Raw genomic sequence first — 144,179 nt, 5'->3', positions numbered from 1 at the left:
AAAAATTACGTCCTGCTCCAAGCCTGTCCATGAGTTCCTCAGACCGAGGTAACTGATAAGTGTCAACCACTGTCTTTGGGTTGGCTGGAGACATGAAGTCAACACAAATGCGAATGCGACCAGAAGGCTTTGGCAACTAAACGAGAGGACTTGCTAAGGAATAGCTTGAATGGGAGCAATTACACCATTATCTTGCAAATTTTATCATTTTACTGGCTACTTTGTCTCCTAAAGCAACTGGAACGGGACGGGCCCGGAAAAACGTAGCTGTGCATTGTCTTTCAATGTAACATGCTCTACAAAGTTATTAGCATTTTCCATTCCTTCTGAAAATAGTTCAGGAAATTCCTTAAGCAAGCTAGCGATACTGTCTTTTGGTGCAATATCTGATATGGAAACTACATTGTCTCGGATGCTAAGGCCAAACAAATCAAAGGCGTCTAAGATGAAAATGTTCTCACTGTGTCTTTATTTCAACACAGGAAGTTTCACTCTGCTAGAGTGAGATTTGTAAGTTGCGGACCAACCACACTGTCCATGCACTGGAATTTCCTGTCCGTTGTAGGCAGTGAGGTGCTTGCTAGAATTATAAAGGCGTGGTGATGTTAACTGTTCGTACGTGGTAAGATTTAGCAAAGTTACTGAGACACTTGTGTCTAGCTGAAAGTTCACACGACGGCAAGCAATTCGCAAGGAGGCAAATACTTTGTTAGAACGTCGTTGCACAGTACTAGGGCGAAAAGGAGGCACAATCTTAACCTTACTTTTGTCAGAACCTGTTGTAGATTTTGAAAACACAACGTTCAATGCATGCGCACGACCCTGTTTTTTCTGGGAGCGGGCAAAGTTGGCGTTTTTGTGCCGTTGCAAACAAACTCATTGGACATGGCCTTTTTTTCCCACGCGTGTAACACGTTGCGTTACGTGATGGGCAGTGCTCTCTTTTATGGCGAGCAAAATATCTAGGGCAAGTCTTCATTACATTCACAGGCCTGTTTACATGTTTACGTGGCTGTCCGCGCGGCTGTGTACACGCTCTATGCTGTATTGGTCAAAGTTATCGGCCACTATGGCACCCGAATCGTATTTCTCCAAGATTTGCAATACTTGGGGAAGTGATGGATCAGAGTACTCTAAGATATGTCCCCGTATTCTACTACCTGGGACACTGACTGTTATGGCATCCCTTGTCATTAAATCACTGTAAAAGGTGCCACAATTTACAGTTCCTAGTCATTCCCGTTAATTCTGTGTACCACTGATGGTACGTCTGTTCTGTCTTTTTCTGCAAGCAAAAGAACTGATATCTGGCTGCAGCTATTTGGACTTGCTGATCATAGTGTTGAGCTAATGTTGAGTTAATAGTGTTGGGAATAGCTTTTTTATTAACCTGACCCTGGGGACCCCGCAATTGATACGTGGGGAGCTGTCTATTGAAGAAGTAGACTTCAAATTTCAAAATTTGTCAAATTTGCCCCAGCACAAACAAACTAGTTTTAACAGGGCAACGATAATACAAAGCATAATAGCCGGCCGGAGTGGCCGAGCGGTTCTAGGCGCTACAGTCCGGAGGCACGTGACCGCTACGGTCGCATGTTCGAATCCTGCCTCGGGCATGGATGTGTGTGATGTCCTTAGGTTAGTTAGGTTTAAGTAGTTCTAAGTTCTAGGGGACTGATGACCATAGCAGTTAAGTCCCATAGTGCTCAGAGCCATTTGAACCATTCTGAACAAAGCATAATATTTATTACACCAGTACGTCGCAGTTCCAATACAATATTGACACACATAAGAAAAGGTAGAAGCTAGTGATAACACGGGTAGGCCGGATTGCAAAACCAGAAAGCTTGAATGTTTACTTCTTCAATAGACAGCTGCGTGGTACATAGTTCAACTTCACTAGCCAAAATCAATAACACATTGCTCAGCGTCATGTGTAGAACACCATGGCCCAGCCACGCCTCAAGAACTTGCAATAACAGGCCCACTTCCGCACTCCGAGCCACATACAGCGGTCAAATCCAGCTAACTCCACGCAAACACGAGTTTCACCCTCTGAGCAGCGACGCGTACCGGCCGTTCCGAAGCCAAAACCCAGTCTCCTGCCAGCCCACCTGCACCACCACCGGCCAACGAGGCAAAGATAAGCAACGCCAGACGGAAACAATCGATCCGGGTGAATCGAACGGAGAAAGCAACTGGCGCCGGCGCCTCCCCACGTATCAACAATCGAAAGAAAGTATTGTAACTTTATAGTACCTTGAAATCGATGAACTCGACAGTGTGCTTGGAACTGTGTCAGGTATTCGAGCCATTCCTCCTCTGTGTCGTTAAGTTGCCGGAACGGTGGTATGCTGGTGGGCGGCACTTGTTGGGCTGATTTGTTGCTCTGTTGTGGTTGTGCGGCCGACACAGCTTGTGCAGCCAGTAGTTGTTATACCGTCGTCAGCAACCCCGACGTCAGGTTTCCACCAAGGGAAAGAAATTAAAAAAACTTCCAATAAAGACTTCTAACATCTCTCCTCTTCAGCCTAAACAGCCTATCAGAATCAGATGACAGCCATGTCTGCAGGTATATAAGAAACAAAGTTTTCTCATTCAACAGTAAACAGAAACACCCTGAAGAAGGTCGCTTGCAACAGGGACCGAAACGTTGGTAGTTTTATATATACTGACAATGAGGTCACAAACCCAGAAAAATTTTATTGAATGTGACAATGGACGCAGATGCCTACGTTTGTACACTCCTGGAAACGGAAAAAAGAACACATTGACACCGGTGTGTCAGACCCACCATACTTGCTCCGGACACTGCGAGAGGGCTGTACAAGCAATGATCACACGCACGGCACAGCGGACACACCAGGAACCGCGGTGTTGGCCGTCGAATGGCGCTAGCTGCGCAGCATTTGTGCACCGCCGCCGTCAGTGTCGGCCAGTTTTCCGTGGCATACGGAGCTCCATCGCAGTCTTTAACACTGGTAGCATGCCGCGACAGCGTGGACGTGAACCGTATGTGCAGTTGACGGACTTTGAGCGAGGGCGTATAGTGGGCATGCGGGAGGCCGGGTGGACGTACCGCCGAATTGCTCAACACGTGGGGCGTGAGGTCTCCACAGTACATCGATGTTGTCGCCAGTGGTCGGCGGAAGGTGCACGTGCCCGTCGACCTGGGACCGGACCGCAGCGACGCACGGATGCACGCCAAGACCGTAGGATCCTACGCAGTGCCGTAGGGGACCGCACCGCCACTTCCCAGCAAATTAGGGACACTGTTGCTCCTGGGGTATCGGCGAGGACCATTCGCAACCGTCTCCATGAAGCTGGGCTACGGTCCCGCACACCGTTAGGCCGTCTTCCGCTCACGCCCCAACATCGTGCAGCCCGCCTCCAGTGGTGTCGCGACAGGCGTGAATGGAGGGACGAATGGAGACGTGTCGTCTTCAGCGATGAAAGTCGCTTCTGCCTTGGTGCCAATGATGGTCGTATTGCGTGTTTGGCGCCGTGCAGGTGAGCGCCACAATCAGGACTGCATACGATCGAGGCACACAGGGCCAACACCCGGCATCATGGTTTGGGGAGCGATCTCCTACACTGGCCGTACACCACTGGTGATCGTCGAGGGGACACTGAATAGTGCACGGTACATCCAAACCGTCATCGAACCCATCGTTCTACCATTCCTAGACCGGCAAGGGAACTTGCTGTTCCAACAGGACAATGCACGTCCGCATGTATCCCGTGCCACCCAACGTGCTCTAGAAGGTGTAAGTCAACTACCCTGGCCAGCGGGATCTCCGGATCTGTCCCCCATTGAGCATGTTTGGGACTGGATGTAGCGTCGTCTCACGCGGTCTGCACGTCCAGCACGAACGCTGGTCCAACTGAGGCGCCAGGTGGAAATGGCATGGCAAGCCGTTCCACAGGACTACATCCAGCATCTCTACGATCGTCTCCATGGGAGAATAGCAGCCTGCATTGCTGCGAAAGGTGGATATACACTGAACTAGTGCCGACATTGTGCATGCTCTGTTGCCTGTGTCTATGCGCCTGTGGTTCTGTCAGTGTGATCATGTGATGTATCTGACCCCAGGAATGTGTCAATAAAGTTTCCCCTTCCTGGGACAATGAATTCACGGTGTTCTTATTTCAATTTCCAGGAGTGTATTTAACAAGGAGCTACTTATCTTTAAGCAAGTTGTTGTGGTACAAGCTCTTCCATAATAATCCATACTAGCCTCACTGCTGATGAAGTACAAGTCCCGCTATTTTCTCCCTACACTCTAGCAGCTGGTAACGCCAACTACAATAGTGACAGAGTCTGTGACAGCGACACACTGTGATTGACTGGGACTGCGACTGTAACTGACTCTCTCGGCGACTGGGCTGACTGTCTGTGACTGATTGGGCCTTGTGTTCCGGGGAGGCGATCTAAATACTGGCGGTCGAGGCGGCGTTGGTGGCGCGTTGCTTGTGCGTCTGTCTTTGGCCTCTCTCCCAATAGGCGCACTTGATTCAGCGCCTATTATCGCTCTTCTTGCAACCTCTTTGCCGACCGTTGTGTTGGCGCCAGCTTGCGCCAGCTTACGCCAGCACAGTTGCATCACACTGCAAAATTATGCACTAGGTCAGTACCGAGTGGACATTCCCATTTTTGTTAGCAATTCCATCTGCATGTCACGTCAAGGAGAAATTTCTAAGTACAAAGCAAAATAGACGAGCTATTTGCTCTAACATGTACATGTGCAGGTGCCACCTCAGTTTATTACCCATCTCGATCCCAAAGGTCATCATAAATTAAGCTTCATCCAGTGCGCACCCATTGATCTCTACCTGTGATACCTGGAAACACATAGGAGGAAAAGCTGTTTGTCGGGAACCATTTGTCAGACTGTTACATTGTCCCACTGGCTGTTTCTGGTATGGGCGGGTTTGTGTCTTCCAACAGCACACTTGCGTCATCAGTAAACACACAGATTTTGCAGAGTCATCCAGTGCTCCTGGTTTATTTTTTACACTGTCCATGGCCCATATTTTCAGCAGAAGTGTATGGAAATAACTGTCTGCATTGCAGGGTGACTTCGGCAGTGCCCTTGTTCTCGAGACCAAAGAAGGCTTCAAGCAGATTGGCGTGGCCAGCTTTGTCCCAACCACGGGCTGCGACGCAGCCGGGACTCCCGCCGGATACACAAGAGTCACCTCTGTCCTCGACTGGATCACAGAAACCGCCGGCATCAGTGTTGAGTGAGAAGCTGGTATTGCCTGCAACGTGGTTCTATTTCGGCGCTATCTCAGTGCTTAGATAATTTCAAAAGTATGTGCCCCGAATGTAGTTCTGTTGTATCACACATCTGGTCTTGAAGTTACTCGATCATGTGTATTTAAACAAATAAAATAAAAAAATGAGGAGGGAAACGTCTAATAATTCCGAGAAGGTACGATCTCGGACATCCATTCTCCTCACACCTTACTTCAATATTTTTCTATCACAGCGAATAAAATAGAGTCGTTGTGCTCAGCTGCGTCATTTACTCTGCACCACGTGCTTTTTGAGCATAACTTGTCTTGGCTTCTGAATGCTCCTATTAGGTGGCAGCTTTTACGTGAAGAACGCTGTTTATGGCAGTATCAGCATGACTACAAGAAAGAAACTTTATTACTGGTTGTTTTAAGTAATTTAAAAAAAATGTTTTTATGATATGTTGTAATACCATAATATACCCTACTTTGTCAAATAAGTGATGCTTTATTTCTTCTGAAGGTGGCTGGGGTAAAATACAGGGAGCGAAAAGCTATTTATAATTTGTACAGAAACCAGATGGCAGTTATTAAGAGTCGAGGGACATGAAAGGGAAGCAGTGGTTGGGAAGGGAGTGAGACAGGGTTGTAGCATCTCCCCGATGTTATTCAATCCGTATATTGAGCAAGCAGTGAAGGAAACAAAAGAAAATTTCGGAGTAAGTATTAAAATCCATGGAGAAGAAATAAAAACTTTGAGGTTTGCCGATGACATTGTAATTCTGTCAGAAACAGCAAAGGACTTGGAAGAGCAGTTGAACGGAATGGACAAGGTCTTGAAAGAAGGATATAAGATGAACATCAACAAAAGCAAAACGAGGATAATGGAATGTAGTCGAATTAAGTCGGGTGATGCTGAGGGAATTAGATTAGGAAATGAGACACTTAAAGTAGTAAAGGAGTTTTGCTATTTGGGGTGCAAAATAACTGATGATATTCGAAGTAGAGAGGATATAAAATGTAGACTGGCAATGGCAAGGAGAGCATTTCTGAGGAAGAGAAATTTGTTAACATCGAGTATAGATTTAAGTGTCAGGAAGTCGTTTCTGAAAGTATTTGTATGGAGTGTAGCCATGTATGGAAGTGAAACATGGACATAAATAGTTTGGACAAAAAGAGAATAGAAGCTTTCGAAATGTGGTGCTGCAGAAGAATGCTGAAGATTAGAGGGGTTAATCACATAACTATTGAGGAAGTATTGAATAGGATTGGGGAGAAGAGAAGATTGTGGCACAACTTGACTAGAAGTAGGGATCGGTTGGTAGGACACATTCTGAGGCATCAAGGGAGGCAGCGTGGAGGGTAAAAATCGTAGAGGGAGACCAAGAGATGAATACACTAAGCAGATTCAAAAGGATGTAGGTTGCAGTAGGTACTGGGAGATGAAGGAGCTTGCACAGGATAGAGTAGCATGGAGAGCTGCATCAAACCAGTCTCAGGACTGAAGAGCACAACAAGTACAACATATTTCTTCACAAAAATAAAGCAATGTATCTTTAATATTTCTCGAGTATTCAGCTGGGCACCGTCGTCCGAAGGCGCGACGTTTCGGCCAGTCGACTTCTTGACATCTTCAAGCGTTCGTCATGAAGAACTTAGTGCTAGTACATCTGAAGACACCAAGAAGTAGGCTTGCCAAAATATTGCGCCTTCAGGGCTACGCCACCCGTCTGAATACCCGTAAAATATTCAAGATTTTGCCACCCCAGGAAAATCTAAAATCACACAAATCGATATTTATTTTCGATGTAGTGTTGCCGCCTCTACATTCTTCATTGCAGGGGCATAGTTTTTAGGCGTTTGCACACTGAGTTTCCTGAACACGGCACACATTTCAGTTATTTTCTAACATGTACAACACCCACTTTGAACGCTTAATAAAATTTTGATGTATCACTGCAATTTTTTAAATTTAGCGTTTGTCTTATTTTGTCCCAGAACAAAGAACTGGTCATCATTATAAACTTTTCATTCACAACATCTACGCTCAATATTACGGCAGTTCAATCTGCCAGGAAAACGGAGATATTGAGGACTCAGTATTTAACGGGCCATGGTGAAAATATGAACATTGCGCTTTGGATGAATTTCTCGTTTCACTCCTCAGTGTAATTTATTTTTTCTTCATAATTTTTTTCTCAGACAACGACCTATATGTCCAGGAATGGGGGCTGACACATGTGCTTCCTATTCTTCGCCATAATGAGTTCAAAATACGTAGAAACTAAACAGTATAACTTCAGCCAACGTAATCGCCACCTCGAAATATGTGTGCTCAGGCCCATAAACAATCAATATTTCAGGCCATTTCATTATTAACTATTCAAACAAAACAAATAATTGCAAAATTACATACATATTCTGTAAGGGATGTGGGAGATAAGAGGGCGGCCAGTAGGCACAGTGAAACCAAGTTATCAGTCGGTGTTTCACAGAACACGACACTATTATCGAAAACTATCCTCATATTCGCCCACTACTATTTACTGGGTCGTAAAACGGTCCTTGGACGTAGATATGTTTAATTTAGAATATACTACTGGCCATTAACATTGCTACACCAGGAAGATACAGGAAGAAGATGCTGTGATATGCAAATCATTAGCTTTTCACAGCATTCACACAAGGTTGGCGCCGGTGGCGACACCTACAACGTACTGACATGAGAAACGTTTCCAACCGATTTCTCATACGCAAACAGAAGGTTCACCGGCGTTGCCTGGTGAAACGTTGTTGTGATGCCTCGTGTAAGGAGGAGAAATGCGTACCATCACGTTTCCGACTTTGATTAAGGTCGGATTGTAGCCTATCGCGATTGCTGTTTACCGTATCGCAACATTGCTGCTCGCATTGGTCGAGATCCAATGAACGTTAGCAGAGTATGGAATCGGTGGGTTCAGGAGGGTAATACGGAACGCCGTGCTAGATCCCTACGGTTTCGTATCACTAGCAGTCGAGATGACCGGCATCTTTACCGCATGGCTGTAACGGATCGTGCAGCCAAGTCTCGATCCCTGAGTCAACAGATCGGGATGTTTGCACGAACAGTTCGACGACGTTTACAGCAGCATGGACTATCAGCTCAGAGACCATGGCTGCGGTTACCCTTGACGCTGCATGAGAGACACGAGCGCCTGCGATGGTGTACTCAACGACGAACGTGGGTGCACGAATGGGAAAACGACATGTTTTCGGATGAATCCAGGTTCTGTTTACAGCATCATGATGGTCGCATGCGTGTTTGGCATTGCGCTTTGAACAGTGGACGTTACATTTCAGATGTGTTACGGCCCGTCGCTCTACCCTTCATTTAATCCCTACGAAACCCTACATTTCAGCAGGATAATTCACGACCGCATATTGCAGGTCCTGCACAGGCATTTCTGGATCCAGAAAATGTGCGACTGCTGCCCTGACCAGCACATTCTCCAGACCTCTCTCCAACTGAAAACGCCTGGTCAGTTATGGCTGAGTAACTGGCTCATCACAGTACGCCAGTCACTACTCTTGATGAACTGTGGTATCGTGTTGAAGCTATATGGGCAGCTGTACCTGTACACGCCATCCAAGCTCGGTTTGACTTAATGCCCTGGCGTATGAAGGTCGTTATTACGGCCAGAGGTGGTAGTTCTGGGTACTGATTTCTCAGGATTATGCACCAAAATTGCGTGAAAATGTAATCACATGTCAGTACTAGTATAATATATTTGTCCAATGAATACCCGTTTATCATCTGCATTTCTTCTTGGTGTAGCAATTTTAGAGGCCAGTAGTGTATATTAGACTGGTTCATAAGTTCGTAGCGGTTTTCGATAAGTTGAATTAACACAGCAGATACATATAACATAGACTTTAGCCATCAATAATACAGGGTGATTCAAAAAGAATACCACAACTTTAAAAATGTGTATTTAATGAAAGAAACATAATATAACCATCTGTTATACATCATTACGAAGAGTATTTAAAAAGGTTTTTTTTCACTCAAAAACAAGTTCAGAGATGTTCAATATGGCCCCCTCCAGACACTCGAGCAATATCAACCCGATACTCCAACTCGTTCCACACTCTCTGTAGCATATCAGGCGTAACAGTTTGGATAGCTGCTGTTATTTCTCGTTTCAAATCATCAATGGTGGCTGGGAGAGGTGGCCGAAACACCATATCCTTAACATACCCCCATAAGAAAAAATCGCAGGGGGTAAGATCAGGGCTTCTTGGAGGCCAGTGATGAAGTGCTCTGTCACGGGCTGCCTGGCGGCCGATCCATCTCCTCGGGTAGTTGACGTTCAGGTAGTTACGGACAGATAAGTGCCAATGTGGTGGCGCTCCATCCTGCTGAAATATGAATTGTTGTTCTTCTTGTTCGAGCTGAGGGAATAGCCAATTCTCTAACATCTCCAGGTACTGTAGTCCAGTTACAGTAGCACCTTCGAAGAAAAAGGGACCAAAAACTTTATTGGCTGAAATGGCACAGAAAACGTTCACCTTGGGCGAGTCACGTTCATACTGAGTTGTTTCCCGCGGATTCTCAGTGCACGCTGAACAACTGTCGTCGATTCACTTCTGCCGTACTCAGTAACACAAAAAGCTTTCTGTTGAGAGGTCGCCATCTTAGCATCAACTGACGCTGACGCCTAGTCAACAGCGCCTCAAGCGAACAAATGTACAACTAAATGAAACTTTATAGATACCTTAATGCGCCGACAGATAATGCTTAGCTCTGCCTTTTGTCGTTGCAGAGCTTTAAATTCCTAAAGTTGTGGTATTCTTTTTGAATCACCCTGCACATTCTCCTTCGCTACTTACAACAGTGGGCCAGCGTTGCGGTAAGTACTCCGTGATTGTAGAAATGACGTAGTGCTGAAGTGAAGAACTCGTCGAACAATATTCAGTGCGCATTTTCATCCGGAAAGGAAATTCCTTGAACATTGTTCGATAGAGAGCGGAGAAGGTGAAAATCTGAAGGTGCAAGATCAGGTGAATTAGATGAGTGTGGAATGACTTCGCGACACAACTTCTGTATAGTGTTTTTTAGTCAAGCAGGATGCGAGCGGGCGTTGTCGTGGATTGGCGTCGCTTCACGCCGTCTTTCTGGCCGTTGTTCTTGGATTGCCTCTGCAAGACTTCTCAGTTGTTGACATTAAATTCCAGCAGCGATGGTTACACCTCGGGGAAGCAATTCGTAGGACACCACATGGTCACTGTTTCACCAGAAGCATAACATTATCTTTTGTGAATGTGTGCAGCTCTTTGTACAGGGAGTTGTTGCTTTTCCTGGATCTAACCACTCACTTCTTTTCCTTATGTTAGCATAAAGATACCATTTATCGTCACCAGTAACGGCACAGGATTGGAATGGTCGGTGTTGTTCACGAGCCAGTTGGTGACGAGCAGCTAAAGATGCACACATGGCCACCTACTGAGTCCTGTGATTTCGGCTTAGAGTATGCGGTTCTCACAACCCCTATTTTTGAACCTTCCACATTGCATGCAAATGACGGACAGTGGTGGAATGATGCCAGTTCTCGAGTACATTGGAAGGGATTATTGTGGATTAATGCGTTTAAGCGATATTCTTCAAATCTCGAAGGTTTTGAAGAACTTGAAGAGTTACTAATGTCAAAAAGATCCTCCTTAAATCGAGAAAACCACTTCCTTGTTTCGCTCTGTCCAATAGCATTAACCTCATACGCGTTTCAAATGTTTCTAGCAGCCTCCGCTGCTGTCATCCCTCTACTGAAGTCGTACAGAAGAAAATGTCGGAAATGTTCCGAATTCTTCCACTTGAATTTTCTAGCATCCGCAGTATGGAAGATTAAACAGCAGTCATGAATAACAAATAAAAAATGACAGTCCATAAATAAACTTAAAGCAACTGGTACACCAATATGCAAAATAAAAACTCAACGAACTTCCACACCAACCTTATATCTCTAAGTTGCACGTCATTCTATTTGCGGCTGTGACATTTAGCTGTCACCTGGCGATGGCCTAAGAAGTTGGTATCTGGTTTGTGATTTAGACAAATAAGTCTGCATAGGTATGACGGTGCGCTACCCGTCAACTATGCTTTTCCTTGAGCGATTACTATGGAAATGGTTGTGGTATTAATTTTCACTGTTTCTTACGTCATATATATGGTATTTTTCGACTTATTTGTTATGTGCTGAGCACAGCATATGGGGATTACGTCATTGGCTGAGAGTGACCAGTGAAAGACAACTTTACGTTTGCGACACCTGTGATGAACGAAAACCCAAACTTATCGGAAAACAGATGTATGTGGTACCTCTTGCGGGATAAAATGTTTCTAATGGCTCTGAGCACTATGGGACTTAACAGCTGAGGTCATGAGTCTCCTAGAACTTAGAACTACCTAAAACTAAGTAACCTAAGGACATCACACACATCCATGCTCGAGGCAGGATTCGAACCTACGACCGTCGCGGTCGCGCGGTTCCAGACTGATGCGCCTAGAACCTCTCGGCCACTCTGGCCGGCTTGCGGGATAAATATCAACTTATAAAGTAGGCTCTCAGTTAAGTAGTTTTAGCGCCTGCGGTGAAGACAGGGCCAATCTTATGCCCCAACTGGTTTACGACGCACGTCCAGCGGAATGAATACGAAGTTAACGAGATCGTCAGCTCCCTAACGTTCTGCTATTCTTCAAACAGTGTGGATTTCGTACTCTTAGGAATTAACAAAAGTTCAAAACTCTTCATCCGTAGTGGTAGCAATCGCTTTACGACGCTCCACGTATTTTACTGTGGTAGTTAGCAACACGCACGATACATTAGCAGCATGGCAGTTAGAGTCATACATTTTACCTCTTATTCGTGGGATGATTTTTGTATGCTTGACATTGGTAATACGGTACTGAGCATGGAACTCTTCGTGAAGCTAACGCATGAAAATGCGAAAGAGCTGGCTCGCTTGAAATGGTACTCAATTAGTCGTACCTATGATACAATACGAAATCTCTAGACAACCTCACGTCCCGCCTGGTCTACGAAAAGATCTATCAGATAAAAGCGGAAATGATATTGTATCACATGTGTCCCGTACTAAATTGCCTATTTCGTTGTTTTCGTTTTATAATTTAGTTCTGTAAAGAAGTACTGTAGTGTATTAACAACATAGAATGAACATTTTGTTTTGTATTCTTTGTGAAAGTGATTAGCTGGGAATAATTAGAACAAAGTATAAAAATTTGATCTTCTCCTTCTTTCTTTCATGACACTTCTGTGTGAACTTGTAAATACTCTGGCAATTCTCAGTCTGTGATCGGCTTCGAACGTGTGATTCGTGTAATTTTGAGTGAGTTGTCTTTTCCTGTTGCCGAAATGAGTGAGCGAACTGATGCTGAAGTTTTATGCAAATGAAAATGGCAGAAAGAAAATATTCACCCTTAGGTGACCAGTGTCTCACCATAAAAGGGAGAATGTGTAACGTGTGCCACTCACCAGTGGAGGTGTTACCGAAAGAAAGCTGTAATGGTGGTTTATGTGGCGGTGTCATGTTAAATGAATAATCGCCAAGAGCATCCATGTTCAGTATGTAATTTTTCATGGTTTTCTGGAAGATTTATCTGAAATGAACTAAAGACATGGAAAAAAAGGTGTAGTTCCTTGCAAAGAAAATTGTGGTGAAGTATGTATTTCTACTTGTTTAGAGACTAATGAAAATATTAGTCGTAAAGACGATGTAACTGTACTGTGTATACCAAGGCGCCTGCAAGGGTGAGCCAGTGGCGACAGCTGCCCCTGGTGGGAACTTGTTTGGTTACGGATATGAATAGGGCCTGTAACTGAAAGACCTGGATTTTTATGACCTAAAACAACTGTGAAATTATCAATAAAATTAACCGAAAATATCGATAAAATGATGAAAAACCGATATAAAATACACGCCAATTGAGTTATAAACCCCAATACACAACGTTATTTTGTGTAATATTTACTACGAGGTGGGGTGCCTGGGAACTCCATGTTTCAACCAAGTTTTAAGATGCAAACCATTTGAAATTTTTAAAATCAGTTATATAACATTTATTTAAGCGTTGTTTAAATACTCCATCTTGATTTTATTGCATTAAATAAGTCATGCACTATTTTACTTCTTATCACACAAAATCCCATACTTTTTTGCGGTAATCTGGGTAATGCACATAAAAGAACTGTTAGAGATCTAAATTTTACATTCTGAGAAATTATAGTATGCCTGTAGCAAGTAAATATTCACATAAAACTGTATTCCAGGGTTTAAACTTCCGCATTAAAATTTGCGCTCCACAGGTACAAGAAGAAAGTCTTCAAAATTGACATTCAATGCTGTGTTCTATATTTTCCTTAATCACGACTCGGAGCACATCTGATTTTAACTAGTACATTAGGTATTTTGTTGGAGAAATGGAAAAGTCCCAATTACAATAGTCCTTATGTTTTACTTCTATACGATTCTCCACTAACAGAACTATGATCACTAGCTATTCAAAAATTGTCGTCTCTTACGTCTATTTCTTGATCTATATTACTGACATCTTCCTCCATCAACCGACTGACAATTCCATCAAGCTTACGATCGTTAAAACTGACACGTTTCTACGACTACATTTTGTACTATGCTGTGTTTACAAGGTGCGGTCCAGGAGATCCCAACACATGTCTATAGCACTTCTTAACAACGAACAAAGAAGGCAATAATGTTAACAGCAAAATATTGTAGGATTCGCGATTTAAGGAGGGCAGGAAGGGCATAGAATCGTCCCACCAGAACTGATCTTGGAAAGCGATTTCGAAAATTGTCGCTCGGTCTGACAGACCACGCCTCGTTTGTTAAAGGATAAGTTCAACTGCAGTAACGAAAAACTTTGTTGAAGGTGGGAATTTAAATTTAAAATTTAGTACACTTAATTAAAAATCACTATGTTTCAGTCTAAGAAAGCTCATTATTCCAACATTATGGAAATTGTTGTGTGATGACATTAGAGATATTGCAGTGTGACAATAAGCATGTAGCGCTTCTCGAAACTGAGTAACATCTGCTGTCTGAAATAACTGGAGAGCAAAATTTATTATTTTCCCCAGCGACATTAAAATTGGTACATTACCGATAAAAAGTGACATTTTTGTTCCAGTATCCGTAAATGATACTAGTTAAGAACGGTAATTGACGTGGCAATTACAAGAAGCAGATGGACCATCACTTTATTTTCAGTACGTGCTAATATATTCCTGAACAACATTGATGCATTTTTGCTTTAGAAATATGCATCGTTTGTTCTTGCGAACATTAAAAGTAATTGTGTCATAAATGGACGTCAAACACAAACATAAAGAAATGAAATAAAATCTTAAAGGTGAGAGAATCCTTAAAAATCAATACAGTACAGCATTTATATGACGAAAAATGCAAAATTGGGATTTTAGTACATGTGTACATATGTAGCTAATAAGAAATGAAAGATGACATATCAGAAAACTCTATGAAACACTAATAAACTCTAGTGAAACGGAATGAAGCTGCTGGTCGACTGACTGACGACACTGCTATAGGTGTACGTAGGAGCATTTAGATAAATATCTGTAGTGAAAATTATGTCTCTGAAATGCTGCCTTAGCAGAGAGTGAAAAAGTCACCCTCTCAGTTCCCATGTGCTCACACAACCGCAACCTCAAAAGGCTACTTGTGTAACAAAACAGTTGCACGACAGAAAACACTCAACAAAAGACTGAAAATCAAAGAGAGAAATAAAATAATGTCTGACAACTTTCAGGCGTTAATTTAAAGTAGCATAATATTTGTTATACAGGGTGTTTGAAAACGAACTCCCTAGTTTTAAGTATAAATTTAATGAGGAAATTATTGAAAAATTACATCAATGAATACATACCATGAAAGAGAATTCGTTCAAGTTTTCTTTAATGTTAGTTGACGTCAACGTGGGATCCATTTGTTGTCCTGCACACGTCGAGACGATATTACACTTCTCGCCGCGTAATCATCAACATTTCAGGTGTAACTGTTCTAACCGCCACGACGATTCTTTCCCATAAATGATTGATGTCTCTGATCTTTTCACTGTACACAACATTTTTTATGTGGCCCCAAAATAAAAAGGTATGAGGCAAGCCCTGCCTATCCACCTTCCTGGAAACCGAGTGTCAAGAGCCGCACGCACATGTTACTGTAATTCGGTGGGGCGCCATCTTGTTGGAAAACACAAGTCTCTTTTCCGCCTCAATATCGTGTATTTGGGGAAAGACGTACTCTGTCAACATGTCACAGTAAACGTCCCCGTTTATTGTTTTTGCTACAATTATGAAAGGACCAATCACGTGATCTTCCATCAATCTGCACCAAATAATAACTTTGGGAGAGTCACGTTGATGCTGAATAACTCCATGTCGATGCTCTGCCCCCCAATTCTGCAGTTATGACAATTAACTGTTCCACTTGAATGGAATGTATCCTCATCAGAAAAGACAATATATTTTTTTTAAAAAATTGACATCATCGTCAATTCTGTGTAGCAGGTCAGCAGCAAACTCATACCTTTCGATTTTATCAGTAGGTTTTATTTCATGTAACAGTTGCAATTTGTAGGTGCGTAACTTAAGTCCTTTATGCACAACATCATACACAATGCATTTAGCCACTCCTAATTGTAAACTACGTCTGGCCAGTGACTTCTTAGGGCTAGGAACACACGAAACATGGATCTGCTCAACAACATCTTCAGAAGTTCTTGGTCTAACTGGTTATTTTGCCTTTAAAACACAACCGGTTTCCTTGAAAGACTTTAGCCAATGACGGACAGTTTTTGCTGTAGTTCGTTCACCACCATTATCGCATCTAAAATTACGCTGCGCTGTTATAACTCAGTTTTCGCCGGCCGGTGTGTCGCGGTTCTCGGCGCTGTAGTCTGCAACCGCGCCACCGCTGCGGTCGCAGGTTCGAATTCTGCCTCGGGCATGTATGTGTGTGATGTCCTTACATTAGTTAGGCTTAAGTAGTTCTAAGTTCTAGGGGACTGATGACCTCAGATGTTGAGTCCCATAGTGCTCAGAGCCATTTGAACCATTTTTTTGACTCAGTTTTCGGAAGTCAAATAACACACTGCGTTTTCTGTTGCGGAGTACACATTGTTGCTTCGCACTACACCCATGCCTGGTGGAGGTGAGGGGTCAGACGAAAAGAAAACAGCACTGGTGCCGTCTCAAGGTCAAGCAGACCTGCCAACTGCAGGGGAGCCAAACTTAGAGAGTTGATAAATCAAACACCACAAATTAGAATAGTGTATGTCACTTTGTACAGATTCAAGGACACATTAAAAGTAGGGAGTCCTTATTTTCATATGGTGATGGGGATAACACTTTAACTCTGTGACCCCGATCGGTAGCGGTGCTTATATGGAGACATTCATTGAGGAACTGTTGTACAACATCGTTCGTTTGGTTAATTTAATAATTAGGGAAAGTGGAGCAAAACGACATAAAAGGGAAAAATGACATAGTGGTCTCTTTTAAAATTTGGCAGGCGACAGGATCATATTCATTGGTTTAATTGATTGCTTGTGGAAGCTACACTTTGGTAATAGAAAATGTGACATTTTGCCCTTCCAAGTAGCCCAAAATGACACTCTCACAACATTTTAGAAATTCTGATATCATAGCGAAACTAAGTATTTTATGTTGAATTATTTATGCATATACCACTCTAGAAATACCAGTATAATTTAAAATTACATTTATATAATTTTAACTGGTGGACATGAAATGTGAAAAATAATTTTGTAGATATCGTTTTCCCCTACTACGGTAACTAATCACCACATCTGAACATGAAAATCTCTATAACGCGTTGTCACGAAACCTAGCTGATCGGATAGAGGCGAGAATGTTGTTGGCAGTGAATGAAGCTCTTTCTCAGTTTTTGCATGGTCAACGATGTGCATGAGTTAACAGTGGTCCACGAATGTGGTTTATTACGAATTTTGTGCATTGTGAGATGAGTGAATGGAGTGAAAAAATGACCGCTATTCGTAAGTCTTTTGTATCTCACAAACGAATGAAAACCGAAAATGGAAGTGAGGGAAAATCGAGAAATATCACACGAAGAAGTTGAGGCAGCTCCAAATATCTGTACTAAAAATCCAGTAATTTCATCAATGGGTATGTAGCCAGTGTCTTTTTCGGTTTCAACCATTTGGAGGAAAAGCATTACAGTCCACTGATGGGTAATTAAGTTGAAATAAAAGGAGACTAAAAACTCCCTGAAGATATTACTGAATCTATTGCAATGTGACCAAAATTATAATTTCAAGAATGACGCAAAAGACATACACAGGACAGTTCAACTGAACTGTCTGTCATTATACTCATAGTTGGTTTATTCTGATGCAGTTAAAGCAGTACTTTATAAGCTGTTTGTGATTTTTCGGTCATGTAAAACCCATGGCACTAACCATGTGTAGTGTCCCTTTTGCAATATTCACCCTTATCAAGGTGAAACATAAATAAAACTCAAAATTAATTGCAAACATTGATTTATCATTGATTTAACTGTAAAAATATACAATATATATATATATATATATCGATAAATGCAGAAAAGACATTATTTTTAGTGTATGAGATTATAATGTGTAAGTAATTAAAAGAAGTATTATCATCTCTGTAAGAGTATAAAACACAATGCAATGCTCACTCTTCTGTCTAGTCTGTTTTGTTCTGTTCGTTCTAGTGTGAGCTGGAATAAGGTACGCAAGCTATTGTGCTGCGCTAGCATTTGTTTCTGTAGTAACGTAATTGCAAATATTTAATGGTGTAAACTGTGTCCTAGCAAGAATATATTAGTATAAAGTGATCTCCGTGTGTTATTTCAAGAACCTACGCCACATTTATCTTATGAAAAGAATATTTAATGAAAATTATTTAGCATGTTTCCAGCTGCTGCGGAGCGAGTAACAGTAATCTCTGACTGTTAACAATTAGCCGCCATTACGCGGTACATTTAAAAATATTTTTTCGCAGCACAATATCTGATAGCCGGAGCAGAAGAAATTATGTAAAAATATTCTGTGAGATTAATTGAAGTAATCCAGTGAAATAATTTTATTAAAACTTGTCTATTTTCTGTGATAGTAATAATTTCAGAGCTGAGTACTACTACGCTATTGCATTTACAGTAATCTGTAGGGAGCCTGGCGCTCGATAAAACCAGATATAATACGTAATTGGCAACCTACGAAACTCATTATTTTGCTTATTATATCTCTTTGGTATATTCAAACAAATTTACGAGGAAAGTGTTTCCTCAAAATAAATAGTTACATTACTTTCTTTTAAGAGATATAATACATGGAACATCTATAAGACATTCATTTGCCCGTTTCAAAAAGTTTCACGTACCTGCGAAAATGGTTAAGAATTCCGATTGGCAGAAATATGTAACTGGAAGGTCAGGTAATTTTGTTAAATTTATGACGAGCAAAACTAAGACTGCAGAAGAACTCGTCAGTGAGAATCTTTTTAAATTAATTAAATTAGTGCAAACTAATCACAGTAAGCTGAAGTCAGTTGTATTTTGCATACTCTTTTGTGCATTACATGACTAGCCTTTGAGAGGAAAAACAAATTAAGAAGCTGTTTTTAAGATTCATTACAGTTTATAAAATGCAGTTGGCGATGAAATATTGCAGAAAGTGCCCCTAATAACACCAGCTATATTTTTCACAGATTCCAAAGTTATTTAGATTCTTAAAAAAATCGTACAGTTTTATGTTAAGCATTGCCATACGTGCTGTACATTAGAGAATACAAAATGATGTTTCCAGATAAATCGATATGAGAATCAATGTTACAGCTTGCGGTAGTGGTTCAAAAGCACAAAACGTGACAAATGTTATCCATACTTTTAATCGCAGGAAACAAGTAATTCAGAGTATCGAACTGACAGTGAGACCAACGGGAAATAACGTACATTCTGGGAAAATTTAATGTATGGTAAGGCAAAAACGAGTTTTACTATAATTACATTCTTACTTTGTTTATGTTGAAAAACATCGAGCATGTACTAAAAGTGCAGTGTAGAAACCAATAGCAGAAAATAGTCAGAAGATAGCAATGTCCTCGAAACTTCTACGTCATACACTATGTCATCAAAAGTATCCGGGCACTTGGGTGAAAATTACTTACAAGTTCGTGGCGCCCTCCATCGGTAATGCTATAATTCAGTAATGTTACTTCAAATCCGTCTTGATTGCAAATTTTTTATTGTTCATATGACCGGTTTCGGTTCATTCAGAACCATCTTCAGATCTGATATTTCAGTTACAGGAGTAACCCGTCCAAATCCAGCAACTTTCACATGCTGCGTCACAAGTTGCTGGATTTGGACGGGTTACTCCTGTAACTGAAATATCAGATCTGAAGATGGTTCTGAATGAACCGAAACCGGTCATATGAATAATAAAAAAATTGCGATCAAGACGGATTTTAAGTAACATTATAAAATCACTGATTGCTGTTATCCCATAAGACATTATGTCTGTTTTTGCAAAGCTATAATTCAGTATGGTGTTGCCCACCCTTAGCCTTGAAGACAGTTTCCATTCCCTCAGGCATACATTCAACCAGGTGCTGGAAGGTTTCTTGGGGAATGGCAGCCCATTCTTCACGGAGTGCTGCACTGAGGAGAGGTATCGATATCGGTCTGTGAGGCATGGCACGGAGTCGGCGTTGCAAAACACCCAAAAGGTGTTTTGTACGATTCAGGTCATGACTCTGAGCACGCCAGTCTATTACAGGGATGTTATTGTCGTGTAACCATTCCACCACAGGCCGTGCATTATGAACAGGTACTGGATCGTGTTGAAAGATGCAATCGCCATCCCTGAATTGCTCTTCAACAGTGGGGAGCAAGAAGGTGCTTAAAACATCAGTGTAGGGCTGTGCTGTGACAGTGCCACGCAAAATAAAAGGGGCGCAAGCCTCTTCCATGAAAGATTTTGACTTTTACTGTTGGCACTACACACGCTTGCAGATGACGTTTACCGGGTATTCGCCGTACCCACACCCTGCCATCGGATCGCCACGTTGTGTACCGTGATTCGTCACTCTACACAATGGATGTCCACTGTTCAGTAGTCCAATGTTTACGCTCCTTAAACCAAGCGATGAGTCGCTTGGCATTTACCGGCGTGATGTGTGGCTTATGAACAGCCGCTCGAGCATGAAATCCAAGTTTTCTCACCTCCCGCCTAGTTGTAATAGTACCTACAGGATCCTGACGCAGTTTGAAATTCCTGTGTGATGGTCTGTATGCCTATTACACATTAGGACCCTCGTCAACTGTCGGCGGTCTCTGTCAGTCAACAGACGAGGTCGGCCTGTACACTTTTGTGCTGTACGTGTCCCTTCACGTTTCAACTTCAGTATCAGATCGGAACCGGTGGACCTAGGGATGTTTCGGAGTGTGGAAATCTCGCGTACAAATGTGTGACCCAAGTGATACCCAATCACCTGACCACGTTCAAAGTCCGTGAGTTCCGCGGAGCGCCCCATTCTGTTCTCCCACGATGTCTAGTGACTGCTGAGGTGGCTGATATTGAGTACCTCTAATATGTTTTTGGGGGTGTCCGGATACTTCTGATCACACATTGCATGTATGGGAAAATGCATATCCTCTACTGACGTAAAAACCTGCGGGTACCCAGATGTATACTGAGTAGGTGGTGTGCTTTTTCTTCCGGCTGTTATCTTTGAGATCCTGCTGGGTACCGTTGTTATGGAGCGACAATGTAGCTTGAGAATTCGAATCCATTCGTTTCGTTGTAGCAGGGAAATCCTCTAAGATTGCTTCAAGTTTCGGAAATCGCATTAAGCAATGACTGGAAGAGTATCACAGGAGATGAATGGGTAGGTTTGTGAGACGGATTACTGAAGCCAGAAGAGGATCAAATAGGCAAAAACACGAGACGCAGTAGAAATCATTTGATAACACATACTGAATTTAGTTGGCGAGAAGAGAAAATACAAAAAATCAGAAAATACACGGGGCGAAAGAGAGTATCAACGACTAGAGAAGCAGACTGGTAGAGTGCAAAATGTGTAAGTAGGAGCGGCTAGACGAGGCTGTGTAAGCATACATGGCAGGGGAATAGATAAATACCATACATAGGAAATCTTTGGAGAAAAGAGACGTACTGCAAGAATATGAGCTCAAATTATACTCTGCACAAAGCTAAGAAGGGAAAGCACACAGGTGAACCGAACGAGGTGTTGCAATGGTTAGCACACTGGACTCGCATTCGGGAGAAGGACGGTTCAATCCCGTCTCCAGCCATCCTGTTTTAGGTTCTCCGTGATTTCCCTAAATCGTTTCAGGCAAATGCCGGGATGGTTCCTCTGAAAGAGCACGACCGATTTCCTTGCCCCATCCTTCCCTAATCCGAGCTTATGCTCCGTCTCTAATGACCTCGTTGTCGACGAGACGTTAAACACTAATCTCCTCCTCCACAAAGGTGAAAGGAATACGCAGAGAATCAATACGAGGAAAACAACGTGAAGCCAATATCGTGAAAGTCTTCTCTGAAATTATTTGTACAGAAGTGTAATGTGTACCGTAAACATTTTAGGGGAAAAGAGGTTAGATGCTTTTGTGTGTGCCGCTAAAGAAGAAAGCTGAAGATTACATGAGTAGATCAAACAACCAACGAAGCAATACTAAATCGAAGGGAAGGAAAAGGAACTTGCAGCACAATTTGACTAGTCACATCCTCGAGCTTAACCGAAGCGCCCATTTGGTAACTGAGGGAAGTGCGAAGTGCTAAAAATCGTAAAGGGAGAGCAAGACTTGTTGAATACACTGAGCAGGTTCATATAGACGTATGGTGCAGTATATATCCAGAGATAAAGACACTTGCCCAGAATATAGTAGCACTCTCGATGAAGCACACAATTATTGTCAGCAGCCGGCCGTGGTGGCCGAGCGGTTCTAGGCGCTTCAGTCCGGAACCACGTGACTGCTACGGTCGCAGGTTCGAATTCTGCCTCGGGCATGGATGTGTGTAATGTCCTTAGGTTAGTTAGGTTTAGGTATTTCTAAGTTCTAGGGGACTGATGACCACAGCTGTTAAGTCCCATAGTGCTCAGAGCCATTTGAGCCATTTATTGTCAGCAACAATGTTGTAAGAGGTTCATGACTAAGGAATTTATTGCTAGCGCACTAGAGCACATGTAATTTCGATGGATTGCTCACGCGCTGCCTGCGATATGTAAGCTACAATAGAATCGCAGACCCGAGAGCAGTAGTAGTTGTAGCTCCGGCAGTAGGAGTAAGTAGTAGCTAGCAGTCGGGTGTATGGAGTTGGCTGGGCCGGTCGTGAGTAGCGATGGCGGTGCCTGAGCGATGTAGTTTAAGGTAAAAACAGCCGCGCGCATATCTAATTTGTTACAACTAAATTTGTACTATTGTCATATCAAGTCCCATGTAAATGTTTTTAAAAATCTTTTAATAATAATCTTTCTTATAAAATTAACTTTTGACAATCATTCATCTGAATTTAAAGAATTTACTAATTACTCCAATCCATGGTCATCCCGATTATCGTAAAGAAAAGTCAGTTGTTTCTTTTTATACATGTCCTGCAACATGCGGTCGTGCATTATCCTGCTGAAATGTAGGGTTTCACACGGATCGAATGAAGGGTAGAGCCACTGGTCGTAACACATATGAAATGTAACGTCCACTGTTCAAAGTGCCGTCAGTCCGAACAAGAGGTGACCGAGACGTGTAACGAATGGCACCCCATACTATCACGCCGGGTGCTACACCAATATGGCGAAGACGGATACACGCTTCCAATGTGCGTTCACCGCGATGTCACTAAACACGGATGCGACCATCATGATGCTGTAAACAGAACCTGGATTCATCGGAAAAAATGACGTTTTGCCATTCGTGCACTCAGGTTAGTCGTTGAGCACACCATCGCAGGCGCTCCTGTCCGTGATGCAGCGTCAAGGGTAACCGCAGCCATGGCCTCCGAGCTGATAGTCCATGCTGCTGCAAACGTCGTGGAACTGTTCGTGCAGATGGTTGTTGTGGTGTCACCGCCAGACACCACACTTGCTAGGTGGTAGCTTTAAATCGGCCGCGGTCCATTAGTACATGTCGGACCCGCGTGTCGCCACTGTCAGTAATTGCAGACCGAGCGCCACCACACGGCAGGTCTTGAGAGACGTACTAGGACTCATCCCAGTTGTACGACGACTTTGCTAGCGACTACACTGACGAAGCCTTTCTCTCATTTGCCGAGAGATAGTTAGAATAGCCTTCAGCTAAGTCCATGGCTACGACCTAGCAAGGCGCCATTAACCATATCTAGAGAGAGTCTCACTTGTATCATCAAGAATGCTGTATACAAATGATGGATTAAAGTTAAGTATTACAGGAGCTACATACTTATCTTTATAGCATTCATTACGTATCCTGTTTCAGACCTCACGCCAGCCGGTGTGTGTAACACGCTTCCGAGTGGCGTGGCTGCCTTGTTACGCCACAACAGTTGTTGTCTTACAAACGTCCCCATCTGTTGACTCAGGGATCGAGACGTGGCTGCACGATCCGTTACAGCCATGCGGATAAGATGCCTGTCATCTCGACTGCTAGTGATACGAGGCCGTTGGGATCCAGCACGGCGTTCCGTATTGCCCTCCTGAACCCACCGATTCCATATTCTGCTAACAGTCATTGGATCTCGACCAACGCGAGCAGCAATGTCGCGATACGATAAACCGCAGTCGCGATAGGCTACAATCAGACCTTTATCAGAGTCGGAAACGTGATGGTACGCATTTCTCCTCCTTACACGAGGTATCACAACAACGTTTCACCAGGCAACGGCGGTGAACTGGTGTTTCAGTATGAGAAATCGGTTGGAAACTTTCCTCATGTCAGCACGTTGTAGTTGTCGCCACCGGCGCCAACGTTGTGTGAATGCTCTGTAAGCTAATCATTTGCATATCACACCATCTTCTTCCTGTCGGTTAAATTTCGCGTCTGTAGCACGTCATCTTCGTGGTGTAGTAGTTTTAATGGCCAGTAGTGTAGATGGTGGGGCTACTGCTGGCTGGCAGAGTGGGGGAGAGCCACGGGCAGGCCTTGCGAGCTTCTGTGAAACGGCATTTTACCCAACCCTGGTCTAAGCTGCCTTGAGAGCTACTGTAATACGAAACTACACTCCTGGAAATTGAAATAAGAACACCGTGAATTCATTGTCCCAGGAAGGGGAAACTTTATTGACACATTCCTGGGGTCAGATACATCACATGATCACACTGACAGAACCACAGGCACATAGACACAGGCAACAGAGCATGCACAATGTCGGCACTAGTACAGTGTATATCCACCTTTCGCAGCAATGCAGGCTGCTATTCTCCCTTGGAGACGATCGTAGAGATGCTGGATGTAGTCCTGTGGAACGGCTTGCCATGCCATTTCCACCTGGCGCCTCAGTTGGACCAGCGTTCGTGCTGGACGTGCAGACCGCGTGAGACGACGCTTCATCCAGTCCCAAACACGCTCAATGGGGGACAGATCCGGAGATCTTGCTGACCAGGGTAGTTGACTTACACCTTCTAGAGCACGTTGGGTGGCACGGGATACATGCGGACGTGCATTGTCCTGTTGGAACAGCAAGTTCCCTTGCCGGTCTAGGAATGGTAGAACGATGGGTTCGATGACGGTTTGGATGTACCGTGCACTATTCAGTGTCCCCTCGACGATCACAAGTGGTGTACGGCCAGTGTAGGAGATCGCTCCCCACACCATGATGCCGGGTGTTGGCCCTGTGTGCCTCGGTCGTATGCAGTCCTGATTGTGGCGCTCACCTGCACGGCGCCAAACACGCATACGACCATCATTGGCACCAAGGCAGAAGCGACTCTCATCGCTGAAGACGACACGTCTCCATTCGTCCCTCCATTCACGCCTGTCGCGACACCACTGGAGGCGGGCTGCACGATGTTGGGGCATGAGCGGAAGACGGCCTAACGGTGAGCGGGACCGTAGCCCAGCTTCATGGAGACGGTTGCGAATGGTCCTCGCCGATACCCCAGGAGCAACAGTGTCCCTAATTTGCTGGGAAGTGGCGGTGCGGTCCCCTACGGCACTGCGTAAGATCCTACGGTCTTGGCGTGCATCCGTGCGTCGCTGCGGTCCGGTCCCAGGTCGACGGGCACGTGCACCTTCCGCCGACCACTGGCGACAACATCGATGTACTGTGGAGACCTCACGCCCCACGTGTTGAGCAATTCGGCGGTACGTCCACTCGGCCTCCCGCATGCCCACTATACGCCCTCGCTCAAAGTCCGTCAACTGCACATACGGTTCACGTCCACGCTGTCGCGGCATGCTACCAGTGTTAAAGACTGCGATGGAGCTCCGTATGCCACGGAAAACTGGCTGACACTGACGGCGGCGGTGCACAAATGCTGCGCAGCTAGCGCCATTCGACGGCCAACACCGCGGTTCCTGGTGTGTCCGCTGTGCCGTGCGTGTGATCATTGCTTGTACAGCCCTCTCGCAGTGACCGGAGCAAGTATGGTGGGTCTGACACACCGGTGTCAATGTGTTCTTTTTTCCATTTCCAGGAGTGTATTTTCTTTCTGGGCTCGAAATGGCATCGACTGAGCTGACACAAGCGCATGTGTAAAATAGAAAGAAGCGAACAGCAATATAATGTGAACAAACGACTGTGGTAACTTGTCAAAGCGAAGCTATAGTAGAGCGACTGGAAAGTCTGTATGATTTTTAAACGTGGTTGGCCACGTATGTAAGAGAGTATGATTTTAGATGGTGTTTGTTTTTGTACGAGAGATGCATTCATCTTAAGGTTAAACGCTGTAGATTGGAAGGTGTGATACTCGTTGAAAAGGGAAGAAAAAAAAATGGTTCAAATGGCTCTGAGCACTATGGGGCTTAACTTCTGAGGTCATCAGTCCCCTGGAACTTAGAACTACTTAAACCTACCTAACCTAAGGACATCACACACATACATGCAAGAGGCAGGATTCGAACCTGCGACCGTAGCGGTCGCGCGGTTCCAGACTGTAGCGCCTAGAACCGCTCGGCTACTCCGGCCGGTAAAAGGCAAGACCATTTCGCTTAAAAAAGGAAAGAAAACCGAGGGAAAGAGTTCCTTCGATAGGCCGGCAAATATTATTTTGACGCAGGCAGGCCAGAGAACATACCTGCTAGGTGATTTATAGTTCCCGTAATCTCTGTCCGCAGTTTCTTAGGAGAAAATGGCTGTGTGGTGTACAGGGCCGAGGAGGCAAGTAGAAAAGGAAAAGCTTGGAGGAGTCGAGATGTGGCGGGCAAACAACTCCCTCCCACCCGCTCTCTGCGTTCCTTGACCACCTTGCTCTCCCCAGCCGGTCCTAACCAGTCAACTATTGACGATAATGATACAGGAAGCATTAGACTCAAACTGCGGTCCAAATCCAAGCGGTTTTGTGACTCACTGTTCTTTGCCACGTTTTTTTAATAACATACATTTCGCAACGAAAAGCCTACTCAAGACAGCCAACTAACGTCGAGAACTTTTTTGTAATAATTATTCCATTCCGTCGTGGAAGGCTGCAATTGCGAACTTATTTTTTTTATAAATGACACGTTGCACCCTTTTGGGGCATTATCAAATTGTGTATAAAAACAAGAAACCAGTCATATAACAACAAACAGGGAAAATTGCATGGTCCTATCTTCCACGAGTACGGTAAAATGAAAAAGTAGTATATACATACGTAAAAACAGTGGTGTCACCGCCAGACACCACACTTGCTAGGTGGTAGCTATTAAATCGGCCGCGGTCCGCTAGTATACGACGGACCCGCGTGTCGCCACTGTCAGTGACTGCAGACCGAGCGCCGCCACACGGCAGGTCTAGAGAGACTTACTAGCACTCGCCCCAGTTGTACAGCCGACTTTGCTAGCGATGCTACACTGACAAATACGCTCTCATTTGCAGAGACGATAGTTAGCATAGCCTTCAGCTACGTCATTTGCTACGACCTAGCAAGGCGCCATTACCAGTTTATATTGAGATTGTTATTAATGTACCGTCAAGAGCGATGTACACCAATTATGGATTCAAGTTAAGTATTCCAGCAACAACGTACCTTATTGGCTATATTAATTACATTGTCCTGTTCCAGACCTCACGCCAGTTTGCGTGAGCTTAAACGCGTGCATTTCGGCGTCCTCTAGCTACACGGTGTTGGCTCTTCTGCCAACACATTAAAAACAACAGTATATAAGCCGGCCGGAGTGGCCGAGCGGTTCTAGGCGCTTCAGTCGCAGGTTCGAATCCTGCCTCGGGCATGGATGTGTGTGATGTCCTTAGGTTAGTTAGGTATAGGTAGTTCTAAGTTCTAGGGGACTGGTGACCTCAGTAGTTAAGTCCCATAGTGCTCAGAGCCATTTTTTTGAGAAAACTTGGATTTCGTGGTCGAGCGGCTGCTGATAAGCCACACATAACGCTGTTAAATGCCAAACGACGCCTCGCTTGTGGTAAGGAGCGTAAACATTGGACGATTTAACAGTGGAAAGAAGTTGTGTGGAGTGACAAATAACAGTACACAATGTGGCAATCTGATGCAGGGTGTGGGTATGGCGAATGGCTGGTGAACGTTGTCTGCCAGCGTGTGTAGTGCCAACAGTAAAATTCGGAGGCGCTGGTGTTATGGTGTGGTCGTTTTTTTCGTGGAGGGGGCTTGCACCCCTTGTTTTTTGCGTGGCACCATCACAGCACAGGCCTACATTGATGTTTTAAGCACCTTTTTGCGTCCCGCTGTTGAAGAATAATGCGGGGATGACGATTGGTTCTTTCTACACGATCGAGCACCTTTTCACAGTGCACGGCCTATGGCGGAGTGGTTGCACGACAATAACATCCCTGTAATGGACTGTCCTGCACAGAGTTCTGACCTGAATGCTATAGAACACATCTGGGATGTTTTGGAACGCCGATTACGTGCCAGGCCTCAACAACCGACATCGATACCTCTCCTCAGTGCAGCACTCCGTGAAGAATGGGCTGCCATTCCCCTAGAAACCTTCTAGCACCTGATTGAATGTATGCCTCCGAGAGTGGAAGCTGTCATCAAGGCTAAATGTGTGCCAATACCATACTGAATTCCAGCATCACCGATGGGGGGCGCTACGGACGTGGAAGTCATTTTCAGCCAGGTGTCCGGATACTTTTGATCACTTACTGTGACGGAACAAGACTCAGACACCGCATTTAGTGTGGCAAGAGGTACCCAGCCGGCGCGCATGACCGGCGTAAGACACATTTACGAAATACGAAAACCTATAAATTACGTATTATACAAATAAGCAAACCATTGCAACGACATGAAATCAAAAGCACATTAACGTGCCCCTATATAAAAGAGAATAAATAAACTAACGACATAAAATATCAAGTCAAGTTATTTTATTAAAACTGTCATACGTAGTGAAACAGCTAAATTTTAAAGTGCTCGCGCAGCGTGCGTAAACAAAACCAAAAACCCAAACTTCAAGGCATTAGGAAGAGGGGCCGTCTTAAACATTGCAAACCATTGACAAAGACGTATTTCTAGTCATTAGAATAAAATGTAAGTAACAGAATTGGGGACTCTGACACCTTCCACTCCATCAACCTCGTCGGGAGGGGGGGGTCCAGTGTAATGATTCTTTGACATTGCCTGTCCTTTTGAATATTTGGAACCGCCTCACCAAGCTAGTTTATGCTTGTGGTACGTTCCTATCCTGGCGTCGATGATTTCTCGCTTCCGTTGTCACGGATTTGAATTCTGCTTATCAGGTACATTGTACCTTCACCTGGTCTAACGCACTGTAACTTCACCTGATTCGTCTTCACCTGGCCATTTTGATGCAGTTCAAGTCAAGTCTGTAACAAAAGACACAGGAAAATGATTTCGGGAGCTGATAAACGTTTCATAGGTAAACAAGATTCTTTATCTCGTTTAGTTTTCGAGTACTGGTGCTTTGAAATGAATGATAGCTGGACCTTATCGAGACTTAATGTTGCTGTAATCGCATGCCGTGTTGTGACGGGCTGCATCGTCAAATAGCGATAGTGGCAGATAGCAGCAGGTAGAAGCACCTACCAGCACCGAGTTGATCACTCTAGTGACAGCGGCACTAACGGCTGTAGCAATGGCTGTGTCCGTCCTGTACTTGCTCCTCTCTGCGCTCGTGCTAGTTGCTGCGAAGCCGAGAACTACGGAGTGGGGTGAGTGCTGCTGTGACAAAGATCAAATTTCACAGTGAAACGTACGAAACGGGTAATTAATAGAAATGTGTATACCTTTTGTTTTTATTGCCAAGCGTTACTCTAGCTGTCATTTCTCTTCTTTTCTTCTCACCACTTTCTAACGGCCTGCTACGATTTCCCCTCCTCCGTGAATTTCTTCGCTTACTGCCAGTATCCTAAATTATTCGGAGTGAATAGTTACTAGAGCTCACGCGATTATTTTAAAGGAATACAGGGTGTTACAAAAAGGTACGGCCAAACTTCCATGAAACATTCCTCACACACAAACAAAGAAAAGATGTTATGTGGACATGTGTCCGGAAACGTTTACTTTCCATGTTAGAGCTCATTTTAGTTTCGTCAGTATGTACTGTACTTCCACGATTCACCGCCAGTTGGCCCAATTGAAGGAAGGTAATGTTGACTTCGGTGCTTGTGTTGACATGCGACTCATTGCTCTACAGTACTAGCATCAAGCACATCAGTACGTAGCATGAACAGGTTAGTGTTCATCACGAACGTGGTTTTGCAGTCAGTGCAATGTTTACAAATGCGGAGGTGGCAGATGCCCATTTGATGTATGGATTAGCACGAGGCAATAGCCGTGGCGCGGTACGTTTGTATCGAGACAGATTTACAGAACGAAGGTGTCCCGACAGGAAGACGTTCGAATCAATTTATCGGCGTCTTAGGGAGCACGGAACGTTCCACCCTATGACTCGCGACTGGGGAAGACCTAGAACGACGAGGACACCTGCAATGGACGAGGCAATTCTTCGTGCGGTTGACGATAACCCCAATGTCAGCGTCAGAGAAGTTGCTGCTGTGCAAGGTAACGTTAACCACGTCACTGTATGGAGAGTGCTACGGGAGAACCAGTTGTTTCCGTATCATGTGCAGCGTGTGCAGGCACTATCAGCAGCTGATTGGCCTCAACGGGTACACTTCTGCGAATGGTTCATGCAACAATGTGTGAATCCTCATGTCAGTGCAAATGTTCTCTCTACGGATGAGGCTTCATTCCACCGTGATCAAATTGTAAATTTTCACAATCAACATGTGTGGGCTGACGAGAACCACCACGCAATTGTGCAATCACGTCATCAACATAGATTTTCTGTGAACGTTTGCGCAGGCATTGTTGGTGATGACTGGGCCCCATGTTCTTCTACCTACGCTCAATGGAGCACGTTATCATGATTTCATACGGGATACTCCACCTGTGCTGCTAGAACATGTGCTTTTACAAGTACGACACAACATGTGGTTCATGCACGATGGAGCTCCTGCACATTTCAGTCGAAGTGTTCGTACGCTTCTCGACAACAGATTCGGTGACCGATGGATTGGTAGAGGCGGACCAATTCCATGGCCTTCACGCTCTCCTGACCTCAACCAAAAATGATTCAAATGGCTCTGAGCACTATGCGACTTAACTTCTGAGGTCATCAGTCGCCTAGAACTTAGAACTAATTAAACCTAACTAACCTAAGGACATCACACACATCCATGCCCGAGGCAGGATTCGAACCTGCGACCGTAACGGTCGCTCGGTTCTGACCTCAACCCTCTTGACTTTCATTTATGGGGGCATTTGAAAGCTCTTGTCTACGCAAATGTAGAGACTCTTCGTGCTCGTATTGTGGACGGCTGTGATACAATACGCCATTCTCCAGGCCAGCATCAGCGCATCAGGGATTCCATGCGACGGAGGGTGGATGCATGTATCCTAGCTAACGGAGGACATTTTCAACATTTCCTGTAACAAAGTGTTTGATGTCACGCTGGTACATTCTGTTGCTCTGTGTTTCCATTCCATATTAATGTGATTTGAAGAGAAGTAATAAAATGAGCTCTAACATGGAAAGTAAGCGTTTCCGGACACATCTCCACATAACATATTTTCTTTCTTTGTATGTGAGGAATGTTTCCTGAAAGTTTGGCCGTACCTTTTTGTAACACCCTGTATAAGAAATGTTTTTGTTCGTAATGGCGTTATTCGGTAATGAATCCAGTGAGTGAAAAATAAAGACCAATTTTTAGTTAAAATGTAATACATATGATGACATCTATAGGGTGTTACCGTAAGAACATGCAAAAACTGAACTGCGCATAGAGGATGTTCCGCTGAACAATGTGAGGTAGGGAACCTTGCATCGGAGTTGCCAACCTAAGGAGATAAAAGGAATAAAATTACAGTAGTGTGTATTTTATTATTATTATTATTATTAGTCGCAAAGCTCTCAGAGTATAACACGCTAAGTAAACATGGTTTATTTCCCGTTCTTCTGTTTCTTTTTATTTGCCCACCAGTTTTTCATTGTTTGCAAGAATTTAGCGCTTCTTTCTTCCCTCCATTCTGTTCTGGTCCTTCGGGCTTTTGTCTCTGGTTTAATCTCCCAGTTTTTTACTTTTATTCCAAAATTGTTCCTTACGTCTATTTCTTCTTTGGCAATTTGGCTAATTCCAAGTCTTTTTTAACATTTTGGATTCATTCTTCTCCATTAGCAAGGGAATCTACGTATTTTACTATTCTTTTTGTTTGTGTTCGGGAAGCCTCATTTGAGGCGTCTTTTCCTCATGTCTGACTCTATGCTAGAATATTCTGCAATTTTGGACGTTCTGTTGTCTATACCCATTCGCGGTCCATCTTGGTCCCAAAATTTTCCTAATTATTTTTCTTTCTTCTTTCTTTAGATTTCTGTATCATTTTTCCTGTTTAGTGCCAAGTTTTCGCTGACATATAACATTGATGGTTTAATTACTGTTTTGTAACATCTAATTTTGCCATTTAAAGATAAGCATTTTTTATTGTAGAAGTTTTGCACTAATCCTAAACCTTTACGAGCTGCTTGTATTATTTCTTGTTGTGTATATTTTAGAGAGATAATTTCTTCTAGATATTTGAGGTGTGATATTCGGTTAATTTCTCCATATTTCGTTTGTAATTTGAAAATTTCGAAATTTGATGTTGCAAACATTGTCTTTTTAAATGATATCTGCAGGCCAACTTTCTCTGCGCATTCTTTTAGAGATTCTATCTGTTTTATACCCATCTCACAAGAATCAACCATCATTGTGAGATCGTCCGAAAAGGTTAAGTAGGGAATTCGAAGGTTATTTTCTTTTTATTTCCTTATGAAATTGGTTTCCAGCAATTTCCTTCTTCAAGTTTCTTTTCCCTTTCTTCCATGACTCTATCTAGTACTACACTGAACAAAAAAGGCGATAACCCATCACCTTGTCTAAACCTAGTTTTTATCTCGAATGGTTTTGAAAGTTTTCGCATAAATTTCACTTTGGATGTTGTATTTGTTAATGCCTGTTGAATGACTTTCTGTATTTTCCGATCCAATTCTTTTTCTTCAAGGATTCTAAATAGTTTGGGTCTGTGAATTGAGTCATAGGCATTTTTGAAGTCGTAAAAGACATATACTGTAGGCTTTCTTCGCATCTTCCTCATTCTTGAGATTTATTTTAGGTTTAAAATTTGATCCGGCTACGGATTGTTTGGCCTGTAACCAGCTTGGAAATCTAAGAGTTTGGGTTTAAGCAGTTGTTGTGCCCTTTCAAGAATACAAGCTGATAATATCTTATATGTGACAGGGAGTAGAGAAATTGCTATGTAATTATTCACATCATGGTTGTCCCCTTTTTTAAATTTATTTATTTTTATTTTTTATTTATTTTTTATTTAAATTAGTTACAGCCTATACCACCATTGACACAATGAACGTGCCATTTGTACTGTATCTTACAAAACGTGCTTAAACTGACCGACATCAACCTCATCCACGCATGACATCGGCGAACAAGATTCTGACGCACCCTAATAAATATTCCTGGTGTGTTTCAAATTACTATACAGGCAACTACAATTGTGGCAACTAATTCCACCTCCGTATCCACTGGGGTCTCATACACAAGTGACTTTAGATATTCCCACAAGAAATAATCAAGGGGATTCAGGCCAGGTGACCTCGCAGGCCATGGAATAGGACCTCCAATTGCAATCCAGCGACCAGGAAATAAATCATCATGACTTCCTAGTAATCAGGCTGGTCTTCCTTGTTTTCTTACAGGTAGTAAAGAGTGTAGATGTAAATAAACAGCACGCTTATGCGCGTGTTAGCTGTAAATTAGCTGGGAAATAGTAATGTTAGACAAAGCGGTAGGCAAGTTTACTTTCATATCTCCTTAAGCTGGCTTCTCCGAGCCCAGGTTCCCTACCTCAACCTGTTCAGTGGAGCATTCTCTATGTACTGCAGCATCACGCTCTTACGCAAACACTCTGTTTAAAAAATTACTACATATATTGCAATCTGTCTTTATACACCATTTCTGCACTCAGAATTTTCCTCTAGTAACATTAAAGTTATTCTCTATCTTGCCGTGTGTCCAGCCGTCTTGTCCCTTCTCTTTGTCAGTGTTTTCTACCTATTCCTTTCCATGGTAATTCTCACAATTTTTACCTAATCAATCAACTTAATTTTCCACATCGTTGTGTAATCACCCGCCTCTGTAACCAAGGTCGCTGACGCATGCTTGTGCCGTGGTACTCACCTCGGACGTACGCTAGTTCGAAACCTGGTGGTGAAAAATATTCACCGCCACTGTTTGCCCTGCAATGGTAGGAGAGGTGGTGGTGTAAAGTTCCTGACCACCACCCTCTGCGACAGGGCCTCGGATTTAATACCAAACCTCTCCGCGATTCAGCCTCTCCATTCGCGTCATCCACAGCGATATTAATCCGAAACTATACTGGACAAGTTGTCTTCACAGTCATCCACAGAGCACAGATACTTGGCTGATACTTCATAACAGATTAGGGGAAGACAACGGCAAACCACCTTCACTGCTGCCTTTTCTAGATAGATTCCTGCATCTGGTCCCCAACATTTCAAAATGGTTCAAATGGCTCTGAGCACTATGGGACTTAAAATCTATGGTCATCAGTCCCCTAGAACTTAGTACTACTTAAACCTAACTAACCTAAGGACATCACACAACACCCAGTCATCACGAGGCAGAGAAAATCCCTGACCCCTCCGGGAATCGAACTCGGGAATCCGGGCGCGGGAAGCGAGAACCCCCAACATTTATTCCCCAAATATGGGACTTTTTTCACTTCTGATAATACCACGTTTCAATTCTTTGTTTTTACACACATTCCATTGCGTAAACAGCTGTGCTTGAGTCCTACGTATCCAGAAATTTCAATTTATGGTCCATTTTTAACACTATTAGAACTCTTCCGTCGAGCAGCGCTCTCTTTGCTTTGTTAATCCCCTCATTTTCATCCTTCATCCTTTAGTTTGCTTCCAGGGTAGGGGAAGCCTTTTAACTAATCAACTGTGTGGTCGCTAAATTTCATGTTAGGTTTGTTGCCTGTCTTATTTCCGCTGTGTCTCAGATATGTACACCTTTATTTGGTTAACCTGAATCCATATTCTGTGCGTGTAAGACCTTAATTCTACAGAATCCGCCAGAAAAAATGTATACACTCTTTGTCAGGCTGTATCGAGACATCGATATTGTCGTCCTATTTAAGTTACGAGTGTGTGGTAGTATGGCCTTTGGCTCAACAGATGTTAATAGTTTCATCTCCGTATTGAGAAAAGAAGATGGCTGGAGCACGCTTGACATTCGAGCAACGAAAATGAATTGGGAAGTGGTTTTCCAAGTTTGATAATATCATTGAAGTGCAACGTCAGTGGAGGCGGGATTTTGAAGCAGAGCAGTACCCGACTCTTACGATAATAGTTGGTGGTGACTTTAATTTACTCTCGATATGTTGGCGAAAATACATGTTTAATTCCAGAGGTACGCATAAAATATCATCTGAAATTGTGCTAAACGCATTCTCTGAAAATTATTTCGAGCAGTTAGTTCATGAGCCCAATCGAATAGTAAACGGTTGTGAAAACACACTTGACCTCTTAGCAACAAATAACCCTGAGTTAACAACGAACATCAAAACCGATATAGGGATTAGTGAGCACAGGGTTGTCGTAGAGAGATTGAATATTGTAATCCCCAAATCCTCGAAAAATAATCGAAAAATATACCTATTCAAAAAAGCAGATAAAAATTCACTTGACGCATTCCAAAGAGACAATCTCCACTCATTCCAAATTAGTAATATAAATGTAGACCAGATGTGGCTTAAATTAAAAGAAATTGTATCGGCAGCAATTGAGAGATTTATACCAAATAAACTAACAAACGACGGAGCTGATCCTCCATGGTATACAAAATGGGTTAGAACACTATTGCAGAAACAACGAAACAAACATGCCAAAATTAAACAGACGCAAAATCCCCAAGATTGGTGATCCTTTACGGAAGCTCGAAATTTAGCGCGGAGTTCAATGCGAGATGCCTGTAACAGTTTCCACAACGAAACGTTATCTCGAAACCTGGCAGAAAATCCAAAGAGATTCCTGGTCGTATTTGAAGTATGTTTGTGGCAAGAAGCAATCAATGCCTTCTCTGCGCGATAGCAATGAAGATACTATCGAAGACAGTGCTGCCAAAGCAGAGTTACTTTACACAGCCTTCCGAAATGCCATCACAAAAGAAGACAAAGTAAATATTCCAGAATTCGAATCGAGAACAGCTGCCAACGTCAATAACGTAGGAGTAGTGAAGCAACTCAAATCACTTCATAAAAGCGAGTCTTCTGGTCCAGACTGTATCCCAATTAGGTTTCTTTCGGAATATGCTGATGCATTAGCTCCATACTTAACAATCATATACAACCGTTCGCTCGACGAAAGATCCGTTCCCAAAGACTGGAAAGTTGCACAGGTCACACCAATATTCAAGAAAGTAGTAGGAGTAATCCATTAAATTACAGGCCCATATGATTAACATCGATATGCAGCAGGATTTTAGAGCATATATTGTGTTCGAACATTATGAATTACCTCTAAGGAAACGGTCTATTGACACACAGTCAACATGGGTTTAGAAAACATCTTTCTTATCAGACACAACTACCTCTTTATTCGCATGAAGTGCTGAGTGCTATTGACAAGGGATTTCAGCTCGATTCGGTATTTCTGGATTTCCAGAAGGCTTTTGACACTGTATCACACAAGCGGCTCGTAGTGAAATTGCGTACTTATGGAATATCGTTTCAGTTATGTGACTGGATTTGCGATTTCCTGTCAGAGAAGTCACAGTTCGTAGTAACTGACGGAAAGTCATCGAGTAAAACAGAAGTGATTTCTGGCGTTCCCCAAGGTAGTGTTATAGGCCCTTTGCTGTTCCTTATCTATATAAACGATTTGGGAGACAATCTGAGCAGCCGTCTTCGGTTGTTTACAGATGACACTGTCGTTTATCGACTAATAAAGTCATCAGAAGATCATAACAAAGTGCGAAACGATTTTAAAAAAATATCTGAATGGTGCGAAAAGTGGCAGTTGACCCTAAATAAAAGTGTGAGGTCATCCATATGAGTACTAAAAGGAACTCGTTAAACTTCGGTTACACGATAAATCAGTCTAATCTAAAAGCCGCAAATTCGACTAAATACCTAGGTATTACAATTACAAACAACTTAAATTGGAAAGCACACACATAGAAAATGTTGTAGGGAAGGCTAACCAAAGGCTGTGTTTTATTGGCAGGACACTTAGAAAATGTAACAGACCTACTAAGGAGACTGCCTACACTACGCTTGTCCGTCCTCTTTTAGAATACTGCTGCGCGGTGTGGGATCCTTACCAGATTAGACTGAGGATGTACATCGAAAAAGTAGGCAGCACGTTTTGTATTATCGCGAAATATGTCACAGAAATGAAAGAGGATTTGGGCTGGACATCATTAAAAGAAAGGCGTTTTTCGTTGCGACGGAATCTTCTCACGAAATTCCAATCACCAACTTTCTCCTCCGAATGCGAAAATATTTTTTAGACACCGACCTACATAGGGAGGAACGATGACCAAGATAAAATAAGGGAAATCAGAGCTCGTAAGGAAAGATATAGGTGTTCATTCTTTCCGCGCACTGTACGAGATTGGAATAATAGAGAATTGTGAATGTGGTTCGATGAACCCTCTGCCAGGCAGTTAAATGTGATTCGCAGAGTATCCATGTAGATTTAGATGAACAACTAACATGCCTAACAATTAAACGCATTATCGACAAGTTTGAATTGTATGGAACGATTTGTGATATTCACAAATGAATATCAGGAAGACAGTGTACAGCTACAAGTCGTGGTTCCTCGGCTCTCGTGTTGGAAGCGTTTGTTAATTCTCCACAGAAGTCTCCAACGGAATGTGCACATGAAGTGGTGGGTGGGTTAGCATTGCAAGCTATAAAGTGGAAAGTTTACATTTCACGATTACTGCACGCGATTAATGATGACGATCCTGATCACCGAATGAAGTTTTGTGAATGGTATCAGCAAATGGTAACTCATGACGAACAATTTGTGACGAAGGTAGTGTGGAACGACGAGGCACAATTTAAACTTAATGGAACAGTGAATCGGCCTAACAGTGTGTACTGGGCACCGAGAAATCCGTATGTGTCTCTGGATAAAGCGGTCTATCTACCAGGGGTTCATGTGTGGTGTGGACTATCATCTAGGGGCTTAGTAGAACCCTTTTTCTTTGATGCTACTGTAGCTGGAGAAGTGCACCTGGAAATTTTACGCACATCAGTTTTGCCAGGTATACGTGTGCTTTATGGAGCTGATGAAGAGTTCTTCTACCAACAGGACGGGGCGCCACCACACTACCACCTAGCCATACGAGCTTTCCTGGGTGACAATTTTCCGGGGCGTTGGATTGGACAAAGGGAGCCAATTGAGTTCCCTCCACGGTCGCCAGATCTAACACCTATGGACTTTTACTTGTGGGTAACTGTGAAAGATAATGTCTATCGACGTAAGCCACGTACGCTGGAGGAACTTCGGCAGGAGGTTACAGCGACATGTGCAGCGATCTGCACTGTAACTGACTGATATACAGGTGGCGGGAACCGCTGGTCGTTAAGTTATGTGTACAGCCGCCAACGGCGAACATTTCTAACATTTAAAGTAACCATGCGCTAAACTGAAGGCCGTACAACATGTGTGTCCAATTCTTAAATGTGAAATAAACACGTAAGTAATACTTTTCGTTCTTCGAAGTGTGTATACATTTTTATGGCGGACTCTGTATTCTACAGGTGATATAATTCTTGCTCACTTTCATAAAGACCAGGAAACTAATAAGGCTGTCTTATCGTTGCTGTCTTTCACCTCCAATCTTAGTCTAACTATGAAAATTTCTTCTTTTTCATTTCTTGTTTCTTCACTACACAGTTTGAATAGCAAAGAAGACAGACAGGATCCTTGCCTTACTGTTAATATTGTAGTTTCTAGTTCAAGGACTGGTGCAATGCAACTCTTCACGCTAGATTATCCTATCCTATCTTCATCTCCACATAACTGCTCTAACCTGGATCTGTTTACCGATACAAATTGAGTAATGTGCGACGCGTTTGGAAAACGTTAATTGACGCCGAGCTGTATTCGAGAATCTCACGCAAAAGGTTGGTCGGTTGATTTGGGGGAGGTGACCAATCAGCGATATCATCGGTCCCATCGGATTAGGGAGGGAGGGGAAAGGAAGTCGGCCGTGCTCTTTTGGGAGGAACCATCCTGGCATTTGCCTTAAGCGATTTAGGGAAATCACGGGAAATCTAAACCAGGATGGCCGGACGCGGGTTTGAACCGTCGTTCTCCCGATGCGAGACCAGTGTGCTAGCCACTGCACCATCTCGCTCGGTCACGGAAAAGAAAACGTGTTCTCATCACAACAGTCTTACAGAATAGAAATCCGCTTCAGTAGCCAGCAATTTTCTTAATTTATTCCGAGAACGGTTTCGAAGCTTAAAACATCATTTTATGGTTGAAATGGCTCTAAGCACTATGGGACTTAACATCTGAGCTCATTAATCCCCTAGACTTAGGACTAGTTAAACCTAACTAACCTAAGGACATCACAAACATCCATGCCCGAGGCAGGATTCGAGCCTGCGACCGGAGCAGCAGCGCGGTTCCAAACTGAAGCGCCTAGAACTGCTCGGCCACAGCGGCCGGCTTCATGTTATGCTTCTGGGAAGTCAGCACTAGGCACTTGCATGTCATGCAGTACAGGCGGTCGCTGTATTTGCTGGCCCTACGTGTGAGTTTAGTCACTTATTAATTTACAGTATTATGAAGTTCATTTCTGTCCGGAACCCTCCCCACAGTTAGCGTTTGTTTGACGTGGGTGTGATGCTCCATGGCTGACTGGCTGGAAAGCCACACAATTATATCCTCATAATTATGTGAGTACAGTACAATCTGCCTACCTGGCTAGCTGCGCGGTCTAACACGCTGCTTCCCCATCGAGATTAGTGTCCCAGTGGATTAGTGTAGAGGCCCGCCTCGGCGAATACGAGCTGGTCCCCCTTATTCAGCCTCAGTTACATTATGTCGGCGACTGCTCCACAGACACTGTCTCCATGTACGCGTAGACAATAATTATTCTACCACGCAAACATTTGGGGTTACGCTCGTCTGGTATGAGTCGTTCCCGGGGGGTCAAGGTCCACTGGGAGCCGAACCGCACAATAACCCTGGATTAGGTGTGGGGCGGCGGTGGGGTGGGTGGACTGCTGTGGCCTGTTGTGGGGTTGTGAACCACGAAGCCTCTCCGTCGTTTCTAGGTCCCCAGTTTAACACACAAATACACACCACTATCTACAAATGTAGCTTTCACTTTAGTATGTCAGTCCCACAGTACTTGTATGTCGCTAGCCCCTCCTTTTGTTCACATTTGGTAGCAAATGAAGATGAAGATTTAGGCTTCGAAACAGATCGTGGAATAAATTAAGAAAATTACTGGAAATTGAAGAAAATTTTTATTCTATAAATATTCTGTAAATTTGTTCCTACACGAAACTATATAAGGCTTGAAAAATAACAAATCTGGAGGTGAGGCTCGCATCTTGGCTGAAATGTGGAAATACGCAAATCATGATACAATAAAACATCTCCATGATATCATAGTGAAGATTTAGGAAACTGAAACTCTGCCTCCAGATTGGACCGTAGCAATTATTCAAAAAGGCGATAAGAGTGATCTAAATAATTACCGAGGAATCTCTTTGCTACCAACGACGTACAAGATTTTTTTCCAGACTGTTGTTAAACAGAGCTGAATCAGTCTTAGATCGAGCTGGTTTCAGGACATTAAGATCCTGTGCAGAGCAGATCCATAACCTAAAATCTGTTATATCATACGCCAAAACAATATAAACAACGTTTTTTGTGACCCTTGTCGACTTTCAAAAAGCGTATGACTCAATTGATAGAGAAACAATAAAGAACACCCTTGCCGAATTTTGTCTAGATAGGTAAACAATCAATCTGATAAGCGCCACTTTAAATAACACAATGTAAAAGGTCAAGTTCAGAGGCGAACTACCAGAACCATTTGAAATCTGTACAGGGGTCAGACAAGGTGACCTGCTCTCTCCACTGCTTTTCAACTGTGTCCTGGGAAAGATAAGGAGTGGAAAACAACCGTACCGCCAGGTTATGGGATTCAAATTGGACACAAAAGAAATGGCCTCAGTGGAAACTGTTTGGCTTTTGTTGACAATCTGGCACTCATTGCTAATAATATTGACGAAGCTAAGGTTGAAGTGTCCAGTCTACAATCAATTGCTGCTAAGACTGGCCTAAAAATAGCATTTAACAAAACTGAATTCATCACAAACATCAAACACGCTCCTCCTCATATTGAAATACAGCAAGAGAAAATCAAGCAGTCGAAGAAATCTAAATATCTTGGAGAAATAATTACACCTGACGGTTCAGAAAATTCAGCTGTAGAAAGTAGGTGTTCTAAACTAGAAGGTGCTTTTCATCTGTGCAAAGACTTATACAAAAGCAAAAGCCTGTCTTTAAACCTAAAACTTTGTCATTATAACACCGTAATTAGGGCGTCAGCTTTGTATGCATCAGAATGTTTAAACATGACGAAGAAAGGACCACTACGAAAAATTGAAATAAAAGACCGGAAAATTTTGAGGAAACCCTTGGCCCTATCAAAGAAAACGGAGAATTCCGCCGAAGACACAACTGTGAATTATACGAACATACGTAAGTCGTTGTTACTAGCATGAGTTAGCCGATCGGTCTCAGGCGCTGCAGTCATGGACTGAGCAGCTGATCCCGGCGGAAGTTCGAGTCCTCCCTCGGGCATGGGTGTGTGTATTTGTCGTTAGGATATTTTAGGTTAAGTAGTGTGTAAGCTTAGGGACTAATGATCTTAGCAGTTAAGTCCCGTAATATTTCACACATATTTGAACATTTTTTTACTAGCATGAGGGAGCGGAGAATGATGTTTTTTGGTCATCTGGAAAGACTGAACCCGCAAAGACTTAGTCATCGCATACATTCATCAATTTCAAAAACAAAATCGTATTCAAAATGGGCAAGCATAGTTAAAAAGGATTTACAGGAAGCTGAAATTTCATTTGATGACATTCAGGATCGAGAAGTTTTCAGAGAAAAAGTCAAAATTACTAAAAACCTTATTTCGCTTACTACGCTAGTTCCAAGCTCTGCGCGCAAATGGTCAAAACAGAGAAAAGAAGCATAGTCAGCTAAAATGAAAATCCACTGCAAAAGAGGAAAACACAATCAGGTTCAAAATGGCTCTGAGCACTATGGGACTCAACTGCTGAGGTCATTAGTCCCCTAGAACTTAGAACTAGTTAAACCTAACTAACCTAAGGACATCACAAACATCCATGCCCGAGGCAGGATTCGAACCTGCGACCGTAGCAGTCCTGCGGTTCCAGACTGCAGCGCCTTTAACCGCACGGCCACTTCGGCCGGCACACAATCAGGGAAGAGATAAAAATCTTCGTGGTCCATAGCAGGCCGAAACGATAGCAAAAAAATGTTCCTCAGTTGTGGAGGTTCGCCTGATCAAATATACTGTCTTGACAGCAGTGAGACGATTAGTGAAATATATAGGTATGAAGTAGAAGAGACGGAGAGTTGAGAAACTGTATGGAAAGAATTACGCTCCCTGGTCGTATCACATTACAATTATTCTGTTAGATTGTGATTCGTGGACTATATTTCAGTCTGGTGAAGATGAATCAGGGCAAGCAAAAACTCTGCTTTCCATACGCAATGAGCAGCAAATGCATATGCGAAATTTGACAAGTCCAAAAACAGTATGGGAAATGGTTCAAATGGCTCTGAGCACTATGGGACTTAACATCTGAGGTCATCAGTCCCCAAGAACTTAGAGCTACTTAAACCTAACTAACCTAAGCACATCACACACATCGATGCTCGAGGCAGGATTCGAACCTGCGACCGTAGCAGTCACGCGGTTCCGGACTGAAGCGCCTAGAACCGCATGGCCACCGCGGCCGGCTAGTATGGGAAGCATAGTATCTTGCGCACTCGTCTAATATAAGGTGCCTAGGAAAATGTCTTCTCAGGTGGCTAGACAACAATTCAAGCAGATCATATCAATGGAATTTATTACTGTAAGTTAAATTGAACAATACTTAACTTTGCGTATTCACAAAAATGTGTTGCAAGCAAATGGCGACATTCAAATAATCAATGTCCTTTGGTATATACAATTTCAGTGTAAGCAAAATAATTAAGTTCATAAGTCACTGCTGTGGCGGTAGTATGCGGGCTATGAGGCGCAGCGCTTATGTTCTCTTCGTGTAGAGGCCGCTCTTGTCGCGGTGATGTCAGCGTGCTATTGGCTGACGTCGCCTCACTGCCCTCTCTGCTCTTCCGTTCTTCATCGTCGGGCCAGCGCTTCTCATTACGCTGGGGCAGGAAGTATATAAAAAATTTTACGAACCAGGGGATACGACAGTTTGCACTGTGTAACTGAGACGGGTATTACATCCGCTAAAAATGAAGAACTGTGAATCTACGGAAAATTATGTAGGACTAATACACAAAACTGCAACGCATGTAGCGAACATTAGTGATGAAATCGAAGATCGAGATCTAGCAGTGAGTATTCTTTATTGGCTTGCAGACGAATGGGGTTCAGTAGTGACAGCTTTGTGGAATTTTCCAGATGATGACTTTAACTGTGCTACGATTAACAGTCGTTTGCATGCTGAAGATGCCAGACGACATTCTGGAGTGTCATTCAAAGCTAATACCAGTATTGAAAGGTGCCTAGGAACGTCACTTACGGAACAATGTGTCAAAGGACAAGAACAAGCGAAGAAAGAAGCATCGTGAAAATGTACTTTTGTTTTCTACAATTCCACAACAAAATTACGTCTCGAACTCTGGCAGAAACCCAAAGAGATTCTGGTCATACATAAAGCACACCAGTGGCAAGACGCAATTAATACCTTCACTGCGCGATAACAACGGTGAAGTCACTGACGACAGTGTCACTAAAGCAGAGATATGAAACACTGACCAAACAAGACGAAGTAAATATTCCTAAATTACAATTAAGAAGTTCTGCCTAGATGAGAAACATAGAAGCAGATATCCTCGGTGTAACAAAGCAGCTTAAATCAGTAAATAAACCTAAGGCCTCCGGTCCAGATTGTATACCGGTCAGCTTCCTCTCAGAGTATGCTGATACAATAGCTCAATGTTTAACGGTTATATTCAAAGGCTCACTCACAGAAAGGTCCGTGCCTAAAGACTGGAAAATTGCTCAAGTCACACCAATACCCGTATCACTAACGTCGATTTGCGGTTGGGTTTTGGAAGATATACTGTATTCGAGCATTATGAAGTACCTCGAAGGAAATGATTTATTGACACATAGCACGGATTCAGAAAATATCGTTCTTGCGAAGCACAACTAGCTCTTCTAATGAAGTAATGAGTGCTATCGCCAGGGGATGTTGCTGTCATTTACCGTCTTGTAAAGTCATCAGATGACCAAAACTAACTGCAAAATGAGTTTGATAAGACATCTGTATGGTGGGAAGAGTGGCAATTGACCGTGAATAAAGAAAGGTGTGAAGTTATTCACATGAGTACTAAAAGAAATCTGCTAAATTTCGATTACGCATGAAGTCACACAAATCTGATGGCTGTTCAAAAAATGGTTCAAATGGCTCTGAGCACTATGGAACTTAACATCTTAGGTCATCAGTCCCCTAGAACTTAGAACTACTTAAACCTAACTAACCTAAGGACAACACACACATCCATGCCCGAGGCAGGATTCGAACCTGCGACCGTAGCAGCCCTGCGGTTCCGGGCTGCAGCGCCTAGAACCGCTCGGTCACCGCGGCCGGCCTGATGGCTGTAAATTGAACTAAATACTTAGGGATTACAATTACAAATAACCCAAATTGGAGCGATCACATAGATAATGTTGCGGGTAGAGCAAACCAAAGACTGCGATTCATTGGCAGAACACTTAAAAGTTGCGACAGGTCTGCTAAAAAGACTGCTTACACCACGCTCATCCGCCCTAGTCTGGAGTATTGCCGTGCAGGGTGGGATCCGCATCAGGTGGGAGTGACGGATGACATCGAAAAAGTACAAAGAAGGGCAGCTCGTTTTGTATTATCGCGTAAAAGGGGAGATAGTGCCACAGACATGATACGTGAATTGGAGTGGCAATCATTAAAACAAAGGCGTTTTTCGTTGCGACGGGATCTGATCATGAAATTTCAATGACCAGTTTTCTCCTCCGACTGCGAAAACATTCTGTTGGCACCCACCCACAGAGGGAGAAATGATTATCACAATGAAATAAGAGAAAAAGGGCTCTCACAGAAAAATTTAAGTGCTCGTTTTTCCCGCGTGCCATTCGAGATTGCAACGGTAGAGAATCAGCTTGAAGGTGGTTCATTGAACCCTCTGCCAGGCACTTTATTGTGAATAGCAGAGTAATCACGTAGATGTAGATGTAGATGTCTCAAAGTCCGTCACTTATTCAGAGCAAAAGAAAGCGTGTACTGTGGCACAGTCACTGAGCAGTGGTAACTGGAAAGTGGATTCCAGGGCAACTCATCACGCGGCTCCAGATGAAAATTATTTTCCTGCTGTTGATGCAATTACTTTAGGTGAAATCATAGCCGTAGGTGGTGGCAGAAAAGTGGAATATGTGTAGAAAGATACACTACGAGCGAAGATAACTAACAAAGAATGTATGGCTAAAGAATTTGTAGCTAAAAATATAGTATTTGTGTCTCAGTTCGGTCATGCAATCATTTGTCTGAGACAGCTCACTGACAATGATAGGCAGATTATTTTCGATTACGAAGGTTGGCAGATCTACATTTAGCTTGGGAGACAGCTCGTTTAAAGTCAACAGAAAACTCTTTTACATTACTCAAATAGGAACGCAAGTCCAGAACCGTATTGAGAAATAATAAATTTAACACAAAATCACTAGACTTATGACGTCGCCGAATGATGTACTTCAGGAAGAGTACAATAGATATCATGATGAAAGAGAAAGCAGTTCTGGGACAACACCGTAAAAAAGGCAAAAAAAAAAAGAACTGAGACAGCGAACACCGGTGTGGTGCGATAATTAAGTAGCAATTATGCACTCCAAGAATAATATAGATAGGTCAAGAACACGAAACACCGATTCATCAGGGATAAAGTAACGGATTGATCGATTTAATGCCTGTAAATTTGGACGCATAAAAACCGAACAGACTTGTTAACGAAGCTTCTAAGTCGGAATATTCATGAAGGTCACTGGGATAAAATTTTACGTTCGAAATGATAAACGTGGTTAGTTTCCGATATCATTTCGAGGGGAGCGGGAGGCGTGGCGGAAGGGGAGTTAAGCAACTGGGAAAGAGCTCCTTTACTTATTCCATTTTTGTGGCGTGACTGGATTGCTAAAAATTTCGAAAAAAGTTTGATCTCTTAAAAAGAAGACTTTTTCTCTTCTTCTGTGGTGTACGCAATATCGTCTTTCAAAAAGATTAATGTATGTAGCACGACCGGTTTATACTATTCCAGCTAGATGCAGTGCATGCAAATAAAAATCGAAGTCCGTCAGAGACTAAAAATACTGTTCACATGCAAGTCACGTTTATTATACACACCTCAAAAAAACTTTTCCATCACCTTGGTTCCGAGAGTTTCGGAAGCTGTACAGAAAATTGGGATCGCGATCAACATAAACATCAATGGTTCAAATGGCTCTGAGCACTATGGGACTTAACATCTATGGTCATCAGTCCCCTAGAACTTAGAACTACTTAAACCTAACTAACCTAAGGACAGCACACAACACCCAGCCATCACGAGGCAGAGAAAATCCCTGACCCCCCCCCCCCCCCCCCCGGGAATCGAACCCGGGAACCCGGGCGTGGGAAGCGAGAACGCTACCGCACGACCACGAGATGCGGGCGTTCATGTCTGGAGAACAAGCTGGCCACTCTAGTCGAGCGATGTCGTTATCCTGAAGGAAGTCTTTCACAAGATGTGCACTATGGGGGCGCGAATTGTCGTCCTTGAAGACGAATATGCTGCCGATATGGTTGCACTACCGGTCGGAGGATGGAATTCACGTATCGCACAGCCGTTACAGCGGCCATGACCACCAGCGGCGTACATCGACCCCACATAATGCCACACCGAAACAGCAGGGAACTCCACCTTGCTGCACTCGCTGGACAGTGTGTCTAAGGCGTTCAGCCTGACCAGGTTGCCTCCAAACACGTCTCGAACGATTGTCTGGTTGAGGGCATGTGCGACACGCATCGGTGAAGAGAATGTAATGCCAATCCGGAGTGGTGCATTCGACATATTGTTGTGCGTCGTGGAGCCTATTACGCACAGTTTGAGTCGTAACACGACGTCCTGTGGCTACACAAAAAGCGTAACTCAACATGGTGGCTTTGCTGCCGACATTCCTCCGAGCTATAATCCGTAGGTAGCGGTCATCCACTGCAGCAGTAGCCCTTGGGTGGCCTGAGCGAGGCATGTCATCGACAGTTCCTGTCTCTCTGTATCTCCTGCATATCCGAACAACATCGCTTTGGTTCACTCCGAGACTCCTGGAGACTTCTCTTATTGAGAGCCCTTCCTGGCACAAAGTAACAATGCGGACGCAATCTAACCTCGGTATTGACCGTCTATTCATCGTTCGACTGCAGAAAACACGAGCCGTGTACCTCCTTCCTGGTGTAATGACTTGAACTGATCAGCTCTCGGACCCCCTCCGTCTAATAGGCGCTGCTCATGCATGGTTGTTTTGTCAAAGGGACTATGTCTGTGATACAATATCCACAGTCAACGTCTATCTTCAAGAGTTCTGGCAACCGGGGTGATGCAAAACGTTTTTTGATGTGTGTATACTGATTTAACATGGTTTACTTCAGGACAGAGGGGCTAAAAAGTACAAAACAAAAATAACTATAAATTTCTGCAATGAAAATTGAACAGCATGTTGTTGTTACATATGTAAAATGATAACGTCTGATTAGAGAAGTGCAAATGTGCAAACATATTTTGTTGGGGCAATACATTCAATCTAGTATTATTTAAAATATAAAATTTTTGGTGAAACTTGACATCAGACTGGCAGTTTTCTGGTGTGCTTCTCATGACGTGCTTCAGTTATTTCAGAATTTCCCTCTAAAGAAAAATATATTAATGTTTGCAAAAGGTGAAACAACAAGATCGAGAAATGTGATCATAATGAAATTTATACCACCGATTAGTGAGATGACGCTACACAAATGATTATCATAACAGACGTGTACGTGCACTGTCACCGTGGAAATTCAGTGCACAGTAGTGTCACAGTGTGCTACAGTCAGAGCCCCCAGACGTCGTGGCGTGGATTAGAAGAGGGTGTGAATACCAGCTGGGGAGTACTCTGCCACGCAGCTTTCACGTGCACCCACAAAGAATCAACTGTGGCTGCAGAAGGAGCTCAACGAGCTAGTTGGCGGCCGACTAGGCCCCAGAGATGTTCAGAGAGCGACATGTCAGGCTAACAGGCACGCCAGGGGAGCAATGGTACCCCACAATGTTCAAAGAAGGCTTGCACATACCTCGCCAAATGCGGTCGGGCGTTGTCCTGCTGCGACATACATTCGGGTTTGTGTTTGTGTGTCCGGCGGTGATTTGTTCGAGTTGTTCATCAGTGATTCGTTTTACGAGTGTTCGAGTTTCTTATGGCAGTGTTTCGTGCAACACTGTGTACCCTGCGTCAGTTCGACTGAGCGATGCTTTAAATGATGTAATCCTGTCCGCATACTGCAGTAGCCAGTTGGTTGGTTGCGACAGAGCAGCAAATGAGTGTATTCTTACCGTACTGGAGTAGTGGTAGTTAGTGTAAGAAAAACATGAAACTAACGAAAATTATTATTTATTTTGCAAAAATTCTGAGAAATCACAATGGCACTTTTAGTTATGAACTGAACAAGTTATTCCCGGGTTCTTTTCGGAATGTGAAGTTACCTCTTAATGATAGGATTCGCTAATGAAATTTCTATACAAAGTTTAAGATTGTTATTGACTTGGCAGAATGGCTGAGAGCCGTGCCTACTCAACTTGAATAATTATCCGTTAGAATGTTGCTGGGTATGGTCGAGGCTGTCGCGTGAGAAATGCAGTGAAGTGTGCTGTTGTGGAGGAAATATGGGGCTCGCAAGAGGTGTAGCGCACAATACCGTAAGCTGCGATGACTGCTGTCTGCGCCGCTCGCTGCTGACAAATAAGATAACTCTCGTTCTATCTGGACTGACCTTTGCCAATGAAACTCTCCCTACACCTTGATGAAGTCAAGGATTCCTATTCGCCCCTAGTCTAACTATTGGCGTGGTACACCGGTCAGATAACCAGTCCAGCGCGATGCCACTCAAAAATTCGCTAGCAGGCGTTTAACTATAACTCTGTCCGTTCACACCGCACAATAAGTGTGGCAGCCAACACAATGAACATCACTTAATCGCAAGGACTCAAAATAAAGTCCGATTCGCTCTCGACAGAACTGCTCTCCCAGTGAAGTACTGAGGAGAGACTTGTTGCTCGCTCTTCGAGTACATGTACGAGCGCACACGCTCTCGTTACGCGTTCTCGCTCCAAGAGAGACAACAGAACGGCCCCTCTCCATGCCAGACGTGAAGGGGTATATCTTTCGGTCTCTTCCATTACTCCTTCAGCTAAAGACGTCAGGAATATCGTCTGCCAATCAGCATTGCTCTTCTAAAATGGGAGAATGACGTTTTGTTTAAGGCGACCAATCCGGAAATCTGTAGCATCGGCGTTGGGCGTTTGCTGTCTCCCTGTGAAAACCTCTGAAACTGCGTGTTATGTTTGCAAAGGATGCGTAGGCTGGGCGCTCCCACAAAATGTAGCAGAATTTCCTTTTAAGCGAACAAGGGGTCGTTCTCCCCTTTCACTCGGGCAAATGTTGTCCACTCCACGGGCGGTCGCCGTCCGATGTAAATAGGCTGAATCGTCCTCTGAAGGCACCGGCCTCTCAGCGTGCAGTCCACCTCTCCCGAACTAAAAGCTCCAGTGACCGTCATGTCTAGAATGTGTGTGTGTACACCAGCCTTGAGTATCTCAACCCCGGTGCGCACTTGTTATTTGTGTATCGTTTACATGAATTCATACAACATTGACTTTATCTTATCGAGCTTGGGTTCGAATAAAGTGTCTTGATGTGCGGAATATGATTGTGGGGGCGGAATATGTAAGCAATGAAGGTCAGGAGACCACGACGTCTTACACGATGTTCATATATGTCAGTAGTTTTGTGTCTTGGCTTATTGACATGCCTATATTTGAAGACGTGTGTCAGTGGTCTCTTTGCCTCCCTGGCATTTTGGTTGTAGTGTTTTCGATCTGGTGACCGAAATCAAGTAGTTGGTTGGTTCGTCGGTTGTCTGTCGGTTGGGTTGACTTCCGATTTAGAGATTGTTGGTCAGGCTGCCTGTCTCACCTAAACGTGCGTTAATGTTACAATCCCAGGCGGACCCTCGGAAACGTCTGAGCGCCATTCCTTGTGTGCTACACAGTGATTTCCCTGTTTGGGTTTTAGTTATTTGGTTGATGTGCGGCCTTCAGCCGAGTTTTAAAATTTTTTTTAAATTAATGTTCTTGCCTTGCCCTTAAGATAAGGCCTTCTGCCTTTTGATTGTAACTCTTCTTATTGCGTAATACGTGGCCTCCAGCCAAGTTCCATTAAAATTAAATTGCTAAGGCCTCCAGTCTGTTTACATTAGAGATTTTTTGAAAATATGTTTGGATGAAACCTCCAGAAGAACCTTGTATTTATCTTACTTAGGCCTTGTGTCTTGGATTCTGAGTGAGCCCAACAGCTGACCTAAATTTAACCGAGGGACGTCGATTAGAGTTTTGAGTGTTTTGTAGCCTTGTAATATTGTGTGTTGATAAATAAAGTTTGTATGTCGAGTGCCCCCCCCCTCCCCCACATGAACCATGGACCTTGCCGTTGGTGGGGTGGCTTGCGTGCCTCAGCGATACAAATGGCCATACCGTAGGTGCAACCACAATGGAGGGGTATCTGCTGAGAGGCCAGACAAACGTGTAGTTCCTGAAGAGGGGCAGCAGCCTTTTCAGTAGTTGCAGGGGCAACAGGCTAGATGATTGACTGATCTCGCCCTGTAACAATAACCAAAACAGCCTTGCTGTTGTGGTACTGCGAACGGCTGAAAGCAAGGGGAAACTACAGCCGAAATTTTTCCCGGGGGCATGCAGCTTTACTGTATGATTAAATGATGATGGCGTCCTCTTGGGTAAAATATTCCGGAGTTAAAATAGTCCCCCATTCGGTATCCGGGTGGGGACTACTCAGGAGAAAGAAACCTGGCGTTCTACGGATCGGAGCGTGGAATGTCAGATCCCTTAATCGGGCAGGTAGGTTAAAAAATTTAAAAAGGGAAATGGATAGGTTAAATGGTTCAAATGGCTCTGAGCACTATGGGACTTAACATCTTAGGTCATCAGTCCCCTAGAACTACTTAAACCTAACTAACCTTAGGACATCACACACATCCATGGCCGAGGCAGGTTCGAACCTGCGACCGTAGCAGCAGCGCGGTTCCGGGCTGAAGCGCCTGTAACCGCTCGGCCACCACGGCCGGCAAATGGATAGGTTAAAGGTGGATATACTGGGAAAGGCGGAACACATCAAGGGATCACCAATTTAGTACTGGAGGGCAGCGTGGAGGTTAAAAATCGTAGAGGGAGACCAAGAGATGAATACACTAAGCAGATTCACAAGGATGTAAGCTGCAGTAGGTACTGGGAGATGAAGAAGCTTGCACAGGATAGAGTAGTATGGAGAGCTGCATCAAATCAGTCTCAGGACTGAAGACCACAACAACAACAACAACATGTCGAGTGCAACTGACAGGAACTCATTTTGGTCCCTTTTTACAACCTAATCCGCTCTGTCCTGCTAGCGCAGGCATTTCAGGTATATCTTTCATTTTACGCCATTCCCTGGTCCACAGTCTTGTTTTCTTCTTCTTCTTTAATCACAGTACGAAAGTCAATGCCAGGACTGCTTTGTCTGTATTTGTCACCATACACACGAACACAAATAGTGTCTGCTTCAGAGTGAGGTGAAACTGATAAACATTGTTTGAACGTGTGGGCTTGCTTGGCAAACCCCGTCGCAAGATTAGGGCGATTTTGTCAAATAGGTTTGATCGCTTAAGGAAGGCCTGACCAAACAGCGCTCCGAAAACAGCGGCGAGTGGGGTTGAGGGCTGAGGAGGGGCAATGAAGTCTGCAGTCGGATGACGTCTAGAGGCGAACTGTCGCCTTGTCTGCTGCCACGACAACTTGCGTTACATTAGACTTACGTTCTGCATTAGGTGCACTATGGCATGGACACACATGTCCAGAAAAGAAAAAGCCACTCGTTCTTTACAAATGAGAACTGCCTTTTTTTCGTGTCGTTTGGCCACGCTAAGAGCTTAACGATGTGTTAGCAAATGGTTCAAATGGCTCTAGGCACTATGGCATTTAACATCTGAGATCATCAGTCCTTTAGACTTAGAACTACTCAAACCTAACTAACCTAAGGACATCGCATTAAAACTGTATGCCTGACCGAGACTCGAAATCGGGACCTTTGCCTTTCGCGGGCAAGTGCTCTACCAACTGAACTACCCAAGCACGACTCACACCCCATCCTCACAGCTTTACTTCTGCCAGTATCTCGTCCCCTACCTTCCAAACTTCACAGAAGCTCTCCTGTGAACCCTGCAGAACTAGAACTTCTGGAAGAAAGGATATTGCGGAGACATGGCTTAGCCGCAGCCTGGGGGATGTTTCCAGAATGAGATTTTCACTCTGCAGCGGAGTGTGCGCTGATATGAAACTTCCTGGCAGATTAAAACTACCTACCGGACCGAGACTCGAACTCGGAACCTTTGCCTTTCGCGGGCAAGTGCTCTACCAACTGAGCTACCCAAGCACCCCCAGGGTGTGGCTAAGCCATGTCTTTGCAAGATACTTTCTTCCAGGAGTGCTAGTTCTGCAGCGTTCACAGGAGAGCTTCTGTGACATTTGGAAGGTAGGAGACGAGATACTGGCAGAAGTAAAGCTGTGAGGACGGTGCGTGAGTCGTGATTGGGTAGCTCAGTTGGTAGAGCACTTGCCCGAGAAAGGCAAAGGACCCGAGTTCGAGCCTCGGTCCGGCATACTGTTTTTATCTGCCAGGAAGTTTCATATTAGCTGCTTTATGTTGCAGACACACTTTCTTGTTTCCTGTGTGTGTGTGTGTAACCGTCACCTTATAGCCGTCTCACTGCTCGGAATAGCGCAGTGGTGGGGGAAGTCGCACAACTCACCCGGCTCGACTACGGTCACAGACCGTGTGCGCGCTCCAGAACCGGAACTGTTGCCTGGGCCTGCTCGACAGCAACAGATCGGTTTGAAACTGAGTATTTTAAACACGTCGCAGACTGACGAAAAGAGCAGAGAAGCGAACGAAATCGACGCACGGCGTCTCGCCTTGTTTCAGACACGCGGAGCTCACCCGGAGGGAGAAACGCCCGCGTCGTGGACGGCTACGACGCGGGGGTGGGCCAGTTCCCGCACCAGGCCCTCGTCCTCTGCGACGGGTCGTCCATCTGCGGGGGGGCGCTCATCACCAGGACCGCAGTCCTCACCAGGGCGCGCTGCATCGACTAGTGAGTCGCAACACCTGCTGCGAGGCCAGCTGTACAGCGTGTGCACGGAGCAACGTGGCTCATGGGGGGGAGTGGGGGGGGGGGAGGTTCTGCAGCTGTATAGCAGTCAGGGTGTCACATGTTGCAGTTTAACAAACTGTTGTTTCCAGTATTGTGATAAATCTGATATTTCAACATTCCGTCTTTGTTTTATATGATTGGCGGTAACATCAAGAGCTGCAATGGCAACTCCACTGGTAAATGCAGAAGAGAGAGTGGATAGGTCGAAAAAGTACGAGGGTCAGTCAAATGAAAACCTTATATATTTTTTTAAAATATTATTCACTGTGCAGAAGTGGTACAAAGCTGTATCACTTTTCAACATAATCTCTCCCACGCTCAATGCAAAGTCCTCCAGCGCCTACAAAGTGCATAAATTCCTTCAGAAAAAAATTCTTTTGGTAGTCCGCGCAACCACTCGTCCACCGCGTGGCGCTTCATCAGAACGGAACTTCTTTCCTCCCGTTGCGTCTTTGAGTGGTCCAAACATATGGAAATCAGAAGCAAGGTCTAGAGAGTATGGTGGATGAGGAAGACACTCAAAATGCAGGTCTGTGATTGTTGCAACTGTTGTACGAACAGTGTGGGGCCTTGCATTGTCATGTTGCAAAAGGACACCTGCTGACAGCAATCCACGTCACTTTGATTTGATTGCAGGCTGCAGATGATTTTTTAGGAGATCTGTGTATGATGCACCGGTGACAGTGGTCCCTCCAGGCATGTAATGCTCCAAAATGACGCCTTTTTCGTCCGAAAAGATAGTCAGCATAACCTTCCCTGTTGATGGTTCTGTTCGAAAGTTCTTTGGTTTTGGTGATGATGAATGGCGCCATTCCTTGCTCGCTCTCTTCGTTTCCGGTTGGTGGAAGTGAACCCAGGTTTCGTCCCCAGTAACGATACTAGCAAGGAAGCCACCACCTTCTCGTTCAAAGCGCCGAAGAAGTTCTTCACAAGCATCAACACGTCGTTCTCTCATTTCAGGAGTCAGCTGCCGTGGCACCCATCATGCAGACACTTTGTGAAACTGGCACACATCATACACAATGTGGTGTGCTCACCCATGAGTAATCTGTAAGTATGTTGCAATGTCATTCAGTGTCACTCGGCGGTTTTCCTTCACTATGGCTTCAACTGCTACAATGTCTGTAGAGACACAACTCGTTGTGCCTGCCCTGGACGAGGAGCATCTCCCACTGAAGTCACACCATTTGCGAACTTCCTACTCCGTTCGTAGACTTGCTGCTGTGACAAACATGCATCACCGTACTGAACCTTCATTCGCTGATGAATTTCGATAGGTTTCACACCTTCACTATGCATAAACCGAATAACAGAACGCTGTTCTTCCCTGGTGCAAGTCGCAAGTGGGGCGGCCATCTTTATACTGATATTGCGACGGTATGTGTGCATCTGCACTATGCTGCCACCTACAAACCATTCTGCACGCTGTTTGTAGCACGCTTACCAACTTACAGGAGAACGGCGCGAAATTTCGACTTGTTATTACAAATTTAAGGTTTTCATTTGACTCGCCCTCGTACATTGAAGGCCTCTCTGAGCAGGAAGACTTGACTGATGACGTGATAGAAGAAGAAATAGGAATTGACAGGGAAGAAATAGGGGATCCAGTGTTACAATCACAATTTAAAAGAGCTTAGGAAGCCTCAGGATCAAATAAGGCACAAGGGATGGATAACATTCCCCACAATTTCAAAAATCATTGGGGAAAATGGCAACAGAATGACTATTCACGTTGGTGTGTAGAATGCATGAAACTAGCAACTTACGATCAGACGTCCGGTAAAACATCATCCACACAGTTACGAGTGCGAGATTATCGCATGATCGGCTTCACAGCTCATGCATCCAACTCGCTGACAGGAATAATTTACAAAAGAATGGGAAAGAAAATTTAGGATGTGTCAGATGACGGTTAGTTTGTCTTTAGCAAAGGTAAAGGCACCAGAGGGGCAGCTCTGACGCTGCAAACTGAAGAAAAATCGGGACATGTTCACTGGATTTGTCGACGTGAGAAAAGCTTTCGATAGTGTGAAATGGCGCAAATTGTTCCACATTCTGAGAAAAATGGGGGTAGCTATAGGGAAAGACGTGTAGTATACAATAAGTACAAGAACCAGGAGGAAGCAATAAGACTGGAACAGGGGTGTAATCTTTCTCTCCTGCTGTTCTATCTATACATCGAAAAAGCAATGAGGGAAATAAAACAAAGTTTCAAGAGTGGGATTAAAATTCGACGTGAGAGGATTCCAGTGATAAGATTCGCTGATGACATTGCTATCCTCAGTGATAGTCAAAGAGAATTGCAAGATCTGTTGGATGCAATGAACGCTATAATGAGTATAGAGTATGGATTGAGAGTAAATCAAAGAAAAACGAAAGTAATGAGAATTAGGAGAAATGGGAACACTGAGAAACTTAACATCATAACTGGTGATCAGGAAGTAAAGGAATTCTGCTACCTAGGCACCAAAATAACCCACGTAATCCATGAAGGACGGAGCAATAATGGCATAAAAAGGAGACTAGCATTTTCAGAAAGAGCATTCCTAGCCAATAGAAGTCTGCTTCAAACATAGCCCTTAATTTGGGGAAGAAGATTCTGCGAATGTACATTTGTCGGAGAGTATTGTGTGGTAATGAAACATGGACTATGGGAAAACAGGAACAGAAAAGAATAGGGGCATTAGAGATGTAGTGCTACAGTGCGCAGAATCGGCGAGGAAAAGAATGCATTGAAAACACTGACAAGAAGAAGGGACAGGATGGTAGGCCATCTGTTAAGACGTGAGGGAATAACTTCCATGGTACTAGAGGGAGTTGTAGATGGTAAAAAATGTAGGAGACGACAGAGACTAGAATACACCATCAAACAATTGAGGATGTAGGTTGCAATTGTTACTCCAAGATGAAAAAGTTGGATCAGAATAGGAATTAGTGGCAGGCAGCATCAAAAACGTCAGAAGACTGATGACAAAAAAAAATCTTTGTCATGGAAAGCGGAAGTGGAGAGTAAACGGTAAATTGCTGCAAGACTTTCTCTTCGTCACGTACATAGTAAAAATGCTGTAGAATTTGCAGTGAAAATTTAGCTTTGGACATGGAGGTGAAACCAGCTACAGATACATAAAATCCATTTGAAATTCACGTGGCCACACTTCAATACAACAGTGAGGTGCACAGCCAGTGTTTGAGGTTGATGGATTGCACCACACATACAATGAAACCACTCATCAATCGTTACTCTTCATGCTCTCAGACTGATATGAATTGAATCATCACAAATGCAAGGCGCCATCTCGAATATAAAAAGTGACTGATGTCCTTTCATTACAGAAAACCCTGTAGGTAATGCAACCATAGCTGTGAGTAATCATTTTCGGTATTAATAAACCACTTCAACTGCCGGCCGCTGTGGCCAAGCGGTTAAAGGCGCTTCAGTCTGGAACCGCGCGATCGCTACAGTCGCAGGTTCGAATCCAGCCTCGGGCATGGATGTGTGTGATGTCCTTAGGGTAGTTAGGTTTAAGTGGTTCTAAGTTCTAGGGGACTGATGACCTGAGAAGTTAAGTCCCATAGTGCTCAGAGCCAAACCACTTCAATTGCATTAAGTCATTTAGTTTCATACAAGTACTGGTTTCATGGCACTGAAAGCTACCTCCTCAGGCGAACATCTGTATAACAATAAACCCAGAAGAAGTAACAACCCTGATACATTCACTGGTATGATAACTTTCTAAAACTGTTTTGAAATTTTTAATAATTTATAAAAAAACTACTAAAATCACTTACATGAGAAATTTAGAATATTTGTACTCACATAACTAAAATATTCTCATTTTCTCGTGTAGAAGTTCTTAATAGTTTTTTTTAATTTTTGCAAATCTTAAAATAATTTTAGAAGGTTATTGTACCAGTGAATGTCTCAGGGTTGTTATTCCTTCTGGTTTTATTGTTATACAGTTATTCACCTGAAGTAGCTTTTAGTGTCAGGAAACCAGTAGTGATCTAAAAATAAGGGACTAAATACAGCTGAGGTGGTTTATTAATGCCCAAGATGAACCGTACATTATAGTTCATTTCAGTAATTATCGACTGTTTCCACAATATAGTTTTCGAGGTCGTTCCTCTACTTGTAGTTTAGCAACATCTTGTTGTCACAGTTCTTGCCACAAACCTATTCGTTCAATTTTATTTAAACACTGGTAATCTATGTATTGGTATCTGAGTTGGAAACAGAATTATGTTATCAACTTGTTTGCTGGTATACATACAGTAGCAGTACGCACACAATATGATTAATTATTACTCACTTGTCCATGATTTTTTGTGCATCAGTATAAGAATAATATGCGACGCATATTTATGTGTTGTTACTGATAATTATTCAACTTGCATTTCATGTATAGTCATCGCCTCTCACAAACTGTCATGATTCAGTCCGCGCTTATTTTAAACAGAACTGCAGATCGGAGATACACATATACCTCTCTGTATCGCAGATGGATAGGCGTATTTATATGCTATGAATTTATTATCAGACTTCACATGCAACGAGTAGTAATCCTAGTGACCACAGAATAATCTTGAGTCCAAGCCTAATTCTTCCAACATTTCACAATTCACACATATCCACTGTCATTAACAGAATCACACATATTTGAAACGTCTGTATGAACTCATCACAAACATATATCAATACATCAGTAATTTCAACTAGATAAAGTCAGACTGCTCATGTGCAGTCAACTACAAGTTGTTCAAAGAGTAACATAGCATTATAGAGAAGTGACATCATTATTTCACATTACTGAGTTCGTCATTATACGTTCGTAAAAACATGCACCATTTGTTGACGAATTTGCAGAAACGTCATTGAGATTTTTCTCCTGTAAACAGTGCGCTAGAACATCGATTTGTAACAATTTACGTGAATGATGTTAACACTGGTAACATTTCACGTAATTTACTTCATTTCACGACGTACAGAGCTTCGCACTCGTCTGGTGTTACTGTATTTCTGCAGCAAAAAGGCCTATTTTTGACGATGACATGTGAACATGTCGGAGGATTTTTAAGTCCGACGTGTGCTGAAACAAAACTCTTTTGCAGTACCACTTGAAAAGGCCCAAAGACCGTAATTTCAATGGCGAAATAAGTAGTTTATTCAGTCAACGACGAATATTACGTTCTCTCGAAACATCTACACGACTGTGAACCCAGATCATGAGAAGTTAAATAAAAAATAAATTACATAACTTTATTTTTACTTGGCGATAATCAAAACCAAATTCTAACCTAGAGACGTTTTCATTAAGCTGCTACACTTACCTTGGGTACATTGCCACATGGATTATACCAACATTGTGTACAAAATGTAGCATTTGCAGAATCAGCTGGTAGAAAATCATAACACTCACACACAGAGACAACCCACTGCTCCCCCCAGCCAGCCAGTGTGGCCACGCGGTTAAAGGCGCTTCAGTCTGGAACCGCGCGACCGCTACGGTCGCAGGTTCGAATCCTGCCTCGGCCATGGATGTGTGTGATGTCCTTGGGTTAGTTAGGTCTAAGTAGTTCTAAGTTCTAGGGGACTGATGACCTCAGATGTTCAGTCCCATAGTGCTCAGAGCCATTTGAACCATTTTTGCTCCCCCACCTTCCGCACCCCCCTCCCCCCCCCTCAACACATGTGCACTTGTGCAGGCTGAAAGAAACTGTCGGCCAACTCCCTCACGAGACTGACGATTGTGCAGAATCAAAACGCACCTCTTCGTCTGCACGACAACGCTCCTACGAAATGGAAAGACAAAAAAGCAACTCATATCTTCGAGCTTAAGTTTTAGTCTTGTATTGTAATGACCAGGTGTGGTATCATATCAAATCATGCTCTATCCTCAGATCTCAGTTACATCATCTCAAATAAAAATCCATTCTTCATGTAGCACATTCGCCATACATTCTACGCACTCTGCGATGACACAGCACTTACTCTCGCTCTCAGGCCGACAACTGCTTGCAACTCCTTCGCTCACTTCAAATCTACTCAATAATACAACCTATGGTAGTCAAAGAATATGTCACTCATGTGTTCGAGGCATGCAAAAGATGCTCAGAGTGGTAAACGTCCCTAACAATTGTGATTTCTCTTGACATTTATTTTCAAAGATACGCCAAGTGCCAAACATACCAGACTAACTGTGATTTCTGACGATATGTATACTTTTTACAGCCATTTCTCCTAATATATACACCTTTCATAACCATTTACCCTAATATGTACATCTTTCACTAGTACTGATTACCATCAAAACCAAACACAAAAATTAGTATTGTCACTAGTCTGCTTCGCAACTGGAAAAAGGAACTTACTTTTGCAGCCACACGTCATGGACCGTCCGCCTGGGAGGCATCCATAGGACTCAGGAAGAGAGAACCGCTTGGATCGAAGTAGCCACCTGGGCGGTGGTGCACCCAAACTACAACACGACGGCCTATCTCAGCGATAACGTGGCTATTCTGTTTCTGCCCGCGGAAGCTCCTCTGAACAGTGAGTAGCGCAATAATAACATACGATTCTTACTTTATATATATATAGAGAGAGAGAGTGGGGTTGGGGGAGGGGGGGGTTGTGATTGAACGAAAAATGTCACGTGATGGCAGCCTGGGAAAGCAGTGTGTCCAGTGCTAAAACAGTTTAAACATCCAAGATGGTGCCATTTATGGTCATGTGATCATGACATCTCTTCTGGTTGCATGTTCTACATTTGCTTGTAGATACAATCCAAACACCTAGGCCAGTTGCGGTATTTTCTATACATGTGTGTGTGTGTATTACTTTGTTGTGGGGCCCCCAGACCTTATCATACACATAACACTGGTGGATTCACCTCTGGACGTTGTATATCCCATATCATCTAAGTGTGGACCCAGCATGAACAATACCCATGTCACAACGCTGGTGGATCCATCTGTGCACATTACATCGGATAATACATGAGTGGGTCCACCCTGAACAACACATCAGGCATAACTCTGGTGGATCCATCTCCATACACTATTCCAGTTCACATGTGGGTCGATCCACTTGAACAGTATCATGTAACGCTGTTGGATCCACCTTCGTACCCTATCCTCATCTACCACAGGCTGTGGTGGATACCTGAGAAACTGATGCAAACACACTGGGCTAGGTTACTACAATTGGACTAAAGCATCAACTTTGTAGATATAAGGCAAGATTTTGTTGGGAATTCTTTTTTTACAATGATGGATTCGGTGCCTTATCTGTATAGATATTATTTTACCTGATACATAGAATATGAAGAATCTAGAAGATAAGTCACTTTTTAATATGGTTTACATTAGATTCGAAGCTATTTCCTTGTGGAGAGTCATATCATGCCACCCATAACTGCTCACACTTAGTCATAATCTTGTGTGGTAGGTTAGGATGTGTGCAATGCCGTTCTTACCCAAGGTGGTAATGATATCTGTAACAGTCTGCTACTACCTGCCAGTATCCATTAGTTAAATTCATAACACTCATCGTCAAACATTATGATTATTTAAAACAAATGAAATAAAAATAGAAATGATCAACGTCAAAATGAGTGTTCGATTGGAATACTGTAATAGCTTCATGTTGATGATACTTGTATTACCCATAAATGTCACACTTTAGGCTCTGAGTATAGCACACCACAGTAAGATAGTACTGTCAAAAGCATTGTGAACTATGCAGACACCTGACTCTATTGCTTTGCTGGGTGACTGCCTATTCTTCTGAAGCAAATTCTGGAGGGGGTATGCTACACATCAGATTGCATTGCTTTGCTGGAAGGCTAACTATTCGTTATATGCACATTACATTTCAAAATCAGGAGATGTGTATATGTGTACCAGAGAACATTGTAGTTTTAACAGAACATTTGGTAATGGCACATAATGAAATATACACTGAAGTTTGGTTCATCACTGAGGACAATCCGATTAAACTGTAATCAAAACCACTGACGTTCGTTTCACATTTTGAAGTACTGTCAGATAACTGTGCATTATGATATTTTATACGTAAAAGTATAGAAAATAGCTATTAACCGAGGGGTTGCCAATTTTCTTTCCCCCTTTTTTTTTGAGTCATCAGTCTTCTGACTGATTTAATTCCCATTAGTGTGGATAATTTCGGTGCTTATGTAATATGAGGTTCATTAGTTCCGTTGTAGATGTGCTAGACAGCCTGAGTAAGGATCATAGACAGAAGCAAATCGTATGCAATGGAAACATTCCAGGAATTAGTGACAGGATATATTTTTACCAACCATCATATTTAGGTTCGTTGCCAAGTCTTTTAAACTGGTGTGGTAATTACACTCAAAACACCTATGTTTTGATAGAGTGGTAAAATTTGTGGACATCGGTTTGCCAACTAACTTACTGGGATCGGATGCCTGCTATGTTGTCAGTACAACCAAAACTCGGTAAGATTATGATACTAAGAAACGTACTTATTATTTCCGCTTCTGCTTTCTCAACTATGGCAGCCAAAAGCTCCACCTTTCCTAGGGTTTTGCATACTGTTATGGACAATCGTCACCACATAAAAAAAGCATTTACTGGTGGTAGGCATTCTATCTGTTGCCAAAGGCATTCCAAGCTTTTGACAATGAGTGATGGAGAGAAGATAGTATGCAGCTTTGCTTTACAGCTACGGTATTTGACCCTGCTCATAAGGGGAACATTGAAATACTTAAGAAATTCTGGCTGACGTAAGATTCATAGAAGAGAATAAACATGATAAACGTCTGGGATGAATAGCATTTAACCATTTACCAATCGAAAGGGTGAATACACCCAAGAGAGAATGTGAAGGATCTCCATAGTAAGAGGGCAAAGGTCATGAAGGTAAAGGACAGTGTGGGGACAGAGTAGCACAGGTATGAAAAACACGCACACTAAACCAGATAAACGCTTTTATGATATTCAGATGTTACGTTGTTGTTGTGATCTTCAGTCCAAAGAGTGGTTTGATGCCGCTCTCCAGCCTTCTCTAGCCTGATCAAGCCTTTTCCTCTAGGAGTAGCTACTGCAACCGTAATCGTTTTAATTCTGTCTCTAGTCCTCCTCTATCGATCTCCCTCTACGATTTTTACCACCCACACTTCCCTCCATTACTAAACTGGTGATCCCTTGATATCTGACAATGTCTCCTATCAACTGATCCCTTCTTCTAGACAGTTCATGTCACAACATTTCTTTTCTCCCCAGTACTATTCAGTACCTCCTTGTTGGTTACGCGATCTATCCATCTAATCTTCCCCGAGGTTGGCTTCTAGCAGTTTTTCCGTTCTTCTGCGTGGTATTCGAATTAGTATTTTGCTACCGTGACTTATTAAACTGATGGTTCAGTAATATTCACACTTGTCAGCAACTGCTTTCTTTGGAATTGGAATTATTACATTCTTCTTGAAGTCTGGTGGTATTTCGCATTTCTCATACATCCTGCACATCAGATGTAAGAGTTTTGTCATGGCTGGTTCTGCCAAGGATATCAGCAATTTTGACAGAGTTTCGTCTACTCTTGGGGTCTTGTCTCGACTTAGGTCTCCAGTCAAATTCTTTTCGCACTATCATGTCTCTCATCCCATCTTCATTTACGTCCTCTTCCATTGCTATAATGTTGCCCTCAAGTACGTCTCCCTTGTGTATACTCTATACATACAGTTCTTCCGTATTTCTGCTCTCCCTTCTTTTCTTGGGAATGGTTTTATATGTGAGCTATTGATGTCAAGAATATGTAAAAATCTGTTGAAAATCGTTGTTGCCCACGACAGTAATCCTGAGAAAAAAAAAGAGCTATAAATCTCTAAAGGTAAAAAATATTAATGTATTTAGATTTCATAGCGTTAGCACCTCCCTACTCTCTGGGAACACTTAACACCGAATGGGAGTATCATGGTACAGAAAATAGGTTACTGAGGGTTCCTGCAACCATGTCTGAAGCATTACAATCCACAATGTATGATCATGATGTCACTTCAGGTTACGTCTCCTACAATTGGAGTACATATTGAGAATACTGATAAAATCGCGTTACGTGTTTGGTTCGCTTCTGCCACCCTGCTGCTCTACACTGAGGGGGCAGAAGTCACGTGATACTTTCTTCTACGTGTCGGACATTCTTTTGTCTGGCGTATTGCACCAACTCGACGAGGCGTGATCTCGACAAATCGTTGGAAGTCACCTCTAGAAATATAGAACCATGCTGCCCCTATAGCCGTCCATAATCGCGAAAGTGCAGCCGGTGCGGGATTTTGTCCACGAACTGACCTCCATTATATCCCATAAATTTTCTGTGGGATTCATGTCAGGCGATATAGGTGGCCAAATCATTCCCTCGAAATGTCGAGAATGTTCTTCCGTTGTGATCTGGTAAGATGCCACATTGTCAGTCATAAAAATTCCATCATTGTTTGGAGACATAAAGTTCATGAATGGCTGAAAATGGCATTTCCAGTCAATGATCGGCACAATTTGACCAGAGGACTCAGTCTATTTCATGTAAACACAGGCCGCACCACTGTGGAGCCATTACCAGCTTGCACAGTGACTTGTTGACAACTTGGGTCCATAGCTTCGTAGAGTCTGCGCCACACTCGAACCCTACCATCTGCTCTCACCAACTGAAATCAGGACTCTTGTGACCTGGCCAGTGTTTTCTAGTTGCCTTCATTCCAACAGATACGGTCACAAACCCAAGAGGGGCACGGCACGCGATGTCATGCTGTTAGCAAAGGCATTCGCGTCGGTCGTATGCTGCCATACCTCATTAACGCCAAATTTCGCTGCGCTGTCCTAATGGATACTTCCGTCGTACGTCCCACATTGAACCTCAGTGGTTTTGATTACAGTTTAATCGGATTGTCCTCAATGATGAACCAATATATATTTCACCACGTGCCATTACCAAATGTTCCGTTAAAACTACAATGTCCTATGGTATAGGTAAACACATCTCCTGATTTTGAAATGTAATGTGCATATGACGAATAGTTAGCCTTCCAGCAAAGCAATGCAATCTGATGTGTAGCATACCCCCTCCAGAAATTTGCTTGAAAAGAATAGGCAGTCACCCAGCAAAGCAATCGAGTCAGGCGTCTGCATAGTTCACAATGCTTTTGTCAGTACTATCTTACTGTGGTGTGCTGTAGACAGAGCCTTAAGTGTGACATTTATGGGTAATACAAGTATCGTCTACATGAAGCTATTACAGTGTTCCATTCGAACACTCATTTTGACATTGATCATTTCTACTTTGTAACAAGAGTTTTATTTCATTTGTTTTAAATAATCATTACGCATGATGATGAATGTGGATCACGTGGATATTTCACGTAGTGTTGCTTGCCTGTTAGCAATAACAACTCAACACAAACTCCGCAGCCCTCGGTGGTTAAGTTACAACCACCGGTCACGGCTTTGTTCGTGGTGAGTCAATGTTAAGAATATGTAAATAATACACTCCTGGAAATTGAAATAAGAACACCGTGAATTCATTGTCCCAGGAAGGGGAAACTTTATTGACACATTCCTGGGGTCAGATACATCACATGATCACACTGACAAAACCACAGGCACATAGACACAGGCAACAGAGCATGCACAATGTCGGCACTAGTACAGTGTATATCCACCTTTCGCAGCAATGCAGGCTGCTATTCTCCCATGGAGACGATCGTAGAGATGCTGGATGTAGTCCTGTGGAACGGCTTGCCATGCCATTTCCACCTGGCGCCTCAGTTGGACCAGCGTTCGTGCTGGACGTGCAGACCGCGTGAGACGACGCTTCATCCAGTCCCGAACATGCTCAATGGGGGACAGATCCGGAGATCTTGCTGGCCAGGGTAGTTGACTTACACCTTCTAGAGCACGTTGGGTGGCACGGGATACATGCGGACGTGCATTGTCCTGTTGGAACAGTAAGTTGCCTTGCCGGTCTAGAAATGGTAGAACGATGGGTTCGATGACGGTTTGGATGTACCGTGCACTATTCAGTGTCCCCTCGACGATCACCAGTGGTGTACGGCCAGTGTAGGAGATCGCTCCCCACACCATGATGCCGGGTGTTGGCCCTGTGTGCCTCGGTCGTATGCAGTCCTGATTGTGGCGCTCACCTGCACGGCGCCAAACACGCATACGACCATCATTGGCACCAAGGCAGAAGCGGCTCTCATCGCTGAAGACGACACGTCTCCATTCTTCCCTCCATTCACGCCTGTCGCGACACCACTGGAGGCGGGCTGCACGATGTTGGGGCGTGAGCGGAAGACGGCCTAACGGTGTGCGGGACCGTAGCCCAGCTTCATGGAGACGGTTGCGAATAGTCCTCGCCGATACCCCAGGAGCAACAGTGTCCCTAATTTGCTGGGAAGTGGCGGTGCGGTCCCCTACGGCACTGCGTAAGATCCTACGGTCTTGGCGTGCATCCGTGCGTCGCTGCGGTCCGGTCCCAGGTCGACGGGCACGTGCACCTTCCGCCGACCACTGGCGACAACATCGATGTACTGTGGAGACTTCACGCCCCACGTGTTGAGCAATTCGGCGGTACGTCCACCCGGCCTCCCGCATGCCCACTATACGCCCTCGCTCAAAGTCCGTCAACTGCACATACGGTTCACGTCCACGCTGTTGCGGCATGCTACCAGTGTTAAAGACTGCGATGGAGCTCCGTATGCCACGGCAAACTGGCTGACACTGACGGCGGCGGCGCACAAATGCTGCGCAGCTAGCGCCATTCGACGGCCAACACCGCGGTTCCTGGTGTGTCCGCTGTGCCGTGCGTGTGATCATTGCTTGTACAGCCCTCTCGCAGTGTCCGGAGCAAGTATGGTGGGTCTGACACACCGGTGTCAATGTGTTATTTTTTCCATTTCCTGGAGTGTAGTTATTTTCGGCTATCTGGAGTCGTTTTGCAGCCATTAATGGAATCCATGTTCCCAGACAACGACGAACTTTGTGTGGATGACAATGCGCTATGTCGACCGACCGCATTGGCTCGCGATTGGTTTGGACAACATTCTGGACAGTTCCAGCGACTGATTTAGCCACCCAGATCGCCCGACATAAATCCCGTCTAACATTCGTGGGACACAATCTAGAAGTGAGTTAGTGCGCAAAACACTGCACCGGTAACACTTTCGCATTAATGGACGGCCATAGAGGTAAGAGAGGCTCAGTATTTCTGGAGGAGACTTCCAGCGACTTGTCCAGTGCGTGACTGCCACGTCGAGTTGCTGCACTAAGCCGAGCAAAAGGAGGTCAGACGAGATATTAGGAGGTATCGCATGACTTTGGCACCTCAGTCTAGTCTATATTTATTTATCTCTTGCGTAATACATTCGTGGAGTGACCCGGATTTTCAAGTGCGTTTTTTGCGGTGTGTTATGTAGAAATACATCACGTATGGGATGTGGTCGTCAGCCTGAGAGTCTTAGCAGGTTTCACTAATGGATGTGGATCGAGGTGTTTTCCTCACAAAAAGATTTAAAAGTCCGTATCACGGCACTAGGACTTTTTTATGGCTACTTATGAATCGCCATTCGTTTACTAAGGTATTAAAAATGCTCGTTACAATCCCGACCCCAGATCTAGACCTCTCACCCCGCCTATCCCCCCCCCCTCTTTACAAACCATTTAATTGGCGCCCTTCGCTGCAATCTCACTATGCTACGCTTCGGCAATAAGCCACCGTAAACATATGTTAACTTACCTACATCTGCATCCATACACCGCAAGCCACATGCCGGTGTGTGGCGGAGGGTACCTTGACTACCTCTATCGGTCCTCCCTTCTATTCCAGTCTCGTAGAAAGAAAGATTGTCGGTATGCCTCTGTGTGGGCTCTAATCTCTCTGATTTTGTCCTCATGGTCTCTTCGCGAGATATACGTAGGAGGGAGCAATATACCGCTTGACTCCTCGGTGAAGGTATGTTCTCGAAACTTCAACAAAAGCCCGTACCGAGCTACTGAGCGTCTCTCTTGCAGAGTCTTCCACTTGAGTTTATTTATAATCTCCGTAACGCTTTCGCGATTACTAAATGATCCTGTAACGAAGAGCGCTGCTCTCCGTTGGATCTTCTCTATCTCTTCTATCAACCGTACCTGGTACGGATCAGCGCGGGATTAGCCGAGCAGTCTAGGGGGCTCCAGTCATGGACTGTGCGGCTGGTCCGGCGGAGGTTCGAGTCCTCCCTCGGACATGGGTGTGTGTGTTTGTGCTCAGGATAATTTAGGTTAAGTAGTGTGTAAGCTTAGGGACTGATGACCTTAGCAGTTAAGTCCCATAAGATTTCACACACATTTGAACTTTTTTTTTTTTTGGTACGGATCCCACACCAGTGAGCAGTATTCAAGCAGTGAGCGAACAAGTGTTCTGTAACCTACTTATGTGCGTCCACGTAATCTATAATTATTTATCACTTACATAAAATGTTTTGGAGAACGATTCCGATTTGCCGTTCTAGGCGGTTCTAGGCGCTTGAGTTTGGAACCGCGTGACCGCAACGGTCGCAGGTTCGAATCCTGCCTCGGGCATGGATGTGTGTGATTTCCTTAGGTTAGTTAGGTTTACATAGTTCTAAGTTCTAGGGGACTGATGACCTCAGATGTTGAGTCCCATAGTGCTCTGAGCCATTTTTTGATTCCGATTTTGCTGTGCGTTTCCCGTGGTGTATTACAAAAAAATACATGAGCTTACGAGCCTTAAGCTCTTACTGTGATGGTATATGCAGTGGTATGGGGTACAATTATTGAGCAACTTTCTTCAACCGTATGTTCCCTGGAAAAGCTGTCAATCTGATTTTCGCGAGCACTATGTTGTTGCTCTTTCAGGGAAGTCTAGTTTACCGTAGAGATGAGAAACCAGTCCAGGACTTAAACATGCTTATGTCAGCAACTATCAGGCTGAATCGTGAAAAAGGCAAACGATCACTAATGCTGCACACATGTCGCAGATTCTTCGTGTTTTTTAATGTCTCCGTTAATACAGAGTGTGTTCCGAAACTATTCGTTCAGATTAATACAGAATGTAGAGAACATAAAGAAATGGCGTTGTAGTAAGGAAGATACGCTCTCTGCGGTCAGCTTCTATTGGTAGGGAACATTTTGTTACTGGTGCTGACGAAACTTGTTATGTCTGCGTCTCTGACAGGGAATGTGTATTGACATTCAAAACTGTTCCAGATGTAGATGGTTGGCTTTGCGGTCTGCCTAAGAATACAACGATTCGTTGGTAAGCGTCATAGCCATGTGACAACAACAGTGACTTCCATATAAACGCACCGATTCAGTCGCAGCCATTACCACGTCGGACAACAAAAGTAAACATGGAGCAGTTTGTGTGGTGTCACCGCCAGACACCACACTTGCTAGGTGGTAGCCTTTAAATCGGCCGCGGTCCGTTAGTATACGTCGGACCCGCATGTCGCCACTATGAGTGATTGCAGACCGAGCGCCGCCACACGGCAGGTCTAGAGAGACTTCCTAGCACTCGCCCATTTGTACAGCGTACTTTGCTAGCGATGGTTCACTGACAAAATACGCTCTCATTTGCCGAGACGATAGTTAGCATAGCCTTCAGCTACGTCATTTGCTACGACCTAGCAAGGCGCCATTACCAGTTACAATTGATGCTGTAAAACATGTACCGTCAAGAGCGATGTTCACCATTTATGGATTAAAGTTAAGTATTCCACAGCTACGTCCCTTTTTGCTAGTCTAATTTCCTTGTCCCAGACCTCACGTCAGCCTGCGTGAGCTAAAACGCGTGCCTTTCGGCTTCCTCTCAAAACCGGATTGGCTGTCTTGCCAATCCACAACAATTTGCGTACACAGAAATGGCTGACATGCATCTGGTATACCATTCTGTGAACGGAAATGGACGAGCTGCAGTAAGAGAGTATCTACAGCGCTTTCCCAACTGACGGGTTCCGCAGCACCAAATATCCCGTCGTCTGCATCGCCTGCTTCGTGGGAGAGGCACTTCCCGTGCAGGTATGCATGAAACATGTCGGAATCGAACAGTGTGAACTCCTGGAAGGAAATACAAGATTCTGCGTCATCTACAAGTTCACGACGTATTGGACATAGCCGGCCGCGGTGGTCTCGCGGTTAAGGCGCTCAGTCCGGAACCGCGCGACTGCTACGGTCGCATGTTCGAATCCTGCCTCGGGCATGGATGTGTGTGATGTCCTTAGGTTGGTTAGGTTTAAGTAGTTCTAAGTTCTAGGGGACTGATGACCACAGATGTTAAGTCCCATAGTGTTCAGAGCCATTTGTATTGGACATATCAGGGTGTCAAACATAGCCTTGTGTGGAATGCGTTGCATGATCAGCAGCTTCATCCTTTCCGTCTTCAGAGCTTGTTAGCACTAGCACCAGAAGTATTTCCCCAATGCGTGATGTTTGCACAATGATTTTTAAAGGGGACTGCCCCGCACCTCTTGTTTCGGTCCTGTACACCAACGAGGTTTTGTTTACTTGCGACAGCTGTTTCAGTGTCCACAGTCTGCATTTTAGGGTACATGTGAATACACGAGGTACTCGACCGTGTGGTCATCGACAGCGATTCGCTTTTCATTTTCTGGACAGCATTCTCTGTGTTGACAGGACAATACGTTCTTCTATTCCGCCTCAGTGGACGCCGATATCGCATCTCGGTGGGACATGAGTTAGGACATGAGTTACCAGGTTATTGGACAAAGGATGTACTTCTAGTACGATGGGATGGAGCTCACTTCAGTACTGGTGTGAGGTGTCATTTGGGAGGAATCGTTGGATTCGAGGAGGTGACCCTGTGGCCTGGCCACACAGTTCACCCGACCTCACGTGTCTGGATTTCTTCTTCTGGGGGCGTATGGAGCAGCTGGTGTATGGAACCTTTAAGGAAACAGAAGACCTCGTCCCTAGAATTGCTGTCGATGCTATTTCCATTGTAAAGATGCTAGGAATCTCCGAACAGACAGGACAGTCAATGATCCGTCTATGTACTGCATGCACGCAGGCCATTGGTCACTCGTTCATGTGAACGCGGGTGCTCTAATTAGCATGCAGAACTACCTTCTGTGAAAATCGTCTCTAGCTTCAGCAATTGCCGTCAGGGTCTGTATGTACCAGAATGAAATATATTTGTTTGGATACTCTACCTGTTGTATTAATTTGAAAGGAAAGTTTCGAAACACCCTGCAAGTATTGCTGGTCTGAACTATAGGGCCTTTCGGCTTAAAAGTTGGTCACGCGATCATGACATATTTTCCAGTTATGAGTCATAAATCCTTGGATCACATCTACTCCCAACAGATACTCCGCAAGGTACCATATGGTGCATGTTGGAGGGTACGTTGCGCCACTTACAAATAGAGTGAGTGAATAAAAATCTCTCTGTATGCGTCTGTGGAAGACCTAGGTTCTTTTATCTTCATGGTACTTCCACGGTACATTCGTTGGCGGCAGTAGAGTCTTTCTATAGTTAGCTGCAAATGCCAGTTCTCTGAATTTTCTCGATAGTTTTTATTCGCCAAGAACAGTATCTTCTCTACGGGTATTCCCATTTGAGTTCACAAAGCATCTCTGGAACACTCGTGCTTTAATCAACCCTACTGATAACAGACCTATGTGACATAGTAGTGCGTGAATGATTTAGAGAAAGCGATCTACTAACGTAACTATCTGTAGCTAAGGCGTGAGTTGCAGCATTTTCACTTCTCCCTTAAGCAAGAAAAGGTTTACTGCTGTCAAATAGTTTCCAAAGTGCTCGTTACTGAAAGATGGCAGCAACGTCGTAACCCGCAAAATAACATAAAACTTGAGTCAGCAAAATTATTATCAATGAGTGTCAACGGAATTAAAATCGAGGAATTAATGTAATGAACATCAAAGCATTTCCAGCTTTCCAGATGAGATTGTCTTTGTTCTCCGAGAAGTAGAGAGATATGTAAAAAAGAATATTAGAGCTTGATTAATACAGCTTGCGAATCACTCCGCTGCTGAACACTTTCATTGATGGTATACCGCCTCCCTTCTCAAGACCCTTCTTGCGTCAATCACAGGTGCTGTGTTAGATGGGTTGCTGGCTACTGTATCGTTTTAACTATCACATAGTCGTCTCTCTGTGTACCGGGCGCTGCGTGTTGCGATCGGAGAGTTTCGTAGGTGGTCAGTATCCTTTAGACAGCTTCACAGTGCGTCATTCTCGCTCCAGCTAGCTATGAAGGTAGATCACACAGGTACACATCATTATGGTATAATACCTCAGCCACGCCTGCATCCCTCACTGTATTGTCAAAGTGTCTTACGTCGTAAATTTTGTTAATATTTACCGAAATTATACAGAATACGTCATTATGTCATTAAATTACATCATTTCTGCCAATAGGATGACATACTCGTATTAAGACATATGCTATGGCACTATTTACACTAGTAACGCTGGGATGACGTTGATTTGCTATGTATCAAGAGTTTATTAGCCTAAATGTCGTGTTATGGTATTTTTTTAACACTTAAAGTGTTAGCAATACTGTATTTTTTAGTGATAATGCCTTGTAAACGTTGTTTAACATGGACTATCAGCGAAACTCGTTAAACATTTCATGTCTCACCAAAAGTGTGTTTGTTGTTAATTTGCACTGCAGAAATAGTTTAATTTGGAGTATCGATATAATTTTTTTAAATAATGTGCAGCAGTAATTGGTTATAATCGTATTTACACATATCTTAAGACAGAGATGTGGGTATTTGTAAAATTGGAATAAATTAACTCAAAATTATAAAATAACAATTAATTATGAGAGCATGTGACTAGTTTTACCTTCCGTGTCTTCTTATTCTGTTTTTGGGGTGGACTTCGCCAGTGCTTCATGACGATACTTATGAGTGGACTCAACCAGTAATAACTAATTTCCAGAATGAAATGTTCCACAGACCTCTAATGATGAATCCCGCAAATTTCCTCTAGTTCGAAAGGATCAGGGGGAAGGGGGGGGGGGAGGGAAGGAGCTTGAATACCATTTGCCCACTGAAGAGGGGGCTAGGGGGAGCTGTGGGTGACCTTGAAGGTATCACATACCAGCCCTGGAAGCCTTATAAGTGGACTGTACCAGTAATAACTAATTTCCAGAATGAAATTGTCACTCTGCAGCGGAGTGTGATCTGATATGGAACTACATAAAAATACACAGCCTACAGTTGCAGGTTAACTTTATCGTTTACCTAGGTTTCAACGTTAGTAATAACGCCTTCTTCAGAGGAAGACATTATTACTAACGTTGAAACCTAGGTAAACGATAAAGTTAACCTGCAACTGTGGACTGTATATTCTTATATAAACAATATCAGTTGCTGTCGCTGCATAAAAATGTTAAAAATTATGATATGGAACTTCCTGGCAGATTAAAACTGTGTGTCAGACCGAGATTCGAACTAATTTGTACTAGAACCAACAATGCCTTGGGTGCTTGGACGGACCTGGGGAGGGGAAGCTGACCTTCAATGTACCACAAACAAGTGCATAGGCTGGCTTGGGGAGGGGGGGAGTTGGGGTGGTCTTGTATACAATTCTCCCAATTGCCTGAGGTGTAACATGATACCCTCCATATTCTGGCGCTGATGACCGCGCAGTTGAGCGCCCCACAAACAAAACATCATCATCATCATACCCTCCTTGTTAGTGGATTGAAGTAGATGTAAAAGATTATAACCATTTGGAAGTTGAACTGGCAGTGCTCCACAACGCAGAGCGACACTTAGTAATAGCCGCGGGATGAAACCTGACCATGAAGATATAGATGCGACTTGTGCTGCAATCCTATCCAGATCGCTTCCCACTGTGCAATGTTCTATGGTTCATTCATTTTGAATGCCTGTATAGAACATGGGAAGGATGACTGTTTAAATGCCTTTTCTCATTGTAATTACTCTAAGTTAATCTTTGTGCTCCCTTTGGAATGTAATATCTTCTGATAAATGATTAAATTTTTTCTTTCATTCACTTGTGAGCCTGTCATCGTCAACAGGGGAAATATCGTCCAAACCAACTGGTGAAACCCTCCAGTTGCATGTCTTCTGTAGTCACACATTACTCTCAGTACACACCATCACTTATTGGGCTGGCTGTGAATGGAATGTATTTACTGTATGTGGCTGCAGAACCAAATAGTTATTTATCATACTCGTAAGTACTGTTAACAGAAATGACCAAGGGAGTTTTAGTTTTCTTAGCGCTACGGTGATGATATGGCTCTGGATTTAAATAAGGTTCGAACAGAATTAGAAATAACAAGATACTGAGCTGGAATAATTATCTGTTATTTAAATAACTAAATCTATGTTGTACTTTTTTTGTGTGCAATTAAATTTAGTGATACTCTTCTTTCAGTCCAAATAGCACATTAGGTCAAGCTACAAGATGCCTCACTTCAAACGAAAATGTTCTTAACGTGGAACTCACGGAATTCGATCGTGGTCAGGTGATTGGGTGTCACTTGTGTCATACGTCTGTACGCGAGATTTCCACACTCCTAAACATCCCTAGGTCCACTGTTTCCGGTGTGATAGTGAAGTGGAAACGTGAAGGGACACGTACAGCACTAAAGCGTGCAGGCCGACCTTGTCTGTTGACTGACTGTAATAGGCAGACATCTATCCATTCTATCACATAGGAATTCCAAACTGCATCAGGATTCACTGCAAGTACAATGAAAGGCGGGAGGTGAGAAAATTTGGATTTCATGGTCGAGTGGCAGCTCATAAGCCACAGATCACGTCGGTAAATGCCAAACGACGCCTCGCTTGCTGTAAAGAGCGTAAATATTGGACGATTGAACAGTGGAAAAACGTTGTGTGGCGCGACGAAACACGGTACACACCGTGGCAATCCGATGGCAGGGTGTGGGTGTGGCGAATGCCCGGTGAACGTCATCTGCAAGCATGTGTGGTGCCAACAGTAAAATTCGGAGGCGGTGGTGTTACGGTGTGGTGGTGTTTTTCATGGAGGGGGCTTGCACCCCTTGTTGTTTTGTGTGGCACTATTACAGCACAGGCCTACACTGACGTTTTAAGCACCTTCTAGCTTCCCACTGTTGAAGAGCAATTCAGGGATGGCGAGTTCTACTACACACTTGAAAAACACGCGCTACCTGTATGAAAAGTTAGCAAGTGAGATTCTCAGTAATATTTGTGCTGGTATTCTTGGAGATGCCCTTATTGGATCACCCATGTCACCAGACATTTTGAATAGTGCATAGCATTTAAACGTTCTGGTGAATGTCCTGCCTAAACTTATAGAGGACGTCCCCTGCACATGTGCACCAGTTTATGGTTTCAGAATGATGTCGCTCCATCGCTCTTCGGTCGTCCAGCTAGGACATATTTCACAGACAGATTCAGGCAGAGAGTAATAATTGGAAGAGAATTCGTGGCCCGTTAGCATGTTCGCTCCCGTGATCTCACCCCACTTGACTTTTTTCTCTGAGGTTATGTCAAGTCCTTTGTGTTCTCGACACCCGTACTCACATTACCTGAGATTTCTGAGTGTATCTTCAAACCTTTTGATACCATCAGAAGAGGGTGCGGAATATAATGGAGACTAAGATAAAATGTGTCGGTCATTGGACATTGTGTAATGAAGTCACAATGGACACTTATTCTTCAGTAGTGTAACCACAGATCCAGTTCACATTATATGATTGTATTCTACTCTAAATCAACGTTACACACATTACAGTATTCTGCCGTTTCATTTTGCCTACTAAATGCGTAGAAACTTCATAGTGCTACAGAAACATTATTCTACCGTTATGGCTATTGGTTCCTTATTCCAGAATGTTCTCAATTTCACCCTCTCTAATCTCCCATATTTTTGAAACGTAATTCAGTAACACCTATTTTACGCATATAAATTTTACTTACCACTAAATTGTCTTCATAGTTAGCAAACAAAGATAATACCCTTTTATTTCTGCTCATCTGAAAAGTAATTCTCTCTTAAAATTTCTATCCTTCATTGCCTCTTCTTGTCTACTTATCATCTTACTGATAACTACAATACAGAAAAAAACACTTCCTGCTCAATTCCTTTATACTTTAATCTCACCTTTTCCTCAGAAATACGTAAATCAGCTTTTTGGTTAAATAGCCAGATTAAACTCTCGTCTTTGGTAGCACAAACAGATGCGATTACAAATTTATCACATGTTAAAATGCTCAACTGGAATAATATTCTTGTAATAAATAACTAATGTTTGTAATTAATATTAATAATTCTTTGTTTCAGCTCAAAAAAACTTTGACATAAGTTACAAGGTTCCTATTTTCCTATATTTATATTGTTGGACAGGATCCATTGTTTCTTTTTCTGTTTACCACTTCTGCTGTTGAATTTCTCTTTGGGACCTATTTCGTAAATTCATTGCTTTTAAGACAACCATTTTTCTAATTTACTTTTAAGAGTCATTTTCTTTTAGAGAATCATATTCATAATAGACACGAAAGTTCATTATTTTCAAATCTTGAAACATGTAATCACATAGATATACTTACTTAGTTTTTCATTACTTTACGTGTTTCTATGAAACAGTCTGCCTATAGCATTTATCGTCTGTAGATCAAGAGCTGCACCCTGTTGGTAAAAACTGTATCAGTTTCTTGCACTCTCTTTCACTTCAGCATTTTCAAAGCTTGCCTTGGTACATGTCGTTCTTATTAGAAACCAAAAGAAACTTTGGAGTGTTATTTCGCAAGCTGAATTAAATTCATAATCATTACCTTTCTTTTAGCACTAAGATGGTCGACAGTAAAATGAAAGGAAAGATAAACAAATATGTAACCACTACAAATGTCAGGTCTGGAATGGTACATAGGGGGTTGTACAGTCAAAGTTAATTACTTAATAACAATGGCTCTGTGTGAGTATGATTTGGCAAAATAGTCTACCTTGAAGTGTCTGCCACTGTTATTCTGATGACGACGCGTATTTGCATCGCATGGTATTGCTGGTTAGGACATAGTGTCAAGCTAACATCCAAATCGCAGATTTGTAACATTTCATTCACTGTCATTAGTAAGGCACTGTATTTCATATTCAGAGAATCCAAACACATGATTTGTAATATTTTGTTCTCAAGGTTTCATCAACGTGGTGGCGTTACCTTCTTTTCTCGAGGTCAATGAAACCTTCGCTGGACAAACTGCTGTGGTTAGCGGCTGGGGACTGACCAATACCAGTGGTAAGTGTGCTTCTTTTGTTCACTTTGAGGCAACTATTGAAATACAGCAAGTTACTAGGCTATAATACTACTGTCTGGTGACTGATTTTAGAATCACTTGATGGAATGCCCCCTAGGGATCGCCAAAAGCAGTACCCACCATTTTCTACAGTTTTTGTTGTTGCTAAGACAAGATTGTCCTTAATGCAGCATTTGTAAATGCTTCGAGCTCTACATATTTAAGGAAGGCGTTGAAACTACAGACATGAAAAAAAGTTTTGCATCACCTCGGTTCCGAGAGCTCCGGAACCTGTACAGAAATTTGGAATAGAGATCAACATAAACATCATTTACGCCCTTTTTATTGCCCACGAAAACCACGCATTACATGTCGTACCACCATACAGCGAGATCTTCAGAGGTAGTGGTCCAGACTCCTGCACACACCAGTACTTCTAACACATAGTAGCACGTCCCCTTGCATTGATGCATGCCAGTATTCGTCGTGACATATTTATTAACCACAAGTTCATCAAGGTACTGTTGGTCCAGATTGTCCCACTCTTGGACGGCGATTCAGGGTGGTTGGTGGGTTACTTCGTCCATAAACAGCCCTTTTCAATCTATACCACGCATGTTCGATGGAGCTCATGTCTGGAGAACATGCTGACCACTCTAGCAGAGCGATGTCGTTATCCTGAAGGCACTCATTCGCAAGATGTGGACGATGGGTACGCAAATTGTCCTCCATGAAGGCGAATGCCTCTTTAATATGCTGCCGATATGGTTGCACTGTCCATCGGCGGATTGCATTCGCGCATCGTACAGCCATTACGGCGTTCCTAGACCACCAGCGGCGTACATTGGGCCCCACATAATGCCACCCAAAAACAGCAGGGAACCTCCACCTCCTGCAATAACTGGTCAATGTGTGTAAGGCGTCCAGCCCGACCGCGTTGCCTGCACACAGGTCTTCAACGATTGTCTGGTTGAAGGCATATGCGACACTCATCGCTGTCGAGAATGTGATGCCAATTCTGAGCGGTCCATTCGGCATGTTGTTGGGTCCATCTCTACCACGCTGCATGGTTACAAAGATGGGCCTCTCTATGGACGTCGGGGGTGAAGTTGCGCATCATGCAGCCTATTGCGCACAGTTTGAGTCGTAACATGAAGTTTTGCGGCTCCACGAAAAGCATTATTCAACATGATAGCGTTCTCCGAGCCATAATCAGTAGGTAGCGGTCATCCACTGCAGTAGTAGCTCTTGGGCGACCTGAGCGAGGCATGTCATTCACAGTTCCTGTCTCTCTATATCTCCTCCATGTCCAAACAACATTGCTTTGGTTCACTCTGAGACATCTGGACACTTCCCTTGTTGACCCTCGAGTTTACTTTTTGTGAAATTACTGGATTACTCTATGTTAAGAAACTAGTTAAAAGAAATATTATCAGTTCAATATGCAACATTTTGCAAGGAAAAAGATCATGATTACGTCACAAGCCAACATGCCTGATGTAATATGGACCACAAAAAAATGGAATAAGGAACATCTACAGGCTCCCATCTAGTTTCTTCGAGGGCTTGGCACTAACTTCCATTTCTGACTGAAGTTTTTCTATGTCATGTCAGCAGTGGCAACAAAAATATCAGTCAGGAGTCAAAAGTGATTCTTAATAACATTATTTTAGGTTGAAATTCATATCCAAGCACAAATATTAAATAGTGGCAATTTTATTATTTTGGGACCTCTATTTACACAAATTTAACTGTGCTGGGTTTTCAAGATGTTCCAGAAGTTCTGTGTGCTATGAACACAGTCCCTTTCTTCACAGGTACTTCTTGGGTATGCAAGTCAGATTTGATACAAATTTTATCAGACAGGTCATATGAAATTACAGATTATCTCCAGGAATTTAATAGATTGTTTGAAAAATCAAGTGGTGCAAGCACTGAAAACGCCATGGGACTACATTATAAACTAGTCAGGTGCCTCACTTATTGCTTAGGGTTGGAGGATCTGGGCACTTAAATTGAATAGATTACCTTATTAGTTATACAGACAGAAAATGATTTGGTAAATATTATATTGATTCAGACAACACAAAAGTTCACAATAAAACATAAGTGGAGAGATTACAAAAGAACTTATTACGATTTTACACAGACAGAGTAAAACAAGAATAATAAAAGTGATGATTATAATGGTCGCTGCCAGCCTGATACTGGACAATTATGGTTGTTATTCTGCCCAAACACATGAAGGACATGAGTGGTGTATTCACCTCTAATGTAAAACTTTATAATTATATAATAAAAAATTACATTTAAACTGTATGTCAGAACAGATTAGACAACAGATTTAAAAATAAAGAAGCATAAATAAGATCATTACAAAATGTAGGAATGTAAATGATTAACATAAACATTGAACATTAAGAAAACGAATAAAATTAATTATTTTGATCCTTAATAAGTGTTTACAAAATATAAGCTAAACATTGTCAAAAAAGCTAAACGAAATAGAAAAGTAAAGGAACAATTAAAAGAAGAGTGTAAAAGATAGAAAGACAATCAAGAATGGAGTATGAAAAAATTTTAAAAGATCAACCAGTTAAACAAGGAATCAAAGGAATAGGTGATAATCCATTAAAAACAACTGAGGAAAACAAAGAAGCTGATAAACAAAGGGTTCCTTATCGTCTAAATGATTTAGAAAATTGAGCGATATTCCACCAACCACACAACATGAAAGTTCATAACCTAATTACATTTTAAGTGAATCATAAATACAAGATTTACTGAATCAATATCTAGAAGAAATTAAATATAGAAGAAAGTTAAAATTGATGAAGACACAATGAGTATTGAATAAGTAAATATGAGTGAAAGAATGATAGAAATTATCAGCAACTGTGGAGAAACAGTTTTTGGATAAAGAGCTAGATTTAAGTATATTGGAGGATTACCAGTGAAATATGATAACTTAACAAATGACAAAATAGAACATGAAGGTACAGATGAATTAATGACTTCTTTAACTGAAAACCGATTACTATGGATGATTTAGGTGAAGAATTTGATAACTTTGATTTACAAAGATATGCTTGAATTTTTTCGATTTCAGCGCGGTACATAATTAAAATAATTGAAATAAAATGATATCAAGCTAGGTAAATATATATAAAAAGTTGATGAAAGTGATTGTTGAAGAATATTTCCCTAGTTTTTCAGAAAGGACTTTCAACAGTTCATTAGATAAAATTCGTGTGCAATTAATATTCAAAAAAGCTAACCAAATATGTTTTGATGAGTGAGGTTCTACAATTAATTGATAGATTTAAAAAAGGTAACAAATAAATTTAACAGTTTTATTATTAATAATCCAGAAGGAATTCTATATTTGATTAGAGCTTTGGAGAATAACCCTTCTACATTTTGGAAATTCTGAAAAATATAGGGAATCATCATCAAAACATTAATCAACAAACTATCTTTTGAATTAGATATTCCTGGTTATGGTTATTGTGGCCCTGGAACAATATTAGAAGAAAGATTAGGTAGAGGTGGTATTGGAATTAATCATTAGACAGTGCTTGTGAGATACATGAATTTTTTATAGCTAGATAATGCTTTAGAGGAAAGACATAAAGCAGAGAAAGAAATTCAGTTAACTGGAAAACAAGAAATGTATTCTGAATATGCTTTACTTGGTGAAAAATTGGTGGCAACAGCTGTTGGAAGAATAATATATGGAAAAAGCAAATTAGGAATGGATATGGAAACTGATGACAAAGTGTTCATTTTACAAAATTCTTTATTAATTTTTTATCAATATACATGAGTAACATTAGTACTGATTATACATCCAAGTGATAAAATTAAACCAAAATCAATTGAATTTAAATTAAATAATGTACAATTAAACAGTATCAACAATTTTAACTGGTACTCAAAAAAGAAAGATATAAAAATCTGGTGTTCCTGTAGTGAAATAAATTGCTGAATATGTAATGAAAAAGAAAGAAAACTTTGGATTAACGAATGAAAAGGAGCATTTTTACCAATTTTATTGGCTTTTTTTGTGCAATTCGTTCAGTAATTGTTGATATTTCTTCTGGTGTTTTATCTGCTGATAATAAACAGAAATTTGATAAACAATTAGAAGAACACAAAAGATGTAATTTAACAATGGGAAAGGAAGGTACTGGACTGAAAAAGTAAAACAAATTGGAAAAAATTATTCAAACACATAATAAGTCTTTAGCTAATTTTAATGTAGAAGAATTAATTGAACAACTGAAAATTTAATATTTTAGAGGTTTATTCATGACTGATTAATTGTCCTGGAAACCAAAAAAATCTTGAATGTAGAACGCTAAATGAAATACATTTGATCATGTTGGTATTCACTGGATTTTTTTCTTATAAATCGAAAATACGAAATTAGTTTTGGATTTATTTAGTGGAACTATACCGAAAGAATTAATTATTTGGAGAAAAATGAGCTAAAACATCAATATAAAACAGAATTTTAACAAATTTATTTGTAGTCATTTATTTGTATTTGTCTTAAAACTATTATCAAATGTTACAACTTCAATGAAATTTTAAATCCCAAAAACTGACATTTTTGGAAATAAGACAAATCTTAAATACACCAAAAAAATTGAATTACAAATAAAATGGAAAAAATACTTAATGAATAATGTATTACAAAAATAAATAATTTCAATAAACAATTAGAAAATTAACTTATATTTTTTGTAAAGAATTAAATAGTATTTTTAATTCAACTCAAAGGTATGTTACTTTTATTGGTAAAATAATACTAAATGTAAAAGCTCCAATCGATAAAACTGGTGTTGTTAATAAACAATATTTAGAAAAAGAAATAAAAACCTTCTTACATATCCTGAATATGAAAGTATTAGAGTGTAATTCAATAATTATGTCAATAAAACAGATTTTAATGACAAATTAATCATCTTAAGAAAACTGTCTGAATTACTTTACAAAAAAGGAAATTCAAAAAGACTGTTTAACACAGAGCATAAAACAAACAAGTTATCTTTGAAACAAAATATGTGATAAGCAAATTACTGAATTTGTATTTATTCCCCCAAATGAAACAAATTTTATTCTTAAGAAAATGGTTATTATTAGTTAAAATGTTTCTTCAAATGTGTGTGATAATCTTTACAAAGTAACCAAATCTATCCAATCAATGAAAATATGACATGAATCCAGTTTTCTAACAGAAGAAAAACAGATACTGTTAAAACTGTGCCAGTCGATTTAAAAGTAATTTTATTTGGTCATTTGTTGTGTTAGAATCAAATGCAGACATCAGATTAAAACAGTAATTAATTCATGTTTTTATCTGTATAAATTGAATATCACGCTTCACATTCTGTCATTCAAGAGAATCAACGAACCCTTCATGATTATCATACCTATCATTTAAAGTGTAAAAAATTTACTGACACTGATAATCCTTACAGAATAACAACAACTAAAACCGGAAGACAAAGAACTGAAGGCCTTGCTTCTATTTGTAAAACTAAAAACAATAAATTCGTTAAAAATTTTTATCTAATAGGTTGAAGATTGTAAATATCCACACTGAAAATATACTAGGTCCTAAAAGATGTATTAATGAAGAAATTACTGATGACTTGCATAAAGCAACAGGAAAAAATTAAAAGATTACATTTCTTATCTCTTGCTGCAGATGATTTATGGCAGCCGGCCGAAGTGGCCGTGCGGTTCTAGGCGCTGCTGTCTGGAACCATGTGACAGCTACGGTCGCAGGTTCGAATCCTGCCTTGGGCATGGATGTGTGTGATGTCCTTAGGTTAGTTAGGTTTAACTAGTTCTAAGTTCTAGGGGACTAATGACCTCAGTAGTTGAGTCCCATAGTGCTCAGAGCCATTTGAAGCATTTTTTTTTATTTATGGCAAAGGGATCTGGTCAACAAGGATTCTGGTAATTTAAGAGGAATTTCAAAAATAAACAAAGGATATGAATATTTATTAACTGTTATTGACAATTTTTCGAAATTTTCTGGGGTCATTGCAATTAAAGAGAAAACAGGTAAAACTTTAGTTATTGATTTTTTTTAAATAATCAGAATACATCGTCTAAGAAATTTACAAACAGAGATAATGGAAGAGAATTTTATATAATGATTTTGAAAATATAATGTAAAAATATGTTATTAGTCACTATTCAAGTTCTTTGGAATTAAAAACATCCATCTGTGAAAGATTGCACAGAAGATGGAAAGAAAAAGTGTGGAAAAAATTTAATTTGCAACGAAATTATAAATGGATTGATTTAGTAAAAAGCCTAGTTAATGAATATAATAATAAAATTCATTCAAAAATAATAATGTAATCGAAAGATGTAAGTATATGAAATGAAAAAAATATTACTCTAAACAGTTTATGTAACAAATTTGCCAGATACTAAATCTAAATATAAAATATGTGATAAACTAAGTTGTATTGATCACACAAAAAAAGATGTAGAGAAAATAATATATAAAAGAAAAAATTCATAATTAGAGTAACCAAGCATTTACTCACAATTGTACTGAAAAAAAGGGTGAAAATTTTTCGATTATCATAAACATAAATATAGGTATTATCAAAATTTAGATGTCTTAAGGAAAATTTGTTTGTAGAATATATTTGGAAACAGATAATAAATTAGGCTGTCATGAACAGATATTAAAAAGTATTGAATATATTTCAACTGGAATTGCAACATCATCTGAAAGAACTTAGTACATCTTTTTTGTATGATTGTCCTTTAGTACTTAGTACAAGTTTGTTGTACTAACTAAACAACAGGTAAAGTTTAATATTTTTAACGATTGTGTAACTTGAACCTAAATTTTAACTTTTAAAATTTAATATTTTTAGCAATTTTAAAAAGTGGGCCAGAACTGGCATTTGTGTACTGTTTCCACCAGAGCATAACTGACCCTTGCCAGCTTGTTTCCATCCGGCAGTAAAGGTGTTAAAGAGCTGCTCACCTTGAAGTTGAAGGATTCGCTCACTCCCATCAGCATGATGAACAAGGTATTGGGATTCATCAGATCCTGAAATGCTCCGCCACCGCGCCAACGTCCAGTGCATATGGTCACTTACTCACTTCTGTCGTACCCATTTCAGTCATAGTTGCTGATGTCATGGTGCTAATATTGGCACATGCATAGGTCGTCGACTGTGGAGGCCCATCCTTAGGATTGTTTGATGCACTGTGTGCTCAGACACACTTGTATTCTGCCCAACATGAAAGTCTGATGCTAGTTCACCACATGTCCTCTTTTAGCAGTCTGTCCAGCCTCGAACGTGTGACACGTCTAACACACAAGACCACGACATCTGGATGTGGTTTCACCTTGGTTTCACGACGTGTTGAAGACACTCACCACAGCACTCCTCAAACATCCGACAAGTCATGCAGTTTCCGAAATGCTCGTGCCGAGCCTCCATGCGATTACAATCTGCCCTCTGTCAAACTCAGATAGATCATGCTGTTTCCGCATTCTACATATAGACAGCAAGTCATTGATAATACATGCATTGTTTGTTTCTGAGTAGAAGTCATTCCGCACTAGGTGTCACTGCAATCACGTGGACGTGAACAATCTGTTTAGAAAAAGTGACAAAAAGGCAGATTTCAGAGTACCTGTTGGCTCAACACAAAAGTTTTGTCTCAAGTACAGATAGTGTTCAGGATCAGTGGACAAAGTTCAAAACCGTCGTACATAATGCGTTAGATGAGTATGTGCCAAGCAAGATCGTAAGAGACGGAAAAGAGCCACCGTGGTACAACAACCGAGTTAGAAAACTGCTGCGGAAGCAAAGGGAACTTCACAGCAAACATAAACATAGCCAAAGCCTTGCAGACAAACAAAAATTACGCGAAGCGAAATGTAGTGTGGGAGAGCTATGCGAGAGGCGTTCAATGAATTCGAAAGTAAAGTTCTATGTACTGACTTGGCAGAAAATCCTAAGAAATTTTGGTCTTATGTCAAAGCGGTAGGTGGATCAAAACAAAATGTCCAGACACTCTGTGACCAAAATGGTACTGAAACAGAGGATGACAGACTAAAGGCCGAAATACTAAATGTCTTTTTCCAAAGTTGTTTCACAGAGGAAGATTGCACTGTAGTTCCTTCTCTAGATTGTCGCACAGATGACAAATTGGTAGATATCGAAATAGACGTCAGAGGGATAGAGAAACAATTAAAATCGCTCAAAAGAGGAAAGGCCTCTGGACCTGATGTGATACCAGTTCAATTTTACACAGAGTACGCGAAGGAACTTGCCCCCCTTCTTGCAGCGGTGTACCGTAGATCTCTAGAAGAGCGTAGCGTTCCAAAGGATTGGAAAAGGGCACAGGTCATCCCCGTTTTCAAGAAGGGACGTCGAACAGATGTGCAGAACTATAGACCTATATCTCTAACGTCGATCAGTTGTAGAATTTTGGAACACGTATTGTGTTCGAGTATAATGACTTTTCTGGAGACTAGAAATCTACTCTGTAGGAATCAGCATGGGTTTCGAAAAAGATGGTCATGTGAAACCCAGCTTGCGCTATTCGTCCACGAGACTCAGAGGGCCATAGACACGGGTTCACAGGTAGATGCCGTGTTTCTTGACTTCCGCAAGGCGTTCGATACAGTTCCCCACAGTCGTTTAATGAACAAAGTAAGAGCATATGGACTCTCAGACCAATTGTGTGATTGGATTGAGGAGTTCCTAGATAACAGAACGCAGCATGTCATTCTCAATGAAGAGATGTCTTCCGAAGTAAGAGTGATTTCAGGTGTGCCGCAGGGGAGTGTCATAGGACCGTTGCTATTCACAAGATATATAAATGACCTGGTGGATGACATCGGAAGTTCACTGAGGCTTTTTGCAGATGATGCTGTGGTGTATCGAGAGGTTGTAACAATAGAAAATTGTACTGAAATGCAGGAGGATCTGCAGCGAATTGACGCATGGTGCAGGGAATGGCAATTGAATCTCAATGTAGACAAGTGTAATGTGCTGCGAATACACAGAAAGATAGATCCTTTATCATTTAGCTACAAAATAGCTGGTCAGCAACTGGAAGCAGTTAATACCATAAATTATCTGGGAGTACGCATTAGGAGTGATTTAAAATGGAATGATCATATAATGTTGATCGTCGGTAAAGCAGATGCCAGACTGAGATTCATTGGAAGAATCCTAAGGAAATGCAATCCGAAAACAAAGGAAGTAGGTTACATTACGCTTGTTCACCCACTGCTTGAATACTGCTCAGCAGTGTGGGATCCGTACCAGATAGGGTTGATAGAAGAGATAGAGAAGATCCAACGGAGAGCAGCGCGCTTCGTTACAGGATCATTTAGTAATCGCGAAAGCGTTACGGAGATGATAGATAAACTCCAGTGGAAGACTCTGCAGGAGAGACGCTCAGTAGCTCGGTACGGGCTTTTGTCAAAGTTTCGAGAACATACCTTCACCGAAGAGTCAAGCAGTATATTGTTCCCTCCTACGTATATCTCGCGAAGAGACCATGAGGATAAAATCAGAGAGATTAGAGCCCACACAGAGGCATACCGACAATCCTTCTTTCCACGAACAACACGAGACTGGAATACAAGGGAGAAGCGATAGAGGTACTCAAGGTACCCTCCGCCACACACCGTCAGGTGGCTTGCGGAGTATGGATGTAGATGTAGATGTAGACAGATTTGTATCAATAGTAGGTCAGTGGTAATGTTCTGGCTGATCACTATAATTTGCTTTTGGTACAGCATCTAACGTCCCAAACACAGCATGATATCGGCAAGTGATCATCTGAAGATTCAACCTAAAGTTAGCTAAGAGATGGTGTTCTCACGCCTACCACACCCCACTCTCCTGTTCTACTCTTTGACCTTCGATCCATCCACTGTCACAGGTACCGGCAGCATTAGCACTGAGGATCTTACCTGGCTGCTTGTGTGATCCGTTAACGTGAAAATCCTCAAGAGCGTGCCAAAGGCCGGGAACATGTCACCGCTTCACAGATAAAAGTAATGGTGTTGTTATGGTCTCCTTTCGGAAAAACTGCCTGCTGCAGCTCGCGAACCCAGTTTATCCTGTGAAAGCCTGTCCATTTGCGTGTCGCTACTAAAGACCCAATATATATTCGAATTGCTTACAGTAGTCAAACCTGTTATATGTAGTTTTTACTCAGTTTCATTGCCCCACACTCCCTTCCATTACAAAATTCACGATTCCTTCGTGCCTCATAATATTTATATTCAGTGTCAATAAATTGCTGTTTTTCAGGAACACTGTTCTTACTGTTGCGAGACTCAAGCAATACTCAGTATATCCTTTGTTACCTCGATTACATTACAGAACATCTTTCCATGGCGTCATCCATTCTGACCAACTAATGTTCCAAATTCTTTGGCATCCCTGATACAATCAAAGGAAGGTTACAATACGAATGACAATAAAACATAAAAATTACAATTCTTTTCATAGAATATACAACTGTAAATATAATTTACAGATACATCCACATTAATTCTGAGCTTCTGGTTATTTTTTTCTTTAATTTCTTCCTTGTGATGTCGGTCTGAGATACTTGATTACTGAATGTCACAGCATTAACTAATTAATTAATAATTGAAAAATAGTCAGCAATGTACATGCATAAACTGTTAAGCTGACTGTGCAATAATTCCCGAACTTGGCACCTCTCTCAGTCTTCGGAATTGTGTGGATGATATTTTCAGGAAGTCAGATTGCGTGTTACCAGACTTATACATTGTGCACACCAACGTGAATAGTCGTTTTGTGCCACTTCCCCCAATGATTTCAGAATTTCTGATGAAATGTTGTATATCGCTTCTGTGTTATTTGATCTTAAGTCCTCCAAAGCTCTTTTGAATTCTGATTCTAATACTGGATCACGTATCTCTTCTAAATCGACTCTTGTTTCTTCTTCCCCCCATATAGGCTTTCAGTGAATTCATTCCACCTATCCGCTCTCTCCCCTGCATTTAACAGGGGAAAACCCCTTGTGCTCCTAATGTCACAAACCTTGCTTTTAATGCCACCGACGGTTGTTTTGACTTTCCTGTATGCTAAGTCTGACCTTCCGATAGTCATTTCTTTTCTGATGTCTTCACATTTTTCCCGCTACCATTTCGTCTTAGCTTCCCTGAACTTCCTATTTGTTTAACTCCCCCGAGACTTGTATTTCTATATTCCAGAATTTCCCAGAACATTTTTGTACTTCCCCCTCTCATCGATCAACTGAAGTAGTTCTTGTGTTACCCATGGTTTCTTCGCAGTTACCTTCTTTGTACCCATATTATTTTTCCATATTCTCTGATTGCCCTTTTTAGAGATGTCCATTCCTCTTCAACTGTTCTGCCTACTGAGCTATTCCTTATTGTTGTAACTATAACCATAGAGAATTTGAAGCGTGTCTCATCACTCCTTAGTACTTCCATCCGAAACGGTATGATGAGCAGACTGTAAGTGAATGGTGATCGACGACCTAATGCGATCCTCTCCTGTTTGAGCAAGGTGACCTAATTGCGATGGTGTATCGTTCACAGTGTACCAGTTCTCCAAGGAATATTAGGTTCACACTCACAGTTGAAAGTTCACGTTTTTGAAACCTATGTCACCTTAATGATGTTCTGCAACTTTATGTCTCTAACCAGGACGCTGACGGGCGTATAAAAATTTGTATTTGCAAATGGAGATAAAGTCACGGACTGTCTTTCAATAGACGAAGGGTTAATGACCTCCAGTATTTAGTATTGCTTGTAGCAACCAGTGTTGAGGTAACACATGGTTAGAGACCTGCATAACACATAGGTTTTAGTTCATACGTTCGCGAGTTCATAGAGGTAAAACGCCGTGTTGAAATGTTATCGCAACGTGACATGTAGTCTCTCGCAGGCTAATAGTATTCAGCATTCAGTCAGCAAGTTAGGTATGATAACGTAGATTTTCCCGGCGTATCAAATACTGTTGATTTTCACGGGTTTGCAGCGGGGTTCCATCATCCTGACGACAACACGATGTTTCGGCGGACCATCTGGCCGCCATCTTCAGGTGAGATTGAGTGCACAATTACGCCGGAACTGAAGAGACCTCAGATTCGGCGGCTCGTTTATACCGTCATGGACAGAGTATTAGTACAGTTCAAGATCGATGTGTGGAACATCAACGGCATACACGTCTGCTTCAACCGGAAAAATCAGCCGTTGCTAAAGACTGTCTTAATGAAGGGCACAATATGTCCTTCAAAGAGACGCAAATTATTGCCTCGGCTGGGATTGTGTATTGAAAGAATCAATTGAAATACGTCTGTCTGATGATATTATTAACAGAGATAAAGGTTTTCCTTTAAGCAACACGTGGAATTCTATTTTATCACAGATAAAACAACAACGGTCTGGTTTCCGACCGGCTGCATTTTAATTTTGCGATTCCTCGCTTTTGACAGTTTTCACTGCTGGCGCCACTGCAATTCTTCGCCTCACAGAGGGCAGCTCTTCCGTTGCTCGCGCACGCGCAACGGCCAGTACCCGCGGTATAAAGGAGCCGCCGAATCTGAGGCCTCTTCAGTTCCGGCGTGATTGTGCAGTCAATCTCCACTGAAGATGGTGGCCAGATGGTCCGCCGAAATATCGTGTTGTCGTCAGTATGATGTAACCCGGCTGAAAACTCGTGAAAATCATCAGCAAGTTAGGTAGTTGGCCTCTTGACAAATTGGACAGGGTATCAGCGAACGACATTTCCCTTACAACCAAGGCGTAGCCAGGCTTTTGACAGAGGGGTGGGGTCCGATTTGTTGAAGAGGACCTTAAGAAGACTATGTTTTCCATTCATTCCTAGAATTTCCATATAGATTGATAAACGATTTTATTCGACAATGATATCGGAGTTTTCATCAACAAGAGATATAATCTCCTGGCTTAGGAGGGCTGTATTATAACAAACCGCTTAGAAGCAGCCATACTCCAGTCTCCCTTCATACTCTAAGGTCATTTTGCACTCTTGTTCTTTCAGTCTGGATTTGAGAGAGGAACTGATCAGGTACGAAGAAGCGTTAATTTTTTTGGACACCGTGACGGTTATCGACTGGGCTTTTGGCATAAAGAGATCTCTGTTTGTCGGAGAAGCTAGAACAATTATTGGTTATGAAAACGCAAATGATCCGTAATTATTCAACCTTACACATTCCCAAATTTCCTCATTTAACGATGCATCTCTCACCTTTCGACATGTAAGAGAATTCATTTTCTGCAATACAGAATATCACGGCAGATAAATGCAGGAGCTTAAAAGAAGAGAATCTGAGTTATTACACTCCTGGAAATGGAAAAAAGAACACATTGACACCGGTGTGTCAGACCCACCATACTTGCTCCGGACACTGCGAGAGGGCTGTACAAGCAATGATCACACGCACGGCACAGCGGACACACCAGGAACCGCGGTGTTGGCCGTCGAATGGCGCTAGCTGCGCAGCATTTGTGCACCGCCGCCGTCAGTGTCAGCCAGTTTGCCGTGGCGTACGGAGCTCCATCGCAGTCTTTAACACTGGTAGCATGCCGCGACAGCGTGGACGTGAACCGTATGTGCAGTTGATGGACTTTGAGCGAGGGCGTATAGTGGGCATGCGGGAGGCCGGGTGGACGTACCGCCGAATTGCTCAACACGTGGGTCGTGAGGTCTCCATAGTGCATCGATGTTGTCGCCAGTGGTCGGCGGAAGGTGCACGTGCCCGTCGACCTGGGACCGGACCGCAGCGACGCACGGATGCACGCCAAGACCGTAGGATCCTACGCAGTGCCGTAGGGGACCGCACCGCCACTTCCCAGCAAATTAGGGACACTGTTGCTCCTGGGGTATCGGCGAGGACCATTCGCAACCGTCTCCATGAAGCTGGGCTACGGTCCCGCACACCGTTAGGCCGTCTTCCGCTCACGCCCCAACATCGTGCAGCCCGCCTCCAGTAGTGTCGCGACAGGCGTGAATGGAGGGACGAATGGAGACCTGTCGTCTTCAGCGATGAGAGTCGCTTCTGCCTTGGTGCCAATGATGGTCGTATGCGTGTTTGGCGCCGTGCAGGTGAGCGCCACAATCAGGACTGCATACGACCGAGGCACACAGAGCCAACACCCGGCATCATGGTGTGGGGAGCGATCTCCTACACTGGCCGTACACCACTGGTGATCGTCGAGGGGACACTGAATAGTGCACGGTACATCCAAACCGTCATCGAACCCATCGTTCTACCATTCCTAGACCGGCAAGGGAACTTGATGTTCCAACAGGACAAATCACGTCCGCATGTATCCCGTGCCACCCAACGTGCTCTAGAAGGTGTAAGTCAACTACCCTGGCCAGCAAGATCTCCGGATCTGTCCCCCATTGAGCATGTTTGGGACTGGATGAAGCGTCGTCTCACGCGGTCTGCACGTCCAGCACGAACGCTGGTCCAACTGAGGCGCCAGGTGGAAATGGCATGGCAAGCCGTTCCACAGGACTACATCCAGCATCTCTACGATCGTCTCCATGGGAGAATAGCAGCCTGCATTGCTGCGAAAGGTGGATATACACTGTACTAGTGCCGACATTGTGCATGCTCTGTTGCCTGTGTCTATGTGCCTGTGGTTCTGTCAGTGTGATCATGTGATGTATCTGACCCCAGGAATGTGTCAATAAAGTTTCCCCTTCCTGGGACATTGAATTCACGGTGTTCTTATTTCAATTTCCAGGAGTGTATTTATCAGATGGTTTTTAGTACCAAGAGTATCCAAAGAGATGCAACTCTTTTCATTTAAGGAGAGGGGCAGCATGTTCAAGGAATTTGGAATCTTTCAGGGAAGAAAGGCATTCGGACGGAAAAAGACTAACCCAGGGATTTGCTTAAATTCAAGACGTAAAATAACAGAACACCATTTCCACGATTGCTGGCGGACGGATTCAAACCACCTCCCCTCCCGAATGCAGGGATTGCTAGCTCAGCAGACCAACGCCTGGAGCTACCCCAAGTCATCGGAGAATTTGGAACAACTGGTTGTTGTACATTGTTGTAAAGTAAAATAAAATGCACCAAAACAAAAGATTGAATTCTGGCATTGCATGTTTTTTCTTTAATTCTGCATGTTTAGTCATTTGATAGTGCATGAATGCATGCATATTTTAAGATTTAACTATCCACGGAAATGCTGGATTCAGTTGTTACAGTATTATAAGAGTGTAAACACACTACTGGCCATTAAAATTGCTACACCAAGAAGAAATGCAGATGATAAACGGGTATTCATTGGACAAGTATATTATACTAGAAGTGACATGTGATTACAGTTTCACGCAATTTGAGTGCATAGATCCTGAGAAATCAGTTCCCAGAACAACCACCTCTGGCCGTAATAACGGCCTTGATACGCCTGGGCATTGAGTCAAACAGAGGTTGGATGGCGTGTACAGGTACAGCAGCCCATGCAGCTTCAACACGATACCACAGTTCATCAAGTGTAGTAACTGCCGTACTGTGACGAGCCAGTTGCTCGGCCATCATTGACCAGACGTTCTCGTTTGGTGAGATATCTGAAGAATGTGCTGGCCAGGGCAGCAGTCGAACATTTCGTGTATCCAGAAAGGCCCGTACAGGACCTGAAACATGCAGTCGTGCATCTTCCTGCTGAAATGTCGAGTTTCGCAGGGATCGAATGAAGGGTAGAGCCACGGGTCGTAATACATCTGAAATGTAACGTCCACTGTTCAAAGTGCCGTCAATGCGAACAAGAGGTGACCGAGACGTGTAACCAATGGCACCCCTTACCATCACGCCGGGTGGTACGCCAGTATGGCGATGACGAATACACACGCTTCCAATGTGCGTTCACCGCGATGTTGCCAAACATGGAAGCGACCATCATGTTGGATTCATCCGCAAAAATGACGTTTTGCCATTCGTGCACCCAGATTCGTCGTTGAGTACACCAACGCAGGCGCTCTTGTCTGTGATGCTGCGTCAAGGGTAACCGCAGCAATGGTCTCCGAGCTGATAGTCAATGCTGCTGTAAACGTCGTCGAACTGTTCGTGCAAATGGTTGTTGTCTTGCAAACGTCCCCATCTGTTGACTCAGGGATCGAGACGTGGCTGCACGATCAGTTACAGACATGCGGATATGATGCCTGTCATCTCGACTGCTAGTGATACGAGGCCGTTGGTATCCAGCACGGCGTTCCGTATTACCCACCTGAACCCACCGATTCCATGTTCTGCTAACAGACATTGGATCTCGACCAACGCGAGCAGCAATGTCGCGATACGATAAACCGCAATCGCGATCGGCTACAATCCGACCTTTATCAAAGTCGGAAACGTGATGGTACGTATTTCTCCTCCTTACACGAGGCATCTCAACAACGTTTTACCAGGCAACGCCGGTCAAATGCTGTTTATGTATGAGAAATCGGTTGGAAACTTTCCCCATGTCAGCACGTTGTAGGTGTCGCCACCGGCGCCAACGTTGTGTGAATGCTCTGAAAAGCTAATCATTTGCGTATCACAGCATCTTCTTCCTGTTGGTTATATTTCGCTTCTGTAGCACGTCATCTTCGTGGTGTAGCAATTTTAATGGCCAGTAGTGCAGATTTTGGACCAAAGTGACATGGAGGGATGCAGAACGCAGTCGGCTAGGACGAATTGAAACATCCCGCTGAAAACTTCTTTTAAAAACGGACTATTGAATGGGCTGTCATCACATATCCCTTCTGCTCTCCCCAAAACGCTCCCCATCACTCCGTATTGGAACTGGCTTTTGTAGTTGAGTACCATCCAGCTGACGACATTGGGCGACATTTTGCCATTTTCGCAACTAATGACAAATATAGAGCAAATCTTTTAAAGAAATGCAACCTTGTGTACAACACCATTTTTGGGCGACGTGGACAAATCCAAGTGTATTTTTATGCACTGATTTCAATTTACTGTTGTTTGTAATGATATTTACGGCTCCGATGCCTTGTGAAGTACTGAAATATTGCAATACCAAATTTCTACCAGCCTCCAAATAACGAATCCATTACTAACATAAACTGCCGTAGATAAATAATTAGACTATTATGGTACTGCATACTTGTTTTTAACTTACCATAAGGCTAGCGGATGAATCAAAATCGATTTTCCTCTTCTTCCTTGTTACAAACTTATCCATAAATGGAAACTATCACAAGAGCACACAGCACTTAAACACGTTAGCACTTACATTAAATTCAACTGCAATTAAGAAGTGAGGAAGAGGAGAAGGGGGAGAGCAGTGTTTAACGTCCCGTCGACAATAAGGTCATTAGAGACGGAACACAAGCTCGGAGTTGCAAAGGATGGGGAAGGAAGTCGGCCGTGCCCTTTCAAAGAAACCATTCCGGAATTTGCCTGAAGCGATTTAGGGAAATCACAGAAAAATCAGAATGGCCGGACGTGGGTTTGAACCGTCGCTCTCCCGAATGCTACTCCAGTGTGCTAACCACCGCGGCACCTCTCAAGTAAGAGCTAAACTGACTAACAAAACAACGAACGAGCTCAAACAATACCAACAATTGGTGCTGGCTAAAATAGGAATGGGTTATAACGGACAGTACCATGGAAGTATAGACAGTTAAAATATATCGTTGGCCTTGGTGACTATCGATAGTGCATATCATTTTGTCGACTTATGATTCAAAGTCAAAATATCTTTCAAATTCAATGCATGGCAACCAGATCGTGTGTAATTTCATCCAGGTGATTTTTTTTTTTTTTTTTTTTTTTTTTTTTTTGAGCGGTGGGGGGGTAGGGAGCTGGACCCATCCTTTGGCCGCAGCCTTGTTACAACTTGTCCTCGTGTCAGCTGCGCTCTCCACCTTCCTCGAGCGTCGGCAAGTGGTCGGGGATTCCGGTGTTGCTCGCGATTGGTAGTCGGCGGTCTCTTTCATCTACTGGGGTAGTGGTTCCAAATGGCAGCCGATCACTGCAGTTAGATGCCTGCTGACCAAGAGTGACCCAGTTTCAAAGTGTGTGCGTCCTGTACTACCTTGTAGTTCAAGGACCATCCAGTAAATTGTATGACCTCTCGTCTGCGATTTTCTTTGTATTTCCAGTTCTTGTATGGCTTGTGCAACCTGGAAACAAATTACGAATAATAATCAGTTACACAACTGACATAAGACAGATAGATATTGTTACCATCTTTACGCTCACGAAGATCATTAACATATGCAACTCGCATACCATTTCTCTATAAATTCATTGCAAACGTCGATAATTACATCAGTGAAATTTATGTTTCTTTCCTCACTGTTATTTCTTCAACAACAACGAAACTAGTTAGGTTTAATAGAATTGCTTATATCTCACAAATTAAAAATTATCAGCATAAAAGTGAAGTTAATTGTCTAAATTTCAAAATTATATATATTCTTCATTTCCGAGTGGGTGGAAATTGGGATGTTGGTTCTCAAATCTTTTAGTTTGTGTGCACTACATTCGACCCGAGAAATTCAGCGATACTGAGTGATTCTCTATCAATTACCATCCCTAGCTGTGGTTTCCGTCATCTCTAGTTCATAATGACTACTTACAATTCCTGTTTTTCCTACTTTGGCATCCTTCGTTCATTTTACATTAAAACGTAAATCTGTAACTAAAGCAAACATATAATTCGTTAAAAAATACACAAAAACTATCCTGCACCATTATCTGTTGCTTTCTACAATTTTAATTTGCCTGTTCCTCTTACCTTACTTTTTTTCATTCCTTGCTTTATGTTTCACCATATTCCATTACCTGTCTTCTAATGTACTAATCGAGCCAAGATTTCATCCTTCTAGTTCGTCCTCCTTCAATATATATTATGGGTTTTTGTTCCATTACATGGGTGATCGTCTCCCACATCTCATATTAAGAATACCTGGGAATCCGTAAAACTGTCTCATCTTATTCTCATTAGCACATAAAACACTCTTTTAAAACAGTGCGTTCCCCTATACATCCTCTACACAAAATCATACACAAATCGCGGCGTCCTTTGCGTTCGTCAATGCTCACTAAACATCATCTCTCACAGCTCACAGAACATCACTTCTCCAAACTCGGCACCGTCCTTTGCCTTCTTATGACAACATTTCTCATAACAGTCAATCCTCAATACGCATTTCTCTCCTTCAGCACTTACATCTAACAATTGGCCTACGTTTCACTTCTTTGTATTTTCGTTCCAATCGCCCTGACTTCGTGTGACAAATTCGTGGATCTCATGCAGTTTCAATTACATGTTTGCCTGAGATCACTTGGACCTTCTCTATTGCTGACAGAATGCAGACTCGATGTCACATCTGCTTTAATACTCTTTTGTCCCTTTAAATATTTTAACATGTGAAACGTAATGACTCCCATTGCATTTAACGCATTTCAGCGTTTCCAGCTCCACAACGTTACCGTGCACAATTCTTTGCACTTTATATGGTCGGCAAGATACACTGACGGAAAACAATGGCAACACCAAAAAATAATTAATGTAGAGTAATGAAATTTCGGTAATATATTTCTCTAGGTAACATTTGTAAGTGGTTAACATTGGTAGATCACAGGTTAATGTAAGCGCGAGATAGCCATTGCAAAAGCGAAACGCTGGTACACTAATAAACAGTGTACCCGAGAGAACGTGGAATACAAGTATGCAAACATGCACGGATTGTATTGTACAGTTGCTTGATGTCAGTGGGGGGGGGGGGGGGGGAATGGAATTCCTTGCCTGTTGCTCTTGGTCGGTCAATACAGGGACGGTTAACGCCGTTTGTGGATGACGCTGGAGTTGACGTCGAGTGACGTCCCATAAGTGCTCGATTGGAGACAGATCTGGTGATCGAGTAGGCCAAGGCAGCATGCCGACACTTTGTAGAGCATGTTACAACAGCGGTGTGTGGGCGACCGTTATCTTGTTGAAAAATATCCCATGGAATATTCTTGATGTATGGCAGCACAACAGGTCCAGTCACCGGACCGAGGTACATATTTGCAGTTAGCGTGCGTGGAATAACCACGTGAGTGCTCCTGCGGTCATTCATCACTCCACAAACCATAATTCTACATCTACATCTACGTCTACATCTACATTTATACTCCACAAGCCACACAACGGTGTGTGGCGGAGGGCACTTTACGTGCCACTGTCATTACCTCCCTTTCCTGTTCCAGTCGCGTATGGTTCGCGGGAAGAACGACTGTCTGAAAGCCTCCGTGCGCGCTCTAATCTCTCTAATTTTACATTCGTGATCTCCTCGGGAGGTAAAAGTAGGGGAAGCAATATATTCGATACCTCATCCAGAAACGCACCCTCTCGAAACCTGGAGCAAGCTACACCGCGATGCAGAGCGCCTCTCTTGCAGAGTCTGCCACTTGAGTTTGTTAAACATCTCCGTAACGCTATCACGGTTACCAAATAACCCTGTGACGAAACGCGCCGCTCTTCTTTGGATCTTCTCTATCTCCTCCGTCAACCCGATCTGGTACGGATCCCACACTGATGAGCAATACTCAAGTATAGGTCGAACGAGTGTTTTGTAAAGCCACCTCCTTTGTTGATGGACACTCCCAATGAATCTCAACCTGGTGCCCGCCTTACCAACAATTAATTTTATATGATCATTCCACTTCAAATCGTTCCGCACGCATACTCCCAGATATTTTACAGAAGTAACTGCTACCAGTGTTTGTTCCGCTATCATATAATCATACAATAAAGGATCCTTCTTTCTATGTATTCGCAATACATTACATTTGTCTATGTTAAGAGTCAGTTGACACTCCCTGCACCAAGTGCCTATCCGCTGCCGATCTTCCTGCATTTCGCTACAATTTTCTAATGCTACAACTTCTCTGTATACTACAGCATCATCCGCGAAAAGCCGCATGAAACTTCCGACACTATCTACTAGATCATTTATATATATTGTGAAAAGCAATGGTCCCATAACACTCCCCTGTGGCACGCCAGAGCTTACTTTAACGTCTGTAGACGTCTCTCCATTGATAACAACATGCTGTGTTCTGTTTGCTAAAAACTCTTCAATCCAGCCACACGGCTGGTCTGATATTCCGTAGGCTCTTACTTTGTTTATCAGGCGACAGTGCGGAACTGTATCGAACGCCTTCCGGAAGTCAAGGAAAATAGCATCTACCTGGGAGCCTGTATCTAATATTTTCTGGGTCTCATGAACAAATAAAGCGAGTCGGGTCTCACACGATCGCTGTTTCCGGAATCCATGTTGATTCCTACATAGTAGATTCTGGGTTTCCATAAACGACATGATACTCGAGCAAAAAACATGTTCTAAAATTCTACAACAGATCGACGTCAGAGACGTCTATAGTTTTGCGCATCTGCTCGACGACCCTTCTTGAAGACTGGGACTACCTGTGCACTTTTCCAATCATTTGGAACCTTCCGTTCCTCTAGAGACTTGCGGTACACGACTGTTAGAAGGGGAACAAGTTCTTTCGCGCACTCTGTGTAGAATCGAATTGGTATCCCGTCAGGTCCAGTGGACTTTCCTCTGTTGAGTGATTCCAGTTGCTTTTCTATTCCTTGGACACTTATTTCGATGTCAGCCATTCTTTCGTTTGTGCGAGGAGTTAGAGAAGGAACTGCAGTGCGGTCTTCTTCTGTGAAACAGCTTTGGAAAAAGGTGTTTAGTACTTCAGCTTTACGCGTGTCATCCTCTGTTTCAATGCCTTCATCATCCCGGAGTGTCTGGATATGCTGTTTCGAGCCACTTACTGATTTAACGTAAGACCAGAACTTCCTAGGATTTTCTGTCAAGTCGGTACATAGAATTTTACTTTCGAATTCACTGAACGCTTCACGCATAGCCCTCCTTACGCTAACTTTGACATCGTTTAGCTTCTGTTTGTCTGAGAGGTTTTGGCAGCGTTTAAACTTGCAGTGAAGCTCTCTTTGCTTTCGCAGTAGTTTCCTAACTTTGTTGTTGAACCACGGTGGGTTTTTCCCGTCCCTCACAGTTTTACTCGGCACGTACCTGTCTAAAACGCATTTTACGATTGCCTTGAACTTTTTCCATAAACACTCAACATTGTCAGTGTCGGAACAGAAATTTTCGTTTTGATCTGTTAGGTAGTCTGAAATCTGCCTTCTATTACTCTTGCTAAACAGATAAACCTTCCTCCCCTTTTTTATATTCCTATTTATTTCTATATTCAGGGATGCTGCAACGGCTTTATGATCACTGATTCCCTGTTCTGCACTTACAGAGTCGAAAAGTTCGGGTCTGTTTGTTATCAGTAGGTCCAAGATGTTATCTCCACGAGTCGGTTCTCTGTTTAATTGCTCGAGGTAATTTTCGGATAGTGCACTCAGTATAATGTCACTCGATGCTCTGTCCCTACCACCCGTCCTAAACATCTGAGTGTCCCAGTCTATATCTGATAAATTGAAATCTCCACCTAAGACTATAACATACTGAGAAAATTTATGTGAAATGTATTCCAAATTTTCTCTCAGTTGTTCTGCCACTAATGCTGCTGAGTCGGGAGGTCGGTAAAAGGAGCCAATTATTAACGTAGCTCGGTTGTTGAGTGTAACCTCCACCAAAAATAATTCACAGGAACTATCCACTTCTACTTCAGGATAAACTACTACTAACAGCGACGAACGCTCCACCACCGGTTGCATGCAATCTATCCTTTCTAAACACCGTCTGTACCTTTGTAAAAATTTCGGCAGAATTTATCTCTGGCTTCAGCCAGCTTTCTGTACCTATAACGATTTCAGCTTCGGTGCTTTCTATCAGAGCTTGAAGTTCCGGTACTTTACCAACGCAGCTTCGACAGTTTACAATTACAATACCGATTGCTGCTTGGTCCCCGCATGTCCTGACTTTGCCCCGCACCCGTTGAGGCTGTTGCCATTTCTGTACTTGCCCAAGGCCATCTAACGTAAAAAATCGCCCAGCCCACGCCACACAACCCCTGCTACCCGTGTAGCCGCTTGTTGCGTTTAGTGGACTCCTGACCTATCCAGCGGAACCCGAAACCCCACCACCCTATAGCGCAAGTCGAGGAATCTGTAGCCCACACGGTCGCAGAACCGTCTCAGCCTCTGATTCAGACCCTCCACTCGGCTCTGTACCAAAGGTCCGCAGTCAGTCCTGTCGACGATGCTGCAGATGGTGAGCTCTGCTTTCATCCCGCTAGCGAGACTGGCAGTCTTCACCAAATCAGATAGCCGCCGGAAGCCAGAGAGGATTTCCTCCGATCCATAGCGACACACATCATTGGTGCCGACATGAGCGACCACCTGCAGATGGGTGCACCCTGTACCCTTCATGGCATCCGGAAGGACCCTTTCCACATATGGAATGACTCCCTCCGGTATGCACACTGAGTGCACATTGGTTTTCTTCCCCTTTCTTGCTTCCATATCCCTAAGGGGCCCCATTACGCGCCTGACGTTGGAGCTCCCAACTACCAGTAAGCCCACCCTCTGCGACCGCCTGGATCTTGCAGACTGAGGGGCAACCTCTGGAACAGCACAAGCAGCCATGTCAGGCCGAAGATCAGTATCAGCCTGACAGAGCCTGAAACCGATTCGTCAGACAAACTGGAGAGGCCTTCCGTTCAGCCCTCCGGAATGTCTTTCGCCCTCTGCCACACCTTGAGACGACCTCCCACTCTACCACAGGTGAGGGATCAGCCTCAATGCGGGCAGTATGCCGGGCAACCACAGTCGTAGTCCGATCGGGGGATGCGTGGGACGAGCTGGCCGTCCCCGACAAACCCCCATCCGGACCCCCACAGTGATGCCCATTGGCAACAGCCTCAAGCTGTGTGACCGAAGCCAACACTGCCTGAAGCTGGGAGCGAAGGGATGCCAACTCAGCCTGCATCCGAACACAGCAGTTGCAGTCCCTATCCATGCTAACAACTGTTGTGCAAAGAACATCTGAACTAATCTACAGAGAGGGCAAACAAATCGACACAAAATTTAAACAGTTATTAAAATACAAGATTGCCTAGTAAATGCAGTAATGCTGCTACTTGCGCACTGCTGACACACTGCTCGGCGGCGGAAGGAGACTACGCGATTTTACACTATTCAGGTACTAAAACGCGATGCTACAACTCTCAAATACTACACTCCAGGTGTAGGTCCACTGTGTCTGGCACTCAGACAGGTTGGTTAAAGGCCCTCAACGGGCCTCCTTTTAACCATCGCATGGTCATCACTGGCACCGAGTGGGGACCAGCTTTCATCAGAAAACACAACAGACCTCCACGCTTCGATCGATTTTTTCGCATTTGTCCTCCCACATTTTATTTTTCCTTTCGAAGATGGTCTTTTTTACTTATCCGTTAATCCTAACACACAAGGATCTATCAGGTTTTTCCCGTGATCTGCACCAATTATTTTAGAACATCTTAAAGTTTACTTTTTCTGCAGTGCCTCGAGTCCACAATCCCACAATTATGGGTTCCTCTTTCCTTTTTGGTAATGGGAGCTGGGTCGAAATCGACAATGACAGTAATCACTGGCATTCACTCATTATGATTTTTGATCGATTCTCTAGACAGAAGCGGAGAAATGGCTTTGCCAGCACAAGTAATTATTAATAAGATTGGCTATAAATAATTAATCAAGAATTTTAAAAAGGTAATATTCAAAAACACAGTACATAAAAATTATTTACTTTAATATTCTTCAACAAAGCTCTACTTACGTCTGGAATGAGAACATCTCACAGTCCCAATAATCCATGACAAATATCAGCTGACGTCAACAGTTATGAAAGACTAATTTAATCTAGAACTGCTTGTCTTGAATTGCTTGTTTTACCTCACTGATGAACTTTCGGTTAAAACAGATTAAATATAGAGTCAAAAGTATTAAAATTTTAATCTCTTTCTTCAATTTAGGTAAGTGTCACCGGTATCAAATGTTTTTCTGAAAACTAATTCGTATATACCTGATAATATAGTTCAGTATGTTTTGTTTTGTCTTGTCTTGTCCTGTCAGTCGCTGAGTGCAACCGCTTTCCGAATGGAAGGTAATCTGATAAAGTTTAGTATGTTTCTCTGCGCTGATCATTCGTCTGACAACAGCCAGTATGTAACCCGGTACACCAACTTGTGATTGATTCGTCGCATCGAAACTGATTCATTCTCTATCGTAATGAAATATTTGGGCCAATGGAGTTTGGTAATTTGTACAACGGCATTCACAAGTTACTGCAAAGATTGTTTTTCTGAATTTCGCTGTTCATTACTCAGAGATCCCTACAGTGCAAATGGCTTGGAATTGATATTATTTATTTATATTATGTTGGTGCTGGAGGGTGCTGTAACTGGATACGAAGACGACACAATAAAACTCTTTTCGTTACAGCGACCTGCTGTCCAGAGGTTCTTCAATGGACCGAAGTGACGGTTATTCCCAACTCAGCGTGTACGCAGTACTATGAGCCAGGCCGCATTATTGGAAGCACGCTGTGTGCCGGAAACGAGTACACTGGCATGTGCCCTGTGAGTAGAAAATGTGATTCGTCTTGACCACTTAGCCCTAAACTGCTTCTTAATGTGTGGCTTTTCAGACTCTGGGTTTGTAGCGAAATAGTAAGTGCTATTTACAATTAATTAATCAATGTTTTTACAGTTTCTTTCATCGAATTAACAGGTTTTGCTCCATCACACGGTCTGCTTGCATTCACTGATAGCCTGTCAAAGTATCGCGTAATCTAGCCGGGACTGACATCTAGGCTCCTGAGTTTTCCACTTGTTATCAACGTGTTAATGTCCGCAGATGTCAATGTCTCAGAAGTTGCAGGAGGGTGAAATCGTTATATCCATTTCTTCCCTAAGACTTCTGATCGATGATTATGTTGATATTCACAGCCGGCCTGAGTGGCCGAGCGGTTCTAGGCGCTACAGTCTGGAACCGCGCGACCGTTACGGTCGCAGGTTCGAATCCTGCCTCGGGCATGGATGTGTGTGATGTCTTTAGGTTAGTTACGTTTAAGTAGTTCTAAGTTCTAGGGGACTGATGACCTCAGAAGTTAAGTCCCATAGTGCTCAGAGCCATTTTTGATATCCACACTGGCAAGAGATTTAGGTGGTGACAGTATTAGGTATAGCCTGACCTTTTAAACATATAAATATCCACTTCTGTATCTACACCTACATTCACGTGATTACTCTGCTATTCGCAACTGAGTGCCTGGCAGAGGGTTCATCAAACCACATTCAAGCTACTTCTCTACCGTTTCGCTCTCGAGCAGCGTGCGGGTAAAACGAACACTTAAACCTTCTCTTGCGAGCTGTGATTTCTCTTGTTTTATTATTACGATAACTTTTCCCTATGCAGGTGAGGAGAACGTTGGTGACTGGAATTTCATGAGAAGGTCTTGCCGCAGCGAAAAATGCCTTTGTTTTAATGACTGCAACCTCAGTTTGTGTATCATACCTCCTCCCGTATTTCGGGATAATACAATTAATTATAAAATTTTATATATGAATTTGGCATTTGTAACCATTAAGACATAAAAGGACTAGGTGCACCACCTTGAAGAACATAAACAGATACTAATACAACCGTTTTATTTCTGTAAAATAGATGTATTTTGGATCATGTAGAAACTTATTGCAGTGAGCACTTAGAAAGCCTATTCTTATGCAATTAGTATTTTTACGTCAAGGAGTACAATTTAGAAAGAAAAAATAAAATGTCCACTGCATTAATCATTATCTCAGGATTACTTTGGTGGCTGTTAGTCATTAAAGATTATTCATTTGACTTCTTCTGTGCACTTCATTACGCTCTCTGATGTGATGGTGACATTCGCGACGCACAGAGCCGAAGGAAGCAGAATTTCTCGGCAACAGGTGTGAAAGCGACGGTTTGCCTCTTTGTCTCTACACACACACACACACACACACACACACACACACGCACACACACACATACAAAAGCAAATTCTTGTGCCTCCCACCTGGCATCCAAGCTTCACAAAAAAAAAACCCTCACCACAGGCATTCTACGCTATATGGGAGTACTCCATCTTCTGTATTCGTTACTTTTGGCTTAATTCCGCTGGCCAACGACACAGTAGCTACAGCATTGCTGGGTCACTACAGAATCATTTCAGTATGTTCTGAGTGAATGTGTAAGTTGGTCAGTGCCGGGAGCTAGAAGTGTTAGCTAGAAGTGCTCATTAGACAGTAATGATGGGCATCGGTCACAGTAAAAGTTAAAGGTAGGGTTGAGAGCCAGGTTTGTAGTAAGACGTTGAGTGATTCTTCTTTAATAATTACATATATCAAGGCTAAACAAAAGGAAAGAGTTTTATCTTTGAAGTGGGAATAGAACGGAAGTTACTTGCTAGAATTTCCGTCGATTAATGATTTATAGAAGAGTGTAGTACAAGTCGAAGCTGGTGTCCATGAATGAATAATGACTAATAAAATAGTGACATCTCCAGAATGACAATTCCTCAGTGTGAATCTGCAAATGTGCGGATTTGGGGCATAGTTAGGAACTTTCATTACTGAGAACCGCTATGCCAAGTTTACGTAAATCGTCTTACGTTTTATAATAGATTGTGGTCTTGTGTAATTACGAAGTTGGTGGCTATTAATTACATATACCTCATGAAAAAATAGGTAAACAGCCATTCTATATGTGACATGATCTGTTGTCCAGTCGCCAGGTAGTAGCTCAAATTACAAACGGAGAGCATACTATTGGCGTACTGTGACACAATCTTCAGTTCCGACTATCACCAAAAGGAACTGTGTTGAACTATGCATGGTAAGATTAAGGTATGTACTGCAAGCGTGAATGACAATAGTTTCTGACGTGTGCAGAAGATCTGACAAACAAGTGAAAGAACAAACACCGTGACCACACACACACTATAACTCAGACTGCAGTGGTATGAGACGATCAACAATCACAATACATCAACCACAGCAGTGAAGCGAACTATGTTCTGAGGCAAATAAACTTGGAAGTATAGCCAAAGCATTATGGTAGATGCAGCATTGCTTTTGTAGGCTTTGTTCAGTAGAAGTAGAAATGTATCTTGCAAGAGTGCTGTGAATAAATTAGTGTACAATGTCAGGAAGGGAAATACAGTGTATCAAGTCAAAGATGGCCGAAGTCAAGAAAAGACATATCAGGATGGACAATGAACAGAATTTAAGTTATGCAAACTAGACGCAGTAAGGAAGATGGTAGGCATCGATTCGAGAATATCAGAAATATTGGAACAAGGACAACAGAGTCTGACTTCATGGAGGATATGGTGGATGTGCAAGACAGTAGTACGCTAATCAACAAAACTTACAAAGTAAAGGGAAGACGTAACAGGAACAAGTTCAGGCAAGTACCAGAGGCGAAAAGTATTTAAATATGCACAGGCTCTTAGCAGCTGCAAATGCGCCAATGGGTCCGATAACCGCGGGCTTGGAAAGATAAACAAAAACACCACTGTAATAGAGAAAAGGATAGATGAAAACAGAGATGATAGGAAGAGAAAGACAGAAGGAAACGGTGCCTAAATAAGAGAAGTAAAGGCTCAATAATCAGAAAAAATGGTTCAAAAACCTCTGAGCACTAAGTGACTTAACGCCTGAGGTCATCAGTCCCCTAGAACTTAGAACTACTTAAACCTAACTAACCTAAGGACATCACACACATCCATGCCCGAGGCAGGATTCGAAGCTGCGACCGTAGCGGCCGCGCGGTTCCAGACTTTAGCGCCTAGAACCGCTCGGCCACTCCGGCCGGCTCAATAATCAGAGGTCCTCAATAAATGGAATGAGTGAATCAAAAAATTCGATCAACAATAGGCAAATCAACGCGTCGTGAGCAAGATCGGCCCGCAGCTAGCGTCTGTACAATGTGAGGCAAAAACCATCACAGAAAAAAATAGGCGAAATTAGCGACAATAGTGACACAAAGATCACAAATGTCATGACGAAGTTGGCAATATTGATGCATATGACTGATGGTACTGTAGGCACTACGAACAATAAGTTAGGTATCACGGAATGGCAAATTTTTCAGAGAGAAATTGCAAACGTTAATATGAAGGAGGGTACGACATAGTAACAAATCGGTTAAAAGAGTGCAGTGCTTTCGACAGAGATTGTAAAATTTTCATACTCAGACGAAGACTGCATCCAGTAGTATTTTTATACAGGCTTAAAATAGAGATATGCAAAAAATGGGCCAATATAAAAGACATAGATTTCGCTGTGATGAGGCCGAACAATGGAGCGGTCAACTGTGGAGATTCCCTGAATTTACAAGGATGACACACAACCAGTATGAAACGACTTCTTTGGATGAATATTTGTCAGGGATGAGATGAGGCTGTGAAAATATGTTAGAGTGACCAATGGGTCGATGGTAGGCATAGTAGGAAAGTCACTAGAATTAAACAGATATTTGGCCACACCAGTAGCGAACAAAACCTTAATAATATTAGTAATGAGCAGAGCAGACAAAACCTTCATAAGATGTGTAATGAGCAGAGTACCAGCACGTTGTGGAGATATGTCAGACAGCACGATAGTCGAAAAGAGAGAGCACACAAGGATGATTTGAAAACGAGTAAAGAGGAACCTTGGAAAGATACGACTGTAACAGAAATAATGTGGTCCTGAACTAGCGAGGTTACGCGTGCAGAGGTGACTAGCTGGAGTGCTAGCTAAATGATCGACGATATGCAGCGCTAAGCATTGCATAGAGGATGCAAAGAAGGAAGGGGCAGCTATGTGAGGGGGAGTTTCTGAGGTCACAGCAGTGGCCGCAGCAGGTGCAACAACTTTGTAGTAATCTTTCCCGTGTATGAACAGGAGAGCCGCAACTGAAGGAGAAATCAAAAGGAAGAGATGATAAGCAGGGAAACAGGAAATGGTTCTAGGCAAGCCACACCATGGAAGTAACGTAGGGCTCCTCCAAAAGCACGGATCGTAACTGAAAGCCTGAAGGACGAAGTGGAGAAACTAACAGAAGAAAGAAACTTAGTGGAACAAGAACAAGCGTCTCATATTGAAGCTGTAGAAATAGATATTGACGTGTAAGCTTTATACGAGTTGCATTCAAGTCCTAAGGCCTCCAACTTTTTTCCTCCGGACTGGAAAGAGATAGAAATATGCGCATTGTTTTAAAATGAGGCCGCGTTCATTGTCAATACGTCCCTGAGATGGCAGCACCGTACGGCAGATGAAATTTTACCGCCAGCGGCGAGAATGAGAACTGTTTTAAATACTTAAAGTGGCGACGTTTTCCTTACTTGAACAGCGTGCAATCATTCGTTTTCTGAATTTTCGTGGTGTGAAACCAACTGAAACTCATCGACAGTTGAAGGAGACATGTGGTGATGGAGTTATGGATGTGTCGAAAGTGCATTCGTGGGTGTGACAGTTTAATGAAGGCAGAACATCGTGTGACAACAAACCGAAACAACCTCGGGCTCGCAGAAGCCGGTCTGATGACATGATAGAGAAAGTGGAGAGAATTGTTTTGGGGGATCGCCGAATGACTGTTGAACAGATCGCCTCCAGAGTTGGCATTTCTGTGGGTTCTGTGCACACAATCCTGCATGACGACCTGAAAATGCGAAAAGTGTCATCCAGGTGGGTGCCACGAATGCTGACGGACGACCACACGGCATCCTACGAAAATGTTTTGAAGAACAAATTCCTTCCTGCACTGCAACAAAAACGTCCGAGAAGGGCTGCGCGTGTGCGGTTTCACCAAGAAAACACACCCGCACATCGAGCTAACGTTACGCAACAGTTTCTTCGTGATAACAACTTTGAAGTGATTCCTCAGGCTCCCTACTCACCTGACCTGCCTCCTAGTGAATTTGGGCTTTTTCCAACAATGAAAGACACTCTCCGTGGCCGCACATTCACCAGCCGTGCTGCTACTGCCTCAGCGATTTTCCAGTCGTCAAAACAGACTCCTAAAGAAGCCTTCGCCGCTGCCATGGAATCATGGCGTCAGCGTTGTGAAAAATGTGTATGTCTGCAGGGCGATTACGTCGAGAAGTAACGCCAGTTTCATCGATTTCGGGTGAGTAGTTAATTAGAAAATAAATCGGAGGCCTTAGAACTTGAATGCACCTCGTAGGATGAAGCATACTCAGTATCCGAGACATTGTGTGAGAGCCTACTGAAAAAAGGGGCCTATGAGTCAAATTTGCCAGTCTGTGGTATCAGAATTAGTGGATCGGTCGTTCACGGTATCAAGGTTATAAGGTGCCAATAATAACTGGTGCAGATGGGATGGAAAGCTAGAAAGTGGAATTACATTTCGAAAATGGAAAGTAAGAATTGGGAGGGAAAGAGAATGACTCCAGTACAATAATCTTCTGTTTTCTGTAGACAAAAAGGATGCTGACATACACCTTGTATCAGATGCATGAAAAGCCTTGCTGTTGTTTGAGTGTGAAAGTCACAGACCAGCCACTCTCAATGAACCATTACAAATATTCAAAAGTGCCAGGTAGTTAGTAGTTTCGACCTGACAGACCACCAAGTCCCGTAGGATAAATAATTTCAATAGTATACCACATTTTTATACGACAGCAGGTGTTACCAGAACTGATCCCCTCTTTTACATGTGTGTTAGACAGCGAATTATATGAAGATTTGCTAAGGCGAATACAGATTATGTCAACCATCTCATTGTGGTGAGTGAGGCAGTGGAAGAACGGATAGGCCGGCCGTGGTGGCCGAGCGGTTCTAGGCGCTACAGTCTGGAGCCGCGCGACCGCTGCGGTCGTAGGTTCGAATCCTGCCTCGGGCATGGATGTGTGTGATGTCCTTAGGTTAGTTAGGTTTAAGTAGTTCTAAGTCCTAGGGGACTAATGATCTTAAAAGTTAAGTCCCATAGTGCTCAGAGCCATTTGAGCCAAGAACGGATAATAAGAAATATTCTAATAAGCTGGAGGTAATATATATATATATATATATATATATATATATATATATATATATATAAAAGCAAATATGATTATCGGCGACGGTAAATCAAATTTTGAGGACATGTGTTTATGTTAGATTAGGCTCAACCCAGAGAAGCTACAACCAGTTAATAACTTACCCATATCTACATACCAAAAGCAATTGAAGAGTTTCTAGGGTATTAACTATTGCTACCACCATTTTGAAAATTAAGACACCCTGAACTATGAAATACTAAATGATTACTGAAGGAAAAAAAATTGACATTGAGGTAACCAATACAAATACAGGTTTCGAAAGAGGAAGACAAGGTTGAACAATTTCGAGATCATAGCCCACCCAAAGCCGACAAGGTTTTTAACATGGTGTGTCACATATCGAAATATGATGTTGGTACCAGCTGTACCAAGTAGATGAAGAACAGAGAAAGATAGTGGAAAGAACAATTATATTCGCCAGCAGCATCTTGACATAGTGGAAGGAAAAGTACCATGTCACACGGAAGGAGGTGCTAGCAGTACAGTATGTATTTAATAATTTCTGTTACTATTTAACCAACAGCTAACAGATAACAAAGCATTCTCATTTATAACGAAAGCCAAGCTGCAGCATTAGCGATTCAGTGGATAGGTCTTGGTACAGCACGAATTTTAGTTTGAAACCATTTCGCTTTTGAGAGTGAATAAGAAACCCTGTACTAGACCTTCCCACCTCAGAAAAATTTGCAAGGTTACTGGAATCAAATCCAGGTCATTCTGCACTGAAAGTAGTGACACATTTCTGCTACGCAGATGGTCGATTTCAGTGTGTATGTGTGGAAATACAGAAGCATGATACTGGTGAATAGCCTCCCCGCCCCTCTCCGCCTCCCTCTATGTCCCTGTAATGCTACTGGCTAATGTCAGCTACTGGGGAATGTCAGCTACTGGAGAAAATTAAATTAACTGGCCTTCTCGTTTTACAGAATTAAAGAAATCTCATTACTGTTGGCTGTGATGACGTGCGATAGGCAACAGTAAGTTTCTTCTGATGTCTACTGCTGCTTGCAGCATTTGCCACTCCCTACACGCAGATACAGCTGGCGACGCCATCTATGTATATGACATCCTTCCAACCCCTACACATACTGAGTCACTGCATCAGCTGCATCACAAAAGCTTTGGCGTGCCAAGAAAATGAAATCCATCGAGATAGGAATTGAAGTTACATGCGATATTGATTGAGCAAGAGTCAGTATCAGGTGGGGGCATAAAATGGTAATTCGATCCTTCTACCGGCCCCCAGACTCACCTCCTCATGCAACGGATAACTTTAGGGAAAACTTCACATCGGTAGCATGTAAGTTCCCCAACCACACTGTAATCATCGGAGGAGGCTTTAATCATCCAACAATCAACGATGATAATGACAGTTTTGTTAGTGGTGGGCATGGCAATACATCCGGCGCAACGTTTTAAATGCCTTTTCTGAAAACTACCTAGAACAGGTAGTTCGGCGTCCCTTTCCCGGTGGAAATATAATGTGTCTTACGTCAATAAATAGACCTGATCTCTTTGAGGATTGAAACTGGTATCAGTGACCATCAGGGAGTTGTAGCAACAATGATTATCAAAGTACAAAGGGCAAATAATACATGTAGGAAGATTTTTATGTTCGAGTAACTAAATTAAAGGCAGTAGTGGCGTTAAACTCTCTGCACAGGAAAGGAGGACATAGATGAACCATGGCTCAAGTTTAAGAGAATATTTGACGCTGCACTGGATGCCTCTGCACCTAGTGGAACAGTTCGTGAAAGGGAGGAACGCTTAATGGTACCCTGCCACTGTAAAGAAACTTCTAAAGGAACAGCGACTACTGTATAACAGGTATAAAACAAAGCGCAGGTCTATAGGTGGAGAGAGAGGCAGAATGAAACGCATTTGGCAGCCAAGAGAACAATGCGTGAAGTCTTAAATGACTACCGTAGCAGAATATTGTCAAACTATCTTTCACAAAACCCAAAGAAATTCTAGTTGTATGTAAAGGCTGTTGTTGGCACCAAAGCTAGTGTCCAGTCACTCATGAAAGATACTGGAACTGAAATTCAGAATACCAAAGCGAAAGCAGAACTGCGTAGCTCTGTTTTCAAATGTTCCTTTACAGAGGAAAGCCCAGGAGTATTGCTCTAACTTAATTCTCGTACCACTGAAAACATAAGTGAGATAGATATTAGTATCAGTGGTGTCGAGAAACAGATGAATTCGTTAAAACTGAACAAAGCTCCAGAGCCTGGTGACATCCCTATCAGATTATTTAGCGAATATGTAACAGAGTTACCTCTTCTGATAACCATAATCTACAGTAGATTACTCGAATAAGGAACTGTGTCAGTAGTTGGAAGAAAGCACAGCTCACACCTGTCTTCAAAAGCTGTAGTAGAACTGATTCATAAAACTATCATCTGATATCGTTGAGCTCGACTTTTTGTAGCATCTTAGAACATATTCTGAGCTCAAATGTAGGGGGATATCTCGAACAGAGTGACTTCCTCCATGTCACCCAGCACGGATACCGAAAACACAGGTCATGTGAATTCCAAGTCGCAATTTTGTCACATGACATATTGTAAACTATAGATAAGGTAGTCGGGAGGATACAGTATTACTTAACTTCCGAAAACTATATGACCCAGTACCACATCTACACTTATTATGAAAAGTAGCATCATCTGCGTTACCGAGCAAGGTTTGTGACTGGGTTGATGATACCTTGTTGGGCAAAACACAGCACGTTATGTTGGATGGAGAGTCATCAACAGATATGGAAGTAACTTCGGATGTGCCCCACGGAATAGTGTTGGAACACTGGCTGTTCATGTCCCGTATTAACGACCTTAATGACCTTTCCCAGTTGATGCTGCCACGCCTTTGAAAGTGGTTTGGAGAGTATAGATGTAGATATTTGTGTTGCAATGTATCTTTGAGTATACGTTGTAGGTAAAGTTAATGGGAAGCTATGATTAATTGCTACAATACTAGCAAACTTCAGATTGTCCACAAAAGATATTGCATGTCCATCACTTATACTTCCCATATTTGAATACCGCTCGTACGGGATTCATATTATGTTTCAGTAACATGAATCATAAAGAGCTCAGAATTATAGACAGTGTGAATGGTCACAGGCTTATTTGATTGACTAAATAGTGAAACAGAAATGTAGGAAAATTTTAAGAGGTGGACGCATTGAGAAAGATGCCTTACGTGTGCTGAGAGCCTGCTAATAAAATAGCACGAAATGTCTTTCAGGGCAAAAGCTATGAATATTCTTTGACTCATCATATATATTCCGTAGGTACCTCGTACATGTAATGACGTAAATAACAGTCCTCACGGTAACGTACAGGAATCCGTTCTTTCAATGCTGCATGGAAGCATGTTTCTGTATGGAACAGAAAGAAACCACAAAATGGCTGCCAACTAGCCTCAAGGTGAAAAAAATAAATAAATGAGTGGATTAAATTAAATTACGGGAACCCCACAAAATTACTGGCAATAACAACTGTAGAGCAGTAGTATCGAACTGTAATAAATTAGATGGCATAGAAGTTGTGAGAATTTAGTTTGAAAATGTAGCTAGCTAATTAGGAACGTGCAAAAACATAAATTTGCTGGACAATACTTAAGACCTGCTGCAGGTTTACATTTATATAGCCAGGAAACTGAGAATACTCTTATCATTTTCATTGAGATGTGATTCAAGATTCGGTATTGTTCAGTGCACAGATTTGCGAGACATTCAGCATCAACAGAGCGTAATTCATATTAACCGTATTAATGGTCCCGTTTTTATTCAGATACTTTTACAATAGTTTTGGACTGCAAGTGTTCCTTGGAAATCGTAAGGGTGAAGCATTCGATAATGTTTCGCACTTTCTTAATGAGTAATGTACGAGCTTAGAGAGGATCGGACCACATTCGTGACTGGATTCAGGATTTTTTAGCAGATATCGACAGAAATAAAGGTAACATGTATTGTCCGGAATGTGGGAGTATTATAGGTCTGTCACTGTTGTAAATTCTATAATTAAGCTTCCGTTCGCTCTTTCTAGTAACTTCCAGCACAATTATGGAGTGTATGTAGTGACACTTAAGTTCAATAATCCCTAGATACTTGAAGAGACTTCTGCAAGATGTTTGATTATCAACTTGGTGTAACAGTGTTGATATGTATGTAAAATACATACATTTTGATCGTAGATGCATCATCTTACAAGACTATGCAGTGGCTCAATAATGGGTTAAAAATCACAACATGTGTTCAAAATCCCGTCTCCATATCACCACAAGGAGAAATTTCTAAGTTCAAAGCAGAATGAACGAGCTTTTTGCTTAATATATCCATGAGCTTATGCTAGCACAGTTTGCTATCCACTTCGATGCCACGTCCCATATGGAGCCCCATCCAGTAGGCACTGGTTGATCTCCACTTGTGATACCTGGAATCCAACAAAATGGACTTTTGGTAATATTTTTTCGTTACATTATTTCTCTGGTTACTTCTGCTATGGGCGTGTGTGCACCTTTCATCAGCATACTTGTGTCATCAATAAATATACAGTTTTTCAAAGGTCCTCCAATGCTCATGTTCTATCCATCACGTAGGTCAAGTTGTAATATACAATCATGCTCATAAATTTTGGATAATGCTGATGCTTGGTGAAACAACGCTCTGGTGGGCGGTTTGCGGGTTTAAATCACCTCGGGCTGTGACCATGCGGTGCATTTGACCTGTGGACGTCGCACGGTGCCGCTGGCAGTAGTCCACATATGCAGGGTGTGTTGGTGCATGTCAGAGCACGGTGCAGCGAGTAAGTGTACAGACGTTTTCAGATGTGCTGTGTGTTGAAAATGGCTCAAAGAACACATGTTGATGACGTTATGAGGGGTAGGATACTAGGGCGACTGGACGCTAGTCAAACACAGCAGGTCGTAGCACGGGCCCTACGTGTACCACAAAATGTGATATCAAGATTATGGCAACGATTCCAGCAGACAGGAAACGTGTCCACAGTGTACAACACAACAAGAAGACCGATATCTCACCATCAGTGCCCGCACGTGGCTCGGAGTACTGCAGGTAGCCTTGCTCGGGACCTTACCGCAGGAACTGGAACAGTTGTCGCCAGACACACAGTCTACAAACGACTGAACAGACATGGTTTATTAGACAGGAGACCTGCAAGGTGAATTCCACTGACCCCGGATCACAGGAGAGCCAGTAAAGCCTGGTGTCAAGAACACAGTATATGGGCATCGGAACAGTGGACCCAGGTTATTTTCACGGACGAGTCCTGGTATAGTCTGAGCAGTGATTCTCGCTAGGTTTTCAACTGGCGTGAACCAGGATCCAGATACCAACCCCTCAATGTCCTTGAAAGGGACCTGTATAGTGGTCGTGGTTTGATGGCGTGCGGTGGGATTATGAGTGGTGCACTTACACCCCTGCATGTCTTTGTCAGAGGAACTGTAACAGGTCAGGTGTATCGGGACGTCATTTTGCACCAGTATGTCCGCCTTTTCAGGGGTGCAGTGGGTCCCCCCTTCCTCCTGATGGATGATAACGTACGGCCCCTCCGCCGCGCGGGATTAGCCGAGCGGTGTAAGGCGCTGCAGTCATGGACTGTGTGGCTGGTCCCGGCGGAGGTTCGAGTCCTCCCTCGGGCATGGGTGTGTGTGTTTGTCCTTAGGATAATTTAGGTTAAATAGTGTGTAAGCTCAGGGACTGATGATGTTAGCAGTTAAGTCCCATAAGATGTCACACACATTTGAATATTTTTGATTTGTACAGCCCCTCCAAGCTGCTGTCGTGAAGGAGTACATTGAAACAGAAGATGTCAGGCGAATGGAGTGGCCTGCCTGTTCTCCAGACCTAAATTCCATTGAGCACGTCTGGGGTGCTCTCGGTCGACATATCGCTGCACGTCTTCAAACCCCTAGGACGCTTCAGGAGCTCCGACAGGCACTGGTGCAATGGTGGGAGGCTATAACCCAGCAGCTACTCGATCACCTGATCCCGAGTATGCCAACCCGTTGTGCGGCCTGTGTACATGGGAATGGTTATCATATCCCATACTTATGTCGGGGTACATGCGCAGGAAACAGTGGCGTTTTGTAGCACATGTGTTTCGGGACCGTTTTCTCAAATTATCACCAATACTGTGGACTTACAGATCTGTGTCGTGTGTACTACCTATGTGCCTATGCTATTAGCGCCAGTTGTGTGTAGTGCCACGTTGTGTGGCACCACATTCTGCAATTATCCTTAATTTATGAGCATGAGTGTAGTTCGTAACCTTTCTCAGTTGTTGTTGTTGTTGTTGTTGTCTTCAGTCCTGAGACTGGTTTGATGCAGCTCTCCATGCTATTCTATCCTGTGCAAGCTTCTTCATCTCCCAGTACTTACTGCAGCCTATATCCTTCTGAATCTGCTTAGTGTATTCATCTCTTGGTCTCCCTCTACGATTTTTATCCTCCACGATGCCCTCCAATACTAAATTGGTGATCCCTTGATGCCTCAGAACATGTCTTACCAACCGATCCCTTCTTCTAGTCAAGTTGTGCCACAAACTCCTCTACTCCCCAACTCTATTCAATACTTCCTAATTAGTTATGTGATCTACCCATCTAATCTTCAGCATTCTTCCGTAGCTCCACATTTAGAAAGCTTCTATTCTCTTCTTATCCAAATTACTTATCGTCAATTGTTCACTTCCATACATGGCTACACTCCATACAAATACTTTCAGAAAGGACTTCCTGACACTTAAATCTATACTCGATGTTAACAAATTTCTCTTCTTCAGAAACGCTTTCCTTGCCATTGCTAGTCTACATTTTATATCCTTTCTCCTTCGGCCGTCATCAGTTATTTTGCTCCCCAAATAGCAAGACTCCTTTACTACTTCAAGTGTCTCATTTCCAAATCCAATTCCCTCAGCATCACCTGAGTTAACTCGACTTCATTCTATTATCCTCGATTTGCATTTGTTGATGTTCATCTTATACCCTCCTTTCAAGACTCCATTCCGTTCAACTGCTCTTCCAAGTCCTTTGCATTCGGGAGGACGACGGTTCAATCCCGCGTCCGGCCATCCGGAATAGGTTTTCCGTGATTTCTCTAAATCACTCCAGGCATATGCCGGGATGGTTCCTTTGAAAGGGCACGGCCGACTTCCTTCCCCATCCTCCCCCAATCCGATGAGACCGATGACCTCGCTGTCTGGTCTTCCCCACACAACCCAACCCAACCCCAAGTCCTTTGCTGTCTCTGACAGAATACAATCTCATCGGCGAACATCAGAGTTTTTATTTCTTCTCCATGGAATTTAATTCCTACTGCGAATTTTTCTTTTGTTTCCTTTACTGTTTGCTCAATATACAGATTGAATAACATCGGGGATAGGCTACAACCCTGTCTCACTCCCTTCCCAACCACTGCTTCCCTTTCATGCCCCTCGACTCTTAAAACTGCCAACTGCTTTCTGTACAAATTGTGAATAGCCTTTCGCTCCCTATATTTTGCCCCTGCCACCTTCAGAATTTCAAAGAGAGTATTCCACTCAAGATTGTCCAAAGCTGTCTCTAAGTCTACAAATGCTAGAAACGTAGGTTTACCTATGCTTAATCTTTGTTCTAGGGTCAGTATTGCCTCACGTGTTCCAACATTTCTACTGAATCCAAACTGTTCTTCTCTGAGGTCGGCTTCTACCAGTTTTTCCATTCGTCTCTAAAGAATCCGTGTTAGTATTTTGCAGCCGTGACTTATTAAACTGATTGTTCGGTAATTTTCACATCTGTCAACACCTGCTTTCTTTGGGATTGGAATTATTATATTCTTCTGGATGTCTGAGGGAATTTCGCCTGTCTCATACATCTTGCTGACCAGATGGTAGAGTTTTGTCAGGACTGGCTCTCCCAAGGCTGTCAATAGCTCTAATGGAATGTTGTCTACTCCTGGGGCCTTGTTTCGACTTAGCTCTTTCAGTGCTCTGTCAAACTCTTCACGCAGTATCATATCTCCCATTTCATCTTCATATTGCTCAGTATGTGCAGCATAAGTGTATTAGATGTCCGTAGTATAATAAGCGTCTCCATTGCAGGGTGACTACGGCAGCGCTCTGGTTATCAAGACGGCAGAAGGTTACAAGGCGATCGGCGTGACCAGCTTTGTTCCGGATGGGGGCTGCGGCACAGCTGGGGCGCCGGCAGCCTACACCAGGGTCACCTCCGTGCTCGACTGGATCACCACGACCGCCGGCATCAGTGCTAAATGAGCAGCTGCTGACGTCTGCTACACGGCTCTGTTGTGCCACCATCTCTTTTGTTTAGAATATGTCGTAATACGCTAACATACACTACTCTGTTGTATAAGCGATCGTCTCTTCACAACAATAAAGTGACTTCAACTTTAATAAAGTGATGTATTATTTTCCGATGTAGCACGTAGCCGCCTTCCGACGATCTGCTGTCGTCGCCTTCTCTGACGTAAGATGTTGATGTTGTTATCTACTGTATAAATTGTTCAAATGGCTCTGAGCACTATGGGACTTAACTGCTGAGGTCATCAGTCCCCTAGAACTTAGAACTAGTTAAACCTAACTAACCTAAGGACATCACACACATCCATGCCCGAGGCAGGATTCGAACCTGCAACCGCAGCGGTCACGTGGTTCCAGACTGTAGCGCCTAGTACCGCTCAGCTACTCCGGCCGGCATCTACTGTATATGTCCGACTTTTCGTTATATCTACACATCAGATGGAGCAGCCACAAACATCTTCACTGTAACGGCGATTAAATTTCGGAATTTCATAATAATAATTAATGTTGAATTTTTGCACAGTCGATCACCCTTCATTTTTTGCTACGTCACCGAATACAAGATAGTTAATAACGTCTTTGCATGCTACACTACTGGCAATTAAAATTGCTACACCACGAAGTTGACGTGCTACAGACGCGAAATTTAACGGATAGGAAGATGATGCTGAGATATGCAAATGATTAGCTTATCAGAGCACTAATCTAAGGACATCAGACACACCCATGCCCGAGTCAGTATTCGAACCTGCGACCGTAGCGGTCGCGCGGTACCAGACTTTATCGCCTAGAAGCGCTCAGCCACCCAGGCCGGCCGTGAAAACCTAATCACATGTCAGTTTTAGTATAATATATTTGTCCAATGAATACCCGTTTATCATCTGCATTTCTTCTTGGTGTAGCAATTTTAATGGCCAGTAGTGTAGTTATCGGCCGGTGTTGGCCGAGCGGTTCTAGGCGCTTCAGTCCATTAGGTTTAAGTAGTTCTAAGTTCTAGGGGACTGATGACCTCAGATGTTAAGTCCCATAGTGCTCAGAGCCATTTGAACCATTTTTTATGTTAGTTATTGTTGTGGATTGGCAAGACAGCCAACCCACCAGGAGGAAGCCGAAAGGCACGCGTGTAAGCTCACGCAGGCTGGCGTGAGGTCTTGAACAAGACAAGGTAATTATACTAGCAAAAAAAGTACGTAGCTGCTGGAATACTTAACTTTAATCCATAATTGGTGAACATCGCTCTTGACGGTACATGTTTTACAGCATCAGTAGTAACTGGTAATGGGGCCTTGCTAGGTCGTAGCAAATGACGTAGCTGAAGGCTATGCTAACTATCGTCTCGGCAAATGAGAGCATAATTTGTCAGTGAACCATCGCTAGCAAAGTCGGCTGTACAACTGGGGCGAGTGCTAGGAAGTGTCTCTAGACCCGCCGTGTGGCGCCGCTCGGCCTGCAATGGCTGATAGTGGCAACACGCGGGTCCGACGTATACTAACGGACCGCGGCCGATTTAAAGGCTACCACCTAGCAAGTATGGTGTCTGGCGGTGACACCACATTCCTCCCCCGCAAATCGGCGGACGGTTGTGGCATAAGGCTTCCGCCCACCGTGGAGAGGACTCCATGCGACGAGGTGGGGAGCCTAACAACAGGCTAGGCTGAGCCACCCGCACCCTGCCATTCGCACCGAGGGGAGCTAGGAAACGCCTGAAAACCTGCTTCAGGGTGCACGCCAACATGCGGTGTATGCGCCCGTAGAGAGACAGGAGGGGCCGAAGGGTCGACCTCCATCGGGCCGGGGCACCCGACGGGCGAAGACGACATATGGTCCGGAGCGGGCAAGAGTTCCATGGCGGAGGACAACTGGTCACGGGAAGCGATCGGCGGCGCGTGACCCAGGGAGTTGCCCGGCGGTTGCAGCGACGCGTCCACTGCGGGCGTCGCCGCCGGGAGAACAGGCGGCGGCGGCGGCGGCGCGTCGCCATGGGGCAAAATGGGAGGCAGCGTCGGTAACACCTGGGGCTAAGGCGTGCCAGTAGATGGGTCCCCAGGGCGCTGCCCGGACGGCACCGTCGCTGAAAGCAGACGGGGAGCGGCAGATCCCGTGCGACGACAGAGGCGCAGCTGATTAAGATGCCGACGCACCTAACCAGAGGGCCCCTAAAACCAGATATATAACGTGGCCGAGGAGCGAAGAATGCGCCCTGCGAGCCAACGCCGTGAACCTCGATAGTTGCGATAGTAGACAACGTCGCCTGGAGTAAAAGCAGGTGTCTGCCGCTGCAGAGGAACCTGATGCGGCGGATGTAGCAAAGACATCAAGGTTCGATGAGGGCGACCGTTGAGCAACTCAGCCGGCGAGCGACCATCTCGGGGCTGAGAGCGATACGAAGACAAAAAGAGCAATAACGCGTCCTCCCGAGAATGCGACTCTTTCAACTTCAACATCTGTGACTTGAAAGTCCTGACCAATCGTTCAGCGGCACCGTTTGACTGTGGCGAAAACGGCGCGGACGTCAGATGTTGAATACCATTGGCCTTGAAGAATGACTGAAATTCTGCGGACATGAATTGTGGGCCATTGTCGGAAACAATAGTCTGTGGAAGACCTTCAATGCAAAAGATAGCGGATAACGCTTGGATGGTGGCAGATGACGTCGTGGAAGACATCCGGACAACAAAAGGAAAATTACTGAATGAATCGACCAGAACCAACCATCGAGCATTCCAGAATGGACCAGCAAAATCGATGTGTAAGCGTTGCCAAGGGGAAGTGGCTTTTGGCCATGCAAAGAATTTCTGCGGTGGTACTGATTGTTGTTCGGCACACACCATGCAAGAAGAGCACATATTCGTAATCGCAGCATCGATTCCGAACCAAGTACAGTGCTGACGGGCAAGTTGTTTCGTTCTCACTATACCCCAATGTCCTTGGTGGAGAAGCTGTAAGACAGAGGACTGTAACGAACGTGGGACCACGACCCTGGACTGATCATTATCAGAACGCAAAACACCATGTCGTACAAAAAGTCGCTCCTTGTGAGCAAAAAATCGGCGAACCAACGGATCCCCGATCCGTGACTTTGACAAGGGCCATTGCGTAGCAACAAAACGCAGAACGGTAGCAAGGACAGGGTCTGCAGCTGTGGCTGTAGCTACACGACGAAAATCAATCGGAAACGATTCGACCACGTCATTGGTTTCCGAATCAATGAACATGCAAGCAAGTTCGGAGGAATCGAATGATCTATCCTAAGCAACAGGCAAACGGGACAACGCATCGGCGTTTCCGTGCTTAGCAGTGGACCGATACAAGATATCGTAGCAGTACTGCAAGAGACCAGCGAATGAATTTCTGCGCTGTACGTGGAGGTACAGGCTTGGTCGGATGAAAAAGCGATGTCAAAGGTTTGTGGTCTGTGATGATGGTAAAGTGACGACCATACAAGAAATCATGAAACTTCGTAACACCAAATACGAGAGCCAATGCTTCTTTCTCGATCTGTGAATAATTTCTTTGTGCAGACGAGAGCAATTTGGACGCAAAGGCAATAGGGCGATCGTGCGAACCATCTTTGTGCGCAAGCACAGCACCGATCCCGAAATCCGATGCATCCACCATCAACAAAAGGGGCTTCCGGGGATCGAATGGCATAAGGCAAGTATTGGAAAGCAACGCCGATTTCAACTGGCGAAAGGCGCATTCGCATTCCGTCGTCCAGACGAACGGAGCACCTTTACGGCGTAAGCGATGAAGCGGAGCTGAAATGGAAGAGGCGTGGCGCACATAGCGGTGATAATAATTAATTTTTCCCAGCTCACTCTGTAGCTGCTTCAAATTCTGCGGCGAAGGCAAGTCTTGTAAGGCACGGAGGTGCTCTGGACTGGGATGTATCCCTTGTGCATTGAGTACATGGCCCAGGTAGGGTAAATCACGAGCAAAAAACACACATTTGTCCTTCCGCAAGCGAAGACCATTTTGTCGCAAGACCTGAAATAATGTTCTGAGATTGGCTAAATGTTCTTCTTCCGTCTTTCCGGAGATCACAATATCGTCCAGATAGTTTGCTGCAGTAGGGACCGACGCACAAACAGCTTGTAGATATTGCTGAAGCAATGCAGGGGCTGATGCACACCCGAATGGCAGTCGTTTGAATCGGTACAAACCAAGATGCGTGTTAACCACCAAAACGCGCTGGGATTCTTCGTCCACCGGTATTTGCAAGTACGCATCTGCTAGGTCCAACTTCGAAAAATATTTACCCGGGCACTGTTTGTCAAAAAGATCTTCTGGGTGGGGTAAAGGAAAAGTTGTAGTCACTAGTTGTGGATTCACTGTTGCCTTGAAGTCCACGCAAAGTCTCAATTTTCCGGAAGGTTTTGGCAAAATTACTACGGGTGATGCCCAGAGAGAAGCCTGCACACGTTCAATTACACCTTGTGATTCCAAATCGTGTAATGTCTTTGTGACCTCATCATGCAATGTGTGGGGAACATTGCGCGCTCTGAAAAATTGCGGTTGGGCGTTGACTTTCAGTTCCAAATGTGCTTTAAATGTGCTTTATAGTTCTTAGTGCAACCGGTGCAAAAACGTCCGCAAATTCTTCACATAGACGAGAAACACTGACTGAAGGCACAGTCTGGTTCACTGATAGGACCTGATTTACTATAGACAAGTTAAACAACTGAAATAAATCGAAACCAAACAAGTTCACTGCAGAAGAAAAACGAAGGACGTAAAATGACACAAGTTTTGTTTGTCCTTTGTATGTTGCAAGAAGGCTGCACTGTCCTAACACAGGGATCGCTTGTCCTGAATAACTACTTAACTTAACATTTGCGGCACGCAACGGAGGTGTGCCCACCTGTTTGTACGTGTCGTGATTGATCAATGAAACTGCAGCTCCGGTATTGAGCTGGAATGGTATCACTTTGTCATTAATGTCCAAGTCCACAAAAAGTTTATTGTCCTGCTGACGACAAGAGCGACTGTCTCGTGCAACGTGAACTGACACTGGTACAGAATCACTTGCGACTTGACGGGATTTCTGGCGATGTCGACGCACACTATTTGTGGGATGAACACAGTCACTGTGAGAGAGAGTAGCACTGGGCGGAATGGAATGAACTACATGAATTTCCATGGGCGAAGTGTCGCGAGCCTGAATATCCTTGGTTCGATTCCGATTCCGGCACGAAGCAAAGGGCCTGGAATGGTTTTGAGCTTCCGATCGGAGCTTTTTCTGGCAAACACTTTGAACATGTCCTTTTTTATTACAGAAGAAGCAAATAGCCTGGCGTGAAGGGCAATTCTCACACGAATGTCTAGTAGCACACCGCGGGCATGATTTCACTGCATTTGCTTGCTGGCGCAGTACACGTGGCTGAGAGCCAGGCGGCTTTGGCGCGGCCGGGCGCGAGGACTGTTTACTGTTCCATGCAGCTCGCCCGGCGGGCCGGTTAACCTGACACACAGGTGGCGAAGTTTCAAATGATTCCTGAGCAAAGTCAAGTATGTCCTGCCGATCCAATATGTCCATCACTTGTTGAAGGGAGGGATTGACTAGTTTCAAAATCTGTTCCCGAATGCGAACATCAGAAACGTTCTGTGCAATTGCATAGTATCTGAATAAGGGAGTCCACATTGACACTCAAAAGCACAATCCCTAGTAAGGCCTTGCAAAGTTGCAACCCACTCCCTATTAGTCTGACCTGCCGTACATTTTGTACGAAAGAAGGTATACCGTTTCGCAACTACATTGACTGATTCTTTGAAATATGCGTCTAATGCAGACAAAAGTTCGTCGTAGCACAGAGTTGCTACATAGCGTCGGGGAAATAATTTGACTATCACACGGTACGTTTGGACGCCGATGGACGAAAGGAGATAAGGCTCATTACCTTGATCTCTGTAGGCGGCGAGATGGAATCCAAATTGGCGTGACCACTCCGTCCAGCTTTCCAGTGCTGCATCAAAAGGACAAAACGGTGGTGCAACTGCGTGTTGTGGCAGTGTGAGCGGTGGAGCGGCGGCTGCCGCATCGATTTGCATTGCACGTTGACCCTGGACGAGCTGTCCAAGGGCATCCAGTAAGGCCTACATCTGCTAGTTCTGTAAGCGATAAAATTCGGACAGTACATCTGGAGATTGTGGCGAAGCCATTACACAAGTAAATCAGGGCAGTATAGTTACGAACGCGATTTGGCCTCGTCGCCAAACTGTTGCGGATTGGCAAGACAGCCAGCCCACTATGAGGAAGCCGAAAGGCACGTGTTTAAGCTCACGCAGGTCTGGAACAGGACAAGGTAATTATACTAGCAAAAAAAGTACGTAGCTGCTGGAATTCTTAACTTTAATCCATAATTGGTGAACATCGCTCTTGACGGTACATGTTTTACAGCATCAATAGTAACTGGTAATGGCGCCTTGCTAGGTCGTAGAAAATGACGTAGCTGAAGGCTATGCTAACTATCGTCTCGGCAAATGAGAGCGTAATTTGTCAGTGAACCATCGCTAGCAAAGTCGGCTGTACAACTGGGGTGAGTGCTAGGAAGTTTCTCTAGACCTGACGTGTAGCGGCTCTCGGTCTGCAATCACTGATAGTGGCGACACGCGGGTCCGACGTATACTAACGGACCGCGGCCGATTTAAAGGCTACCTCCTAGCAAGTATGGTGTCTGGCGGTGACACCACAATTATTACTTCAACTTCCTATTTCCGACGCTACTACTTATCCACGCTGTTTCTGATTTTTTATTATTTCTGTCAGATTGGAAATGAAATGTTAAATAGGTTTTAAGTCACAATTTACGCTTAGTAATATTTCATAATCGAATCTTCCGGCATCCAGAGATACAGTTCGCAGCTTGTATATGATTATCGTTGACTAATACACACGCTATTATGGAAATCACTTTAGTTTTGTCAGTGAACCATCGCTAGCAAAATCGGCTGTACAACTGGGGTGAGTGCTAGGAAGTGTCTCTAGACCTGCCGTGTAGCGGCTGTCGGTCTGCAATCACTGATAGTGGCTACACGCGGGTCCGACGTATACTAACGGACCGCGGCCGATTTAAAGGCTACCACCTAGCAAGTATGGTGTCTGGCGGTGACACCACAATTATTACTTCAACTTCCTATTTCCGACGCTACTACTTATCCACGCTGTTTCTGATTTTTTATTATTTCTGTCAGATTGGAAATGAAATGTTAAATAGGTTTTAAGTCACAATTTACGCTTAGTAATATTTCATAATCGAATCTTCCGGCGTCCAGAGATACAGTTCGCAGCTTGTATATGATTATCGTTGACTAATACACACGCTATTATGGAAATCACTTTAGTTTTTTATTAACAACATTAAATAATAATTAAATGACTATGAATGATTGCGTTTGTATAGAGAAAAAAAGAGGGTTGATTCTAAAATTACTCTCAGCAAGTACGGCAACTAAAATATCCGTCACTTTTTTAGTTCGTCACTCAAAGATATTAGAGCAAGGACTATGGTCCATTACTATTCTTCGTTACAGACATTCAAACTCCGTACGCTTTTACTTGCACAAAGCTTATTGTCCAATACCGTTCTTATATTAAATTTAACGTCCCTTCATGTAGTCCACAGATACTATTATCGGTTATTCGGTATGTTATAGAATTCAATACTGAGCGCTACTTTTTCTCGCGCACACAATTCCTCAGATATTCTTAGGCCATGACCTTAAGGCAAAAGTCTGTCCCGTATAAATTAACTATAAAAGATTTTCTTGCAATTTAACAAACGTGCCCTGATCTTTTTCGTAGCATATATCACACGCCGCAGCTACGTAGAGTTATTCAGGACGCAGAAAACAAAACAAGAGAACTGACAGTCACGCACATGGGTTATATAGTGGAATTTATAAACAAAAACAACCGCGTTAAAACTCTTTGATTTCCCTGAAACGTTGCTTTGCTGCGGGAGTTGTTCTGACGAGAGTTTATGTATATCGAAAATTTTAATTAAAACCTTTTCAATGCTATTAATTATTTCCGATATTTTCGATCACCTCTCCCCTATATGAGAATAAATCTGATAATATTGTTCTCAATTAAAAGAGCTGTTGTAAACACTGGCTCTTCGTTTGGCAACTACCTATACTTTTACATTACAGTGGCATCTTTTCCATAGTTTTTAGCTGTTTTGACAATGAGTATCCTGGATATTGAACATATTAGGTTGGTGCAATAATATCCTAGCGCTATTGTTTTGCATGTTGGTATTATGGTTGGTATACGCTTGTTTATCGATTGTGATTTTCTATTTGTAGTTAGCTGTTGTTATATGAGTTGAAATTTTGTCATTTTGTAATTTGGAGACAGTGGGTGGAGCTGTGGACGCTGGAAAATGGAGTGCGAAGTGGACAAACCGGAACATTTCCGACCTGTTCTTCTGTATGAGTTAGATAGACGGGTGACAGCCAGAAACGTCTACATATGGGGATGATGTCTTTGGAAAGAGCGCGGTAAGATCCTCGTTTTAAGGAGGACCGGTGTGACATTAGTAACCCTCCGCGCTCAGAAAGACCTTCGGGATTTTATGAAGATCGTTTAAAAGCAGTAATCCAAAATGATGCACGTCATTGTACTCGAGAAGTGGCAGATGTGATGAAGTGTGATCATTCCACTACCACGCGACATTTGCATGCAGTGATGGATGTTCAAAATTCGGGTGCGTGGGTAACGCATCATGGTTGGTACACGCTTGTTTATCGATTGTGATTTTTTTTATTTGTAGTTCGCTGTTGTTATTTGAGTTGAAATTTTGTCATTTTGCAATTTCGAGACAGTAGCAGCACTCCATCATCAGGTCACAAGTGGCCCATCGGGACCATCCGACCGCCGTGTCATCCTCAGTTGAGGATGCACACCGCTCTCCCAGTCGTTATGATGGTTTTCTTTGACCGGAGCCACTACTATTCGGTTGAGTAGCTCCTCAATTGGCATCACGAGGCTGAGTGCACCCCGAAAAATGGCAACAGTGCATGGTGGCCCGGATGGTCACCCATCCCAGTGCCGGCCACGCACGACAGCGCTTAACTTCGGTGATCTTACGGGAACCGGTGTGTCCACTGCGGCAAGGCCGTTACCCAATTTGGAGACAGTGGGTAACAAAAATCATCCGGTGGCCTTACGTGCATCTCGCTTGCTCGTTGTCAACTGGCTCGTGATCAGCTTCGACCATTGCTATCCTGCATCGTTACTAGAGACGAGAAATTGTGCCTTTATCGTAACATAAGGAAAATAAGGGTATGGCTGAGCCCAAACAAATAAGCAACTCCCCGTCCAAAGATCTGCGCTCATCCACAAAAAATAATGTTAAGCAATTGGCGGAACCACGGCATGTGGTGTGCTACAATTTCCTTTCCTGAGTTGTAACCATCACTACTGATTTGTTATCAACAACTGAGACGTCCTGCAGGCGCAATCCAAGAACAACGACCAGGAAGACTGCGTTACAAAAGACGCTACACGGGAGATTGATTGGGAAATCATTCTGCACCCACCTTACTCCCTTGGTCTTGCGTCTTCAGATTTTCAGCTTTTACGCTCTCTATCGATTAACGTTCAAGGAACTCTCTTTGCGGATGAAAATGCGCTCCGAACACGACTCGATGAGTTTTTCGTCTCAAAACCACCCGATTTCTACAGCCGCAGAATCGAAACGTTAACCCAGCGTTGGCACACTGTTATAAATAGTGAAGAAGAATATATTATTCTTATGTTTATCTGTTATGTTTATTAAACTTACGGAAAACCAACTTCCAACTTACGCAGCAATCCAGTATTTCACTTATTTTCTAACATAAATGGTATTCAGTTCGAACGTGTCCTAAAATTTAAGGGAATCGCAGATCTATTTCAAACGTAGTATTTTAGTTTTACTTTGTTGCATTTTACTACAAATGTAAACGTATCACTAAGAATGACTCAATTCTGGACTGAGGAAGCTATATGGACCATTTAGTTTTTATATTGGCAGTTCAGTCTATCAGGAAAGTGGAGATATTGAGGACTAATCGTTTAACAAGCCATGGTGACGCTTATATTCTCCAACATAGCACATGGGATTAAGGTCTTGTTGCACAGCTCATTGTAATTTTATTTTGCCTCTATAACTGTTTCTTACACTTCGACTCAAAGGGGTGGGCTCTGGGCTCTCAGAAACATGAGCTTGCTACTCGTCACCCTACGGGTGCGAAAAACGTAGAACATGATGTCAGCCAACAAGGTATAGCTGTCTCAAAATACGTGTGCTTAGGCACAACTTTCCAACAAACAATCTCTCTATGTCCACCTTTCCAGAGACGGTTGTGAGACCTCAGCTGTTCAGTACAGATTGTCAAGTCAAACACCTTTCAGCCGCCAAAATTTCCAAATGGTTATTTTATTAGGTTACAAGTTTCGGCGATATGTTACGCCATCTACAGGCCCCCTGGCCGACGTGTAGGAAGATTCCAACCTCTGTTCCGATCAAAATAGATGCCAGCATTCTAAGACTGGTATCTGTAGATTTCTACTTGATACAGCGATCACTTCAAACTTCAGCAGATTATGTTTGAAGTGATGTTTAAAGCTGGCAGCTATTTTGACCGGATTGGAGGTTGGAATTTTCCTACACGTCGGCTAGGTGACCTGAAGATGGCTTATTATATCACCGAAACTGCTAGCCCAATAAAATAACAGCTTAGAAATTTAGACGGCTGAAAATTGTTTGATTTGACATTCTGTGCGAACAAACAATCCGCAATTCAGATATCATTAACAACTATCTAAACATAATTACAGAAAGACCATATACATTTGGCAAGTGGAGAGAGGAAGATGAAATGTCATTGTCACACATAAACCAAGTTGTCCATCGGTGCTTGACAGAACAGGACAATAATATTAAACGGGAAAAACCTCCCTGATATTCAGCCATTTGTTGGACCACAAAGTGGCCCTTGGAGGTTTACATGTATCACTAAAGTCGGATGTCTACATCTACACCATACTCCGCAAGCCACCTACAGGGGGGGGAGGGGGGGGGGGTACTTTCGGTGCCACTATCTGATCACTCCAACCCTGTTCCACTCGCGAATAGTTTGTGAGAAGAATGATTATCGGTAAGCCTCTGTATTGGCTTTAATTTCGCGAATTTTCTCCTCGTGGTCAATACGGGGGGGGGGGGGGGGGGGGAGTAAATGTTGTCCGACTCCTCCTGAAAAGTGCTGTACCGGAATTTCAATAGTAAATCTCTCCGTGATGTACAACGCCTCTCTGGTAACGTCTGCCAGTGAAGTTTGCTTAGCATCTCCGTAACGCTCTCTCGCCAGCTAAACGATCCCGTGACGCGAAACGCGCCGCTCTTCGGTGGATCTTCTCTATATCACTCCTACCTGATACGGATCCCAGGTAGATGAACAATACTCAAGAATCGGACGAAAAAGCATACTATAAGTTACTTCTTTCGTGGATGACTTACATTTTCTTAAGATTCTTCCGATGAATCTGAGTCTGGTGTCTGCATTTCCCACTATCTGTTTTGTATGGTCATTCCACTCAAGGTCGCTCTGTATAGTTACGCCTGGATATTTGACGGCAGACGCTGTCTCCAGCTGTTTGTTATCAATAGTGTAGCTGCACGGTACTGGATTTCTTTTCCTATGTATGCACAATATGTTACATTTATTTACGTTCACGGTCAACTGCCAGAGTCTGTACCACTCATCAATTCTCTACAGGTCGTTCTGCAAATTCTTACTATTTTCTGGCGTTGCTACTTTGGTACAGACAACTGCATCATCTGCGAATAGTATTAAAGAGCATCCGACGCTTTCTGTTAGATCATTCATATATATTGTAAACAGCAGCGGTCCTATCACACGTCCCTGTGGTACTCCGGATATTACCTTCACATATGTCGGTAAAGTCCCGTTAAGAGCGAAGTGGAGTTCTATCTGCAAGAAAGTCTTGAATCTAATCGCCGGTCTGCTCAGATGGTCCGTAAGCTCATATTTCTTTTCATTAAATGCCTTACTGAAATCAAGGAACACGGCTTCAACCTGAGCGCCGTTTTCCATTTATGACATTTATTTGTCTCCTGACGATGGTCTGAGATGTTGAAACCTGGTTCGTGATTGGAAAAAAGCAGCGTATCATCAGGAAAGTCTTGATATTATTAGCGTGACAGGGGCAAGTACTGACGGAAAATGTGCATGGGTATGACAATGGACAACATGTCAAATAATATTTGCTTGAGCGATTAGCATGGAATTGGTTGTGATATTAATTTTTACTGTTTCTTATCTCATATGTACGATATTTCTCCATTTACGTGTTATGCTTAAATAGTTATAAATTATATTGTCTAAAGTACGGATGTATGTTCGCAACATGAGTCTAAGTACATGTATTACCTTATTGGTTGGGACTAACCCATGAAAGAATATTTTACGTTTCCGACAACTGTGGTGGATGAAAAGGCAAACTTACGGGAAGATAGATTTACGTAGCTCCTCTATCGGATTAAATATCAACTTAAGAAGCCCGCTGTCAAATAAATGGTTATAGGGCCTGTTGTGAAGAGAGAACGAAATTTACACGAGAGCAGGTTCACCGAGTACGTCCATCAGAATAAATCTGAAGTTAGCGAGAAGGTCAGCTTCCTTATGGGCAGCTATTTTTCAGCGAGCTGAGACTCCGTACTCTCAGGAATTTACAAATATTGAAAACACTTCATTATTGTTGTTGTAGTTGTTGTCGTTATGGTCTTGCGTCTGAAGACAGAAGATAGAATCACCAAAAACGCATTTGAAGTAACTCTCCAGGCAACAAGACCATTGGGCCGACCTCATACAAGGTGGAAAGATGACATAGAGAAGGACATCGTAGCATTAGAAATTTCCATAGGGTGGAGAGTGACTGCCAGAGACAGAAGGCGGTGGAAGCAGATAGTTATTGCAGCGCGTGGTCTACAGGTTCTGTGATCGCTGAGGAGAAGAAGAAGAAGAAGAAGAAGAAAAAGTCTGAAGACTAATCTGTCCAGCTCTGCATGCTGCTCTATCCTGTGGAAGCATGTTCATCTCTGTATAACTACTCTAACCTACGTCCGTTTATACCTTCTCGTTGTAACTATTAGTCTCCCTTTACAGCCGGCCGCGGTGGTCTCGCGGTTCTAGGCGCGCAGTCCGGAACCGCGCGACTGCGACGGTCGCAGGTTCGAATCCTGCCTCGGGCATGGATGTGTGTGATGTCCTTAGGTTAGTTAGGTTTAAGTAGTTCTAAGTTCTAGGGGACTGATGACCACAGCTGTTAAGTCCCATAGTACTCAGAGCCATTTGAACCATTTGATCTCCATTTACAGTGTCACCTTCCCCCCCCCCCCCCCACCTTCCCCCCCCTCCCCCCCGCACACATACACCTCCTTCCATTACCAAATGGACTAATTTTTGATACCACAGGACGTGTCCTATCAACTGACCCCTTTTTTTAGTTGAGTTGCGGCATACATTTAATTTTTCTCCAATTCGATTCAGTACCTTCTCATTTATTATTCGATCTATCAATGTAATATTCAGCATCCTTCTATAGCACCACATTTCAAAAACTTATATTCCCTTCTTGTCTAAAATGCTTATCATCCATGTTTCCTTTCCATACAAAGCTACACTCCAGACAAATAACTTCAGAAAAGTCTTTTTAACAGTTAAATTTATGTTTCAAGTTAACTTCCTCTTTCTAGGAAAAGCTATTCTTCCTACTGCGAGTCTGCATTTTATATGCTCTCCTTTCCCTCCATCATCAGTTATTTTACTGCGCGAATAGCAAAACTCATCTACTACTTTTAGTGACTCCTAATCTGATTCTCTCAGTAACGTCTGGTTTAATTAGATTATACACCATTATTCATGTTTTGCTCTTGTTGATGTTCTTCTTATATATTACTTTCAAGGCAGTCCATTTCATTCAAAAGCTCTAGCAAGTACATTGCTGTCTCTGACAGAATTACAATGTCATCGACTAACGTCTTATTTCTTCTCCCTGAACTTCAATGCCTTCTCCAAATTTTTCTTTGGTTTCCTTTACTCCTTGCTAAACGTCTAGATTGAATAACATCGCAGATAGGCTACAAACCTGTGTCCCTCCCTTCTAAACCACTTCTTCCCTCTCATGGCCTTTAATTGTTATAACTACTGTCTGGCTTGTGTGCAAGTGGTATATAAGATTCGGCTCGCTGTATTTTATCCCTGCTGCCTTCAGAATTTCAAATAGTATAGTCCAGTCAACATTGTCAGAAGCTTTTTCTAAACCTGCAAATGCTATAAACATTGACTTGCCTTTCTTGAAACTGTGATCTAGGATATATTGTCTCCAGGAACCCAAACTGATATTCCCCAACGTCGGCTTTTATCAGTTTTCGCATTTTCCTGTAAATTTTTAATGTATATATTTTGCAACTATGAATTATTAAACTGATAGTTCGATAATACTCACACTTGTCAGCAGCGGCTCTATTTGAAACTGGAATTGTTACATTCTTCTCTGAGGGCATTTTGCCTGTCTCATACACATTGGACCGCCGCTGGAATAGTTTTGTCACGGATGGCCCTCGCATGGCGCTTAATCCTTCCGTGTGAGTCTCGCCTATTCCAGTGACCTTGCTTCTGATTAGGTCTTTCAGTGCTATGTCAAATGCTTCCTGCAGTATCATATTTCCCATATGATCTTCATATACTTCCCCTTCTCTTTTTAAGTTGTTGTCCTCAAGTTTGTTTCCCTTACACAGACGTTCTGTGTACTCCTCTCTCCTTTCAGTTTTCCCTTCGTTGTTTGATACTGGCTTTCCATCTGAGCTCTTAACAATCGTACATTACTTCTTTTTTCTCCAAAAGCCTCCATCTGTTGGCGGCATCTATATTTCCCCTAGTTATGCACACTTCTACTGTCTAGAATTCTCCTCTAGCCAAACCACCTTAGCCTTTTGTGCTTTCTGTCAGTCCCAGTTTTTACACGTTTGTATTCCCTTTCGCCTTTTTAATTAACTGTATTTTTATGCATATCTCCTATGTTATCCGTAGATTTCTACTAGGATTTGCCTTTTTACCTATGTGATGATCATCTGTTACTTTCCTCGTTTCATCTCTCGAAGTTACCCATTCTTCTTCTGTTATATTCCCTTCCCCAGTTACAGTCCAGCATTGCCCAATGCTCCCTCCGAAACTATCCATAACCTCTAGTTCCTTAAATTTATAGACGGTCCCATATCCTTAGTTTCCTTACCTTTTACTCTTCATGCATTTTGATAATAGTCTCTTCAGTATATTTCGGTATTTCACAGTGGTAGCTAGCTCTATACATGGTAGATTAGCTAAAATAATTATTACGGTCATAAGGTTTCACTCTTTTTCGTGGGCTAATTTTTGTGTGCTGGAATTTAGAAGGTGGTACGCAGTGTGAGACTTGATAAGAGAGTTTAAAACAGTATCATCTTCATAAGGAAGACTTTCAGAAAATATAACTATTTCCGTATTTTTGGTTAGTTCAGACTTGAGTAAAATAGCGTGAAACTCTCAGTACTGGTATGAATGGAAAAGACCTGTTGTGGTGAGAGCCTGATCTACAGGGTGTTTCCGTAAGACCGTGCAAAAATGTAACAGCACATAGAGGATGTTCCACTGAACAATTTGAGGTACTGAACCTCTGGTCGGAGACGCCAGCTTAAGGAGGTATGTAAGTAAACTTGTTTACCGCATTACTGGTTTCCAGTTTATTTACAAGTAACATGCGTAGCAGTTTACACGTACTGTGCTGTTTATTTACGTGTAAATTCGTTATTTCCTACAAGAAAACAAGGAGGACGAGCCTGATTTCTAGGAAGTCATGATACAAGTTTTTTTTTTAATTTGTCCATAAGGTGGCTCTATTGTATCGTATTTACATTGGACCAAGGCAGAATGTACTATGAATTAACGACAAAGTCCATTCATTACTCAGTACTATTCAGAGACGGACAGTACACTACGATGGAGCAGTACCGGTACAGTTTCGCAGAACTCACTGGCATGCACCTTGTGTATGGGGAAGTACGTTGCAATACTCTCGCTGCTGAATGGCTGTACAGCTAACGATTTCCTAGCAGGCATCATCCGTCACGACAAGTGTTTATTTCTCTCGATCGACGAATGCGGTAGACAGTTCACGGGAAAGAAGAAACGAGGGATCTGGCAACGTGAGGACCACTCGCACACTCGATTTTTTAAGAGGAAGCGGTGGAACGTGATGCAGCGGAACCCACTAAGGCACGTTTCAAACTGGGACACTGGTGACGGTCACCGACAGAGATACCCTTCGTCTGAACTGGAGCGTTCATACTGGGACACTACACTGCCTCACCGAGCCACTGTAAGCCAGCAGTGACACAGCCTCGCCACATGTGACAGACAAGGTCACTGTGTTTACAGCAGTCACCGCCAGACATGCATTAGTCTGAATTGGAGTGTTCACACTGGAACACTGATCACAGACACAGCGCTGCAGATTTGCCAACAGACAGGCAGTCATTTCTGAGACACTGACGCGAAATATGGATTGTACATTATACTGTACAGAATGAGATTTTCATTATATAGCGGAGTGTGCGCTGATATCAAACTTCCTGTCAGATTAAAACTGTGAGCCGGACCGAGGCTCGAACTCGGGACCTTTGCCTTTCGCGGGCAAGTGATCTACTATCTGAGCTACCCAAGCACGACTCACGCCCCGTCCTCACAGCTTCACTTTTGCCAGTACCTCGTCTCCTACGTTCCAAACTTTACAGAAGCTCTCCTGCGAGTCTTGCAGAACTAGTAATCCTGGAAGAAAGGAGTCCCGAGCTCGAGTCTCGGTCCGGCACACAGTTTTAATCTGCCACGAAGGTTCATTATACTGTACACACTGTAGGCAGGAGTTTAGATTTGATTAACGCGGAAGATTTTGTAAGTGAAGTAGAAAGCCGTCCTGCTATTTGGGATGTCAAAAGCGATGACTACAGCAACAAAGTGGTGAAAACGAGTGCGTGGCAAGAAATTACAACGAAGTTTGTGCCTGACTTCAATGAGAAGAGCACGGATAAGAAAAACAAAACTGATAAGTTGTATGTTCTTTTTTTCAAATTTAATACCTTATTTTTCGGACCATAAAAGGCTAGCGAAATTTAGTTCAAAAATGGCTCTGAGCAATATGGGACTTGATATCTGAGGTCATCAGTCCCCCTACAACTTAGAACTACTTAAACCTAACTAAGGACATCAGACACATCCATTCCCGAGGCAGGATTCGAGCATGCGACCGTAGCAGTCGCGCGGTTCCGGACTGAAGCGCCTAGAACCGCTCGGCTACCGCGGACGGCGAAATTCAGTTTCTACCCCCTGTACGAGTCTACTTCAGTAACTAATCAGCTGGCAATACCTGCGGTGACGGGCACCAGTGATTCAGGAGTGGTCACCACAGTCACCGGTGACCATCACTGGCGACTGTCACCATTCTCCCAGGGTGAAACGGGCCTACAGGTAGTCGTCGTATTGCACGTGAAATGGGCGCTGCAAATATTAGCGTGTGGCGAGTGCTCCACGAACAAGAATGACATCCGTATCACCCACAACGAGTCCATGCGGTGCTTGTGACTGTGTTTGCACCGAGGGTCGCGCTGTGTCAGTAGTTACTCTGACGATGGATAGATCGACCAGATTGCCTCCAGATCGTGCTGTTTACTGACGAGGCCGCATTTGATCGTGATGGTATTTCGAATAGCAGGTATAGCCATGTGTGGGATGAGGAAAACTCTCACGCTGTAGTAGAGTCACACCATCAAGTACGTTTTGCTGTGGATATCTGGGCCGGGACTGCAGGCGACAATATTATTGGGGCGTATCTTCTGCCAGGCCGTCTGAATAGCCATCTGTACCAGAGGTTCGTGTAAACAGTTCTACCTAAGTTTTTGGAGAACGTAACCTTGGCTGTTCGTGAGAAGACATGGATACAACATGACGATGCACCGCCTCACTTCAGTATGGATGTCCGCAACCACCTCTATGCTGCATTTCCTGGTAGCTGGGTTGGAAGGGCAGGTCCTATTCCGTGGCTTGCGAGATCACTTGCCTTGGATTCCCTTGATGATTTCCTATGGCGATATCTAAAATCACTTGCGTGTGGGACCCCAGTGGATACGAAGATGGATTTAGTTGCCAGAATTGTATCTGCCTGTGATGTGATTCAAAACTCACCGAAGGCCGCTGTGGCCGAGAGGTTCAAGGCGCTTCAGTCGGGAACGACGCTGCTGCCATGGTCGCAGGTTCGAATCCTGCCTTGGGCATGGACGTCTGTGATGTCCTTAGATTACTTGTAAGTCTAGGAGACTGATGACATCAGATGTTGTCCCATAGTGCTTACAGCCATTTGAACCATCTTGAACCAAAGCACACCAGGGACATTTGTAAGAATGCGTTAGAATCTTGTTCGCCAATGTAATGTTTGCATTGAGGTTGATGTCCGCCATTTTCAGCATATTTTGTACGATACAGTACAAATTGTATCAATGACGGTATTTTCAATTAACTGTAATGTATATAACAAAGTACACAGTGATACGATTTTTATTCCTATTAACTCTTTAAGCTAGCTTCTCCTACCCCAGGTTCCCTGCCTCAAATTGTTCAGTGGAGCATCCTGTTAAATTTTTGCACGTCCTTACGAAACATCCTGTAAGCCCAAAGCGTAGCTTAGGTTGGAACGTGATAGTCTGGTTACTTGTTCACTAAGGTGAGTGGACGTAAGTGCGAAAGAGCTGGTTGGGGTGATTCTGTCCATTCTAAAGCAGCTTGAGGTCTGCTTTTGTTCAAATGGCTCTGAGCGCTATGGGACTTCTGTCGTCAGTCCCCTAGAACTTAGAACCACTTAAACCTAACTAACCTAAGGACATCACACACATCCATGCTCCAGGCAGGATTCGAACCTGCGACCGTAGCGGTCACACGGTTCCAGTCTGAAGCGCCTAGAACCGCACGGCCACACCGGCCGGCTCTGCTTTTGTTGTGAAGATAATAGTTTGACTGTTAAGTGTTACATAATGACCGAAGCCGTTTATAACATATTTCTATACCCTAGAAGGCACCAATTCTTGATAACATTCCGATTTTAGCTACGGCTGAAGGCCACGAATTCCGTTTGAATTTGTATACTCAATTACTCACGCCTCTGCCAAAGTACGAAACCTCTAGGCTCTCATCTCACGCCTGTTATGTGAAGACACTATCAGACACAAGCCTAGTTGATACTGGATCGCAACTCTCGAGTGATAAATTAATTATTTTTTTGTTTTCGCTTTATAATTTTCTTTCTATATAGAAACTCTGCATCTGGATAGCAGTGTGTTAGCGACATAGAATGCAAAGTTTACTTTGTACTGTTTATAAAAGAAATTATTTTGGAAATATTTGAGTGACCTAAAATTGGTCTTTCCTTCCTTCCTCTGGCGAGAAATGGTTCAAATGGCTCTGAGCACTATGGAACCTAACTAACCTAAGGACATCACACACATCCATCTCCGAGGCAGGATTCGAACCTGCGACCGTAGCGGTCTCGCGGTTCCAGACTGCAGCGTCTAGAACCGCACGGCCACTTCGACCGGCCTCTGGCGAGAGTTTTGTACTCTTTATCTACGACGGACACATGAATAGTTAGGTGTTTCTCAATTTGTGACATACACTGACGGAAAAGAAGTCCCAATACTAGTAAATAATTGATGTAGAGCAATGAAATTTACGGAATAGTTTTGTCTACGTAACATACTTAGCTGATTAACAGTGCAATATCACAGATTAACGTAAGCGCGAGATATTGTTGTTGTTGTTGTTGATGTGGTCTTCAGTCTTGAGACTGGTTTGATGCAGCTCTCCATGCTACTCTATCCTGTGCAAGCAGCTTCATCTCCCAGTACGTACTGCAGCCTACATCTTTCTGAATCTGCTTAGTGTATTCATCTATTGGTCTCCCTCTACGATTTTACCCACCACGCTGCCCTCCAATACTAAATTGGTGATTCCTTGATGCCTCAGAACATGTCTTACCAACCAATCCCTTATTCTAGTCAACTTGTGCCACAAACTCCTCTACTCCCCAACTCTGTTCAATACTTCCTCATTAGTTATGTGATCTACCCATCTAATCTTCTGCATTCTTCTGTAGCACCATATTTAGAGAGCTTCTATTCTCTTCTTATCCAAATTATTTATCCTCCATTGTTCACTTCCATACATGGGTACACTCCATACAAATACTTTCAGAAACGACTTCCTGACCCTTAAATCTATACTCAATTTTAACAAATTTCTCTTCTTCAGAAACTCTTTCCTTGCAATTGCCAGTGTACATTTTATGTCCTGTCTACTTCGACCATCATCAGTTATTTTGCTCCCCAAATAGTAAAACTCCTTTACTACTTTAAGTGTCTCATTTTCAAATCTAATTCCCTCAGCATCACCCGAGATAACTCGACTACATTCCATTATCCTCGTTTTGCTTTTGTTGATGTTCGTCTTATATCCTCCTTTCAAGACACTGTCCATTCCGTTCAACTGCTCTTCCAAGTCCATTGCTGTTTCTGATAGAATTACAATGTCATCGGCGAACCTCAATGTTTTTATTTCTTCTCCACGGATTTTAATACCTACTCCGATTTTTTCTTTTGTTTCCTTTACTGCTTGCTCAATATACAGATTGAATGACATCGTGGGTAGGCTACAACCCTGTCTCACTCCCTTCCCAACCACTGCTTCCCTTTCATGCCCCTCGACTCATAATTGCCATCTGGTTTCTGTACAAATTGTAAATAGCCTTTCGCTCCCTGTATTTTACCCCTGCCACTTACAGAATTTGAAAGAGAGTCTTCCAGTCAACATTGTCAAAAGCTTTCTCTAAGTCTACAAATGCTAGAAATGTAGGTTTGCCTTTCCTTAATATATTATCTAAGATAAGTCGTAGGGTCAGTATTGCCTCACGTGTTCCGACACTTCTACGGAATGCAAACTGATCTTCCCCGAGGTCAGCTTCTACCAGTTTTTCCATTCCTCTGTAAAGAATTCTTGTCAGTATTTTACACCCATGATTTATTAAACTGATTGTTCGGTAATTTTCACGTCTGTCAACACCTGCTTTCTTTGGGATTGGAATTATTACATTCTTCTTGGAGTCTAAGGGTATTTCGCCTGTCTTCTACATCTTGCTCACTAGATGGTAGAGTTTTGTTAGGCCTGGATCTCCCAAGGCTGTCAGTAGTTGTAATGGAATGTTGTCTACTCCCGTAGCGCGAAATAACCCACTGTAAATGTTAGATGCTGGTGCATTGAAAACTGGTGTAACAGCCAAAATGTTGAATGCAAGAATGCAAACGTGCATGAATTGTGTCGTACAGCTGCCGGGTGTCAGTTTTTGGGATGTAGTTCCACGTCCGTTGCACTTGGTGAGTCAGACACACACAAACAAAGTCAGTTCACGAAGGTCTCGGGGTACTTCAAATGTACACTCTCACTAATATTCCCCCCCAAAAATTTGAACGTAAGTGATAAGGTATCCTACCTCTGAAACTCCCACTGAAGCGGGGAACATACGTTAAAAAATATCGTCTTTGGTAGAAGAATTAGTGAGTAGTTCTTCCATTTAGCACGCTCCACTGAAAGGATCAAGTACAAACACGACATCACCACTTCTCGAAGAGATGAAAGACAAAATGTAATTTCTCAGGTTCCACGTCATAACGAAACAGTCTGTAAAACAACGCTCAGATGTGTATCACCTCTAGGACAAACTGGAATTATCTTTGCACGTTATTTTGAGTGAACTAGTCTAACAAGTCAAGAGGCGCCAAATAAGCTGATCTCATTTAACGTGTCTCCGTAAATAAATTAATCACAATAAGTATGTATCATTCTGTCAAAAGGAACGTTACGTTATCTGACATGAACTAATTCCTTTTCTGCGCCACTAGTATTTAGGAGAAAGGGAGAAACTGAGTCAATCAAATAACTGCTCTAAGTAGATGCACTTAACAGAAGTTTGGTTTTTCCTTTTCAAAGAAGGGCAGAGTCGCACGCAGCAGTCAATAGCGTTCCAAATGTTTCAAACAACATAAAATTAACACTGCTCCGGATGGCTACAAGAACAAAACGTCAGGTTCACTACACGCCTCACTAAACAAAAGTGAGCTGGTCAGCGAATATTGTTAAAGGAAAGGTAACACACCCTGGCACGTTGACTGTCTTTGAAACGCAGAATCAGTGACGCTGTGTGGGTGGCATTACACAGAATTGTACTGTTTTCAACTTAGCCAGATTCCTCTTTAGAACGAGAAACTGCCTTGGCCGTAACAACTGATTTAAGCCTGCAACACACGTATATGTATGTAACATTAACACAGCACATTCATACCAGAACTTAAGTCACTTCCTGGAGTAGTGGGAATTAGTACACAACATCAAATAATAAATAGCAACCGGCTGAATCAGAAATTTGTTCAGAACAACAATTTTTCTAATATCACGGCCCATATCAGAATTTAGACATATAAGTGAAACGCGGTGCATCAGTACACAATAAATGGCAGCCGACCCAGATCATCAGTTTACACAGAGCATAGAAGATCACAACCCCGTACCCAGAATGAGATTTTCACTCTGCAGCGGAGTGTGCGCAGATATGAAACTTCCTGGCAGATTAAAACTGTGTGCCCGACCGAGACTCGAACTAGGGACCTTTGCCTTTCGCGGGCAAGTGCTCTGTAGAGTCTCGGTCGGGCACACAGTTTTAATCTGCCAGGAAGTTTCACAACCCGTATATTAGCCACACTAAAATGTATTCAGACTGTCACAGTCCTATGCAAGAGGCGACAGAGTAAACACCAGAACCGCCAGACCCAAAATTTAGCCAACACTCCCCAGGCACAAGCACCTGCAGAATTATAGAACATAAGATTAACTGAAGCAACATCGAGAGGAACGAGAATGCGTTGGGTGACTTCCATGAGAAACCAGTAGTTCACTGGACATATTGAGCCCCATTGTTAACTAGAACAATAGCAATATCTGGCTGTCTAACTGGTCTTCCTAATGTCCACGACGTGACGTATTAAACGCACAGATTCACCTACCGTCCAACACACTGCCGGCCGGAGTGGCCGAACGGTCCAGGCGGCACGGTAGCTCAGCGTGTTCGGTCAGAGGGCTGCGTGCTCTCTGCAATAAAAAAACTGAGTCAAGGAATCAACGACCAACTTGAACGGATGTCTTGTGACGTCCGCCCAGACCAAACGCAACGAACTATATCGAACAGATAAAAAATAACGTTTCTAGGCGCTTCAGTCTGAAACCGCGCAACAGCTACGGTCGCAGGTTCGAATCCTGCCTCAGGCATGGATGTGTGTGATGTCCTTAGGTTAGTTAGGTTTAAGTAGTTCTAAGTTCTAGGGGACTGATGACCTCAGATGTTAAGTCCATTAGTGCTCAGAACCATTTGAACCATTTTTTTTCGTCCAACACACTCATGAAAGTATTGCTAATTAGGACAGATAATTTTTTTTCTTTCTTTTCTAATGCTTCCTGTTACTCTGTACATATACTCTTGTCTTTGATGGTCTAAAATACAATTACGGAAAAAAATCGCAATACCATAAACGAGTTGTGCTACATAAACGGAAACTGATGGGCTTGTTTTTAGGTACATCTGAAAGATGATGTCTATTCAACTTGCTGTCGTGGTTATCCCATGCACAATGTCTGCTAATTTGTACATCAATCTGGTGATTCGTCCTGTTGTGCTGCCATTCACGGACGCCTTTCCAGGCAGTGTTTTCCAACAGGATAACGCTCGCCCACACACCGCTGTTGTAACCCAATTTGCTATACAGAGTGCCGACACGTTGCCTCGGCCTGCTGGATCACCAGATCTGTCTACAGTCGAGCGCACAGCGGACATCACCAAACTTGCAAATTGAGCCGTTGGCGATTCCTTGGAACTGAGATTAATTTTTTTAACTGTATGTTGGTTTCTGCTCAGTGGTGTGCCCTCGGAATTTGACCTTAAGCATTTAAGTTTATTGCTGGCCGAACTTTACTGGCGCTGTTCATCCTTGAATTGTGTTAATAAATAAAGTGTGGTTGATTAAACTGAACATTTATTGTTACTGTGGCCTAGCACCTTACAGCTCCCAGTGCTACTCGGATCCGTATCGCCACACGCTGTACGTTTGCAGGAGACAGTGCTGGATCGAGAACATTTTTCCACACATGCGATTTACCGTTTGGCCGCTCTCGTTTTGGCATCCCAAGTGGAGGCTTATGTCGTTTGTGCCTTAAACCGACCCTGATAGGATATGCGCTACGCTGCAGCGCGCCTGACATTAATAAACTGTAAATCGAAAATCGTTAACTACATCTCATAATAACTCTTCAGTTGCTTATGGCTATTCATTTTGATTTTGAGATTTAAGTAACACTATCACATGAGGGTTATAAAACCACTTGTTCGAAATGTAGTCTACCACTTCACACATCCATCCACAGCTGCATCTACATGGATGCTCCGTAAATCACACTTAAATGCCTGGCAGACGGTTCATCGAACCGCTTTCACAAGAACTTACCGTTATTCCTGTCTCGAACAGCTCGCGGGAAAAACGAACATATATCTTTCCGTACCAGCTCTGGTTGCCCTGATTTTATTACGATGATCCTTTCTCCCTTTGTAGGTCGGGGTCAACAAAATATTTTCGCATACTGAGGAGAAAGTTGGTGATTGAAATTTCCTGAGAAGATTCCACCGTAACGAAAAAAGCCTTTCTTTCAATGATGGCCACCCGAAATCTTGTATCATGTGAGTGACACTGTCTCCCCTATTTCGCGATAATACAAAAATCGCTGACCTTCTCTGAACTTTCTCGATGTACTCCATTAATCCCATCCGGTAAGGATCCAAGACAGCCCGGCAATACTCCGAAAGAGGACTGACAAGCTTAGTGTAGGCAGTCTCTTTAGTAGACCTGTTGCATTTTCTAAGTGTGCTGCCAATAAATAACAGTCTTTGGTTCGTGTTCCCCACAAGATTTTCTATGTGTTATTTCCAATTTAGGATGTACCTAATTGTTATTCCTAGCTATTTAGTTGAATTAACGGCCTTTAGATTTGACTGATTTATCGCGTAATCCAAGTTTAACGGGTTCCTTTTAGCATTCATGTGGATGACCTCACACTCTTCGTTATGCAGGGTCAATTGCCAATTTTCGCACCACACAGATAACTAGAAATGATCATTAAAACGAGACCCTACGCTGTCGACAGACGTTGATATACATCAGCCGGGACAGTTGAAAATGTATGCCCCGACCTGGACTCGAGCCAGGGATCTCCTGCTTACAGGGGAGACGCTTTATCCATCTGAGCCACCGAGGGCACAGAGGACAGTGCGACTTCACGCTCCCCGTGAGACCCACATTGCCAACTTAATGTCCACACACTACATTCGTAGTGCCCCTGCCCACTACACTCATTACTCGCGGCAGACAATCTTACCGAGTCCCGTAAGAGTTCGGCCAATGCGTGTGCATCCAGCACAGAAGAAGAAGGTCAATGACCGGTTAATCTTAACTATATATGATACCATCTCCATATACACAGATATCTTTTATAAAACGTTTTGAAATTTGTTTTGATCTTTTTATGACGTAAGTAGTCGATAAACGACAGTATCATCTGCAAATAATCTAAGACGGCTGCTCAGATGGTCTCCCAAATCGTTTATACAGATAAGGAACAGCAAAGGGGCTATAACACTACCTTGGGGAACGCAAGAAATCACTTTTGTGTTACTCGATGACTCTCCGTCAATTACTACGAACTGTGATCTCTCTGACAGGAAATCGCAAATCCAGTCACATAACTGAGATGATATTCCACAAGCACGAAATTTCACTACAAACCACTTGTGTGGTACAGCGTCAAAAGCCTTCTGAACACCTAGAAATACGGAATCAATTTGAAATCCCTTGTGAATAACACTCAACACTCCCTGTAAGTAAAGAGCTAGTTGTGCTGTTTTCTAAATGCGTGTTGACTAGGTGCCAAAAGAGCGTTCTCGTCGAGGTAATTTATAATGTTCGAAGACAACATATGCTCCAAAATCCTGCTTCATATAGCCGTTAATAAGTCGGCGTGTAATTTAGTGTTTTACTCCTGCTACCTTCGTTGAACATTAGTGTGACTTCTCCAACTTTGCAGTCCTTGGGTAAGGATCTTTCGTCAATCGAGCTGTTGGATATGATTGTTGAGTATGGAGCTATTGCATCAGCATACCTCGAAAGGAACCTAACTGGTGAACAGTCTGCACCGGAAGACTTGTTTCATATTTAAGTTGCTTCACTACTCCGACGATATCTACCTCTAAGTTGTTTATGTTGGCAGCGCAGGGATGAGAAGGTAACACTATTGTGAGAGTTTAATGCTTTCTGTTACATTTAACCGCTGTTTAAGGGTATTTTTCCCGCTTTAGAGTCGCCAGAGATAACATTATCACAACAGAC

The 144,179-nt window shown here is 43.2% G+C and overlaps 1 protein-coding gene and 1 pseudogene across 1 annotated transcript; one reads left to right on the top strand and one right to left on the bottom strand.

Annotated features, from left to right (window-relative positions):
* The first annotated feature begins 29,480 nt into the window (after nucleotides 1-29,480).
* LOC126106135 (brachyurin-like) lies at nucleotides 29,481-117,513 on the top strand. The gene is made up of 6 exons (XM_049912378.1): nucleotides 29,481-29,614; nucleotides 53,645-53,813; nucleotides 60,251-60,420; nucleotides 77,048-77,149; nucleotides 102,610-102,746; nucleotides 117,340-117,513. The coding sequence occupies exons 1-6, from the start codon at nucleotides 29,539-29,541 to the stop codon at nucleotides 117,511-117,513; spliced, it is 828 nt and encodes a 275-aa protein (XP_049768335.1). The 5' UTR covers nucleotides 29,481-29,538.
* A 9,054-nt stretch (nucleotides 117,514-126,567) lies between these two features.
* Nucleotides 126,568-126,685, bottom strand: LOC126107119 (5S ribosomal RNA; annotated as a pseudogene).
* Nucleotides 126,686-144,179: the final 17,494 nt, after the last annotated feature.

Source organism: Schistocerca cancellata, chromosome 10, assembly GCF_023864275.1.
Source record: "Schistocerca cancellata isolate TAMUIC-IGC-003103 chromosome 10, iqSchCanc2.1, whole genome shotgun sequence".
Taxonomy (NCBI): Eukaryota; Metazoa; Arthropoda; class Insecta; order Orthoptera; family Acrididae; genus Schistocerca; species Schistocerca cancellata.
The sequence above is the reverse complement of the archived record's forward strand: the minus strand, read 5'-3'. Positions and strand labels throughout refer to the sequence as shown.

Bases quoted from the DNA above. Each gene is read 5' to 3' on its own strand.
- LOC126106135 (XM_049912378.1), top strand. From the start codon at position 29,539: ATGGCTGTGTCCGTCCTGTACTTGCTCCTCTCTGCGCTCGTGCTAGTT. The intron at 29,615-53,644 runs GTGAGTGCTGCT...GCCTTGTTTCAG, and splicing joins GCCGAGAACTACGGAGTGGG to ACACGCGGAGCTCACCCGGA. The intron at 77,150-102,609 runs GTAAGTGTGCTT...TTTTCGTTACAG, and splicing joins GGGACTGACCAATACCAGTG to CGACCTGCTGTCCAGAGGTT.